The 144,179-nt window shown below is 32.3% G+C and overlaps 1 protein-coding gene across 1 annotated transcript; it reads left to right on the forward strand.

Annotated features, from left to right (window-relative positions):
- The first annotated feature begins 1,586 nt into the window (after positions 1–1,586).
- Positions 1,587–109,188, forward strand: LOC129235205 (QRFP-like peptide receptor). Its single transcript, XM_054868912.1, has 6 exons — positions 1,587–1,956; positions 78,913–79,100; positions 82,563–82,820; positions 83,891–84,001; positions 87,160–87,322; positions 108,974–109,188. The coding sequence occupies exons 1-6, from the start codon at positions 1,587–1,589 to the stop codon at positions 109,186–109,188; spliced, it is 1,305 nt and encodes a 434-aa protein (XP_054724887.1).
- The last annotated feature ends 34,991 nt before the right edge of the window (positions 109,189–144,179 follow it).

Genomic DNA, 144,179 nt, shown 5'->3' on the forward strand with positions numbered 1-144,179 from the left:
TCCTATATCCGAAGTTACTGGGACCAAGGGTAATCCGGAAAATTAAAAATCTATAATCGGGATAACATAGGTGATAAGCAGACCAAATCTTTAAATGAGCAGATTTACCTCAAAGTACGATAATGAAAAAGCATTTTGTGTCACAAATTTACGCAGAGAATCGTTTTCGAGATCCGTTTAAATGACATTTTACATCATTTTTAAGGAATAATTGTTTTTTTGTGTTCAGTTTCAAACATGTGCGGCATTCAAAGGAACCAAGTTTACTTAAGCGCATTATCATTAAGAGATCAGAATAAAAAGCGGATGTTATGCAGAATAAGATTTGGCAAAAACTATCCTTGTGGGTATAAAATTTAAGAAGAACTGGAAATTTGATCCGGATTGTCTACTAATCTGGATCAAGATAGGCCGGATAAACGAGGTTCTTGTGTATAAGTTTTCTTTTGGTAGAAATTTAAGTATTGCTCTTCATTGCACTTATTACATAATTTCTTGCAGGTTTAATTTCGGGAGGAAGCAGAAGCTAGAAGCCCTTCTGACCACGACACATCAAATCAACAGTTTCATAATGATACGAAGGCCAGTGCTTCAAATCGGCTTCACCATGTAATCTTCAGAATGATATAGCAGGAGATAGCATTCTATGTTTGAGTTGCATTGAAGGCGGTCAAAGTGGTGTCAATTGAATAATGTGGAGAGTCAGCTCATCTTGGGGACGCTAGCGACAAGTACCAGGCTGCAATTTTCAACGCAAATCTCCTGATTGGCTGAATGCCAGATGGCACTTGCTTCAGGCTGCTGAGATAGTGGTGAATAATTGATCAATCAGCTGTGCTGTCTCTTCGTGTTTGCTTGAAGTAGTAAGGCAGACGTATACAGATAGACATAGTGCGTATTTTTCAAGACAATACTGATGCGTTTATTATCTGAAGAATAATATTGGATAAAAAGTGTAAAAATTAGAAAGCGTTCAAATTTTATGACATTATTTTGCTAATTAATGCCTCTTCGGAATTTTTCAACACGACAGCAATCCAACTAGCGAATTTATTTTTCTTGGAATATCAATAAGTTTTTGTTGCGGAAGATAGACTGGAAGTGGAAGCCCAATGTTTGGTTAAATAAAAATTAAACATTGGAAGTTTAACGCATGAATATTAAACATAAAAGAGGAAGTCTGGATATTTTTTCCCTATGTAATATTAACGGAATCGGAGAATTCGAGTTAAATAAATATTTATAGTCTACAAAATCACGACGAAATGCAAATAAGAAGTTAACTTTCCTTATTCAAATGCAGTTGAATATTATGTTAGTTATAAAACGTAATATTTATTTCGGAGTTAATAAATGCTCTTTGTGTAGGGAACACTTGCCGATTTTAGTATGCCCACAATAAGCTCAGGAATTAGTTTTCTGAATTTTTAATCCGCGGCCTGAACATAAACTTGAACTTCAAATTTAGACTGAAGCTAATTCATGCGCATAACAAATGTTGTTGACATGTATTTATATACATCAGAACATGTTTATTACCGAAACTAATACTTCTATAATCAGAACAGGATTTTAAAGAGCACAAAATGGCTGACAATAGCTGCGGCGAATATGACAATTCGAATGACACATCAGATGATGACTTTTCTGCGCTACTAAATATAACGTATCCAGGAAATCCAGCTATATTCAAGACATTGGATTTCAGTGACTATATGAAGATATTTGCGTACGTGTTAATTATCATTGGAGGTCTCTTGGGCAACATCAGTGTAATCCTGACTGTAGCACTGAATAGATCAATGAGGACTACCATCAATTTTTATGTTGCTAACCTAGCTGTTGCGGACGCAATGATATGTATATTCTGCATGGGTCCGCATATTCTTAGCACATTGACATATCCTCTTTTCGTGCTCGGAGAATTCATGTGCAAGTTTAACCCGTTCATGCAAAGTAAGTCTTGAACTTTATTCATTACCTTTTAAGTCTATGTTGTTTTGTATCTGGTTAATCAAGGTGCTTTTTAAACTGGTTTTTTAAGTGAATATTTAAGCTACATTTTGGGCTATTTTAGTCTCATAGACGATGTTTTGTTTTGTATTATTAAAAATTTGAAAAATTCTTTATTTTGCAACAGCTTTTGTAGACTATAATCCCATTTTCATGAACATTAGTAGAATTAGCCAGATGGTCAGTGTGAAAAAATGATATAACTTGAAAAATGCTTTGTTTGTTTCATCAATTCAAATTTATTCCTTGAGTATGCAAAAAGTTTTGCAATTTGTAATCATGAAATTATTTTTATTACTATTTCAATACGTTGTAGACTTTTTAAAGAACAGCCTTTCTAATTCACTTTAACATTAAAATGTTAATTTAAGTGTTTTTGCACGTTGTACACTTTCAAATGTCTATCGATTGCATTCGAAAGAAGAACATAAAACTAGACTTTAAAAGTAGTTTTCAAACGTTTCCAAATTATTTTAATTCCCCATATCAGAAGCATGAAAACAAATATCAAAATGTTACTAAGTTAGAGCTTCAAACAGTTTTAAAAAGGAATGAAAAGCATTTTCTTTACATAGAAACTCCTATCTAGGACACATTGTTATTTGTTTTAATTAGAATGATTTTCTTCATACATTTAAATAGTTTTCTACGGAAACCATTTATTTAATTGCTTCCCCATTTATAACATTGTCCAAATATTTCTTTAAAAACGGGATAACATTATTCATTCTGAAATTTCCGTAGCTTTTTTTTCTGTAGATTATATATGACTGTAACTCCGGGAACATTGTTTAAATACCTTTTGCTAGAAAAAAGAAATTTCTCGTTGTTTCCTTAAAGAAATATAAGCAAAGACTCGCTAATTGCATTATTAATTACTGCATGAATCTATTTCCATAAATTAATTTGGCTTTTCTTTGGTTTTCTTTTATACGTAAAATCAAGACTGACTGCTTACAGTGAAAAACTGAAAACATAATGCTGAATGTAAACATAAGTTGCTTGAAAGTAGTTAAAGAGCAATACGTGGCGCAGAAAATAAATATTTTTGTGTGATTTTTAGGACACTGACATTCGAATCCAGTTCATATGATCAGTGATTTCATTATAAATAATATTTTTAGGTTTAGAATATGGAGTTCTATTTGCCGAATGAAAGCCGTTATTTATTTTCCAAACGAAATTTGTGAACTGCGTTTCTTTAATTTTTCCAGAAAGAACAACACATTATCAATTTTAAATTATTTTTTAAATCACAATATTTTGATGTTTAACATTTAATAATAACTATAAGATGTTAAAGAATTTTAAACAGTTACGATGGGTTATGAAAAAAAAGTCTAAAAATAATAGCTTTGAACAAAATGAAAAGACAATTAAAATACAAAAACACTATATTAAGTACTACCACAAAATGAAAAAAAAAAAAAGTTATGTAACACATAATGAAAAGTGATAAAACTGGCTTAGTTTTAAAATAAACAGCTTTACACACAAACTAGATTTAATTGGTTCTAACCGATTACTAATTAAAATGAGCTGAATCTTGAGTTCTGAAACATTTGCTACTTAATAGTGAAAGTATTTAAAATAAATGATGTCTTACAAGAACAAATATTCCATTAGGGAAGTCCACAAATGATGTCACGCTTTGGGGAGGAGGGTGTTCGTGAAGTTCTGACAGTTTGTGACAAGAGAGAGGGAGAGAGTAACAAGAATTGAGATACATCACAGCAATTTAACAGCAATATGATTCAGAAAAACAGCATAACATGTAAAAAAGGAAGGGAAGATGGTGTGCAAAAAAGGGAAGAGACCTATAATTTGTGTAACAAAATGTGACTTGATTTATAAACAAATACTTTTTAAAAAGTTTAATCCAACATAAAACTGCTATGATCTCACGGGAAATTCTTTACTTGCGAGTGTCTGATATTAAAAATTTCATTAAGAGACACTTTTTGGACTCAAATTGCCAAATATTTCATTAATTTTTGTATTTGTTGTATTTTTAATTTTCCATACGTGATTAAATTAAGTAGGGGAAAAGGGGGCACATGAGAACAATTGAGGTAGTGAAAAGCAAAGGGATGTAAGTGGCGAAAATAAAAATTTGGAGATAACCAGTACACAAATGGTACGTGAACCCCTGCTCTATCTTGGGTCAAAATATAGTAATAGTAGCCCTGATGGGTTCCGGTATACAGTATGAATTAGGAAGAATATTCAATGAAAGCCTACCTAGGACGTAATCTTTATACTTGTTTTACTCAAAACTTGAAAATGTCCACTTACATCCCTTTGCTTCTCACTGCCTCAATTCATTTCTTTATATTTCAGAAAATATTATAAATTAATTTCTCAACGCAAAAGGGTCCCCATAGTTGAATAAACTTTTCTTTGTGTCATGGATTTTTTGAACATTTTTTAAAAAATATTTCTTTACTTTATGGTGTTTAAAAAAAAAAAAGTCTGCCGTTGTTCACATGTGCCCTTGGAGGGGGTCAAATGCGAACAGGAATGGGACACATATGAACACGGGTTAAAAATGTAAGAGAAGCGTCACATATTAAAGGAAAATTCTTCAATATGAAAAATATACCTAAACACCAAATACGTTGAAGGTTTTATAGCCTATACTGCGTCAGTTTCAATCGTACAGTAATTGTTCAACTAAGAAAATATTTTTTCTCGAATATCTGCTCATCATCAAATTCTAAGGTCTCGAAGCCTTTTCTGATCACTGAATAGACTAGAAAAAAAGCTTGTATGACTACATAATGCAAATGTTTTTTTTTTATTATTATGTAAGGGTTATTCTATATATATTTTGCTTTTAAGCTTCATACATTGTTTGATAATCTATTTTAAAATGACTTCGAACTTCAGATTTTAATTAAATGAAAATATTTTGAGTCTTTTTATTTCCTGTAAGTATAATATAACACTAAATTATTTATCAACTATTTAGTAACAAAAAAAATAATTAAAAAAAATTAATTTGAATTTTGACATTTTGAATTCAAATTATGCTTCTCGCAATCACGAGTATGTGTATGTAAGCGTGTGTGTAGGCATATGTATTTGTGTCTGTGTGCAGGCATGAATGTGTGGGTAGTTGTGTGTATGTGTGTGTGTATGTGTGGGTGTCTGTATGTATGCGTGTATGTATTTGTATGTGTGTATGTGTGGGTGTCTGTATGTATGCGTGTGTGTATGTATTTGTATGTGTGTATGTGTGGGTGTCTGTATGTATGCGTGTCTGTATGTATTTGTATGTGTGTATGTGTTTGCGTATGTGTGTAGGTGTGTGTAGGTGTATGTGTTTGTGTGTGTGTGTGTGTGTAGTTGTGTATGTATGCGCGTGTGTGTAGGACATGGATGCAACCTGGAGACGGCTTTCGCTAGAGGTGCAGCATCGTGAGGAGCCCGTCGACGGTGATGGTGCGGAGGATGGTGGTGGGAAAAATCAAAGGAACGTCAAAAATAGTCAAGTGAGAACAATAAGCAATCGTGATTGCTCAATAAATAAAAAATAAAAATAATATATGAACATAAATAAAAAAAAATATTTAATAATAGTAATACAAATTAACAATAAACTCGCAAACTGATTATACAAAAATAATTATAACTATTTACACATTTTTTAACAATTACAATATTTACACTAATAATAATATTACGCAGAGCGGCTATGGGAACTGTTCACTTGTGCCGCTAGATGTTGCGTCCACAAGTGTAAATCGTCTACTTTAGAGCTCACTTGCAAAAATTAAGAATTTTCAATTTAATATAAAATTTAAATATTGTTATAAATTTACTTGAATGTTCATACAATGGTTCGTAATACTTAGGTTTAGATTTTCAGTTAGTTTTAAAAGTTTTATCAGGTGATGAAGAGAGTGATATTTTTTTCAATAATAGCTAAAACATAGAAAATGGCACCACAGAAACATAAAATGGCTCATTGCTCTAAATGATTGTCCAAGAGGTACAACTGGTACTGTCCTTATTTTGATAATTTTTCCAGATTTTTTCCTTCAAATGATCTTAGTAAAACACATGTGTCCCGTGCTCACATGTGAGAGAGCCCCCTTTTCCCCTACATTTTAAATAAATTACGTAATAAAAAATTGCCCTTTATTTTGGTGAAACAGATTTTACGTATTACTAAATGCCTTTCCCACACTTAGACATCATTATGTAATTTTTGAGGCGTCGATAGAGAGGTAATGGAAAGATAATTTTTTTACCGACACTTTTTTTTTTTCATTTAACCATGACCACCAATTTTTTTTTTTTTTTTTTTTTTTTTTTTAATGAGACAAGTTTTTTTTTTCTTTTTGCCTTTTATTGTACTCTTATTTTTTTTTTTTTTACAAATAAGGTGACTTTCTCAATTAATTGCATTGTTGGTTGATCTTTCTTTGCGATTTCCTTTTGCAGTCGGTTAGCTAAAAAAGCGGTCATATTCGGAACTGAATACTTATTTAGTGTTACATCTACTGTAAGACGTTCGTCTTATAAAACTTAATAATTGTAATCACGGATTTTTAAAATTTTAAATGGTAACCGCTTAATTATTTTAAAAAAAAAATTAAAAAAAAAAGAAGATGGTAGTTTTCTCTATAGATTGATAAGTTCATTTCGCATATATTTTTTTTTTACTGTCACAACAAACTGTAAAAAAAGCCCCCCTCCTTCCCTCAACAAATAGAAATGTTTTTTTCTTCCTAAGGGGGCTGCGGTAGAGGCACTGCATTTTAAAGACCTGGCGCAGTCCCCCGTCATCGGCATAGCAACCACTCTTTCACGTGGCACCACTTTCGGTGGGATGCCATTGCCACGAGAATGTTGACGTCCAGTTTCCCTACTAGATGGCGGCTCCTGAGCCCTATTTGATGCGAAACAGCACTAGGAATTCAGTTTTGCCAAGAGATATTCCATGCCAAACGAGTACTCGAGGGATCTTTTACATGACGCATAATCATTCGACATGGATGTTGTCGATTTTCAGCATCTAGAAAATCCACCGACTGTAGCCAAGACCAGTCCTGCGCCTTTGAGCGTAAGAGATTAGTGTCTAACCACTACACCACTATATTCGTCAGAAAAAAAATAATAAATAGAAATAATAAGAAATATTAAGAATATAATGAGAATAAACAAAAAGTAAAACAACCGAAACACCAAGAATAAATGTCATGTTTATTTTAATTAACTGCTTGATAAATACATTCGCTTTAATTCCAGTCAGTTTTCGGAAAAAACCTTGATAAAATGATACAAAATCATTGAATACAACTTTCAAATTTAATTTTAGTCTATTAAAGATTTCTTCCATTCTGAAGGTGCCAAGGTTCTCTATTTGTTTTCACCTCTTTTTTAATCTTTAATGTTACTAACTTTATTGCATATGTAAAAAAAAAAACTAAAATTTTACAACCTCTTAGTTTTTTTCGCCTTGTTGTGGAGAACAGAATAATCATGTACTTAAATAAGGGATTGAGAATTGTTTCCAGGAATAAAAATACGAAATATTGAATTTCATTAGTAGTATGGATTATTTAGCTTTTTTTTTAAATAGTATCATGTCTCACTAATACTAATGTAATTAATATTAATGTAATTAATATTAATGTAATATAATATTAATGTAAGCACATTGGAATTTTTAAACAAGTAAGAACATTCGGCTCTAGCACTTTATGCATTGACAAGCATATGTAAAATACTAATTCTGAATACATTTAATTTTTTTCTTATGTGCCAAACACATCGAATAAGTAATCTTAACTCCACTGAAGCTATAAAAAAAGAGCCTGCATTTACGTACTAGTCTACTCTTGGGATGATGCTGAAACGCTCATTTCCGTCCACTGTTTACCAGTTACAAGATAAAGGTCAAGCAGTAATTGACTCATATGTCGATGCTTCATTCGTTCTTTCTGTTACGACTTTTATGACATGAATTAGATTACTACCGTCTTAGTAATTTCTTCTCAAGGTCCAGGGGTCTATTTTCCTGTTTGTTGCTAACGCATTTGATTTACTAAGCATTGTAATCATTATTTTCCTTTTGTTACTTTAATGCGAGAGTTTTCTTAAAAACATTTAAATTGTTCTGATTCAATTTTAAGAGTAATTTAAACATTACATCATTAGAATATTGATTATTATTATGAACTAACACAGTATTTATATTAAAAAAAAGAGCTGTGATATAAATCGCTGTACCCGTGGCTGATTCACGAATACAAATGCGAACTGATTTATACAGGTAGCATTTGTCAAGGGCTTTTTACTAGTTTTTTTTTTAGGACAAAAAACATAATCCAGGTTATGAACTTTAAAAAAAAAAACTATCAATGTTTATTAAAATTATTTTTTATTTGTTTATTTTTAATGTATATATTTATTTATTTATTTTCGTTAGAAATAAATTTTATTTTATTTCATATACTTCTTGTAATCACATATTTATTTTTAAAAAAAGATGATTACATTTACAAGTGTTTCCCTTAAAAGACACGGTTAAACCTAGAAATTTAATAAAAGAAAGAAACCACCAAATTTGTAAAAATAGAAATTATTTAAAACGAAGTGTAATGTTAACTCTAAACATATTTAACTTGTTGCAGGTACGGGACATTTGATTCAATGTCCCAGATTCTTACTTCATTATGTTACTGAATTTAAACTCGAGAGACAACGCTAACCTTCAACAAAACTATTTATTAAAAACAAATTAAAAGCATGGTTAGTTTACACACGCGTGTAGAAAAATGAAAAAAAACAAGTCCTGACTACCACAACACTGGCAGTTTTATACATTAGGCAACACTGTTACCAAACCAAAAGTAAAGGCATTAGAAAAATAGAACAAGATTAATTTGCATAAACATTAAAGAAACAACGTTTGTAATTAAACATGAACTCAAAACATTGAGAATATTCTACAATTCAAATTCTCTATTTTCAGTTCCAACATGTAATTCATATTTATTTTCTTTACTCTACATTTTTCGTCGAATATATCTATATTTATCTTCGATGGCGAAAAAGGCACTAAGATATTTGATTCTTGTTGACTCACTATGTAAAGTACCGATTCAAAGTTAAATCCAAGAGTTTAGCAGTAAAATTTAGGGAGAAGAATGAACAAATAGCTATAAATGGAGGAAATAATCGCAATTTTACGTTAATGTACATTTAAAGCTGCAAATGATAAAAACTTTTTTCCAGCATGGAAGCTTCCATTCGTTATAGTGCAGTTCGGGCTGCAAGGACTCGTTGCGCAAGTAAGGAAAAGTGGTGTTTTATATGTTGAAGAGCATTAGAAACAAACTAGCTTTTAAGCAAAAAGAAAAGTAAAAAAAGAACACTATAAAGACGAAAATATCTTGAAGGAATACTGAGACAAAAAATGTCATATGTCTGCCAAAACGTTTTCAAATGCCTGTAGTAGTTTTTGGATTTACAACTTGAATAAAGCCGTACTTTAAAAGGTTTGTATGAAAATCAAACCAAATGCAAAAAATGTCATAAAACATAATTTATACATATAGATACATTATTTTCAAGCGAAAAAGGAGTATCTTTTTCTTCGTCCGATTTTCTTAAAAAAGATTTGTAAAATTCATTTTGCGTTGTACTCAATTCTGAAGGAAATAAAGTAAGAAAAAAAAAAAAACTTTCGAATTTTCAAAATTAATTTGAATTCTGAAATTTTGAATTCAAGTTATGTTTTTCGCAATAACGAGTTGCGACAGGGCCCTACTCATTGGTTACTACCCCATTCGCTTGTTTCTGGAAACGGTTCCTGTCTCTGCTCTTGGACGGTTACGTGTGCATAGTTGTGTATGTGTAGGCTTGTGTGTGTGCGTAAACCTGTGTGTATGTACGCTGGCGCGTGTGTATGTGCGTAAAGGCGCTTGTGTGTGTATGAGCGTGCGTGTGTGTAGGACATGGACGCCACCGACCAGGAACAGCGGCTATCGAGAGAAGTCGGGCCTGTAGAGGACGGTGCTGTTGAAAAATGTTTTGATGTTGATATATTTTTTTAAATGTTTATTTTTATGTATATTTTTTGAGAATTTTTAATAGTGCATTAATTTACATTAATTTATTACAATATTAATACAGTGGCTCCCAAAAGTGTTCGTACACTTTGAAATTTTTTAGTAAAAGCAAAATAACACGTAACTGAGTTCGAATATGAAGTCCAATATTTTTTACATAATTCCTTTCCTATGTCATTCTAAATAAAACCCAGCAGTTTTTTCAAAATATTGACGGATCTTCTTTTTGGAATGGGTCAAAAAACGAAGAGATATAGAAATAATAGGCCACAAAAGTCATCGTACACTCAAATATTTTCTAATAAATTCATGGTTGATTTATCATATGTCGTTTTTTTATTATTTCTGCATTGTGTTGACCTTAAAAGTCATTTGGCTTCAATTTTTTGTTTATTTCTTCTTTAATATTGTGCTTATTACTTTAAAATGGTTTGTATTCGTAAAAAAAATACACAAACACCATTTGAAATTTGAATTTTTTTCCTCACAGTAGCGGTAAATCGGTTTAAAATGTCTCTAAATTAGTTAATTTATTCTATTCTATAGTAAAGTACTTGATAAAATGCTTTAAAGAAAATAATCGAACTGAAAACAAGGTAAGAAAAGGTCAACCGGCAAAGTTGACAAAGCGTGATCGAGGGTTTACAATTAACAAAATTATGAAAAATACACATTTGAGTGCTATAAAAGTTTCCGCAGAATTAAATGAAAAATTTTAAATTTAATTTTCACCTAAAATTGTCCTCCAAGTTCTCTAATTAGCTGGATTAAATGGGAACTCTTTTCACAGAAATGTTCTTGGCCGTGCGAAAAACAGAAAGCTTAAGCTTTTCGTCACAAAATCAATGATAAATAAGCTCAAAACGTTTTGGAAATACGTCTTACTTACAGATAAAAATAAATTCAACATTTTGGTTAATTGTTATATAACTATAAACAGAAGAAAAAATTAAGAACTTAATCTTAAGAACTCAGACCAGTTAATCAGGACGGTGAAGTCGTTCTTGTGTGAGGGTGATTATCAGCATTAGGACTTGGTAGTTTGGAATTTTTTCATCAAAAAATAAATCATGCTGTTCATTTAAATGTATTAAAAACCAATTTCAAACTCTTAAAAAAAATTTGGTTACAACTTTTTTAACAACATTTTTTTTTAAATCAAGATAACGGTAACAAGTACACGATTTTCAACGTTAGCGTCTCGTGCCTCAAAAATTGTCCTAAAGTTTAGAAAATAACTCTTCAATCTCCAAATTTGAACTTAATATAACATATTTAGAGATATCTGGAGGCTGGATTCCGAAAATTCGACTTTGAAACGAAAATAAAGCAAGAAACAGTAAGACTCGAAGTGTGGTTGAACACTTACTCATAAATTACCAAAAAAAAATGAATAAAGAATAAACTATTTATACGTTTAATAGGTGTTGTTGATACTGCATGATATTCTACTAAAAAATAACTTAATAAAAAGTTAGATTATTCAATAATATATAGACATTTTTTAAAGTGTACGAAGACTTATGTGAGACAAAATTTCCGGCACTTTTTGCTTTTTAATTTTTAGAAAATTAAGTTTTATTTTATTCTTTTTAATGTTCATGTAGCTTTGTTGAAAATTGATCATAGATCTTACAATTAAATACCTATTCCAAAACATTAATTCTAATCAATAGATAGAGTAGTCCTATTTCATTGAAATTCGTAGATGTACGAACACTTTTGGGAACCACTGTATGTGTTAAGTTTTTGTAACTACAGTTACCGTTTCTATTATCAATTTAAAATTTCTTTCACATCTGCGTTTATGTGATTAGAAGCAAGCAATTTACTGCTATTGATGGTTGAAATTCAAAAAAAATAATTTACACAGTTTCGCGTTAATGCAGTGTGTTTCATTTTGCAGCATACGCAAGCTAATAAATTACACTAATTTGATCTGTTTTATATTTGTTCTCTTTTTACTCATGCACCGTTTTCGTATATTGATGTGTAACTATGGTTTAAATAAGAAAATGTCTTTTTTGAATATTTTTAAACATTAAAACCTAAACTTCTTTAGTATTTATAAAAAAAATTTATTATGACATCAAGAAAGTGAATTAATTTCGTAATACCTGTTTTGTGGAATTTTCTTTTTTTTCCCTATCTTTATTCTTTAAATTAAAAGATAGAAAAAAAAGATTCTTCTATCCACATACCTGTTATGAATCTATTTAAGATGTAATTTGTCGCCAAGATTTAAAAAAAACCAAGAGGAAACTAATCTATAATATCAACGGTCTTACCCCAAAACATTAAAAAAAAAAAAAAAAAAAACTCATTATACATTGAAATCAAGCAATTATTATTTAAATTAACTGGTAAATTGAGCCATTCTGGAAAGTAAAAGAAAGAGGATTTCTAATGGACCGCATTTAACATTTTATCGAAATTATCTTTTTTTATCTTAAAAAAGATGATGAACTAGCGATATATGTAAATCAGAAGAAAATAGTTTTTATTTTGTTGACCCTTGGCTATTTCCATGCCAAAGTACACCCAATGATCAAATTTAAGAAAAAACTTATATTTAAAATGTTTTTTCGTTTTTTATAGTAAATAGATTTAATTTCACTATATATGTGCAAAAATTGCTTTTTATGCTTTGCATCTGGCAACAAACTTGCATCAAAAAGACATTTGTAAACACGTGTTGAAAGACACACATGATAAGTTGATGCATATCATATTAGCATTTTTTAAAAGTGCTTTTGCAGTACTTGCAAAATAAAAATGCATACCAATTTTTTTCTAATAATAACTTAAACATAGTCGAATTTTGCATTTTTGAATAATCCTAATGCATGTAGTGTAAGTCACACAAAACATAAAAACTTTATTTTTTATTAAATAGAGCCTATAGTTTCAGCTCTAATATTTTTTACTTTCTTTCTATGACTTAACGTCACTACTTTCTCACAATTCATTTGATATAATTTTGAATACTGTTGGAAACATAAATATAAATGTGTGTGTGTAGTGTGAGTCAAAGTTTTGGTTTTGTTATGAGAGTTTTTACACTTTGATGACATTCGTCTTAAAAATTATAAAATTCTCACAAACGAATAATTTAAATGTATTTGCTATAGATACTATGGCTAAGACTCCATCTCAACGTAAAGCAGAGCAAAGAAAAAGGATTAAGGAATCCGGGAAATATTTAGGTTTGCAAATCTGAGGCAGAACGTCAACGAATAAACTTTATTTGGATACTCTATTAGAAGGAAAGTTTCAATGGCAATTTTCTGCCACTAGCCGTGGAAAGGGTGCAATAGACGGCTTAGGTGGTACGAGAGAGAGAGGCCACCTTATCTAGGAAAATTGACCCTGATTCTGCTAAAGAGTTCACGCAAATGGCTGCAGAGATTTGTCCGAATATTCACTCTATATATGCTCCACAGGAGTTCATAACATCCAAAATGTCTGACTATGATAATCTAAGGGCACCAAATGGGATTGAAATCAAGCCGATTCCTGAAAATGCATTGTTTTGAGAAAGTATCCCGATACAAGCTAAAAATGTCGTTAATAGTAGGGGAGATGAATAAAAATATATTCAATTTCACAAATGGGTGCTTTTAACAATAGAAAACATAGAAAACATACATAAAGAACCTTAAAATTTTAATGTCGGGTACTGGATTTTGTTCCTTTTTCTGGCAAAAGACTAGTAAATTATTTTGTTGGTCAAAAGACTAGTGAAGTATTTTGTTGGTCAAGTTATTGGCAAGCCAAGCTTAGGTGTCGTGACCGCAAAACTTTTAAGGTTGGATAACGGCTCCAAACGTTTCTCTTGACCTAAAGTTGATGACATACCTGACGTAGATATAACTTTTTCTGATAGTGCTACAAAGAAACTTCCAGAGCCGTTTAATACAGCGCATGCATTGCATATTTCAAAATTGTTTCTTTAATAATTATGTCATGGGTTACTTCAAATCTTATAATTCTGCTTTAAACCATGTTCTTTGAGGTTTATGTTGTATAAAATATGACTATTTTGAAAAATAAATGTGTAGGATTTGTTTTGTGTTTCGAAATTGGAAGCTGTAGTGTGAGTTACAATCAATATGCAGTGAGAGTCACGTATGGAAAAGCCCCCTAATATTTTAAAATATATTATATTAATAAATGTTGCATATTTTTCTTAATTTTGAACCTTCTGGATACATAAATAGAACAAGTTTTATTTTTAATTTGTTAAAGAGGAAGATATCCAAAGATATAAACATCACTAAGATATCACTTCCTTTTGCGTGTAGTGTGAGTCACATTTATATTTTAATGCTTCCAACTGTCATGTACAGCTTTTAGTGAATAATAATAGTTTGTTTCAATGCTAATTATTTATGCCGAGAAAAAAAATAGGAGTTAATGCTTCAATAAGTTTGAGATAAAGAGAGATTTGTATCTTAAAATTCTCAATTTGTAGTGTGAGTCACGCATGGAATTAACCCCTTGCGAAGCACGGAAATTCAAGACTTTATGTTTTTAAAGTATTTTTTGTGAAAAAAAAAATCTTTAAAATAATATATTTTTTTTCAGTTAGAGTATGTATTCAGGAAGTTATGGCGTACCCACAAAACACACACTTGATAAATAATACACGATACTGCGTTTTAAGGTATTATTATTTATTTTATTTTTTTACTTTCGATTTAAAGGCAACAATGCGATTGCTGTTTAGAATCCTGCTCCATTAATAAAATAAGGGGGTTTTTTTTCATGGAAACGTGGATCGCAATTCAGATAAGGAAATATTGTTTCAAAAAATACATTCTTTGGTCCATGGAAGAATCGATTCCATGACATTCATGTGATTTGCATAACTACCATACCGATTAAGACTATCTCGGAATGTTATATACTAAAGCAATGCTTAAAAAAACAACGGAAATAGTTAAAATCAAGACCTCTATTTTGGTAATTTAATTTTAAAACGTTGCATTTGGATTTAGTATACTACAATTAATTTCAGATCTTGATTTTAGCAAAAAACAGAACAGTAGCTCAGAATCTACACTGAGTTTCGATTCATGCATATTTGTGTCAGAATTCTGCTAAGAAAATTATCATTAAATTGATACTTTTCTCCCCATGACCTTCTCATTATTAGCACGGCGGTCTACCCAACTAAGCAAATGGGTGTCAATTTTGGGATGCTATGCATTGAGACAATGGGTAATAAAACAAATCATTATTTTTATTTTTTTTCAGCGAAATAAACAAGACGTGAATTGTCTCTTTTCTTTCACTGAAAGTGGGGAAAATTATATTTACAATGATGCCTTACTTTTAAATTTTGATAAAGTATTGAATGAGCTAAGGCGCTCCCACAAAAAATGTTTTTTAGAAATAATATATATTATAGATACGTCAGTAGTTTTTCTGCATGATTTTAAAAAGATTATCTTATCTGCTACATTTGAAAGAACGGTTAGAAGTCATAGGGTCAATATTCAAGGTTTTATACAGTATTTGTTTAGAAATAAAAATCGTCATTTCACTGTTAATTTTCAAACAAATGTGCCTTTTTGTTTTGGATTTTTTTTTTAATAAGCGTGTTTAAATTTTTTATCTTGCTCTTTTCGCTTTTCACTTGGAAGAAACGTTTTAAAAATGTCCGAATTCAAAGTAAGCAAAGATTGTGCAATGTATAGTACACTGGATAATTTAATTATGAAAAGAATTTAGTTCAACATTGATGTGGAAAAGCACCACGTGAGAACGTTGTTAAAAGATAATTAATTTCGGCAAGTAAGAAAAAACAAACTTGTTTTATGTTTTATGTCACAGATTTCCAAAGCAACAAAATTTAAAACCTGTTAATCTGTAACCACGTTAGAAAGGACACAGAACGAAGCAGAAATTGCCTGCCTAGTAGTCAACGAAGAGAGGATTAATACAAATGAATTGTGCAACATTTTTGTCGGTAAAATATTTCATATAAAGTTGCATTTGTGCAGTGCGACATTTATATACGAGATGTAGTTTAATGTTTTCCTTCGTGTCACAATTCTATGTGTAATTTAAACATAACATCTGTAGACAGTGAATAATTTTTAAACTATAGGTTTTATATTGCCATTTAAGAGGTCTCATTATACTACTACACCATGAACTAAAATTAGCTTTAACGTCTGTATAGCTAGAACTTTATTACATTATTAGCTACACTGTAAAAAAAACTGTAAATTTTGAAGAAGTTATCCGTATTTTTTACAGAAAAAAACTGTTCGTAATAAAATACAGGATTTCTTTGTTTTTTTGAATCTGTAACCGGTTATACTTTGTTTTTCTTCGAATCTTCGAAATTTCGCCCGCGTGTTTGGATTTTGGTTATCGTGCTCCAGTTTTTGATCTTATATTTATTTAAAGCGAGTAAGTCTTAAATCGTTTGCAACTTCCATTTCATTGCATCCTAATCAATATTTTATTATTATGTTTTTTTGTCATCTGTTACAGAGGCATATTCGGAAATTTACCTGTGTATACATGTATTTCGTAGTAGTATAGTAAATATTGAAATGGATTTATGAAAGTATAGTTTCATTTTTTAATCTTCATAAAATAATAAATCACCTTGAATAAATAATAAAAATACGAAAGATTTCTGTAAAATAAACGGAAGAAAACTGGCGTCCTGGCTGACAGTTTTTTTCTGTAAATTTTACGGATTTTTTTTACAGTGTAACACTGACCAGACTCGATTCAGCGTAACTCCTCTCAGTGCGGTAAACGAATATAGTCCAACCCCATGAATGTCAGACCTATACGTCATATTATAAGGCCCAAACTGTTTCTGCGTAAACACACTACAGCAGGTAAGAACGGTTTGCTATTATTTAAGCTGAGTCGCGCTGGCTTTGGCAGGAAGCAGGTAACAAAAGGTGCGTCAAAAACTAAACGTTATCGAGTCCTTCCTTGTCAAGTGACCTCGTCGCCTCCAGCCAACCATCTCCGATTTGATAGAAGTTTTATAGAGGTGCAGACTTGCCTTTGAAACTAACCTTGCCTACACGCTGGGTTTGGCAGGAAATAGATTGCAAAGCAGCGTAAAATTACTGCAAAAACTAAACACCATTAATTCATGCCATGTCACATCACCTGGTGGTCCCTATCCCACTATCGATTCGGAGAAAGTTTTAGAGCGGTGCAGATATGCCTTTGAAACTAACCCATTCAATTTTCAACTTCCGAAACACACAATTGTTTTGAATTTTTAATTCCAACATTTTATTGCAGCATTTTGAAGTTGACAACAGTTATTAAAATCGTAATTGACAGTCATTAATTAGCAGTGTAGTTATAAACAGTGATAACTGTTCGTTACATGAACTTTCCGTGTGTTTAGGCAAGTTCTTTGGAAATATAATTATAACGTAATATGAGTAAAAATTATTCTTTAGAAAAGTGTTGATGTTTCAAAAAAATATCTTAATAGTGATAAATGAATACATTGTAATACAAGTCTTCCAAAGAAAGTGTCAATGCTGTTAAAATAAAATTGAACATGGTTTTATACAAAAAATATGAAGTTGAATTCTCTAAAAATCTTCTATGTTTGTCTTTGCGTTACAAAGAATGTCTATACATCAACACTGTCAAACCAGAGAATAAGTTTTTCTAAGATAAACGTATAAACTTCAATAAAATAACCACGCTTCCTAAAAGCAACTTCGTATGATGGAGGGTCTGTGCGAAAATTTTCAGTGCCTTTTTCAGTAAGACGTTCCAGTTGTCAGATTTATTTTAAGGTTTCTGTAAAAAGGAAACATAAATTTGAAAAATAAATTTGTTACGAGCTTATGAATATTTACTTAAAAAAGATGTTATGCAAAGAGGAATTGAATTTAACCGTAGGGTTTATATCACACAGAGACATGCGCTTGTTTGTGAGTATATTGATTCGGTTTCGTGCATTATGCAAGCAATTTTCTTTTGCACTTTATCTACTTCAGTATTGTTTGAAAGAATTGTAAATCTCTATTAATACTTATTTAGCTACCTTTATACGTAGAAGAAACGAGCTGATGAGTGCATCACATGACTTCCATTTACCCCAATTTTAATGTCATTTTCCCATTATTGGCAATTTTAATGTGATTCAATAGTTTACTCTCTAAATATCATCACCAGTGGCCAAATTAAAAACAGATTTAAAAAACGCCAACTTTGTTGTCAACTTGGCGACAAAACTTGGCGACCAAAAGACTGGCTTTATATCGCCAAGTGTCCGCCTGATTATAACACCAGTTAAGTAAACATCGAAATCAACAATGATTTCCCCCCAAAAAATTGCAAAAGACCCCTTTAGAAACACCCGAATGACACCAAAAGGGGAGGTGCACAACTAGATCCCACTAGGAGTCTACGTACCAAATTTCAATTTTCTAGGACATACCGTTCATGAGTTATGCGCCATACATTCGCACCTATGCACATCCGCACATACCCACATCCGCACATACCCACATCCGCACATACCCACATCCGCACATACCCACATCCGCACATACCCACATCCGCACATACCCACATCCGCACATACCCACATCCGCACATACCCACATCCGCACATACCCACATCCGCTCATACCCACATCCGCACGTACGCACATACGCACATACGCACATCCGCACATGCGCACATACGCACATCCGCACATGCGCACATACGCACATCCGCACATGCGCACATACGCACATACATACATACGTACATACGGACGTCACGAGAAAAGTCATTGTAATTAACTCTGGGAATGTCAAAATGAATACTTCGGGTTTTTATACGTTCTTAAGCACTTATCCGCGTGTGGTCGGGTTGAAAAAAAAAAAAAAACTCAACATTAATTCGGGGATGAGCAAAATGGAAATTAAGGCCGAATTTTGAGTGAAAATTTTTTCGCGAATACAATACTTCCTTTTTTGTAAAAGGAAGTAAAAAGAAGTTGACAAGACTAGATAGAAGGCTGAAAAAATAATTAGATTTTCAAACCACAATCTTTTATTATTTTTTAAAAATCTCGTAATCTGTGACACGTGACAAGTCTGAAAAGCAGTGCAGCATCTCCTTTAGACAATAATCTTTAACATGTTCAAATTAAGTTTTACGTTTTTTTTTCCTCCTCGTTAAAATTGTGCGAATTAATTCTCACACAACACCTAATCTTGAAACTCTAATCAATATTGCTTATAACGATTTTTTCCGCCTGCTTGGACTTATGGTTGTCAATTTCCGGGCTTATTCATTTTAGAGAAGAAAAAAAACTGTCATCTGAGAGATTTTTTTCTCTTTTCACCATCGACAGGAAAAGTATTTCGGAAGATGGGTAATTTGACCAGGGAGGAAGAACTGATGATTCTGTTTAACTGACAGTAAGGATAGAAAAAGAACTTTCTTGAAGTGGAAATGATAAATTGAAACGTTGAAATTTGCTGATATTTGACATTTTCCCCTTTAATTGTTTTAAATAGTAGTATGTAGTATGTTGTAACTAAAAATAAAAGGATTGAATTAAATTATAAAGTTCAATCGCCAATCTGGAAGATCATGTTCTTGTTTTTCGATTTGAATAGAGCAACATGAGCTAAAAAAATAATAAATAGTCTTGATACAAAAACTAAAACCCACAGATTGAAATTATTCACACATACATACATTCAAATAATTTCCAGTTCTTTAAAAGCAGACTTGTCGCAAAATGTAGTATTCACAGTTAAATCTTAAAATGACTAGTAAAAAGCAAATTCAATACATAAGATGCAGAACTAGAAAACTTAAACCTGAACGAAATGACTTCGCTCAGAGATTGAAGTAAAATGAAATGTATCAAAGAGCTGAAGTTTTTTCGTTTCTATCCACAAGCTCTATCGCGTATGCATTTTTTTTCTGCTTAGGATGTTACGAAACCAGTCAGTGACAAGGAAATTGAAAAATTTGTCCTTTACTTACAACACATCTATTTACTCAGACATCGGAATTCTGTATACATTTGTGTTATGTCTATTTGCACCAGGAGACAATATGTTTTTCTTTTTCTTTTTTTTTTTTTTTTTTTTTTTTTTTTGTATTCCCCTCTATAATACTGGTTAAAACCCTAAATCTTTTCCTTCTACTCAAAAGCGGAAACAAAATGGTTCCACGGGAAAAAAATACTTCCGAGTTCTTAGAGAAAATTTTCTTCATCAAAACAAAGCTCAAAAATTGTTCTTTATAACTAAACGTACAAACTGTTTTCTCAAAAATAAAATTACCCGAGTTTTCTAATTAGCTACCTACTATACTAAGATTGTATACGTAGAAAGAAAAGTTTTAATTCGTTTTGGTCGTTTAAACTTTTTTTTTTTTGAGCAATCACGATTGCTTATTGTTATCATTTGATGGTTTTGATGTTCCTATGTCTTTATTTCCCACCACCTCCTTCTGCAGCACCACCGTCGGCCGGCCCTCCCGATGCTGCTCCTCTAGCGAGCAAATTCTCCAGGTTGCGTCCATATCCTGCACACACACGCATACGCACACATACATACACCTACACACACATATACACACATACATACACCTACACACATACACACACATACATATACCTACACACATATACACACATACATACACCTACACACACAAACACATACATACGCATACGCATACACAGACACCTACACATACACACATGCCTACACACACATCCCCCCACACACAAACACATATACGCCCAACTACCCACACACTCATGCCTGCACACAGACACAAATACACTTGCCTACACACACACATACACATACCCCCCCACACACACAAACACACTCGTGATTGCGAAAATCATAATTTGAATTCAAAATAAAATTTAATTTTGTTTTTTCAATTTAAAAGATTTTTTTTAACTTTTAACTAAAAACACCACCTCCCTTTGCAGCACCACCGTCGGCCGGCCCTCCCGATGCTGCTCCTCTAGCGAGCAAAGTCTCCAGGTTGCGTCCATATCCTGCACACACACGCATACGCACACATACATACACCTACACACACATATACACACATACATACACCTACACACATATACACACATACATATACCTACACACATATACACACATACATACACCTACACACACAAACACATACATACGCATACGCATGCACAGACACCTACACATACACACATGCCTACACACACATCCCCCCACACCACAAACACATCCCACCCACACAAACACATATACACCCAACTACCCACACACTCATGCCTGCACACAGACACAAATACACTTGCCTACACACACACATACACGTACCCCCTTCCCACACACACAAACACACTCGTGATTGCGAAAATCATAATTTAAATTCAAAATAAAATTCAATTTTGTTTTTTCAATTTAAAAGATTTTTTAACTTTTAACTAAAAATTTTTTTTAGCATTTTTTGACAGTAAAAACTTTTTTGTATCAAATAACATACATCAATTGAATTTGTAAAAGTTCAATAAATTTACATGATGCTTGAATTTTATGAACCTAAACATCAAGCAACTTTAGCGCTTATTTCATCTTTGTGGTTCAATAGCATTAGAAGTCAAACTAAATTTGGTTTTTAAAAGTAAACGAAAAATCATTCACGATTTTTATTTCATTTTTTAATTTTGTTAAAATATGTGTTGACATGTTTAAAATTTTTAAATATTTTCAAATTCTTAACAAAAACTTTAAGAAATATATATGGCTAACTTTTTCATAGTATCTTTAGCTAATAAATGAGTAACCTATTGTGAACAGATAACTTATAATGCCGATATAGTAACACATGTTTTATCAGAAAAGTAGTTAGCAAAGGGCAAAACAAGACCATGTAAAGTTGCCTGCAAATCAGACTAATCATGACTGTTGATATGTATTCATTTTTTATTATTAGCTTCTAGGATAGGAATTTTACTTACAGTTTGAAATTAATATTTGACTACATATATTGTGCTTCATACCTATAATGCAAAGTTCTTTGTGAATGAAAATTAAAATATTTTTACCCGCAAGTTATTAGAAATTCATTCCAGTGGATTAACCCTAAACTCTTGTAGGTAGCGTTCATTGCTGACCATTCTTTCGTTTCTTCATTCCCCTGAAATGACTCAGTCTTACCAGTAAAGCAGTTAAGTTACCAAATCGAGTTCAGCCTTGACACAATGAAGCCTTTCTTTGCATGTTAAACATTACCAAAACATAGTATCAAACTATAATGCCATGGCGTGAGTTTCATTGTTGAAACTCGCGTATTACTCGATCATTGGCTATTGTATATATATAAGGATTATTGAAAACTATTAATTAAAAAAATACAGTTGAATTTTAATTTTCTATTGCGTTTAACAAAAAAAAAAGCATGAAGAAGTAATCATACACCAGACGTTGCTTTGGGTACACCTCCATCATCTTGCAATTAATCTGCGAAGTTTGCACTCATTTGGCACGAAAAAACAGGATAATTGCTTTTTGTACCGATCTGAAGTGATCTATTAAGAAGCGAGCAGCAGAAACAGTTCTTCAGAAATGGGTTACTGATGCAAAGCCTATAACTATGCATTGAGCAAAGAGATATTTCTAGGTTTCTTCTCAAAGCTTAGGAGCACTCCTTGACTATTTTTAGAACAGTAATATTCATATTAGAGAATTAAATATAGGGTGTCCTGAAATAGACTGTCAGTTTTCAGAAATTCATATTAGGAAAACGGTTAATGATAAAAAAAACAAGTTCTTGCAGAAATGTCATATGATGGGCCCTAAATGTTTCGTCTCATGAGTTCCAAATTTTAATTCAAACTATTTTCAACAGATGGAGCTACAAATAGTAGGCCCGTAAATAAAAAAGAAAGACTTGAAATTCAACGAGTTTTTCTCTGATTGCAACATGTGAATGTAGCCGTCAGCCCACATTTTGAAAATATTATTATGTAATTTTGTTTACATTAAAAACATTTTTTTTTTTTTGAAAAAGTATGGCGTAATTTCATATATTTCTTTTATTAAAGGACTTGTTATCTAAAGCGCTATCTATTGGAAAATTTTCGAACTAAAGTTTACATTTCTATGTTGAAAGAACTTACAGCTCACCATATGATTTTTCTGCAGGATTTTTTTTTTTTTTTTTAATCCTTAACCATTTTCCTGTTATCAATTTTTGAAAACCGTCAGTCTATTTTAAGACACCATGTACCATAATAGTTATGTATTCGATTTAATTATTATTTTCTGCCCTTAGAATATTTGACATCCAATTGCATCCTCCCATTTTTTTAAAATTGAAACCGCGAAACTATGACACATATATCAGATTTTCATTGAGTAAAATACTTTTCCAAACCTGCGTCCATATTTCAAGCATAGTTTTGCGCAGAGAGATGGAGGATAAATTGGAAGCGAAAGAACACCATTCCATTTTGTAATAGGTCGGATCAGCGAGGTGGGCTTTTCTCCGCACGCACCCCACCTCTTAGCCGTAGGCCTTAGGTTCCACCGCCCGGGAGGGCTAGCAGTAAAGGTGTTCTCTGTAAGTGTGTCCTTGCTGATTGTACCTGCTATGAAATAAAGTGTTCTGTTTCCACTTCCAGATCATCCGCCCCTTTTCTAACGTTCAGACAATGAAAACGAGTACTGTTTGACCATCGATTAGACGGAAAGGCTAATATCCGATTTATAGACAGAAATAGACGTATCTATTAGTTTATAGGGGTGTTAGTTGGTTTGTTACAGATACGTACTTTTGCCTCTCTTTTATTTAGCCTCAGTTTTGTAAAAATGAAAATTTGCTCACGGCAATATTATTTTAATCTAAAGTACATTCGATCTATATTCTCTATACAAAAATTGATTTATTTATTCACAACATACTTTTGAGCTTACGATTACACTTTTACATTCCCAAACGAAATGAAAACCTTTTATTTTCTTTTTGTTGTTTCCATAGTAACTGTTTTTGTTTCCCCTCATTTTATTTTAGAAAATGCAAAAAATGAATAAGGCACTAGTGACATTATAAAACGCGTGTGTCAATATCCCATCGCTATTTTCCCTTCTCCTCTATCAGATTCATTCAGATGGAATCTTCTTTACTTGGCCGATTGCCAAATTACATACAATACATAATCAAACAGTATTATCCAGCAGTTATCACCCTCTGCACTTCAATGCTACGTACCTTGCTGTCTGTTATAACGAGACGTTACTGGTCATGTCTGGGAAGTTAACTGTGACAAACAGAAACCAGTGCGCTACATGCTGCTGCGAAATATTTGCTTTTGCAACTTTGGGAAACATCCTAAGAACATGCCCAAGGGTTCTTTTTTAATTTAATAATAAGATGTTTTGCAAGTCGTGGAAGCGCACTAATGAAGTCCCCATATTTTTCAGTTCAAAAGTGGTGTGAGTCCAGCCTTAATGTTGTTCTCAAATTATTGCATTTAATATATCTTGATCTTGGAGTTGTATTTAAACGGGTGGAAGTAAATTGTTTTTTGTTTTTTTCAAAGATATTGCTCCTCTATTGTTTGCATGTAATATTTTGAATAGTTTTTTACGTGAGTTTATTTTCAATAGTTGTGGAGATTATTTTTTGGCCAACCGTTGGTAATTATGAGGATGTTGCAATTTACAGTAAAATATATTTTTAAAAAAGACCTAGTTTTCAGCCAAAATAATAATTAAAAAAAACTATGGACAATAAACTCATAAAAAACATAGCATTCAAATAATTTCCAGCTCCATAAAAGTAGACTTGTCACAAAACATAGTATATAGTTAAACTTTAAAAATAGCTACTAAAAAAATTTCAAACATAAAATGCAGAACTAGAAAACTTAACGAAATGACTTTGCTCAGAGATTGAGGCAAAATGAAATGTATCAAAGAGCTGAAGCTTTTTCGTTTGTATCCACAAGCTCTATCACGTATGCATTTTTTCTCCCTAGGATGTAACAAAACCAGTCGGTGACAAGGAAATTGAAAAATTTGTCTTTTATTTACAACACATCTGTTTACTCAGACATCGGAATTCTGTATACATTTGTGTTATGTCTATTTGCACCAGGAGACAATATATTTTTCTTTTTTTTTTCTTTTCTTTTTTTGTATTCCACTCTATAGTACTTGACAAAACCCTAAATCTTTTCCCTGTATTAAAAGGAGGAAACAAAATGGTTCCACGAAAAAAAACAATCCCGAGTTCTTAGAGAAATTTTTATTCGTCAAAACAAAGTACAAAAATTATTCTTTATAACTAAACGTACAAACTGTTTTCTCAAAAATAAAATTGACCGAGTTTTCTAATTAGCTACCTACTATACTAAGATTGTATACGTAGAAAGATAAGTTTTCATTCGTTTTGGTCGTTTAAACTTTTTTTTTTAATTTAAAGAATTTTTAACTAAAAAGAATTTTCTTGGTTTTTTTTCATTCTCAGTATATATTTACAGTTTATCTTTAAAAAATATTTAACCTTAAATTCAGTAAGCTATACCTGTTTTAACCCATTAAGCGCCGCTATATGAACCACATTGAAAATACTTAAGTTTTCATGTGTTTTGATATTCAATACACATGTCTAATCATATGTAGCTGAAATTTTGCAAAAATATTTATTAGGTTAGGAGATATGGTATGGTCCCAAAATGGGAGACTTGGCGTTTAATGGGGACAACATACATATCCCTGCCACTATGTTGGTACTTGAATAATTTCTGGCTAAATCCAATTAGAAAGCCCTAAAATTGTTTTTATGTAATTAATATGGCTAGGTATTGGTACTTTATGTACATATTTAACATAATTAAGTTTTAAAATGTAGAACTTTTAGGTTTTCATGACACCCAAAGCTATACATTTTGAACCCCCTTGCAACAAAAGCTGTGCAGGTCAGCCTCAGAGGCTAGCAGTGTATATTTGCAACATTAATAAGTATTAGTATGCTAGTTATTTTCAATTTCTTGAGCCGTTGGGGCCCTTAAGAACGTCTCCCCCCCCCCTTCCCTCTGCCCGTTCATCACTCCGTGTGTGGTTTTCATTCTTGTTGTATTCCTTCTTCTTATACATTTTCGTACAAAACGGAACTTTTCCCACACATTTTACTAACTTTTAGCAAAAAGTCTTAGGATTTTCATACACAAAAAGAGAAGAGATAGCTTTTTTCTATTAACCATGTAGGGGGATTGAGCAATGGTAAATGACAATGACATGACGCACTAGATAAAATGTATCTTATAAAATATAACTAAGACATTTTTCGGTTCCCTGATGGTGCAATTGTGTTATTATAGGCAAGGGATTTTTTGCAATCAACATTTCGGTTGCTTCACAACATGTTTGATGACATGATTTATTCATCATCATAATGTTTTTAGAGATAAATGTCTAGCATGCTTCGCATTGAGGAATTACCAACGGTCATAGTTTCTCCGATTTCATCCAACAAATTACGATAAATGGTAAAAATATAAAGTGAGACAGTTATCGCCTTATCTGTGATCAAAACGATTTCGATTAAAGTTTTTTTTCTCAACTATCTGAAAAGAATTTGGCGATTCACAAACAAGTGATACTACACTCATCTTCTTGTTTTAAGCTAAAATATATTATTTTAATAGTGTTTGAAGCTCGTAGCAAAGTCAAAAATTCTTACTACATTTTTGATTTAAAAAAAAAGGTGAATAAATTTCTCTATTGAAATTCAACCTCCCTAATTGACGGGGGAGGGCCCACAAGGGGGAGGGGAGCATGGAGCTGACTGAGCTACAAAATATTTTTATGGAGAGGGAAGGAATAGTTTTAAAGGGAATTTGAACTCCTTTTACAGCAATCTCTTTCGTGATCTGTAGAAATTCCGAGAGATGTGTCATCCTCCTTAGGGAGGATTGGCACCCCTGTTTTTTCAGAACTTTCTTCTAAACGAATGGAATGTTACTTGTTTTGATAAAAGCACCTGCTCTTGACCTTGAACAACAAAAGAGTGTTTATAATGAGAAACTACAAAGGGGACTGTGGCTTCAACAGGAAAAAAGGGGAGAGTTCATTCATGCAAAATGGGTGAAGACGATTTCTACTGGACATGACTTGCTCTGCTAATCAGAACACGCCAAGTCTCCCATTTTGGGACTTCAGTAAATAAAGTTCTCTAAAACTACTTTAAATTATTTTTCTTGGCCCCTGTTTGTTGTGATTTGAAAAAAGGTCTATTGAGCTTCTTATTCCATGTTCCTAATTTCCTGCATTTGCATTTATTATTTTTAGGGAATTTTTTCCCGGTGTAATGCAAAAACAAGAAATTTTCGCAAAATTTAAAAATTTTTCAAAACAGAATTTGCACTCCAAAAGTTTTTGAAAAAATTAACAGTAAAGTTTGGTTCTCTATCATTCATTTTTAAAAATTTCAAAATGATATTTTAATTAGTTGATGAAGAAAAAAATCTTGATTGAAGGTTCCCAAAATGGGAGACTTGGCGCTTAATGGGTTAAAAACTCTCGGGTATGACTTTTTTTTTTTTTTTTTTTTTTTTTAAGCAGCTGATGACAGTTAAAACTTTTTTTGTATCAAATAACATACATCAATTGAATTTGGAAAAGTTACCAAACATTTCCCCGTTGTGTTCAATAAATTTAAATAATGCTTGAATATCATGAACCTAAACATCAAGCAACTTTAGCGCTTATTTCATCTTTGTGGTTCAATAATATTAGAAGTCAAAACTAAGTTTGTTTTTAAAAGAAAACGAAAAACCACTCACGATGTTTTTTTTTTTTTTCATTTTTTAATTTTGTTCAAATATGTGTTGACATGTTTACAAATTTTAAATATTTTCAAATTTTTAACAACAACTTTAAAAATTATATGAGGCTAACTTTTTGATAGTATCCTTAGCTTATAAATGAGTAACCGACTGCGAACAGATAACTTATAATGCCGACATAGTAACACATGTTTTTATCAGAACAGTGGCTAGCAAAGGGCAAAACAAGGCCATGTAAAGTTACCTGCAAATCAGACTAAGCATGATTGTTGATAGGTATTCATTTTTTATTATTACCCTCTAGTATAGGAATTTTGCTTAGTTTGAAATTAATATTTTACTACATATATTATGTCTCATACCTATAATGCAAAGTTCTTTGTGAATAAAAATTAAAATATTTTTACCCGCAAGTTATTAATAATTCAATTTCAGATCAGTAGAAAAAGCAACCAAAACACGTCCTTTCCAATCACCTCAAAAATATAATTTCCAACCAATTCAATTGAATAAAAATTTAAATGGATCACGTCGCTGATTATATTTGCATCATGTCAAAACATGTTATCAAAAACTGCAAATAAAATTTTACTTAGTTTTTACATTAAAAAATTAACATACATACTTTAACTAATCTATGTAAGGCGATATATCAGTGTGGTTTCAACACTGACTTATATTTCAATCACATTAGGAGCAAAGTTTACTTAATTACGATCTGTTAATGATGTTGATTAGACAAGTTCAACCATTGAATTTTAAGCAAGATGGATCACAAGAGCTGTTTTGTTCAAACTAGTTCCGATTAAACAAACCAGAAAATGAACAATTGCGTAGATTTATCCGAATTGTAAACTAAATGTAAATGCACATTCTTAAACAAAACTTGTAAAAACTTAAGCAACTCTTATTTGACGATAATACGTTAGAAAATGAAAATAATGATGAAAAATATAATGCTGATGTTTTTGATAAGAATGAGATCAGTAAAATGTTTCTTTGAATTTGGAATTGATGGTCAATACTATCACAACTGTCCAAGTGACGTCAAAAATTTATTTGGTCTCATCAGTATATAAAAATTCATTTTTTAACAATAAATCCATATGATTTCTTGTTTGCGTTTTTGATTAAAACATTTAGTTTGGTTTGTGTACTATTTGCGAATTAATAAATGCAGCAAAACATCAAAAAGTAGAAAGGAAAGCAAATGTGAATGTATGAAAAATAGATATGTAGTTTGAAAAACCAAAATGTGTGTACAAATTTCTCAAATATACCCTTACCGACAAATGCACACAATTTAAGCGAGTAAAACCAACTTGATGCCATAGTAGCTTTTCAGACTTTTAGGCTGCGTAACGGCTATAAAAATGTTAATGTAGCTTTCAAATTATTTTTAACAGAAGAGGAATGTGGGACAAAGTGAAATAGCCAAGATCACTAAGCTTTTTAAAAATGATGAAATTTTATTTTATTTTATTTTATTTATTTATTTTTTGAGAATTATAGTACATAAAGAAAGAACATTGTATTTTACAATAAAACTTGCATTAAAACAGTATTTTTTTAAAATTTTTGGCAGTAAATTTTCGCTTTAAAAAAAGTAGACATGTTTCACTTTTTTTTATTGGACAAAACAAAAAAATAAAATATTTTTGATATGAAATATTTTCTATTCGATTATAAAAAGTATTTTTGATCAAATGAATCAGTAAATAAAAGGTTGAATGAATAAATGAAGCGATACAGAAAGAGTCAAACAAATAATTAAGTAAATTAATTAATTAAAACATCAAGAAATATAAATGAGTAAGTAAAAGAGTGAATGATTAATAAAATAAATGAATGAATAAATAAATAGGTGAATATTAAATAAAGTAATTTATAAATGAATACGTAAGACATTTGATAAATTATCGAGTAATTAAACGAAATTAACTATTTCAATTGCAACATCTCCTTTGCCCTGCCAATGCTTGTCTAATTGCAAAAAATATTCGAAATTCAAATAAGCTAAACATAAACTAAATAAATACAGCATCGAATATTAGAAGGTCTCAATTAATATTCAAAATGTTAATAACACGAACTTTATCATTTTAAGTAACAATAATAGTTTTTGACTTACAAAAAATATTACAATATGAGTATCAAATTTCAAAACCTGCCTTGAATGTCATATGCTTTCACCTTCTGCCGCATTTTTTTTTTCCCTGACTGGAATAGACTACTTGTGTACCTAGTTAAAATACTATTACTAGATTGGTGACGCTAAAATCGGAGTAAATATTTCACCGTTTCACTTTTTCCGATATTCCCCTACTTGCTTCTAGAATGTGATGCTGGTTGCTTTTAAACTTACCGCTTTTTTTTATAACAAAAATAAATAAATTAATAAATAACTGTGATGCGGTGTTACACATTGTTTCTGCGTTGAAGTTAGAATCGTATGTGAAGCAATTATTTCCAATTACTTAAAAAAATTTAAATGTTTATTATGTTTTATATATCTGATTTCGAAGGTTAATAAGCTGACTTAGCGGCAGTTTTGTTTATGTGATGTGTCAAAGCATGGCCCCTCTAGATGGCGCTGACACTTAACGGGCATTGAAAATTTATGACTTTTCTGTGTTAAACCGATGCAACCCGCTCAAGCATTTACCAATGTATGTCAACGTTCCAAAGTTTGTTATTTTTGATTGAACGCCGTCCATTTTGACCGCAAGAGGCGCTGAGTGAAACCCTTGCATCCCCAAACAATGGCAACGTAATGGAAACAGGGGTTCCCTGTAGCACCCCATGCCTTTCAGCGATTGTCACTGCCTATGAAAATTGAGTGGAGCCATGGTCAAAGTTATCTTAGAATTAGTAGAACTTGTTACAACTAATTTATTGCATTTCTACGACAAGGTTACCTCAGCTTTAGATAACAAAAAATGTGTGGATGTTGTTTATATTGATTTTCAAAAAGCTTTTGACAAGGTACCGCATGTTGCTCTTCTCAGCAAGTTAGCTGACATTGGAATAGGAGGAAAAACTTTACTTTGGGTTAGAAATTGGCTTAATGGTAGGAAGCAAAAGAGTAGTTGTGAGAGGAAATCATTCAAATTGGAGTGATGTTTTAAGTGGGGTTCCTCAGGGATCAGTTTTAGGGCCTCTTTTGTTTATTATATTTATGAATGACATCAATGAAAATATTTCTATAAGCATGAATTGTTTTGCTGACGATGTAAAAGTTATGGGGATTGTCGAAAATGAAGAACAAGTAAAACAGCTGCAAGAGGATTTAGATCATATTACTAAGTGGGCAGATAAATGGGGTATGGCAGTTAATGTAGGGAAATGTCAAGTGCTACACTTAGGTCATGGAAATAAGCGTATGAGATATCGTTTACAGGGTTCAGTCATAAATCAGGCAGAAAATGTTATGGATCTGGGTGTCTTTATAAATCAGGACTTCAAGTTTAGTCAACAGTGCAGTATTGCTAGTAACAAAGCCAACAAAATGCTTGGGTTCATCAATAGATCTATTTCAAACAAATCTAAGAAAGTTCTTCTGCCTTTATATAGGAGTTTAGTAAGACCTCATTTGGAGTATGCTGTTCAGTTTTGGTCGCCTTATCTGAAGAAAGATATTTTTGTATTGGAAAGGGTTCAAAGAAGGGTAACTAAATTAGTAAGGGGACTCTCAGATTTAGATTATGATACCAGACTTAATAGGCTTAACATGTATAGCCTGGAGCAAAGGAGAGTCAGAGGGGACATGATTCAGTTATTTAAATTTATCAAAATGAAAGATGTAAATGGATTAAATTTTTGCGGGGAAAGCAGGACAAGGGGTCATTGTTTTAAGCTATTTAAATCTCAGGCTAACTTGGAAATCAGGAAAAACTACTACTTTAGCAGGGTCGTGGGCACTTGGAATAGCTTACCGGAAGAGGCGGTAATGAGCAAGGGAGTGGATAGCTTTAAGAGGGCCATTGATCTTCATTGGGGACTAATTAATTGACTAGGACCAGCCTAGCTGGGCCCTGTGCCTGTTGCTGGTCGTCACATTTGTATTTGTATTTGTATTTGTATTTGTATTTGTGTCGACTGGGTTGCGTGGTGGTAAGGCACTGGCATTCTGCGCCGCGGTGTCGTATCGGGGGATAGCACTAGGTCTGCTTAAGGCTAATAGCTAAACACAACCCAATTAGAAAGATAGGATGGAAAACACTTTGTGACACCAGTTTTTGAAACTGAGGTGTCCAGTCGGTTGATTTTCGAGGTGCAGAAAATCGTCAGAGCCCATGCCGTATGAGTATGCGACATGTAAAACATTCCTTGGGTATTCATTTGGCTTTGAATTCCCTCGGCAAAATTAAATGCCTAGTCAGGTTCGCATCAAAGATAGCCCAGGTGCCTCCGTCTGGTGGAAACTGGGAGTCAAAAATGATTATCCGAGCCATTGACATCCCCGCCTTAATGGTGGCACATGAAAGACTGGATCTCGTATCGGGGGATAGCACTAGGTCTGCTTAAGGCTAATAGCTAAACACAGCCCAATTAGAAAGATAGGATGGAAAACACTTTGTGACACCAGTTTTTGAAACTGAAACTATTATTTTCATAATTTTTGTTGTTTCCCCGAAAGACTTAATCTTACAATTTATAGAACTTTTGTTTTATCCTTTTCAAACATTGGAAGAAAAAATAGGAGGGAGATGAAAAGCAATCCTGTACCGAATGATAATTTTGCTCATTTTCGCTTCTGATTTTAAAAGAATTCGTCAGTGGCTTTGATTGCCACCTGTTTTGATTGAACTCAAAATGTTTGTGTGTGTGTGTGCTTTCCCCCCTTTTTAAGAAGCATTAAAAACGTAAAAAAAAATAAAGAAGCTGTGATAAATAGTTTAAATGAATTAATTGTTCAGAACTTTTTATTTATTCACATTTTTTGTTAAAAGTTTAAGTATATTTTTTAAGTTTTTAATGTTAAATTAATTAAGTTTATTGTTTAAGTTTAAGTGATTGCACGGAGATGGCGCACTAACGCACAACTTTGTGCGCACAAAGAAACTAACGCACAAAGAAAAAATGTCCATCCCTTTCCCAGCGATAAGGATTTGTTTTCAAGCATAGTGTAACATTACCAAAATGTGTTGCTATAAAAAAAAATTCTCATCTCTTTATCTCAAATAATATGGAAGATAGGATATTTAAGAAGCATTAAGAAGAACAAAGTTGGCACACTTGGCGGTAATGTGTTATCACTGAAAATTATGAAAGTTTAGAGCGAAATGCTATCATAATGTTTACTATTTTCTGTGTGAAGTAATGTTTTAATGCATAGAAACTGAAGTGCTGCTGGAGATTCCGTTAAAGTGTTCGAACTTTGAAAATGCTATTTATTTACAATCTTAAGAAAGCGCTGTTCTGTGTTTTATGTGAAAAAACAAGTAAGAAGGAGATCATAACATCTCCGTAACAAAACGGTAAATATGTCCATCATCGTAATATTTGAATTTATTTATTTTTTGATGCTTGTGAAAAAAGCATAAAACTCCATATCTTTCTCCTCAGAAAATTTAGCCATGTTTTCAAGTAATTTGCTGGCTAAGAAATGAAAATACTTTCGGAAATTTTGCATTTATAAAGGAATAAAGTAATGAAAAAATATTTTTTTTGAAATTGAAGTACTTGCTCAAATTATCTTCCCACAGCTGAGCTGCGTTTTTATAAAGGTACAATTAAAAATCATAAAAATAATAAGAGTCAGTTGAAAGAAGGATGGATATTAAACCTTGCACTTGTTATTAATCCTTTCTTTTTTTGGTTTTAAGTTTATTTTTTACTTAAAATCACCACTTTTTAAAATTACCAGTATAATTATTGCAGTTTAATTTTGCTAGATTGAACCACTTTCTTGGTGACATAATGAACTTTATTTTAAGCAGTGCAGCAGGAATAACTCAAATGTTTTTATTATAATTTTTCTTTTTCATTCATAAAGGTTAAAAAATCTGTCAAGCGGAAAAAAAAACACTAAACATGTCACTAAAGGGTTTTTGGCCTATAATTTAAGGCACAACAGCGTCCTTTTCAATTCAACAACACATAGTAAAAGAACGTGATGAACATTTATTAGAGGAACTAAAAATAAACTCCAACATAATTAACTGAAGTTTTAAATTTTTGAATAGACACAATAGGATTCCAAGCGGCCCATACATTACAGGAACAACATCTTAAATTGCTTAGAAAATAGCGACCCGCTTAGGAAAACAAACAAAGGATATGTCAGCGTCTTGAAGAATATTTAAAGCAAATGTGACGAAAGAAGACACCACAGTTGCAAAGAGTTCTGCAATCATTCACACAATCATTTGTTAACAGCAAAGTTAGTCAATCTCTGTTGAGTAATTCTGATGTACCATTTCTTTTTTTAACGTATATCAATCAAAAAAATTCATATTTAAAAAAATAAATGTCATTTTTTCGTCATGTGTTTCTAAAAGCCTTCACCTGCAAGAAGATGTATTTAGCATCATCCCTAGCATCATCAAGAAAGGGTATCAAGGTCTGACGGCAGCGATGAAATCTATTTAGCAGATGACGCGAATGCATAAAGCAAAAGGCGGACACCCTTCCAGATACTCGTTAAGCTATTTTAGTGTAACGTAGTTGCCGGAGAAAGTGTTGAATTGAATGAAGGGCTTGACGGAGCTGGCTGAAATATTATTCCAGCCGTTTCAGATAGTTTGTAAGATGCATCAACCTTAATATGAAAAAATAACATATTTATTGAAATGTGTATACAGTAATCTCTCGGTACATCGCGCCTCGTTAAATCACTCATCCGGATATACCGCGTTTTGCTGTGTCTCCTGAAAAAAATATTTTAATTATTATTTTAATGTTTTTTTTTTTTTTTTTTTTTTTTTTTTTTTTTTTTTTTTTTTTTTTTTTTACATTTGACATCGCATACAAAAAATATTATTGCATCTCTCAGAAAATTTTCCTTTTATTTAATTCATGAACAAAACTGGCATATTTTCCATAAACTAAATTTGTTGCAGTTTCAGTTGTAAATGTTGATCCGTATTCCACCATATAACAATTAAAATATTTGAGATTATTTTTTCATAGAGAAAAATTAGTCGACAAACTGTCTTTAGATATATGGAGAAAATCGTCCTCATATGTTAATAAACTAACAAGTATTAATAAACCACTTTTTATTCCCTTGGTTATATATCGCGGTTTCGGATACAACGCGCTTTTTCGTTGTAACCCGACTAGCTCGATATAATGAGGGGTTACTTTATATACATACTATAAATGGCTGTCTGAAGTTAGGAGAATGCATGTTCCTTATACAAATACACAGGTTAAGTTGGATTTCTGCTGAACTCGGCAGAGAGATCCGTTGATGCTCAGAGTTTTTTTTTTTTCACCCCTATGCAGCGAGGGGGGAGTGGGGTAATTTTCGTCAGAAAATCCATGAAACTGAATGTTTATGCCTATAACAACAATGACTGAATTTTTGGAACCCAAGAAAAAAAGTCTGAATTTAAATTTTGAGTTTGTGCACTAATTTTATTCCTTTAAACCAGATTGTTGAACATGAGCCCTTGACAGAAATTTTGTTTTCTAAGTAGACCATGCTACGCCGGGAAACGCAGCTAGTGTTCTATATAGTTTAGTTAATTTTCTTTTAATGACAAAATTAGCCTTTTTCTGCTAAAAACTTGTTTCGAAACAGTAAACAAAAATACAATAATTCCTGCAAATTCTTTGATTAACTACCTGCTTAGGGCGATTAATTTATAACCCTTTACTTAACAGCAAACATATTTCATCCAAAAGTCGTCAATAATTCATATTGGTTCTGTTACAAACTTCTTCTGAATATTTCTGTTGAGTATTTATTCCAACTTATTTTCATAGATTTTGAGTTATGATTCTTCATTTTTTAACTTTTTAGAAGTAACTAAAAATTTAAAAATATTTATGTATTTAATTTTAACTTAAATATCAGAGAGGAGCTTTAGTTCCAAATATTGCATATATCTTTGAAATTGATATTTTGAGTTTTTGCTCAAATCATCGATCTATTGCACCAAATAGTACCAAACAACCATGACAGCACCAAACCGATTATACTCAAAGGACTTAAGTAACCAGATTATAAATTGATATACAGTCGGATCCCGACTTACGCGAGGGATTCGTTCCAAGATCCCTTGCGTAAGTCGTAATTTCGCATAAAAAGCTGTTTTATTCAACATAAAATACTGCTACGATGCACAAAATCAAAGATCAATGGGAAAGAGAGACAGAAAATAAACCAGTACGTACAGTATGTAATAATAGTAAAATAATGCACTATAGTTGTACAGTACAGTAGATCCAGTAATGATAATTTAAAAATTATGATGCTTTGTGATCAAACCGTTATTCTAATATATTTTTTAATCAGTTGCGTCGCTAGTTTTTTTAATACCGTGTCCATCTATGGCAACTCCCCTCTTCCAGGTTTTTTTAGTTCACAATACAACAGCAGCTTCTATTTTCATAATTTTTGCATTTGACACTACTCGGTGAACTTTACGGATTTCCTTTTCTTGACTTTCAATTGCACGTATGAAAAATGCACTCATACTTAATTGGTGTACTGTGTTCGACACATTTTTTAGTTTTTCAAGCTCATAGCTCTTCTTTAATTGTCGGATACTTTCTCGTTTTCTTTCTATCTTCACAAACTTTAGATGAAACAACGCTCTTAGGTGTTATTATACTTCAGCAAGTTTCGCATTTAGAATTTACAAAAAAATAAGATAATGAGGAGTAGTTATTTGTATGTAAAGCGATGTTCAGACTGTACGATGTGGGAAATTCCGCTCTCAGTGAAGCCAAATGGATGAATGGCCATTCACGAAAAAAAAAAACTTTTAGTAGCCAGTAACAAAGCAGATATTTACACACTGTGATTCTCTTCCGAAAATGTACGTGTTACGAGCGAAAAATTCACTTTAGGTCTTCTTTACAGGTGAAAAAGTCGAATCGCGTTGTAATGGGAGTCGACGGTAGAATAACTATCCAACCCATCTCCGAAAATCCTTTATAAAATGATCCTTTAAGGCAAAAATAGAAAAAAAAAACGAAACATTTAATTTACTTGCGCGCTTTTAGTATATTGCATTATATAAACAGGTGCTTCTATTTAGTCATGAAACTTATATATATATATATATATATATATATATATATATATATATATATATATATATATATATATATATATATATATATATATATATATATATATATATATATATATATATATATATATATATATATATATATATATAAGGGTGGTCCTTATTTTTGAAGTTGCAAATATTTTACGCGAAGCCCCCTCAATTTTTTCCATTGTACAAATAAATGATCCTTGCAAAATTTTAAGTAAATCCATGAATATTAACACGTGCCCCCAGGGCCCCCTTTTTTGAGTTTCGAAGAAAAAATTGCGGATTTTCTCATTTTTATGTAAAAATATTCTAACGTTTTATATTTAAAGCAATTTTGAACCTCAATAGGTGCTGCTACTTCCAGACAGACCATTCTCTCACTTTCATTCTGTAAAATTTAACATGTTACAGAAAATAAAATGTACACCAATGGCCTTGTGTCAAGCGTACCGCTCTTCTGCGCTTGTTCCGCAACCAAGAGGCAGGGGGACGTTTCTTCCAATCAAGATGGACGATTCTATAGGCCATTAACGAACGATCTTTGGCAACAACAAATTGCCTCCACCAGGCTTTGGGGGTGTTGATTTACAAAATTCCCTGTGTATGTAATAGGTGTGTCAAATAGAGTCGCAAGGTTTCAATGCTATAAATATAAGTAATTGCAATTATATTTTAATTCGCTGTTCTTTAGTTACAAGCATACCTAAATGCTTATGCAATTTTTAATTTTTAAAATATAAATTTCGAAAAATTCTCCATTACTCCTAACATAAAAATGTACTGTATTTTCCATAGCTAAAATATAAATTTTAAAAAAAAATCCAGATTGGAACAATGTAGAAATCTATACTTTAAATTAATTTTCTTCTACTTCAGTACATAGTGCTTTATTATTATAAAATTTTTGCGATTCACAAGATTTAGAAACCGAAATAGGTATCTATCCTAACCTGTTGAACTTTTGTTTTCTACAGCTGGTCTACCAAAATGCAAAAAAGCTTGACAAATATTGATATCTGCTCGCCTTTCATCACTGTTAGACAAATGCCATATTAGGGATAAAGATGTTCATTTATTTACATCCTATGCAGATGCAGTAAATTTAAATCCAAATGACCTAATGATCAATCGTACATTCCTTAAGAGAGCAAAAGAAAATCTTCGAGAGGTAAAATTAAATTTCATGAATTTATGTTTAGACTTTGTAGTTATTCACTTGGATACAAAGCTACATCCAGCTGTAACTGGAAAAAAGAACGGCGACAGGATTACCGTAATAGCTTCAGGTCCTAATATTGAACAGCTACTCGGAATTCTTTAGACATTCCTTCAGTTCTATATGATATGTTAGATGATAGCTCTTTATTACTAACTGTTCTACCTGTAGTGTTTGATACAACGACTTGCAATATCAACCGTATAAATTGTGCATGCAATTTTTTAGAGCAAAAACTGAACAGTGATATATTACATTTGGATTGCCATCATCATGCACTTGAAATCGTACTGCAGAGTGTGTCCTTAAAGAAGTTCTTGCCTTTCTTATTCTAGATCAGATATTCAATTATTTAAGCGCTTCAAAATTTTGTAGAAAGATCTCCATCATTCAGAACTTATAACATTTCAATCAAGTACACATACCACTCAAATTCAAAAAGACGAAGTTGATGACAATTGTATTGTTCGTAAAAAGCGGAATTGAGAAAGATTACAGAGAATTCTCATAACTTGTAATAATATTTCCTGGTGAATTTCCGCCTACAGGGATATGTTTTCGGCAACCTGGAGCTTATCACTGAGCCACATGGGTGGAAAAAGGAATTTTTGTTTGAAAATTTTTATGTTTAGAAAACAATTTAAATTGACCTTACATGAAAAGAAAGCCCTTCAATGCTGTTTTACAAAGCTGTTTTACAATTAAATGCTGTATGAAGATATGGTTTTTCGCAGCAACCCAATCGAGGCTCCTTTTAATAAAATAATATGTCTGAAAACTAGCAACATACAAAATGACGACAAACATGCAACAGAAGCAGTACTTGGAAAATTCATAAATCACTTATGGTATTTAGAGGATAAACTAGTAGCTTTGTCCGTATTGGATGGAGGAATTAACGTTGAAGATAGGAAAAGACTAGTCCAAATTATGCTTGTGATAAGGAAGACGTGTCTGATGACTGTTTAACAAATTTCAGATAACAGTAGATGATTTGGAATACTTTCTTAGTAAAGATCTTCCTCTTTATAGAATCAATTACGAATCAATGAAACTGTTTGGATAAGTTACAAATACTAAAAGATTCTTTCCTATTTGATCCTGATTCACGGCAAAATGAAGGAAGCTATTTAAAGGGAAGATATATCCTTAAAATACTGAAAATTGTGAATGATACAACTGAAAGAGGAGCACAATTAATCGAAGAATTTTACAATCAATTAACCAAATATGAGTCACAAAGCAATTTATTTTACAGATCGTCGAAGACTATCGGAAAAAAATACCCACTGTCGAGATACATTGAGAAAAGCGTACGATTAAGGAAAGTTTCTAAAGCATTATTTCATTCTTATTCAAAGTAAAATCTTTTGATGATATACAATAATTAAAAAGATTAATTTTAGTGCTACCTCACTGTAAAAATATTTTTCAAACCTAGGAGAAACGATGCACTGGATCTGAAGTAAAAACTCGAAGATTTGTGGGAAAATTATCAAAAGTTAAAGTTCAACGGCCTAGGGGCACGTGTTATTATTGACCGATTGACTTCATATTTTGCACACGTTACTTTTTATTATAGTGTCACAAAAATAGGGGGCGTCACTTGTTGAATTCCGAAAAAAAAAATTTCCCATATGAATAAGGACCACCCTAATATATATATATATATATATATATATATATATATATATATATATATATATATATATACAAGAAACTTTTATACTATTTTAATTTTCTTACTGCTGCTTAAAGTGACGTTCAATATTTTAATGAATCAAAGAAAAGTAATACATTATTTCTGAAGTTTTAATCATGCGCGCGGATTTTGATGATGACAAAAGTAAATTATCTTGTTTTGCAGTTAAATATTACACAACAAATCATCAGAATTATGCTTTACGCTTAAAATAAAACAAAACATTTTCTTGCAAATCATTATGTGCATGCACTACAAAGTAACTTTCTAAAAACAAAAAGAGATTTCAGGTCAAATGATTTAAAGATACGTAAACCAAAAGCGAAAAGTTATTTAAACAAGCTAACGAAAATTCAATTTCGAACACCAAAGATTCAAAGCAGCCAACTCATTTCAAAAAGGTCCAAAAGAACTTCAAAGGCCCTTGATGGTGAATTTAATTTCCCGCCAACGAAATTTTAATCTGACCCGCCACCTGCTTCGTGGCACCATTTTTCTCTTGACAATTTGATCACCCTGCCGTGAAAGGTTTAAAAGTCGAAAGCGTAACGAGTTCTTCTCTAACTACGAGCTAAAGAAAGATTTAATTACCGAATTTAACTATTTTCTCCCTGATGAATAATTTGATATTCTGAAATGGGAGGAAGCTACTCAAATCTAAACTCTGAGGATATTAAAGTTGTTGAAGCTGAAGCAATATAATGGGCGGATGTTATAATGAATTATTGGGAGATAATAGAGAGTTTAACTTTATAAAGCTAAGTATTATTAAAGCTAAGTATTACTACACATATTATTTGAGTTCAATATTTATTGAATTCGGATAAGAAATATCCTAAAATTACAGAATATTTCTGAAACTATTAAGTAACTGTAATTTATAAATTTTTATAACTTTTTTATATTTGTTGCGGTGAAGAAATCTGCCGTGAGCAGGTAAAGGGCAAAAACTGCAAATGTTTTTTTTTTCTTTTTTTGCATTTTTTCATACATTGTACGTTAGCTTTTGTGTACAAGCTTGCTTATTTGGTTTAAGCTGAAAAAAAGCCCCCCCCCCCACACACAAAAAACGCCTAATTGGAACCTTTCCCTATTGTTAGTATTGACTCCACACACAGTTCTTCAAATATCTTGAAAACTGCTTTCTGCAGATACTGCCGTTTACTTACCCACGGCAGAAATATCCTATAAAAACTTAAAACATGTCTTGTTTCGCTGGACACATAACAAACAATTTGCGCATAAACAAGAATTCAGCACTAGATTACAGATTTTTATAATTGGCGGCATTAAAATCAATTTGAATTTCCTTAAAGATATAAATAATGAAAAAAATGTTTTCTGAATTTTTAAGGGTTTATTTTTCCGTACATTAAAAGCAATAAATACCTTTTTTTATAGGGCCTTTTTAAGTATCATTCTGAAATTTAAGCGGATACTTTCACAAAGCGAAATTTGAAATACAACATTTCAAGAATGTTTCCCCCAACACACCATTTTGAATTTGAGAAAGTAAAACATGAATAAATAAATAAAAAAATAATGAAAGAATAAAATAGCACCGTCTATCAAACAATACAAGGGCAGGCTTTCTGAATTTTTTTTTCATCGGTTTGCAAAAAGACTAATAAAGGAAAGAAAAAAAAGAAAGCAAGAAAGATTGGGAAAAAAAATAAAATGTAAATATCAAAGTAGATATTTTTTTTCGAAAACAATATTGAATGCAGCTATTTAATTTTGTAAAAAATATATAGACGCTCGCATACCATTCCCCTATTTTTTAATCCAAATTTTACCTTTTTTGGTCCGAATACATCACAAAGCAAGTGTATGCAACCTCTCCGCCGACGTTGCAAGAATTTTGATGCTCTATAGCGTTTTCTGATCCCACCGTGTCCCCAGCCATGTTATACTAAGTGCAGACTTGTATTTGGATGTGCATTTTTGCTAAAATGCACCATTTTGAGAATTGTAGATAGATGAGGTTCATTTCCAGAAAGTGCCCTTTTTTTAACGCAATCAAACACATATTTGCATTTGCAATATAAAATTAATATAAAATAATTAATATAAATTTACAAACATAAGAACGGTAACTCCGAGTTTTGTAGCCAGGTGGTGTTTTGTAGCCTTCACTGTTGTAACTGTTATCAATGATTACTATACTTAACCAAAATTTTTACGTTTATAACTCTTGTCCCGTTCTGTTTAGAGTTCAAATGTAGAATATCAGTACAAATTCACACGGACAGAATTCATTTCAGATTTAAATAAGCTCATGAAACGTACTTTTTGCAAGGCGTGATCCAAAATAAATCCTTCTACTTCGAAATTAAAATGATATTTGAGGACTTCAAAGGATCTTGAAAACGATTTTTACCACCTTCATCGGGAACTTTTTTTCTGTTTCACTTCCAGTTAGAGAAGAATTATTTTCTCTTGAACTGTCCAATCCTGACTGGCACAGAAAAGGCTGAAAAATCTTTAACGTAAAACTCAAGAAAGTTTAATTACTAATTTCATCAGATTTCTTTCGGTTCAATAATTTGATCCTGAACTGGGAAGACTTCCTGCGTAGTTTTCTTTTTCTAATTCTAGCTCTCCAATTTTTCTCTTCTAATTTACTAAATCTCTGATCATTAACATTGCTCAATTTTAAGCATTAAATATTTAAACATGATTAGATGACATATTTAAAATTATATTAAACGTGATAGCTATATTTAAACATGATGCATTTTTAAACTTTCGCTTGCACAGTGCAGATAAGTTCATGGAAATAATGAAAATAATTGCTATGTAAAGTTTTAAGTAACCCATTACATATTTATTTAACGTAAAAGGTAAAACATTCGTAAAAGGTATTCATATATGTAACCCCTCGATAACTCGAAGTCTTATAACTGGAATATTTTTTTATTTCGAAGCTTTTATCTGGTCCCAAACTTTGGAGACAGTTGTGGAAACTTCCCATGACTCAAACTACCAACTACTCTAGCGTTTTAGCCTGTGCTTTGGTACTTCGAGTTATTGAGAGTTGACTGTACTTAGAAAATGTTTTTTTAGTATTTACAAGAGGGAATAGGGATGAATTAAGCAGGATTTTTTTATATATAAGTTTCGTGATGTGCTATTGAAGTGTCATGTAACCCAAGTAAACGTGAGTAAAAACATTAGGTAGCTGGTGGTTGTTGGAAAATTGTAAAATCAAAGCAGAACTAGCACCAGATTTAGAGATTTTTTTTTTTTTTGTATTGTTAAAGATTTACTGTAAACAGCTTTTTCTCTAAAATTTTAACTCAGTATATGGCTTGAAAGCAGGATAACATTTAATAAACAGCTCATTTTTCAGAGCAAACATTTCCAAAGACTTATAAACCTCAGTGAACTTCTGAAAATAGTTTTACGTTACTTAAACCCTCGTAAAAATCCCGTATACAAAACAAAACAGCATTCATCGGATAAACACACATTTTTTTATTAAGGGTGAAGTTCACAACTAAGAATTAACAAATTGTATATAACTGACTCTATTTTTTTTTCAGCTGAGAGTACATAACTAATGCTTTGAAAAAGCCCTAAACAGTGTCAAAATATTCAAAATAGCGTAATCAAGTTGTATTTAAACAAAATGTAAAGTTGATTTAGATCCTTAACAGTTTGTATCAAATGTTTGTCTTTAAACTGTCCAGTAGAATGTGGATTGTTTACACAGTTATCAGGAGACAATTGCACGCATAAGGGTGCTCGAGGACAGTTATTAACTGCAGCTACTAAAACTGGACCAGATAGAACATAATCAGGTGCAAATTCGGTGTCGGGGCCGTTTTTGTTGTAACAGTTTAAGCCCTGGAACCATCCTGCTCAATTCATTTCCTGTATAGGTATCCCTAATACAGAATTCTGAACAGAAATCATGCGATTGAGTAATAATGAAAAAATCTAAATACACAGCAATAAGATGCGTTTGTATAGAGACCTGGGCGACCGCGGTTAACTGATGACTAACCAGAAGCGTTCTATTAGAGCTAGCGGTAAATTGGTTGTTGCCAAAATTGTTATAACAGCTTAACCTGTTTTGTCAACCGGTCGACCACAATTTAAGCAGGTTGATAGAACGACGTGATATTTCTGACCAATTAAAGCAAATTATTTTCTCAAGTAACCGCGTATTAACCAAAAACGTTCGATGGAGCATCGGTTGGTAAACAATCGGTTAATAACTATTGAGAGCATTAGCTGTCATGTGATCAACCAACCGCGTCCGACCGGCCGCTCTATAATAAGAATGCAAGCATAGAAAGAGTAGAATACAACACGTTGCCTGACATGTGGGTGAATTTATTTTATACGTCCAAACACGTCGGTACACTATTCACTATTACTACACTACACTATTCTTACACTATTTATGTGGTTCGGGCGCAATTTATCACTTAGCGTCTGGTTTTTTAGATATGAGATTTCAACTCGATGACAAGTATTTTTTAATTTTAAATTTTGGGATAGCATTACTGACACAAGGTATGGTACGACTTGACCACAAAGAGATGGTGGGTGAATTGAAGCGGAAACATTTGTATCTTTGTAATAGGTGAAACAACCAGAAATCACCGAATAGAGAGACGCACGATCCCTCTCATTCTTTCTACTACAAATGATACAAATGATGTTTCCTCTTCAAGGACATCCGTCATCTCTCCGTGGTCAAGCTTCAGGAGAAAGGCATTCATCATACATCAGTCTCCTTTTCTTCGGCTAAGATGCCAACAGTTGCGTTACCTTCTATACCACTGGCGCTGTCAAAAAAAAAAAAAAAAAAACGATTTAGTCCTGTTATTATAGCTATTTATATTAAACAGGCGCTTAGAAATTTGAACTTTCACTCAAGATTTTGAAATTTTGAGTCAAATCTTTATATTCAACTGCTCTGATTTAGTTTTGCTCATTAATGCTCTCTGAAGTTAAACCCTCCATTCATTGAATTTAAAATCAACTAAAGTAATATAGACCACTTTTGAAATAAAGTTATTTCCTTCTTAAAGTTAATCACAGAAACGTTTACTTTCCACTCTAATCGATTTGCATCTTATAGAGTTTTTTTTAAGATAGAGAATGGCAGAAATATTCAGCAGACTTTGTAACTTTTCAATTAGAAACAATAAACTAAAAAAAAAAAAAAGAAAAGAAAAACATTTACCGCAAAGGAATACAGAGTTTAATTTGAATTTACAATCTTGGGTAACGTTTTTTCGCATGAGGTACTGCATCATATAAAAGTTTCTGCAGTATTTTGTGGTTTCAGAGAATGCTTACTATTTACAGTGTAATTACCATCGATTTTAAAGATTCAGCTTTTAAAGGAAATAAATATTTGCTCGACTTGGCGGGACACGGTGGTGCCCCCAGATTTGTTTCTTTCTGAAAAGGCATTAAGACGGTTTATTTTTCTAGTTTAAAAATGCGTCAATTTACGAGGTAATTTTAGACATTATGTTACTGAAATTCATTTTATTTTTCTATTTATTTATTTATTTATTGAAATCGTTTTACCATCTAATATTATGCGCACTGTAGGCCCCAGACACTGTAATATGTAACCGCTCGTGTACAATGAAACCTGTGTCATTTGCGCACTTGCGCTGCTGTACTTTAGTGGGCAACTTATAGAGGGAGATGAAAAATAAATGTTTTTTTTTTCTGTACCTGATAAAAGCGATCAACTTAGGTCGTTAACTTACAAGGGTGATCGACTTGATAATTTTTACTGTAATATTAAAAACATGAAAGAAGTTTCTACGAAATTTTTCATGACAGAGAATAGTAAAAACCATTTGCACTTCTTTAGTCATTGTATTTCTATGAAAAGAAAACTACACTTCCGCAAACTGATAATGTAGAAAAAATTCAAAAAACTGACAAATGAAGGAATGTACAACTGAATTCTTTTGAAGATAAACGTGAGTAGGCAATTATTTTCTCTCTCTGTCAGAAGGAAAAAGTTTCCAGCTTCTCTTATTTCTTTATTGTTTAGATTTCAACCTTTCCTTTTAGCGTTTCTTTAGTAAGATCTTTCTTGTTTCCTTCTGTTGCTGAAAAACTGTCTTTTCCCATCATCTTTTGTTATACTTAGTCAGCTTTTGGTATTGTGATACGTTAAACAACTGTCTTAGATATCTTGTAATAGCACCATATTCGGCTTTTTTCGTTCACCATTTAGTACTTATTGGTCAGAAACATTTTTTTAATGCTCATTAGTGTCATATTGAAGAGTACTTACCCGTGGAGTTGCTCTGTATATCAAATCGGAACTTAATCTTTACATATCAAGCCACTCACCAAGCAAGATCATTTACAGATTTTCAAATATCACGTTATATTGAAATATTCAATATTTCAATATAACGTGATGTAAATTGCATAGGTACAAGCTTAAAATATACAATTAAAATGCCTTTTAAAAACAAAATCAAAGTTTAAGCTTAAACTTTAAGTATTTTAAAATTTTCAAAAGCTTTTTTCCATGTGCTATGAGCAAATCGAAACAAGAACATGTGATCAAGGCATGAGTTCTCTGTGTGTTCAATATAAAAAAACAAAAATCACTTATCTGTTGCAGTAAGAAATAATGCAAGTTACAAAGAGTATATCTTCATGTATTTGTAGGTTTTTGCATATTTCTTACTAATTTGCATTTCACATTAAATTACATAATGCTAAATGGTAATTACAGCTGATTTTTTTAAATCTGACTACAAATTAGGCTTTAAAATATGCTTTAAATGTAGCTTTTGCCATCATTTGAGCATTTCATATTACCGTTTGTATTTCTCTAATACTATTTAGAAAATTTACTTAAAAATTTCTACTACAGCAGGTAAGAACGGTTTGCTATTATTTAAGCTGAGTCGCGCTGGCTTTGGCAGGAAGCAGGTAACAAAAGGTGCGTCAAAAACTAAACGTTATCGAGTCCTTCCTTGTCAAGTGACCTCGTCGCCTCCAGCCAACCATCTCCGATTTGATAGAAGTTTTATAGAGGTGCAGACTTGCCTTTGAAACTAACCTTGCCTACACGCTGGGTTTGGCAGGAAATAGATTGCAAAGCAGCGTAAAATTACTGCAAAAACTAAACACCATTAATTCATGCCATGTCACATCACCTGGTGGTCCCTATCCCACTATCGATTCGGAGAAAGTTTTAGAGCGGTGCAGATATGCCTTTGAAACTAACCCATTCAATTTTCAACTTCCGAAACACACAATTGTTTTGAATTTTTAATTCCAACATTTTATTGCAGCATTTTGAAGTTGACAACAGTTATTAAAATCGTAATTGACAGTCATTAATTAGCAGTGTAGTTATAAACAGTGATAACTGTTCGTTACATGAACTTTCCGTGTGTTTAGGCAAGTTCTTTGGAAATATAATTATAACGTAATATGAGTAAAAATTATTCTTTAGAAAAGTGTTGATGTTTCAAAAAAATATCTTAATAGTGATAAATGAATACATTGTAATACAAGTCTTCCAAAGAAAGTGTCAATGCTGTTAAAATAAAATTGAACATGGTTTTATACAAAAAATATGAAGTTGAATTCTCTAAAAATCTTCTATGTTTGTCTTTGCGTTACAAAGAATGTCTATACATCAACACTGTCAAACCAGAGAATAAGTTTTTCTAAGATAAACGTATAAACTTCAATAAAATAACCACGCTTCCTAAAAGCAACTTCGTATGATGGAGGGTCTGTGCGAAAATTTTCAGTGCCTTTTTCAGTAAGACGTTCCAGTTGTCAGATTTATTTTAAGGTTTCTGTAAAAAGGAAACATAAATTTGAAAAATAAATTTGTTACGAGCTTATGAATATTTACTTAAAAAAGATGTTATGCAAAGAGGAATTGAATTTAACCGTAGGGTTTATATCACACAGAGACATGCGCTTGTTTGTGAGTATATTGATTCGGTTTCGTGCATTATGCAAGCAATTTTCTTTTGCACTTTATCTACTTCAGTATTGTTTGAAAGAATTGTAAATCTCTATTAATACTTATTTAGCTACCTTTATACGTAGAAGAAACGAGCTGATGAGTGCATCACATGACTTCCATTTACCCCAATTTTAATGTCATTTTCCCATTATTGGCAATTTTAATGTGATTCAATAGTTTACTCTCTAAATATCATCACCAGTGGCCAAATTGAAAACAGATTTAAAAAACGCCAACTTTGTTGTCAACTTGGCGACAAAACTTGGCGACCAAAAGACTGGCTTTATATCGCCAAGTGTCCGCCTGATTATAACACCAGTTAAGTAAACATCGAAATCAACAATGATTTCCCCCCAAAAAATTGCAAAAGACCCCTTTAGAAACACCCGAATGACACCAAAAGGGGAGGTGCACAACTAGATCCCACTAGGAGTCTACGTACCAAATTTCAACTTTCTAGGACATACCGTTCTTGAGTTCTGCAACATACATACGCACATACGCACATCCACACATATGTACATACAGATGTCAAGAGAAAACTCGTTGTAATGGATATTTCGCGTGTCTATACGTTCTCAGGCACTAATCCACGTGTGGTAGAGTCGAAAAAAAAAAAATTCAGCATTCTTTCGGGCGTGAATAAAATGGAAATTAAGGTCGATTTTTCAGTGAAATTTTTTTTTCGCGAATACAATACTTCCTTTTTTTGTAAAAGGAAGTAAAAAAGGAAACCTAAATTTTCGTTTCAGTGTGCCCCACGCATGGAGTACAGTGACACAGCTTACGAGGCATAAAGAGTCAGACTGTATGGTTGACTGACACATATGTTAAACGCTTAAAAACAAAATTAAATCATAAAGAAGAAAAAATTCAAATTTCATCGTACATCCAAACGAAAATTTTATTTTCAAGAAACAAAAAATATTGATTTTGCTTAGTATAATTTCTTTTCTTAGGAGCTGTTATCAACAATTTAATAGTTTTATTCGGAACGAATGCAACATCTGGTACAGACGATCAAATAAAAATAATTAAAATGTCTTAATTTTTGCGTAAAAAACAAATGCACAAGAAATTTCTAATTTTATTAAGGTTGTTAGCAGCTACCATTAGAACATTTCCAACATAAAAGTATTTCTGCTTGATGGCAAATTGTATCCATAACGAAGTCTCCTTTAAGTTTCTGACTATCCAACTCTTCAAACCCAGTAGATAGATTTTAACATAGTCTGAAAAAAGTCAGATCCCCCTTTTAATTTTTTCTACCTCCTCAGTTGTGTCAAATAAGTACATTTTTTCTGTGTTTTTGACATTTTTTTCATTTCTATAGTTTTTGTGTTTTCTTCTTCTAAAATTTGTTTTCCAGGAGTATCACTTGATACTTATACCCTTTTTATTCTTTTTTTCAATTTCCAACCTTTTATCTCTTCGGTTTTTGGATATCCTCTGAAACTCAAAAAACCTAAAAAAACATTCACTGCTACACTAGAGCAAGAGGGCTCTGCTTTTAACAGTTTTATCTACAATTTACAGATTATTATGATCTAAGGTAAATAAATACCTTTGTGCTGAGCAGTAAAGTAAGACAAAACAACGTTAGAAGAAGCACAAATTTGCAAATTACAGCAGACACGTGTTTCGGCGTTAGAGGGAACGCCTTTTTCAATGCAAAAAAATAATGAGCTTATGGATGAAAAGACATCCGACAAAAGCCAAGAGCAAATAAGCATGCAGCTTAAAAGATAAAAACAGCGGATTAGCCAAACACCAATGACAAAGTTATAAACCGATCAGGAACCAATAGGAATTCAAGCAAAGGCCAAGAGCTTTCTCTTAGGTACGAAACCCGGAAAGAAAGAATTCAATTGGACGAAGATTAAGCCGAAGTTTAAACAAAAAGGAAAGAAATTGTCAGTAACCGTGAAACCGCGAGAAAGTAAAAGCTGAATGGAAAACCATGAAATAAAATAAACAGAAACCAAAAAATATTCGAAAAAAGGAAAAATAAAGATAAATAGAAGAAAATTGGGGGGGGGGGGTCAATCAAGACAAAAAGGTAAAAATAAACAAAGTAAGATAGATAAAAATGAATGGGAAAAAAAAGGGGGGGATGGGCTAAGGACAGTATTAAAGATATGGGAGCCAAATGTTGGAAAAATATGGAACTGCACTAAGATCGTTAACCAAGTTAGAACTGTTCCTCAAAATATGAAAGGATTCCCAAAAGTCAAGATCTGATGAATTGGGGCATTTTTGGATAATCTGATAAAAGTTAAAATCAAAAGAGTGATTCGAATCCCAACAATGTTGAGTTATTTGTTACTAGTGGTATCCGTATGGCTTTGCCCGTAATAGGAAATTTAAATGTCTTTTGGTTCGCCTGTATATTTACAAATAATGTATGGTGAATTTTCTAGACCAATTGGCTTGTGCCAAAGTTACGGTTCCACGTTATGATAATTTCGTAATTTACTCGTCCATCTTATGATAATTTTGTTCTTAAAATTGGAATAAAAAAAAGAACCACATTGAATTTTCGAAAACCCTCATGCTACAAACTAACTTTGTGCCAAATTTCATGAAAATCAGCCGAATGGTCTAGGCGCTATGCGCGTCACAGAGATCCTGATAGGTAGATATCCGGACAGAGAGAGATCCTGACAGACAGAGAGAGCTCCGGACAGTGAGACTTTCAGCTTTATTATTAGTAAAGAAGATACTCCATTGCTTTGTAAACAGCTAAGCTGTCACCGCTTTTACTGAGTAAGGTTACACATTTTTATGGAATCTGTTAACAGACAAGAATTACTGGATGCAAGGTAACTATGGGAGCATTCTAGAGAAATTCCTGCACCAGACTTCACCGGGAGTGGTTAGAAGAGCGTATACTCCGAGGGTCACTAGCCGAAATGACTAAACTAAATGTGAACTGTAAATAATTGTAGTATAACTGCATGAATTCAATCTGGAGTTATGTAAATAAACAGTAAAAATGCGATAAAGTTGCGACATCATTGTCTCATACACGTAGCAAGGTGAAGAAAATTGATAGAAAAGAATGCACATGATGCTACAATGATAGGAAAAGAAGGGACGAAAGTTTTACAAAATTGAATAAAGAAATCATTAGAAAAGGCAAAGCTATATATTGATGTTTAAGGGGGGTTTAATACCCTCTATACCATCAATGTTAATTGGCCCAAGTTCATGTACCTTTTTCTGAAAATCTTTCAAATATATGAAATTTTTTATGAAACTTACCTTAAGTAGACGCTTTTATCTACACAAGTAAAATTTTACAGAAAGAAAGCTTAGGGTTTTTTTTTTTTTATTGTGATATGTGAGTCGTATTTTTTTTTCTAAAAATGCCATTTTGCAACACAAAATCAGCTCATTAAAAAAATGTTCTGAATATGAGATAAATTTTACTTCGACATATGCAATTTGATGTATGGAATTGGTGGTAAAAATTTCAAAGCCAAAAACCATTCAGTTTCTGAAAAAAAGGGACATTTTTTTTCAAAACTACGATTTAAAGATATTGCAACTTAAAGGAAAAATCATACCTCATCAAAATATTTTTAAATTTTTTTAAAGCTTATTTTAACTTACTGCTAATATGAGCAAGATCAAAAAGTCTGTATCATTAAAAAGGTATTGAAATGGGGTTTCAAAATATATCGCAATCAAAAAATTGAATTTTTGAAAGTTCTTAGGGTAGTGACACCATTTAAAAAGCGATGTTATTTCTAGTTCTTCGTGTAAAGTTTCAATGAGTATTGCATTTTTCGAAATTTAAATGACTGAGAAAAATATTGCTTAAAAATTGCGTCAAAAAAATTCGTCCCGGAAATACTGAAATATGAAAGTTAGAAAACGGACATTAAGATTCAAAAGAACTGAAAAATTACGGGTAATCTCGATTTGAAACTTGCAAGCAAGAGTAGCGAAAATGAATTCTGAACTGCATTCAACCGAACGTGACTGGAAATTGAAATTTAAAATCAACGCAAGAAAATGAAAGAATTGATTTGAAAAAAAAAACAAATATGTATAAAAATATATGCTAAGGTGCGGTAAAACAGGCAGAGAAAGTGCTCTTTTCCATTCAGCACACTTTCCTTTTAAAAAAGCTAAGAAACTCCAGCTATATATGAAAAAGGCACATAATCATTTCCACTATATTATTTTATCTCCATTTTTTCCTACATTTAAATGTTCTAAATTGTTGTCTTCTTTTATATCAATTTTACTTCGATGTAGATAAAATAGGAAACGGTTAAAACTAAGTAGAATTTTGAAGTCTTCAAAATTTTAATACCATGCAAAAGTGGGGTTGTCATCGATGTAATATTTAATATGTATTCATTACTATTCTTTAGTTTGCTTTGTAATGAAATCTTCGTTTGCTGTTTCAGTAGCGTGCTGAGTCAGTATTGTGTTTCTTTTGACTTCGACTGTCTAGACTTGGTCAACTGCTTGGCAGACAATCAACAGGAGCCAAATATAACTCCTCCCGCTTTGCTTGAACCTAGTTATAAAAAGTTTCCTATAAGCTTGGAAATAATGTTCGTAAACGGATTTTCACTACTAATAATTTGGTTCTATTGTCCTTCTTTGCTTCTGTTAGTCTTTAGTTAGTAAAATTCTTCTAGTCTAATTCCAAACAATGTTATCTCATTCGTTTGGATATCTTCAACAATCTATTCATACCTAAAATTGCTTTTGATTTCATAACATTTGCTGTCGTTGTTTCTTTTCTTATACCGGGAAAACTAAATGTGATTTGTCATTTCACTTTCTAGTCAAATGCAAAGGATCTGAAAGATTGGTTAAAAATTGACCCTCTCTTGGTTAGAGGGTCTACGGCCCTACTGCCAACCCAGACATGATATTTTGCTTACACTAAAAGACAGTTTTATCACCCCAATTCCCAAAGAGGTAAATTCTGGTAAGCATTGAAATACACTGGTGAAATTAGAATTACTCTTTGAGTTTAACCATTATAAAGCTTATGGGGGAAAAAGCCAAAATTTATGGCAATCTTGACTAAATCCAAAAACCTTGACTAAATCTCCAATCTTGACTTAAAGTTCTAAAGGAACCATTTAAACTTACATTTTTTCCATAAAACACTTTCCTTTTAACAATTAATTAAGCTCTAATTTTCGGAATTTAGCCTTTGGCACCGAGTTTATTCCTACGTTTTTGAGTATGTTACACATTTCGTTTTCAATATGTTCTTTTGTGCACCACATACTTTTTCTTTGTCTATAATATGTTTCAATTCGATTTTGAATCTTTTTTACGGCATTTGTTGACATCAATTTTCTTCCTATTTTTCGTCATTCTTTCTTTTTTTTTTTGTCTGCCTGTACCTGTTTATTTCTTGAATGTTTTTGATTATGTTTTGCTCGTTTTCAAGGGTTTTTCCGCAGTAAACTTCATATTGATTTATTTTTTCTTTTTCATCAAATTGGAAAATCTCTAGCTTTACATCTGTTTTGCTTCGTACCTGTTCTTATTATGATTTTTATTCCCACTGTTTTTTTTTTCCTATACAAGCTCTTGATTTTCTTAGTTTTTCTTTGTTAATCCTTTGTTTTGCTTATTTAACTTAATTATTGTTCCTCCTCGGAGTTTTTTTTTTCTTTTAATTTTCCTTTTTTATTCATCAGCCCTTTTTTCGGACTCAAAAAGAAATTTCTCGTAATTCTGCAACACTTATCTGCTATTATACTTACTATTTATGAAATTTTAACGATTTTTTCTTTATTCCTTCATTTATTTACTTACTTTGGGGCAAAAGTAAACATCTGTGTAGAAACTGGAGCTGGTCACTGAATTTTAAACGTCTTAGGAATAAATACATTTTAATGCGTGCACAATAATGGAATAGCTGTCCTAAAATCATCTTCAGCATATAAAGGTATACCTCTTTGCATGTGGGTTTTTTTTAGCCAAAAATGAAGATAAACAGTCTCACAAGACGAACAAAATTATGATTTAAAAAAGCTGTGCCATGATCCAGTAATAAAACTTATTAACTTTTACTTTGTTACACTGTAAAAAAACCCGTAAACTTTGCTGAAAAATAATGAACTACTGGAAAATAACTAGGATACCTAATTTTAACTAGTAACATATATAGAAGAAATCAGGGCAGTTTCCCGCTAACAGTCGGTAACTTTCCAAAAAGTAATCGGTAATATTTCTGAAGAATTCAGAAACCTTCCCAATGAAAGTTAGTCATGTTTCTAGAATAAATCTGAAACCTTAAGAGCAAACCCGATACGTTTATAATAGTAGCTTGGTACCTTCTGTTGTTTTTTTACAGCAGTGAGAAGTCTGCATTCATTAAACTTGTATCACTTTAAGAACCTTTTCCAAAAGATACTTGTTTTTTCCCAGGACACTTGCGAAACTCCAAAAATCCCAGGACATTACTCAGAAATAATCTGTAACGTTTTGGCTTACAGTGTACAATAAATGTAAACACAACGTAGCACATAAAAATCTACATGACTGGAACTTAAAAATTTAAAAATGTTTGTATGCACATATTTTGTGGGTCCAAAAAACTGCTTCTTCAATGCAGAAAATGTTCTGATCTGACTTTCATACCGGCAAAAACTGTTTTTTTTTTTTTGTTTTTTTTTTTGCTTTAACCTATAGTTTGGTATATACCTCGAATTAAATAGGAAGACAACCTCAAATTAAATAAGAAACTGCTGATTTTTCGCGCAACCCCTCTTTATCTCATCCTGGCCATAAATTAAAAACTCTTTTTAGCCTACTTTCCCTGTAAAAATCAGAGAAAGAAGAAAAAAGCATGAGAGAAGGCTTAATGCATCTTAAAAATATCGAGAAAAACAAAACAAAAAAAAAAGATCAAAAATGAATAACATTATTAAATAAATATTGAAAAATTAAAAATTGGAAAGCATGGTATTGAGATGAGGAAAAATGTCTGTCAGTCTGTCTGTCTTCCCCCCCTTCCCCAATAACCTTTGAGTGAATAGTCCGAATAGAACTTTTTTTTTTTTTTGTTCAAAACATCTTGGTGAGGACACCTCATTCCTAAATTTCCCTTTTTGATTTGAACAATTTTCGTCCAATTTTTAACAGTTCAAAAAACTTAATATTAGTGCCTACCGGGCAATTCAAGGCTATCCCGAACTTATTGGCAAATTTGCTTCAAAACACATGGTAAGAAAAAGCTTATGATGAAGAAACCATGCATAGAAAATATCTTTTTGATTTGAACAACTTTCTGTTCAATTTTGAGCAATTCAAATCCCTTAACAATAGCATCTACGGAAAATTGGAAGTCAATATAGATTCCGAGGCAGATTTTATTCAAGTTACTTTTGTTGGAAATAGCTCTTGACGAACAACTCTCGACTTCAACTCCGAGAGCTTTGTGGCACATGACTACGACTCCAAATCCTGTACCCGAAAATTAGTTGGACTCCGACTCCCTGACTCTCCTCTGACTTCGTAGCTTTGCCAAACATTTATGCACGGAGGGAAAATGACTGACTCCGACTCTTGGAAATTTGACTCCGATTCCCCAAACATTGGCAGAGTTGCAGACTTTAAGGGAAAATGACCGATTCTAACTCGGAGTCTTTGAATTAAAAACCTTCGGCTCCCGAATCTGACTCTTTTGTCCAGAAATGAGATTGACTCCGACTCCAATACCGCACAACCGTTTTTTTACTGGAAAACAAATATTCCTAATATTGCTGGGCCGAAACCCTACAGTGGAGTTAAGTACAAAGCGTTGTGTTTGATTTGGTGGACTTTTGAACTGTAGAATATAGGAGAAATAATAGTTGGATTCATTATATCACATTGAATATTTATTAAATAAAATAGTACATATACAATTCTAAACTAAGCTTAGATATTTAGTCAGGAGTTAAATATTTATATTCAAAACATTAAAGATTTCAATAATTAAGTACATCATGATTCTGCTCTCCAAAGGAATTAAACTTTAATCTACTGGTTTAAATTAAGTAGTGGGAAGTGGGAGCTAGTATAGTAGGTACCAAGATTTCGGTCCTTTCTCCGCGTTTCTATCATGACTCCGGACAAAACGTCTCGGAGAAAACCAGAGCTCTCGAAAGCTGTTCTGCCCTCAAAACTCTATCTTCTCTTTCTTTTTCTCAAAACTATCCCTTCTCCTTTCGAAAAATCTTAACTCCCCGTTTTATACCGGGGATGCTGTTCCCTGACCGGGACACATTCTCTGAGGATCATAGTTCAACATCTGGAGAGCCAGCTTCCAGGAAAACCCTATGCTTTATGGGATACGGAGTGTCACAAAGTGTCAGAATGGAATTTTGTTATTAGCAAGTCTTCTATTTTATGGTCTCAGAAATGTCTGAACTTCAGAAGTTATATCCTGTAGCTGTGACTTGGTGACGGGGAGGTGTTTGAAATCTCCAAAAGATGCTAACCCCTTTTGACCCAAAGCGGGAGTCATAGAAAATTCCAAGTGTCGCTTACTCAAATACAAGCGGTGGGAAAACTTTCCCGCCAAAATGTGTTTACTCCTAACTCTCTATTTTATGAGATACAACTGTTAGCAGAATGGGGGAGGATGTCCCTTTCCAGGCATGTGGGGCAGAAGGTCAAAATCGGGCCCCACAATATGGTTTGTTTTCATTTTAAATCTAAAGTTTTACTTTATGTAGCCAGTTTTTGGCGGATAGATTCAGAGTTCTTTTATGTTTCTACATAAAGATATGCGCAGACGATTTTTTTTTTTTTTTTGACAGTGAAAAGTATTTTTTAAGTTGACATTTTATTCATTTCATTTCTTTTGGAAAATGCATTAATTCTTTGAAAAAAATATTTTACAAAGAATAACATAAACATTTTTTTTTTTGTTGTTTAATGATGTACTTATTTTAATGAATTTTTTATTTTTATTTTATTTTATTTTTTTTTTTTGAAAGCTGTTAAAGATTTTTTTAATGAAAAAAGTATATTAGCTGCTTTTTTCAAAGGTGCTGCAATTTTATTTGTTCGTTTATTTATTTATTTATTTATTATTTCTTTTTTCCTTTTGTTACGCATTTAATTATTTAGATGAGTGAGACATATTTCATTGCTAGAAATCAGCTTCAAATATTAAAAAAATATGTTTGAAACAATTTGCGATTTTACCTTTTTTCGAGAATACTGATCAGATACTAGAAAGTAGATATTAGTTTACAGGAAAGTAAGCTCGTTTAGTTCTGGACGGAACTTCTTGTTAGAATTATTATCGTGAATAATCTAATGGAAAATTTCAGAGAAATCGTTTGACGGAATGTGATAAACAAACTTTCTGTAATATTTGTTTTAAATAGAAAGTTTCTATTTTTATATATTCGTAATAAATATTTATATGCTTTGAAAACATAGACTTATTCATAAAATATATTTTTCAAGTTTGATAATATATTCTCTTTTTTTTTCCAAACAAAGTTAAACCATCAAAATTACAAATGTTTCCAAACTACACTATTCATTTAAAATTCATCATTCATTTTAAAATATACCAAAAATCCCATTAAGCTTAAGTCATTTATAAACTTCAAAGTTGGATCATTACATAGCACGACTCACCGTTATGCAAAGTCATTTACTTAAGTCTTAAATATTTAATAAACATGTTTCCAACGTCGCTATGGGATTCTGATACATTTAGAACAGTTATTGAATAATTGTAAATACCAGGCATGAAGTTCACCCTTCAGCTACAAAGGCAGAATATTTACTTTCTCAAGTAATCTTATTTGCTCAGTACAGCAGGGTGTTTGGTTAAAATGTGTGCGGTATATAGTATTTATGTTAAATACATTTCAAAATAATTATCCATACATAGAGTTATTATGAAGCAGTTATTACGTGCATTAAATAGGCTTTTTTTTTTTTATCAATTTTGTTTTTATATTTGCACGCATTTTTAAAACTATTTTAAGAGAATCGAATTAAAATTCCTAGTATGTTTCATTGTTTTGAAAGGGAACGGTCTTGGTAATTATTAACCGTAACATTGGATATCATTTAAAAGATAATCTAGATAAAACTTTTGAACATGAGCTGGAGTTATTATGAAGAGTTAATGCGTGTATTAAAAAGGCTTTTTTCTATCAATTTTGTTTTGATGTTTGCACGCGTTTTGAAAAATATTTTATAGAGAATCGAATTAAAATTGTTAGTATGTTTCACTGTCTTAAAAGGGAACGGTCGTGATAATTATTTACCTTAACATTGGATATAATAATAATCAGCTAGGGAAAACTTTTGAACATGAGCTGGATTATCTGAAAAGTTCAATTCTGCACCTCAAAGCCAGACTGGCATAAGTTCAAAAATGGCGATTTTCAAGTTGTTACTGCTTCATGTGCAGAATTTTATTCCGCATCGAGTCATCACAACGTTATTTTATATAAAAAAAACCTTCATAATTATTTACCAGCACACTGTAAAAAAAAAAAAAAAAATGTGTTAACTTCATCCGTTAATACGGTACTAGCATTCTGCACTTAGTGTAATTTTATTCCGGCAGCTAGCTTCCTCCATTGCAATAGTTGTAGAAAACAACGCATAGATGGCGCTAATTCTACTCCTTCTTTGTTTAATTACTCCCATTGAGGGAAAGATAAGGGGTTTTGTTTATGTTTTTTTTTTTTTATAGGAAGTTCCTGAGCAACAAGCCCGGATTTTGTAATATGTTTTGATGTTTATCCACCTAATAATAGGATGATTATACATAGTGTTACAAATCCTGTAAATAGTAATTATTGTAGTAACGTAACCTGTAAATAGTTTCCCGTAATGAATATACAACCCCTTTTTCATATGGCTAAAATATACGACCCCTATTCCCTTTCTGTTCATTGATAAAATTTGATAACGGTCAACGCATTTCGAGAAGCGTGTGGAATATTTGAGAAAATTCTTTTCGGTGTATTTAAGCCGTTAGCGATGGATAAACAGGAGAGTTTCGATTCAGATTTCGAACCGAGTGTGTGTATTAGCTCTGTTTATAGCGAGGCATTTCGCTGTGTTGTTTTCGTATTTGGAAGTAAATACGTGTGTAAACGTTGAGTTTACGGTGTTGCGTGATAATTGCTTAATTGCTGATGAATAATTTTGCAGCTGTTGACGATCTTTCCTGTACATAGTGTAAATAAATTTCCTGTGCTTTTATCAAGAACTGTGTCTTCATTTCAAGAAAGTGGAAGTCGCACCGAATCCGTTACAATTTGGCGCCCAACGTGGGGCTTCTTCTGGACTTTCTTGGAGTAAGTCTGACTTTGGACATTTTTTTCATAAAGACTTTTTGAATTTGGACTTTATTTTATGGTGATTACTCGCGCAATGGATGAACAATTAAAACAACTTCTTGATGCAATCAACTCTGTTAAAAATGAATTAGCGGCTAATCAAGACCAATTAAAAAGTGATTTGACTGCAAGTTTTACTGCAAATCAAGAACAATTAAAAAATGATATGGCGACTAATCAAGAACAATAAAAAATGATATGGCGGCTAATCAAGAACAATTAAAAAATGATATGGCAGCTAATCAAGAACAATTAAAAAATGATATGGCGGGTAATCAAAACCAATTGAAAAGTGATTTAACGGTGCTGAAAAATGACCTAGTTTCTAACCAAGAGGAAATTAAAAACGATCTTACTTCGGTAAAGACTGTGATGGAAAATAAATTTAATGAGATAGAGCATCGAGTTGATGCTATTGAAGGAAAGTTTGAGGCAGTTGAAGGCCGATTCATCGCAGTAGAAAATAAAATCGAAGAGAAATTTGAAGAAAAATTAAGTTCCGTTGAAGGCCGATGCAATGCTGTAGAAAATAAACTGGAAGAAGAAGATAGAAAATTTCATCAACTTAAAGAAGACATCTTTAAAGACCTGGAAAGGAGATTGGCGACCGCGGAAAGCAGCTCTGTACAGTTTGGCGCTCCCACATCGGTTGCTCGACCGTCCATTAAACTTGCCACATTTGATGCGAAAACTTCGTGGCAGGTTTACAAAACTCAGTTCATGATAGTGGCGGAAGCGAACGGATGGGACTCTGCTACCAAGGCCGTCATCTTGCAGCATCCCTGAGAGGTGACGCAGCGGACATTCTCCAGACCCTTCCGGACAGCCAGCGCCTGGATTTCGCTGCCCTCACATCTGCGTTGGAGCTTCGCTTCGGTGAGAAGTGCCAGAAAGATTTCAGCCGACTCCAGTTGAAGTCCCGTTTCCAGAAAACTGGGGAAACCCTGCAAGAGCTTGCGGCGGACATCGAGAGACTGTCTCATCTTGCTTTTTGCGACTGTCCTGCGGATGTTCGAGACAACCTGGCACTCAACTATTACATCGACGGGGTTCGAGATCCGGAAATCCAGAAAGCTCTACGGATGGCGGATGTCAAAGACCTGAATTCTGCTGTTGTGTATGCGATGAGATACGAGGCCGCCCAGCAAGCAACCCGTGTGAATCGCCATCCCATCCGAACTCTGGAAGCTGATGAGTCTGATTCCAGGTCGTCCCACCTCGCTGAACTTGAGAGACAACTCGGTGACTTGACAAGACAGTTGAGCAGCATAACAGCCCAAAAGAAACAAGAGCAGAAGTGCTGGAAATGCGGTAGTGAAGGACACCTGCGAAGGAGTTGTCCGGCTCGCCAAGCTACGCGAGGGAAGGAAATCACCACCACCAGAGCTCTGCAGATTTCCTCTTCTAGTAGTGGCAGTGATGGACTTTTCATTTACGCCCATGTAAATGGAAACCCCTGCAGACTGATTGTCGACACTGGAGCCAATGTGACAATCATTAGAACAGATGTGGCTCGTGAATTTGGATTGAAACTGCTGTGGACATCGCCACGCGTAAGTCTCCAGACTGTGACAGGTGACAAAATCGAGATTGACGGTAAAGTGGACTTGGAAATAGTGTTCGGGAATGCCACCTACCATCATACGGCATTCGTCGCTAATATCACGGACCCCTTCATTCTCGGATTGGACTTTTTAAAGAAATATGACTTCACTCTCGACTTCAAGACTAATGAGCTGCACTCGATGAGGGAAGACATAGCCGTTTTCCCCACAGAAAGTGATGTAAAATCCGCTCATCAAATAATAGCCCAAACAGATTTATCGATTCCCTCAAGGTCAGAATCATTAATACCTGGCTCCCTTGAAGAAAGCAATAGTTTTCGATTTGGACTCATTGAATACCCTAACCTAAGCAATAGCCTAAAAGGAGTGCTGGTAGCATCTACGCTTGTGGACCTTTCCAAGGATGTAATTCCTGTGAGAGTCGCCAACGTGAGTGAAAGGCCAAGGAATATCCGAAAAGGTGAAGTGTTGGCAACTTGTACTCCAGTAAACTGCATCATTAGAAGAATCAATTCCCCCGAGACTGTGTCTTCTGAGTCCTTGACATCGAAGTTAATTGGGAGTGCACCCTTATCGAAGGATCAAAGAACTGCTGCGGAACAATTGGTGGACGACTTCAAGCATCTGTTTTCATCTACATCGGAGGATGTGGGTCGGACGAATTTGACGCAGCATAGGATCTATACTGGAGAACACCCCCCTATTAAACAGCATTCAAGACGACTACCGTTCGCCAAGAAGGAAGAGGTTGAGACCCTCCTGAAAGAGATGAAGGAGAATGATGTAATCGAACCCTCATCCAGTCCTTGGGCCTCTCCCATCGTCTTGGTCCGAAAGAAAGATGGCTCCACCAGATTTTGTGTCGATTACCGACGACTGAATGAAATCACCAAGAAAGACAGTTACCCTCTTCCACGGATAGACGATACCTTGGACACTCTTTCCGGACACAAGTGGTTTTCGACCCTGGACTTGAAGAGCGGCTACTGGCAGGTTGAGATACACCCAGATGACCGAGAGAAGACAGCGTTTACAACTGGACAAGGCTTATGGCAGTTTAAAGTGATGCCCTTCGGCCTCTGCAATGCACCAGCTACGTTCGAGCGTCTTATGGAGACAGTGTTAAGAGGACTTTCCTACGAATCCTGTCTGGTCTACTTAGACGATATCATCATCGTGGGACGCAGTTTCGAAGAACATCTGGCAAATCTTAGGAAGGTGCTGCAAAAGCTTAAGGAAGCCAATTTGAAGTTAAGCCCGTCCAAATGTAATTTGTTCCGCCGGGAAGTGAACTACCTTGGTCACATCATCTCTTCTGAAGGTGTACAAACCGATCCAGAAAAGGTATCTGCGGTCAGGAGTTGGAGTCGTCCCGAAAACATCCATCAGCTGCGAAGTTTCCTGGGGCTCTGCACGTACTACAGGAAGTTTGTAAAGGGTTTTTCCAACATTGCACGACCTTTGCATAAGCTGACGGAGAGCCAGCAAAAGTTTGAATGGTCCAAGGAATGCGAAGATGCATTTCTACGACTGAAGGAGGCTTTAACATCAACGCCTATCCTCGCCTATCCTCAGCCTGAAAAATCCTTCATCCTAGACACTGATGCGAGCAACGAGGGCATCGGAGCTGTTTTATCCCAAGAAATTGACGGAAATGAACATGTCATCGCTTACTGGAGCAAATGCTTATCAAAGTCGGAGCGAAATTACTGCGTCACCAGAAAGGAGTTACTGGCCATAGTGAAAGCTGTAGAACACTTCCATCATTATCTCTACGGCCGAAAATTTCTGCTTCGGACAGATCATGCCTCATTAACTTGGCTTTTGAACTTCAAAAATCCGGAAGGCCAGATAGCCAGATGGATACAGCGGCTCCAGGAATATGACATGGAGATCAAGCATCGAAAAGGGTTATCTCACGGTAATGCTGACGCTTTATCAAGGAGACCCTGTCCTGAGAACTGCCACTATTGTTCCCGAATCGAGAAACAGTATGGAACGACTAGCCCTACCGTCTATCAGGTGACAGTGACTCCAACATCATCAGAACCTGATCCATGGAGTGATGACCAAGTTCGAAAAGATCAACTTGAAGACCCCGACATAAAACCAATTTTGGAGTTCATGGAAAGTGACAGTCGACGCCCTAGCTGGCAGGACGTTTCCATCTTCAGTCCAGCAACAAAAAGATACTGGGCTTTATGGAACTCACTCCATTTACGGAACGGCGTACTGTACCGGAAATGGGAATCTGACGACGGCAAAACATCTAGGTGGCAGTTACTACTTCCCCGATCAAGGATTTCAGATGTTCTGAAAGAAATACATAGTAGTGCGACTGGAGGACATTTTGGTGTCTTGAAAACTCTCAATAAAGTTCGGGAGCGCTTCTTCTGGAGCAAGGCGAAGGATGACGTGGAGAAGTGGTGCCATTCTTGTGACGCCTGTGCTGCTCGTAAAGGACCGAAGAAGAGAAGCAGAGGGAAGCTACATCTGTACAACGTTGGAGCTCCTTTCGAACGAATTGGGATCGACATCCTGGGTCCTCTACCAAGAACTGCTGATGGGAACAAATACATTCTTGTTTCCATCGACTACTTCACCAAATGGCCGGAAGCATATCCCATTCCAGATCAAGAGGCTACCACCGTAGCAGAGACTCTAGTCCAACACTGGATCTCGAGATATGGAACACCTTTGCAGATTCATTCCGATCAAGGGAGGAATTTCATCTCTGCTGTGTTTAAGGGCCTATGTCAAATTCTCGGAATTGAGAAAACTAGGACAACACCACTACACCCACAATCAGACGGCATGGTGGAGAGATTTAACCGCACAATCCTGAATAATCTCTCACTTATGGTATCCAGAAATCAACAGGATTGGGACAAGAAGCTACCTTTGTTCCTGCTGGCCTACCGCAGTGCTGTCCACGAGACTACCGGATATGCCCCATCTCAGATGCTCTTTGGACGAGAGCTTCGGCTACCTTGTGATCTCGTCTTCGGTCGTCCTCCGGATGCGCCTTCATCGCCTGAGGAGTACATCCAGGATCTCCAGGCCCGGTTGGAAGACGTTCATAACTTCGCACGGGAGCGAATCAACATCGCGGCAGAGAAGATGAAGACCCGATACGACACAAGGTCTACTGGACATGAATTCAACGAAGGCGACAAGGTTTGGTTATGGAATCCCATCCGACGGAAAGGTCTGTCACCCAAATTGCAGTCGCATTGGGATGGACCCTACAAAGTCCTTAACCGACTAAATGACGTCGTAGTGAGGATCCAAAAATCACCTAATGCAAAACCTAGGGTTGTACATTATGATCGGTTAGCCCCATACTATGGCCATAGTTCATGAGTATTACGTAAACAACCATGGTTGATAACATAAAAGTGTAGATAATTTTTCCTTTTAATGTTTAGTAATATTTCTTGTTATTATTGTGTTTCCTATGTATCTGTTAGTTATTAATTAATGTGAATATTTGTAAACTTGTGATAGAAGTTCGACACCCTTTCTGGGGATTGTACTGCCCGGGACGTGCAGTCCTTGGGAAGGGAGCAATGTTACAAATCCTGTAAATAGTAATTATTGTAGTAACGTAACCTGTAAATAGTTTCCCGTAATGAATATACAACCCCTTTTTCATATGGCTAAAATATGCGACCCCTATTCCCTTTCTGTTCATTGATAAAATTTGATAACGGTCAACGCATTTCGAGAAGCGTGTGGAATATTTGAGAAAATTCTTTTCGGTGTATTTAAGCCGTTAGCGATGGATAAACAGGAGAGTTTCGATTCAGATTTCGAACCGAGTGTGTGTATTAGCTCTGTTTATAGCGAGGCATTTCGCTGTGTTGTTTTCGTATTTGGAAGTAAATACGTGTGTAAACGTTGAGTTTACGGTGTTGCGTGATAATTGCTTAATTGCTGATGAATAATTTTGCAGCTGTTGACGATCTTTCCTGTACATAGTGTAAATAAATTTCCTGTGCTTTTATCAAGAACTGTGTCTTCATTTCAAGAAAGTGGAAGTCGCACCGAATCCGTTACAATAGTGTATTATAGCGAAGTTTAAAAGCATAATTAAAAGTTTAGAAGTGTGCTCATTGATGATATGCCGCCCAATGGTAAAATTAACAATGGAGTATTATAACTGATAAAACTCGAGTAACGTATGAGCGTTACCCCAGTTTTATCAGTTAAGTTACTCCATTGCTACGGAGGCAGCTAAGCTGCCACGTTACAGATTTTTTTCACAGTGCATAAAAAATATGATCTTCATCCTTTGTGCGCACAAGCCGTCAGGTTTTTCGCTCTTCTGCAAAGTAGAAATAATGTGATTTACGTTAGACTGGCTTTGAAGCACAGAATTTACTGAAAGGCTGTCCATAAGCGACGTTTTTGAATTTCTGACCCTCTCTCCCTCTTCAACCTACCACACTATATTACTTTGCACATATAATTCAAAATAGTTATAAAGGGGGAAAAATTCTTATTTTTAAAGTTAAATTTTTGGTTAATGGAAACCTTAAAATGCACTGATGTTTTCCGATTGGATATAAAATCAATGAGATACACATTTATCCCTTAATGGAGAGAAAATTCAGTTGTTTAAGAGTTATTTTTATTAAGCAATCCCGATTGATTATTGTTTTGTCTTGACCGTATATATTTGCTGCCTTATCATTTTCATCCTGATTGATTATTGGTTTGTCTTACCATATTTGCTGCGTTATCATTTTCATCCCGATTGATTATTGTTTTGTCTTGACTGTATTTGCTGCCTTATCACTTTCATCCCGACTGATTATTGTTTTGTTTTGACCGTATTTGCTGCCTTATCATTTTTGAGGTCCACCAGCCTCCGTGCTCGCCCTTCTCCAGCACGACTTTATTTATACCCGACTCTCTCCACTTTACTAGGGACACAGTGTGTTTTGAAAAACAGACAAAAGACAAATTAATAAAAGCAGTGGAGGACCAACCTTTTTCTTTCCGAGAGCCGCACCGCATATTAAAATATTTGTTGCGAGCAAGAACACATGTTAAAATTTCAAAATATTTCAGTTTTTCTAAATTAAGTGGGAAAGTATTTAAAAGGAGAGAAAATTACAAACCAAGAATTGGTTGTTATCAGTTACTTTATGTTAATTTTATCAAATGCATGTTTTTCCAAAACTAATTTCTGAACGATTAGCTCCAAGTTTGTGACAATGCCACTAATCGTACCTATCAACTTGTAACATTGAAAAAAAGACTGATCAAACGGATCAGCCTAGCGAGCCAGATGTGACCCGCTGACCGTGATTTTGCACCAATGAATTAAGGTATTGGTCATAGACTCTTGGGCATATGTTTCCCAGAGCAAAAGTTAAGCCTTACTCTTTAGGTATTAAAAAAAAATTATACTAATCGAAAAACTTGTCAAAGGTTAAACGCGTAACGTAGAATTAAATCATTTATGACATCAGCTTCTTTTCTATTCGAACTTTTAAAGTATTTCCATTTTTTCCGCTTCATATCTTTGAATGTTTTAGCCGTTGGTTGTGGGTTATGTTAGATATTTCTTCTGTGTTGTTTCTCCTCCTTCCGAATCTACGAGTAGTTGCCAGAACTCGGTTGGAGCTAATGGTGCATCCCTCATATCATAGAAGCGTCTTCAAAGTCCTAAATAACGAGCCAATCTGGCTTCGAGAAAAGGTGCCGTTTGACGAGCTTGCCAGCGAGCAAGAAGGGATGATTAAAGATTACGCTCTTTATACCTACGTAAAAGCAATATAAAAAGAAACCAAGTTTCATCTTTGCCCTTAAGAAAAATATTTTAATAAAACTGAAGAAACTACAAGATATACTGAGAATACAGAATAGATGAAAGATAAGTATAGCAGTTAACATTTTTTCATATTTTTATTGTTGACTAAAAAATCTCTAAGCATTTTTCTATGTCTCTGTCCGTTTTAGAATATGTAGCATTTATATTCAACTAGCTGCGTCGTCTGGCTTTGCATGGTCTACCTCGAAAATGAAAGTTATATCAAACGATGCATGTTCAACAATCATGCTTAAATTAGAGAAAAAAATACGGTTAAATTTCCCGTGAAAATAATCATTCTTAAAGGAAAAAAAACAGCAAATAAAAGTCAGGAAAAAATTAAACGCAACCTTCCTAATTATCTTCTTCTGGTAGTACAAAAAAGAAGAAAGAATATAAATCGCCATATAATAATCAAAAGGGGATATTTTTACCTCAAAACAAAAATAAAATTTTATTTAGTCAGTCGGAAAAAAAAAGTGGCAATCTTCTGAATGGTTTTTACGCTAATTTAGAATAAGATCGCGCAAACGATAATTTTGACATGAAATTCTGCTTCATTGGGCTTAAAAATGCTTTAAAACTTTTTCTCAGTGATTTTACAACCTTTTTTTTTCAAATTCGAAGGAAAAAATCAATTTCAGGAGTTTTTTGCGGGCTTTCGAATGGCGCTAAATTTGAACTGATTGGATAATTATTTCGGATAGAACGAGCAATTTAATGCCATTTTCGGGACTTAAAATTCAAATTATTCGGTACTTTTTTGCCCCCCCCCCCCCCCCGCACGTTCCTTCTCGGGTGCCCAAGTACCTCCCCGCCAAATTTAGTCAAGATTCGACGTAAACTGTGGACTTGCATAGGGAACATACACACACACACACACACACACATATATATATATATATATATATATATATATATATATATATATATATATATATATATTTTGCTTTATTTATATAGATTAGATTTTTGCTCATTTTAAAAGTAATGATTCTCTCTACTGTTACCAGATGAAACTACACTTCAAAACTTGAAATGCATGCTTTTTTTTTTTTTTCTTTTTGAAAAACAACAAAAAACTGAAAGAAGGTAGAAACATAATGCCTTACCAGAAGAAAACCATTCTAAATCATATTACTGGGACTTTCAGTACGCAATGAAATAACATAGGTTAATCGTTAAAAAAATCTCAGATAATGTTTTTTTTTTTAATCTGGAAGATAAAACAAGCAAACCTTCAAGTTCTTAATTAATAATTATACTTTGAAATGGTTATTAAAACCCATTTAAATAGCATTAAACTCCGAATATGATCTTCACACTTGTGTTAAAATCAGATTGCGTTTAATAATAACTAGCTGCGTTGCCCGGCTTTGTCCGGTCCACCTTGAAAATAAAAATTGTGTGAAGTGACGTGTATTTAACAATCAGGCTTAAATAAAAAAAATAAAAAATAAACACCATGCAAAATTCTTCTCCCAAACAATGACGACAAATATTAAAATACTTTTAAGAAATTAAATCGATAAAGATGGATTTAAAAAGCGTAACCATGGAAACACAAAATAAAATAAGTTTAAGGGATAAAAAATGCGAAAGAAAATGGTTAACAATTTGAATGCAAATGAGATTTTTTGAACTTGATTTAAAAAGGATTGTAACTTTTTTCCCTTTCGAGATAGAAACAACCATAGGTCGAGATAGATCTTAAGTAAAAAATATCGCTTGTTCCACTGGTGTAGTGCAGAGTTTCCCAAACTGCCAGGGGGTCCGCGGTGCTATCCAGCTAGAACGTTAAATATAATTGAGATTGAAGGACGAGTAACCATATTTTAATTAAAAAAAGCTTATTTATGATGAATAAAAAAAACTTCTTGCTTATTTTCATGCAGGACGCAACCCCTCTTTCCCCTCTTGAAACTCTCAGAAATAAACACATTACACATTAATTAATTTTGTGCACATGATGAAGTTCATTTTGTTACAAAACTATGTTAAGTAAAATGCAAACATTGAGGGACATTTTTACAGCTGGAATATTATACTTCTACTTGGTAATAATATTTTTATTCCTAATTAAATTTCAAATAGAATTTTATTTCCATAACTGAAAATAATAATGTAAGAAATAAAACCAGACAAGAGCTCAGAACAATGAGTTCATCAATTTAAGGAAAAAAAGCGTGAATATAAAAGAAAAGAAAACAGATTTCCCTTTTTTTTGCGTGATGAAGGGGGGGGGGAGGGAGTGGAGGGATTCCGCGAAGTTCGTAATTTTTCCGGAGAGGTCCGCGGAGGTCTGAAGTTCGGGAACCTCTGGTGGAATGCCTAAATTTCAGCTAAGTATAAAAAAATTCGAGCTAAATACGCTTTTAACTCCCGCCGTGATAAAGTTAGAGCATTGGAACAAATTGCGTAGAACGCGGGAAATTTTACCCATTCCAACGATATGTAGTATTAATTTAGGCAAGTAATTTTTCACCCCCATATTCGAGAATTTATGTGAAAAGTGGGCCTAAATTGAAATAAAAAACTAAACTATTGGAACTACTCGTTGATTTTTTCTTCGAACTGATCAGCAAACCTTTCCGGAGCTAAAATAAAGATACTTTGAAAATTTCAGCGAAATCGGTCGGTTAGTTCTCGAGTTTAGCTCGTTCAAACAAACAGACGCTTTTTGGAGACTTCATTTTATACTATGAAGATATGTGTGTACGTTTTCTTTTTAAGGAATCTGTAAATAATACGTATTATGCATTGAATGTTTAATCATCACACCAAATTTTAACTGGATTACTTATTATTAATCTAGCACTTAAATCAGCATAATTGGGTTTGAGGCAATATCCGGAATAAATACTTTCATTTAACGTGAAAGCTGCCAAATCCTAAAATAGATGTTAAAATGCTCCAGGATATGGCAGTAATTATAACAGTAAACGGAAGTAACTCACCTAAAGTGTTTCCCAGGATAGAGTGCGTATTACCTTTAAGGTCACTTGGTGACTTAAAAGCTTAAGAATATAATCTAACGGCATGATGTTTATACAAACACTCTAATATGCTTTTAAAAAATTTATGGCGTCAGTTACGTATATTATAAACGCTTGTTGAGTGGATTTATTTTTCTATATGATGCTGTTATGCAAAATGTGTTACTTCATTGCGCAAGTTTGCAGCAGGTAAGAAACAAAAAAGCTAGTCCGTAACTAAACGACTAACAAATACAATGTTAATTATCTTCTCTCAAATAGTTAACTTTATATCTTAGAATATTTCATCTTTTAACGGCTTTATATCTTAGAATATTTCAGCTTTTAACGTGTTTTTGAAACTAAAGTTTTGCATTTTGTCTTAATACATACAATCGCAGAAAAAGTGAGTTGCATCAAAAAAAAAAAAAAAAAAAAAAACCTCCAACATAAGACGCTCAATTTTGCTACATGGGGAAAAAAAGGAACAATTATTTAAGTGACTTCAAAATAACTAAATAATTTATTTTTTCTTCAGAAGGGTGTAAGAATAAAAAACGAAAGAAAAATACTTTTCTTTTTACATTTAAAATTTTATTACTGTGAATATATTTTAGTATGTTATAAAGAGATACAGATAGATATAGATAAAGATAAATAGATATAACTAAATAGAGATAGAGAGAGAGAGATGAATAAAAATGGATAGATACATCTATAGAAATATATATAGTACATCGAGCTATCACGCAGCACCAGGTAAAACGCCTCCGAAACTATTTCACGATTTAAGCAATAGATTACTTGTGTGTCGGCTTTTTCCAAAGCATTTATGCATAACGAAGTTTTACACATACTCTAAAACCATTTTCAGCGAGCCCTAAGTTACCACCTCTAAGCCAGAGCTAAGGCAGAACAACATGCAATACACCAGACAGCCCAGTTATCAAATTCTCAGCCCTGACTTTCGGGCGATAACTCACTGCTAAATTCCAAAGCTTTGCATTTAATTCACCTGTCAAACCGCCCCATGCTACGAGCACACGCAGGTGAAATAAATTTATTTCACCAACTAATATCTACCAGTTTGTTGGCCCTTTCAGCTTCAATAAGATGACATTTGCGTCCAGCTGTATTATTCACTAATCCAGACTGATGAGTTCGAATAAGAACGAAACTGCAGTCTCTGGATGTGGTAACCGAAATGAGTTGTCTGATATTGCATTGTCAGGGAATTTTTAGAGGTAATTACAGCTTTATAGCGAAGTCAAAAGGTAAGAGTGACATTTTTTTAACGGAGTTTAAAACCTTTTACATTTTTATTTTTCTAAAATGAAATAAATTTTGGTTCTTTATTTCGTTGATCACATAAGGATTTGAATTAATTTTGTTGATTTTAAATAATGTTTGCTCATCATAAAAAGTTTGGTGATGTTATCTCAAGTGGTGCATTTAACCTGAGGGAATGAAGTGAACTGCCTGACTGTCAAGGCGACCTGTATTATGCCCCAAAGCTGCTTTTTTTTTTTTTGCAATAAAAAACAAATTTATTATTTTGTTTAATTATAGATTTTACACATCTTCTGGACATATGTACATTAAAAAACAGGCAGGAAGCTTTTCATTTTCCATTTACCCAAACATTTTTAAAAAGAGTTCTTGATCAGGTGGGGCGTGATACTCCGAATTACACTAGATATAACTATAGACAAATACAGGGTGTGTCAGTACAGCGTTTACAGACTTTCAGGGCAGATAGAATACACCTAGACGATGGGGAAGCACATAGCAATGCATGGTCGTAAACGATTTCCTGGCGCGGTAGTGACGACACAAATCACCAAAAAGGCAAGACATGAATAAGAGAAAAAACATGTTTATTATCCTTAATACGGTAAAAGACTAAGAAAAATGAACATTAAGAAGTTAACGATCGTCATCAGAGTAGGTGTTCGAAATTACGGCCCCGGATCGTGCATGATGCATGCCTCACATCTCCGGCACATTAAAGATCGAAAGCTAGCAAAAATACCGAGGCTCTGTCCTGCACTTCCCGGTGCGCATGCAACGTCATCAACAAAAACAACGTTTGTGCATGCACCGTCATCTGATGCTTCGGTTTACGTAGCAACATCTATCGTGTGCACCAGACAAAAACTTACCAGTATTTTTGCTGTAGTAAAAATAATAAACATGTTTTCAACTCTTATTCGTGTATAGTCTTTCTTGTGCTTTGTGTCGAGACTTTTCCGACCATGCATTGCTGTGTGATTTCCCATCGTCTATATGTACTCTATATGCCCTGAAAGTCTGTAAACGCTGTACTGATACACCCTGTATATCGAAATACATGACATACATTAAATGTTTTTTTTTTATTTTTTTTAATACGCATTCGTTAAAAGTCCTAAATTCCAGCATTGCAATGCCCCCATCACTAATCTCTGTAATTTACCTTCTTTCTTCGTATTGCCATCTTTGTTAAAGTTTACATTAGTTTTCCTATTTACTTGATTATTCACTACTAATTTCAGCTGGACGAAAACAGTATCTAATCGTGCAGGTTAATGGCAATGTCGCTATATACACAGATCCTAATTTCCTACATCCACTAATTTCCTTCTTGTCAGCAAAAGTGCTTGAAAGTTTTCTAATTAAAGACTTTCTGCAAGGCGCTCTCACTTTTAGAATAACAACTAGTATTAGTAGTTGTAACTTCATAATGAGTTTTGCTGGTAAAAAAGGAACAGTCAACTTTTGCAAGTTTAAGAATGTGTGGAAGATATGCAGTCTCTTAATCTCCTATGCAACCGCCAGTAAAATTGGATATCTCCCTTTCTCCTTTTTTTGGCATTTTTGAATAAATACAATCAGTTAATTTGCAGACGTTATCTTTGCTTTTCCGTTAGTCTGGTATTGACCCGGCAGTTTAAAGACATTCTTGAAATATCTTGCTTCTTTTTCCCTCGAAGATACTGAACCAATGAATCAACTCCTTACTGCCGGGAAATGCGGTGTCGTCGGATTAACGTACTTATACTGCTGTCAATATTTTTTTGTTTTTGTTTTTCTGAAATTGAAAATGAAAAACATGCCATGAGTTTCTGTAACTTTTATGATTTTATCGGTGCTACTTAGGGGAATTGTGATTTTAGAGTGACAGAATTTGAAATTTCTTGTAGCGGTGGGCAAAAACTAAAATAATAAGTATCCTAAAATTACACGCATCTTATGCGTCAAGAAGTTTTGAAAGAAACGCGTCTCTGTTAAAGTTAATTAACTTAATTTCTCTTTTAAAACTAAGAAAATGTTAAAATCAAGATAAGGTGTAAACCGAAACGGCCAAGCATTTTCGGCCAAAAAAAAAAAAAAAATTAAGAAAAAAACTGCATTTTTAAAGCAAAAAAAAGAAAAAAAATAGTTCATTTGACTTTGATCTTTGGTCTCCAATGATAAATAGGAATGTTTTTTACCAAAGACTTAGATTTGATGGGTAAAATGTGAATGGGAAAAAAAGCTAGCATAATTGCTTTGTGTTTATATCTAAAATAAAAGTGTTTTCAATAACTCTAATAAATCTCCTTCTTAGTTCTTTTGGTTTGCCAGTTTTATGGCGAACTAAAAGAATATCAGTTCAGATTTAGATTCGATTTGATTTTGTATTACGAAAGGAGCCGTTGGCCCTTATAACCAGGAAGAACCATATTTATGGTTAGAATTATATTCGTTTTATGCTTTAATAAATGTTCGTTACAAACTTGATAGCTGCCATTTTTTGCGATTTGAGGCTACAAATTTGATTTAAGAAGACTTTGAAACCTGAAATATTGGAGCATTAGATTGCTTCAAGCTCTTCAATGCTGTTTAGCTTTACTGCATCTGTTTATCAAACTTGAGGCTTTGTTTTTTCTGAAGAAAACTGTAGTTCAAATTACAATATAAGGTTTTCAGTTTCGTGAAGTATAAAATAAGAGAACTAAAATTATTGCTATACTGTCGGTCTCAATGTTGCGTGAAATTTTACTTTTTAGCTAAATGCTTAAATGTATAAAAAATAATTTAACAAAATGAAATCTTTTCGTATACATGTTTTGCATCAAATGCTCGAACCGATCTTAGAAATAAATTCACATGATAGACCAGGATTTAAAACTTTTAGAAGAGATTTTTGTTGAAATGGCGCTCAAACTGGCAAACATAACCGGAATATAATTCTTCAATAACAAAATGGGGTGACTTGCCTAGGATATTTTCAAAAAATATAATTGTCTACATTTTACTCGAATTATTTAAGTCTTTAAAATTATTTAATTATTATTAATACCCTTTTTTAAATGACTGTGTTCTTAATGAGTTATAAAGATTTTTATTTCTGCGGTTAGTTTTATTCTAACTACTGCATTTGTTAAATGGTTGTTGTTTTTTTAAAGTAGTCACTAGTTTATGAAATATATTTGTTACTTCTTCTTAACTAAAGGCAGAAAATAGTACTGTTTTCTCAATAGCGTACACAATCATTTAATTTTCTGACCAGTCAATGCAATACAAGATTGATATTTTACGGCACTGTTTTTTGCAATCATTAGACAGATCATTAGATAGAACAATGGAAAGGTGTTCTCTCTGTCACTGCACTAATATCTTCTATCTCCTGTTCTAGTCTAGACCTTATGTTGCTTTGTCCCAAAGCAATTTGTCAATAGTCTGCCTTAGATATTTCTCTTTTTCTGCATTACCCTATACAAATAAAAAAGTAATCAATAGTGAAAAAATATATTTTTTTCAGATAGGGCTTTGATAAAATAACTATGAGCATACTGATAATATTGATAATTAAATGTGAGTACAGATGGTTTTAGATGTTGGCGCAGTGAAGAGCTTTAATGTTGAAATTGTGTATAAAATAAGTTCATGTATTACGTATAAAAGTATATAAGTTAATGGTATGTATGAACGTCAAGTTGATGGTACTATGTATGAAAGTATAAGTTGAGGGTATTTTTCAAAATTGGATGATACCCAATTAAATCAAAATACTAACTTTCCATTTTAAAATAGCACGTACTTATACATAAAATTGTTTCACTTAAAACGGTAACGAAAGTTGCGCTCAGTCTTTTTCTTTCACTAACTGTTAACAATTAATTTTCAGTTAATTTGCGTTTAATATCAATGTGTAAATAGAAGAAAAATGAGGCATACTTTTTATCATCATTGCTTAAATATGTTTTAATAAATGAGCCAACTATTTAAAAAAATTCAGCTGATGATTTGTTAAATTTACTTCACATGGAATTAAACACGAATCTAGGGGGGTAGAACGGGAATGTGAGGCAATGTGAGAAGGCGAAATAGTTACTCCGTTTTCAGTGAAACTTACTACCAAACGGCACGACCTTGAGGGTCACAGATCTGGATGAAATTCTAGATATAGGTCAGTTTGCACTAGATATGAACCCAGGTAAAGCTGTTTGACTGCATAGGAACTAGTTCGGCTGTAACGGGGTTTAAAATTGCTATTTGAGTCCAGAAATGTAATGGTTTTTTCTTTGAAATTACATTTTTTTTTACCCTTTTCTTTCATTTGCATTGCCGTGCGTGCCAATTTGAATTCACAACATGGAACAACCCCTCCCCCTTCCCTCGTTGTACTGAAAAGAGACGCCGAATGTCTTAGAAGGATAGATATTGGTTTCGAATTCCAATAAAGACGCCATTGCAATTCTGGAGTCCTGCAAATGAAGGGCAAAATCTTAAGGGTCACAATTTTGGATAAAATTCTGGTATTTGGTCAATTCGTACTAGATATAAGGCCAGGTAAAATAGTTTGAGTACATACGCTTTAGTTCGGATGCAAGGAGGATCTAAATATGCTTGTTGGGCTTCAGATCTTCAATAGCGTTGTCTTTGGAATTTGATATTTCGGCACAATATTTGCTTTCTTAACATTTGTCTCGTCTCTTGTTAGAATAACGTAGGGTCGGTGGAATTTATTCTACACCGTGAATGCATACAGTTGGGTGATACTGCGATGTTAAATCAAGAAAAAGAGTTGAAAAAGGTTAATTTCAAAGGAAAAACCATTGCTTTTCAGGAGCTTAGCTAGAAACTTTGGACCCCCATTACGGCCTATGCGGTCAAGCCGCATTACCCGGGCTCATATCTAGTGGGAATTGATCTAAATAAAGAATTTCATCCAGATCCGCGATCCTCAAGTTCGTGCCTTTTGGTAGTTAGCTGGTAATATTTTAACTATGAAGTAACATATAATTATGTTGGCTATTCCAATCAAGTAAAAAATACCTCTGAAAATTAAAACATATGATAATACAAGCAATTTTCAAAAATTGATGCTTAAATTGCAATATTTTGTTGTGAGTCAAAAATTTTTTTGTTATTATCAAATGATACACTTCTTGTTATTAACATTTCAAATATTATTTGGGACTGTCTAATAGTCGGTACTAAGCATATTTGTATTTTAATATTTTTCACAATTAGTCAAGTGCATGTGGAGCAAAGTGGATTGGGCAAAGTAAAAAAATTCATTTCGTTTACTCATTCAATCATTTACTACGTCGCTTACGTATTCATTTGTAAACTAATTTATTTACATTCCTTCACTTAATAATTCACTTATAAAAGGGGTTCGGGACACTAAAATCGTCAAATCTTGCATTTTTTTTAATCATAAAAAAATCCGCTTTTTTTCTACTTAAAAGGACGTTTGAATCTGGCTTCTATATTAATTATAACGAAAGATATAGTTCTTAATGGTGCATGCATTAAACTAACATTATATTTAGCTTTTAAAGCTTTAAACGCGTTTTTCTCCATGATGCAGTTTTTTCCAATTTTTTGCATTCAAACTCTTATAAGTCAAGAACTGATAAAGATAAAACAATGAAATTTGGAGCCTATCTTTTTCAAACAGTGTACTTTAATTTCTATTCCACGAATTTGAGGGGAAAAAAACGTTTACTGCAAAAATATAATTAAAAAAAGTATTTTTGAATTTTTCGAAATTTTTCCGCAATTATTTTTTATTTTTTATTGAATCAATATTTTTAAAATCGCCGAATAAGAATTAAAGCTTAGATATTTGTGCATAATTGTTTGAAAAAAATTGAAAATTGACCAAGAATATTTTGAGTTATAACGATTTAAAACAACCCCTTAAAAAAATTAAGTTTAACTAAATTTTTTAAAATATATTTATATTATGATATTGCTTATTAAATAGATGGTGAATCGGTGTAAAAAAAATTCAAAACTCTAAACTATTAAACATTTTTTTTTTTTTTTTGAAAATGTGTCCCGTTTTTTTTAATTTTTCTTTCGCTTATTTTCTTATTCATTTTTTATATTATTCATTTTAACAGCATTTATTTTTCCTTATGTATTAATTAATGAAATATTTAATTATCTAGTTTATTGTTTCATTATGATTTCATTTATTGATTTTCCATTTGTTTACTAATTATTTTCTTCAAAAATGCTTTTCCAATCGAATATAAAATATTTTATTCGAAAAATATTTCATTTTTCACTTTGCTTCATGAAAAAAAGAAGTAACAATTTTAAACTTTTTTTTGAAGGCAAAATTTTACGACCAAAAAATAATAATAATGTTTCAATGCAATTTTTTTGCACAATCGTTTCTCTTTGTGTACTGTAATTTTCAAAACAAAATTCCAATTTGTTCATTTTGAAAAAGCTCAGTCATCTTAACTGTCCAACTTTGCCTCACACTCCCCTTCTATTCCTCCTAGAGAAACACGAGTAGCCCTAATCTGCGTTTTCTTGACCGAATGATTGATAAATCCTCCCCAGATTTCCTCTTTTGTTCTAATATTACCCACTCGGATAAAAAAAAAACCTTCTTAAACAAAGGCGTAATCTTCCAGTGCGTGTTATATGAATATCAAAAAAGAAATTAAAGTTCAAATTAAACAACTAAGATTTTTCTCAATTTGTGAATTTTTTGATTTAGTGCACATCTACAGTTAACAGTTGAAACTTATTTTTACTCAGTTACATTAAAAAGCGACCACATATGAGTACATGTTACTATGTCTTGGCGAATCTTTTTAATTTCCTGTACAATCAGGTTTCTAATTAGTCACGTTCTTTAAAAATTAAAAAAAAAAAAAAACAGGCATTTTGTTTAGAACAAATACGAGTGTCATATGAGTTCTTAAAATGATTTTAGTGGACAGTTTGATCGAAAAAGACTTGAAAAAAAAAAAAAAACTCTTCTAAAAATAGGAATTTTTTTATTTACCATATTTTTAAAATTTAGTTTGTTTTTTTTCAATTGAAGCTAAGGATGTTTCAACTAATTGTCTTTGTTTAAACATTTTTTTTTCTCAGAACAAAGGAACAAAGAACAAAAAAAAAAAAAAAAACACGCTATTTTCCTCATGTAAACAAGTTTTTGTTCGAATAAAGATATTTTGAGCGCGTAGCTAATTTTAAAGGTATTTTCTAAACCTTTTTTTTTTTTCATTACGTAAGGAGAAAGGCAATTACTTCTAGACTTTAATGGAAAGTATGTTTGAAATTTTTGAGGAATAAGATTCTAAAAGGAAACTAAATAAACAAAAAATTCGAAAACAACGTTTTAATAAACAAAGGAAACAGGAAACACGTCAAGACATACCAAACAAAAGCAATACTTTCTTTTAAAAAATATTCTGTTCAGGTTATAATAACTAGAGTTAGCAGTACCGATTTAATACCTGAAAACAAAAGTTGCTTTAAACATCTTTGACCTACATATTATTCGCCTACCATATTACATTTTTCTTTTCTTTTTTCGGTAGTGTTATGTTAATAAAAAACAATCAAGCAAAACGTTTTCTCAGACATTATAAATCGAACAATATTTTTCCTTTTTTGGTATTTTTATGAGCCTTAAGCTTTAGAAGTCACTGTTTCATGTTTACGTAATGTTAGTGATGCCCAAAACCATTTTTCGACAATTTTGTTCATTTGATGTAACTTTATTATAAAATTGGAATCTGTAAAGATATCTGCTTGTACTCAATTCAGCAGTATGAGCATGCTAAAAATCATGTAGATTAATTTATAAATATTTACATGCTGTATTTTTTTTTTTTTTTTCATTTTAGTGACTTGTTTGACGAATAGTGTTTTGACACTTTCTGCAATTTCATGTGACCGCTTCATGGCAATTATGTTTCCCTTACACGTGCGAATTACAAAGCAGCGAACATCAGTTGTGATGAAAGTGATTTGGGTTATTTCAATCATAGTTTCCATTCCATTCCTCATCGTCAAAAAGCATCTCACAATTCAGGTAAAATTATTTTCCTCTTCTTATTCTTATGAGTATTGGCATCCATAACTTAAGGTTAACCTTCTTTTTTTTGTATTTTAAAAGAAATAACTGTTGCGGTAAGAAATTTAAAGAAGTTCGTACTGAATTATATTTTATGAAACATTATATCAAAAACTAGTTAAGCTTCCTTCAAACGAGTTTTGCTACTGTAAAAACTTTCAAAAATGATGGACATTCGTAAAAAAAAAGAAAAAAAAACTGAATAACTGTTTATTTGAAAAACAGGCCTTGCAGATTGTATAAAAATAAGATGTAACAAAAATATACAACACGTAAGTAGTTGAAATGCATTGTATGTGTCAATTATCATTCATCAGAGTTCATTGCATTTTTACGAAATAAAATAAGTAGAACCAGACATGGAGTAACTGGTATTTTAGCTCACGTAACGACCTTAAATAAGGGAAAATAGCAAAATATTTCGAAAGTATTTAGAAATATTCTCTAATGAATTTTTGCCTAGATATAGAGTTGGCAATCCATTTGTTATAAACTGTCACGTTTAATAGAAGAATTCCGACTAGGTCTTTTGTTATATTTCATTTGAATGAATTCGTTACTATTAGCTACGACATATGGGGTTCTATGATTTTTTACTTCCAAATCCATTCCCATCCATCGAATTCCTGCCTGATTACAAAATCAAATAAGCGATTTGATCTTCAATACTCTCTCGGATATTATACACGACATTGCCAGTAGAATTGAAAATGAGCAATCACAAGAACAAATCTTTTTGATGCAAAGTACCAAAATTTCTTTTGTGGAACCTTTCTTTTCAATCCGTATCTTTAAAAAAAAATGAAATTGCTTTTTTGCTAAGTTTCCTTAGCGTCTGCTACTTTCCTGTACAAAAACATTGAATTTGACTCATAATACCAGTTTTTGAATGATGTCATTCTAAAAAAAAGTGTTTACAGTCTTTGGTGAATAGTGCATATTTTAGTACATGAGTGCAAGAGTTAAAAGAGTAATAATGCTACGGCACAATTGATTCCACAATTCCAGCTTTGCTCAAAGAATGATTTTTTCACACATCTTTATAAATTTTACAGTAAATAAGAGATTTAGGATTGTTAACTTTTGTTTCTTCTATTAATATTACATATTTTTCTGTAGTGTGCAGCAATAAAGGGTAGGTGGGATTGGTGGGGTTAAAATAAATAAATAAATCCAGAAAGTGTTTTTTTTCTTCTGTTAATGTTTTTGTTACTTATTTCATTCGGCAGATCAAAGCCATTTTCGCTTAGTGAATCCAAATTAAGACAGAAGGGAGTACCTACTTTTTGTTAAAGTAAGTCCTCCTATAGGGAGGGGAATGCAATTTTGGCCTCCACAGATTGAAGACAACATCATCTATAACCACCTCTGCAACGATGATGTAGTTCTGAAGGAGTAAACAAGTCTCCATGAACCTAGTTTTCATAGTAACTGCTAGCATCAAGTCTGTTAGCGATATCATCACAGAATCTTTGGACTATCGTGTTTAACCAGCAGGTAATCCCCATGTATTTGGTGGGTATTCAGTGACGTCGAGCTCCAAATCTGTTATCATCTGAGTAATTCTGAGACCATTATACTAGGCTACCCTCGGCCTATTTAAACGTTTAGAATTACTTTAACGCAGCGAAATGAGTAAGTAAAAAATTTCAAAGTTGAATTTAATAAATTTTTTTACCCGACTGCTCGTGCGCGACTTAAGGAGGGTAGTGTGTTTATGAGTCTATATATGTATGGTTGTTCCTATGCGGCGTTGTAGAGGCTAAATGCCTTGGCCGATTTTGCTAATTATTACATCAATCAATTTGTCTTAATCTTGGGAATTTCACTGAAAACATGGCAGTAATCAAAATTCACCATATCAACAACCAGTGGTCATATTGTCAGTTCGGGATCGTGTCGGACGCTACCTGCATGCCACACAGCGTGCGACAAATGCAGGTAGCGTTTTCGCTGCCTGATTTTTTTTTTTTTTTTTTTTGTTTACCAAGTCTACTTTTTATTTGATTTTATCTCTAACATGTTGCATTTTTGTTTTTGTCGTGATTCAGAGGACTGAGTTTCGCGACATGTACTTTTTTGACGGGTTTTTTTAGTTTTGCGAGAAAGATTTGACTGATGACTTTTCTGCGCTTTTAATACAGCTGTGGTTGACTTAAGTTCGCACATTTTTGCTAAAGGTCAAGCATATGTAGCTGTTAGCGGAGTAAGGTCCCTAGAGGAATTAATAATAAGTAGTTTTTAGACCACCTCAAGATACTTTTTATCCTCACGATATAAACTTTCTTAATAAAATGACAAGAAAGCGAAATTTTGACGAATCAAGGAACCCGTAAAAGTTGAATGGGCCCCGACTGTTGATTCTTCTACTCTGCTTTTGAATTTGTGACTTGTCTTATGTGTGTATCGATTATAAAACTATTTCAATATAGTAGTTATTCAGTAATACTAAATAAAATTCCAAACTACTGGGCTTATTTTTTTCTTTTAGTTTTTCTTTTTTTTTTGGGGGGGGGGGGGGTTACGCAGTCGGTTTTTTTTTATTTGATAATTATTTTTTATTTTACGCTTTTTTGTTAATTCTTATTGACTTAGTTATTATGATCATAAGACGGCAAATAAAATCTTTCTCGCAAAACTAAAAAAGCCCGTCAAGAAAGTACACGTCGTGAAGTTCAGTCTCCTGAATCATGACAAAAACAAATGCAACATGTTAGAGATGAAAATCGAAATAGTAGATTTAGTGAAGAAAAAATTCAGGCAGTGAAAACGCTACATGCATTTCTCGCACGCTGTGCGGCACGCAGTTAGCGTCCGACACGATTCGAACTGACAACATGGCGACTGATTGTTGATATGGTGAATTTTGATTACTGTCATGTGTTTAGTGTTAAAGTTTAGTGTAAGTCCCAAGGCTAAGACAAATTGGTTGACGTAAGAGTTATCAAAATCGGCCAAGGCATTTAGCCTCTACAACGCCACATAGGAACAAACATACCTACATAGACTCATAAACACATTACCCTCCTTTGCGTCGCGCACGCGCAGTCGGGCACAAAAAAAACTGTTAATTAAGTTTTATAGATTTAACTTAAGTTTTAGAGATTTGTTCAACGACGCGCATAGAACTCATGTACTGAACCGTTTTCCAAGAGTCTACTTGACTTTATAATACTTTACAGAAAAAACTATTAAAAATTTGTGGGTTTAGTTCAGTTCAACGCGCTTGTCCTAATTTGCACTTGATCCCAGCAGACGTTAGTGTTTGTACTTGAGTCCGAGCACATAAATGCAAGTTAAAATACATTCCTTCTGAATCAATATGTCCTTCCTTTTAGCGCTATATTCATTTGATAGTTAAATCATTAAGTATTTTGCAGTAAAGTTGTAAAACATTTTCTATTTTTGACTTTTTTCCAGTGGAAAGATTTCTTGGAACCCCAATGCAGTGAAATGTGGAGCCTACAGTATTATTATGATGACGAAACTGAGCAGTGCATCAAATATGAGCCCCTTCGTACAATATACTACGTGGTTGTGAGTGTGACTCTCTTTTTCCTCCCGGTGGCAATTATGATCACTGCTTATTCCCTCATCCTCTGGAAATTATGGATTTCGGAGGTTCCAGGGGAACGACACATACAGAATATTAATGTGCAATACAGGGCGAGGAAGAAGGTAGGTAGATAAACAAAACTAATTGAAGTTATGTGTTTTGTTTTTATCAATACCTACTTTTTTGTTAAATTATTTCCGATATACCTTTAAAGATTATTCATGGTAGCAAAATTTCTAATCGAATAGCTTATACTTTTTATTTTGAAATAGGATATACAGTTGGCTCTCTGTTTAACGACTTTCAAGGGACCACAAAAAATCGTCCTTAAGTCGAAAGCGTCCTTAAATAGAATGCTTTTAAAACTATAGTGGACCATCTGGGACCGTGAAAAGCCGTCGTTAAATAGAGAAAGTCGTTAAATAGAGCGCCGTTAAACAGAGAGTCAACTGCATATGTCTTTTAAAAGCTCGAGTTTGTGACATGTGTTTGTAAAATTGGTCAATTAGGGTTTTTTAAAAAGAAAATTAGTTTAAACCAGGGGTATACAACGTCATGCATTTTCGGGCAACCTTTGGACTAACCCTTCCCTTGAGGAAAACTCTTTGCCAAACAGCAGAAAAGAAGAATATTAAAGCTCAATTCTACTTACATTTAGGAAGTTTGCATCCACATTTTATCAGAAAAAAATCCTTAAAATTATGATAAATAACAATGTTATCTGATGAGGCTTCATGATGTCTTTCTGAAATTTCTTTTAAGAAAAATAAACAGAACTAGCAAATAAAACCTTTATTTACGTTGTTTCCTATCAAACCGCTGATAAGAGTTCAATTTGTTACCAAAAAAAAAAAACCCCTAAAATTGTGGCGCTTTGATTAACCAAATAGCTTGCAGAAACCATGTCAAAATTCCAGGAAACCCTAGGTTTCCGAGAAAACCAGGCTGAAGACTCTTGGTGTAAGCGAATGTCATTTAGAGAATATGAATAATGCGTTTTTAAAGCTGAATATCAATCAGAGAAACATTTTAATTATGTGAAGAATTACATACTGGTTAAAGCTTTTGAGAAAATTTGCACAAAACTTTATTTATTTCCGTGTTGTTTAACACCATATAATAAAATAAAATAAAAATACGTTTCATTTTGTATAGTTAAGAAAGAAGCCTACATTTATTTATTTTTTGTTAGGTTATAAAGATGGTCTTTGTTGTACTAGTAGCTTTCATTTGCTGTTGGATGCCATTGCAAGTTATGGTTCTGTATTCCATATATGGTCATAATCCAAATGAATATGGTCAAGTAAGTTCAAAAAGTTATTTTTATGTATTTCTTGTTTTATTGTTTGTTTTAAGTGAAAAAGCGATATGAAATGTAAATTTTAGTCTGCTTTTAAGGAGTACATTTCAAGCATTGTCTTTTTAAACTTAAATTAGGATTGAAGTGTCGAGATTCGATTGCATTCTCCTCGCTGTGTAATAAACTCGACTTTTACGAAGGTTTTTTATGTTTCAGTACGTTTACGAACACGTAGTTTATTTATAACCAATCAATAGTCAACTAGGATCAATTAAACTTAATTACTTTTCTGCCAGCAGTTTACACCTATATTGATTCTTGACGCTCACTTTTATGAGCTGTTAGGTACCACAAAAAGTGCTCACAAAATCAAGAGTTCGTAAAATATCATAACAATTTCAATCAAATAGTAATTGTTGTTTCAATAAAATGAATTTTGGAATTGGTAATCTGTTTATATATTCAAGAGTTTTTGTAATTTTAATGTTCATACAAAATTGATCGTCAACTGCAAATTTCTTTAGTTTTTCACGGTTTTGTTTTAGAATAATACATGCATTGTCAAAAATTATTCTCCCCTCTTTTACTTATTTGCTTTTTTTTTAGGTTTCAGAGACAAAAGAATGAATATTACTGTTATTTTTTTCTTGCGATGAATGATTTTGGAGAAAAAAAATCGCATTTGTGGCGCAGTTTGGCACAAAAATCGCGAATTTGACCGTTTTGTATCAAGTTGTATCACAAATTGGAAATTGACGCAACTTGGTATAATTGGCGCAGGTTTTCCATCTCAGAGTATTAAAAAAATAAATGAATAACCAACGATAAATCACAAGTATTTTGTTTACTTATAACTTTTAACTATTCCCATTGTCTTGTTACACCCTCAAGAATCGTATAAGACACGTTTGACACAAGAATCGATCTTTCTCTGCGAATATCTTGTTTCCCGATGCATATTAAGACAAACTCTGATCTATGTTGAATTATCTTGGGACTGAAGTGTTGCCTCTTCATAACCATCTTCAAGAATCTTTCCGATATAATGAAGGCTTAGTCCTCATTAATTCTGACATTCAAAGTAACTTGTTTTGTGACGCAGCAGAAATATCACTTCAATGACACTTCAAATGTTCTTCAATGGCCCAAAAGTTTCAATTTACTGTTAAAACTGAATATTTAACCAAATCTTTGAAATTTATTCCGCTCACGTTTTCCTAACTTTTAACAGTAATTATTAAATATTTAAGAAACATCTTTTAGCTTCTAGTGTTGACTTTTAACTCGAAAATGTCTCAGAAGATATTTATTGCACTCTTAATAGATACTCTCATCAAATGTTTGGAATTTGTGCGTTTAATATTGAATGAAATGTAGACTATAAGTGGATTGCTTCCCTAATCACTTACATGTTTGCAATAAACGAGCTCGACCAGAAAGGTTTTGCCTTAATATATAAGGTTCATACAAATGAAACCAGGTCAGTGCGTCTAACTTCACATTAGACGTTAGATGATGCCACGTAATTGCATGTATCGATACACCATCTATTGATAGAGAGACTGATGCGTGCGCAACGTTTCATGTTGCACATTTACAGTGTGGTTGAACGCCTAAAAGAAGGTGGTCACACAATTTATCGTCCTCTACGAAACATGCCCTTTTTTGCCCACAAGGGCTCGCTCAGGGAGAGGGGGCCCACTCCCTGGGCCCACTGCTTGTCAAGTTCCCGAAACGGAGAACCATCATCAATGCCCAGCGTTATCAAGTCATTTTATAGAGCCTTAGACGAGTCAATAAGTCGAAACGGCCAGGCATGTTGTCCAACGGCTTCCACATACGGCCAATACTGTGAAGACGACATTGCAGTAGTTTCGGTGAGAAACGTTGGAGCTGGAACATCTACCGTGCACCCTTTCACCGTGCAGACCTTTCACTCTGTGAGTTTCATGTTTATGGACCTCTAAAACACGCCTTTCGCAGACGACACACCGGATATCGCGGATATCATAATTGACGACGAAGTGACTGGGTTCACACACACACACATTCCTGGATCCGATAGCAGCCTACTAGCTTCTTCAAAGATGGAATTGACCGCCTAGTGTCGCAATGGGATAAATGTGCCAACAGTTTTGGCGACTATTTTTGAGTTCATAAAATCGTACCCGTTACTTCAGGCTAGTGACCAGGTTTCATTTGAATGCCCCTTATACATCAATGTTAATTTCAATATTGTTTAAAAAATAATTTAACTAGTGTTTTATGTAAGTTTAAAACAGTATAGTTTTTGAAAGTACATGATTGGTTTTGAAAATTTAATTTTCAGTTCATTCAAATTAGTTTTTGCGCATAAATAAAATCAATGTGGATTACGCTTTAAACTGACGACTTGACTTGATTAAAGAAACCTACAATATTTGAAAAGTTTGAATCCAAAAATAAATGCCTGCTTAACTTCACCCGTGAAATTAATTTGATAAGTTTATTAGCAAAACTAACTCTATTAATAATAATATTTTTCATTGTTTTAAGCAGCACCTAAAAAGCGGAACTATTTAAACTATTAAATAATTATTATGTTTCAATGTTTTTTGGCAAAAATAAAAACAGCTACGTCACTTCTCGCACGAAAAAGTTTGCTGAATAGAATTTCAAAGCCGTAGCATAAGAAGTTTAAATTCAAAAACTTAGATCAAAGATTATGTAGTCACGCACTTCTTTTCTTCGAAATTACGCCATATACAATAATGTATATCATAGCTTAAGGGGATGTTACAGCTACGCTGAAGATATGAATCACGTAGAATAATTAGGTCGAATGAAGAAAAAACAGGACGCACTCATTGTACTAAGAACTAGGGAATCATTTCTTGTGTTAATTACTAAATGTCTGCAAATACTCCACTTACCACTTTCATGCAATTCAATAAAGTTTCTTAAACCTGTCAACAAATAAATATTTTTTGATATATATATATATATATATATATATATATATATATATATATATATATATATATATATATATATATATATATATATATATATGTGTGTGTGTGTGTGTGTGTGTGTGTGTGTGTGTGTGTGTGTGTGTGTGTGTCTAGCTTCATATGAGTTTTTGACAAAGTTCAAACTTCTGCAAATTCCTTTTTTTTCAGCTTCCAGCTTGGTTTCCAGATTTTAAGTGGTTCTCGTATTACATTGCTTACGCTAACAGTTTTATGAACCCAATCATCTATGGCGGCTTTAACAAGACGTTTCGAGAAGGATTTTGCATAGTTCTGAGATGTGGTTTTCAAAGAGACCGGTTCATCAGGCCCCGTAAGTATTCGTTGTATATAAGGGGGTTAGTCGTATAAGCGTACTATTAATGAATTTCCTCTCTATGTTTTTCTTTTTTCCAGCGAAAATAAAGTAGTATCAGACTTTAAATGTTTAGTTACTTTGAAAGTAAGCTGTTGATAAACGTCTGTCCGTAATTCCATAACAACGTTGAGTTCTCCACTAAATCTTAACTTTTTTTTTTTTTTTAATTCACCTTGAGTTGAAAAAAAGTCTCATCTTCCAAAGATTATTGATTCTGATTTCATACACATACGTTATAATCACAAGACAGCAATATAATACGGTTTATTTGATCATGAATGTGTTAAATGAACCAAGATATGCAAACTAAAACTAAACGCTTTTTAGAGCAACCTCCTCAATGTTTTACCATTTTGTACTTAATATTTAGAAGTATGCATTAAATGTACACTTTACATAAGTAGATTTATTTTTCTTAACCAGAAACTCCTTTGACCAGTATATTAATTACATCTATACACGACACACTCGAAATACCCTCAGGAACATTGAAAATGACCGTTTACCCTACAGTATTGGTGCAGTCGGGGAAAAGGTGCTATATAAACCAGTGCATAATTTAAGATTTATAAATGTTACGATTGTATCCAGACTGTTGGAGAGCCTTAATGTGCGAAGGATGCCAGGTAGATGAGTTAGAAAACATTTCTTACAGTTAAGTGAGTTTGAAAGAGGTTTCATCATCGGCAAGAAAATTGCAGGCTGGTCGACGATCCGTGTTGCTGCCCAGGTGAATCGTTCGGAGTGTTCTGTGAGAAACTGTTGTAGGCAGTAGACACGACATAGTACCCACGTGCAAAAAACCGGGTCTGGAGTGACCAGACAGATGACAAGAAGATTTGAGCGGCAAGCGCTCGTAGGATCCCACAGTGGCTCGCTCCGTCATACAAGTAGGCGTAGGGGTAGCAGTTGTTCCCCGAACAATTTCCAGACGTCTTGCGGCAGTGAATCTGCAGTCCAATTGCTCTTTTCGGGTACTCTCTTTAACGCCAAAACATAGGCGACTCCGTCTACAATGGTGCGAAGCCAGAGCAATGTGGGATGTCGCTGACTGGCAAAAAATTATTTCAGTGATGAATCCCGGTTCGTTTTGGGGTCAGATGATAACCACGCACGGGTATAGAGGCGCCCTGGAGAAAGATACCATTCAAACCATTCGATCGCACGACACACTGCCCGAACAGCGAGCATTATGGTATGGGGGGTCTATTGCTCATGATAACCGGTCTACTCTAGCTGTGGTACGTGGGACCTTAAAGGGCCAACGATATGTTAATGGCATTCTGCAAACCACATGTAGGACCACTCCTAAATAGTCTCCCAGGGGCCATTTTGCAGCAAGATAATGCTCGCCCGCATACAGCTAGAGTTGCTCAAAATTTCTTACGTCATTTTGAGACTCTATCATGGCCAGCTGCTCCCCTGACTTGTCTCGTATAGAGCATGTATGGTTATCAGCTGAAACGCCAGTGCCGCCGTGCTTCTCTTTGCAAGATTTGGAAGTGGCTGTTCAAATTTTTCGGGTTCATCTGCCTCAGGATAACATCAGACGTTTAATTAGCTGAATGCCGGTTTGTGTTGTGGCATGTATTGCAGCAAAAGGAGGTCCAGCACGCTACTGAAGTAGTACTGTATTTTTATCATTTCTTAGCCTGTATTTGTTTAATTGCCTGGATTTTCGGATCAAGTGCATCTCTCGCCTGTATTATTCTGTATAGTAAATTTCACTTTAATCCAATGCTTCCTTCTTGGGACCTTATTTTCAATGTTCTTGAGTGTGTAACGCACCAGAAAACCATAGAAACTAACACCAAAAACAATCTAAAAACATTTGTTTAGAAGTAATCAAAACCAATGCTCAAAGTTAGTTTTTACATCAAATACATTTACACCAAAGTATGAGTTTCACAAAAAAAAAAAAAAAAATCCGGCGAAAAATATTCAGCTTATTTCTTAGTAGAAGATAAATAGCCTTTTTTATTTTTAACGTTTTTGGAAAATGTATAGTGAAGTTCTGGAATAAAACACACAGTTCAAAGAAGAATGGTAATTGCCTGATGTTTGCTTCATCAAGTTCTTCCGTAAGTTTTACCAGCTCCAAAGCTTAAACAAAACTACGTAGTTGTCTAGCAAAATTACGAACGTTAAAAAAGTTCACAAGTTTCTTTCCAGGTTTTCTCTTGTATTTTATTTTTATTAGGCCAGTGTAGCAGTGATATAATGGCTCAAAAATTACTAATTACACAGAATTTATTTCGTAGGTAAAAAATACTGAGGATCTATTTCAATAAAATGATATTTTTGTACAAGTGGATATGTTTTAAACTGTTTCTTTTTTTTTAAATTTCGATATTCTTTTTAAAAAAAAATCTATTTTCGGTGGTGCGACACGATCGGCCAAAGTAAAATAAAACGAATTGTAATGGATTGGTGACATTTAAACAAGACTCTTTAAAATTTAAAATTTGTCATTAATTTTTGTTCTACCTTTTTTTTAAATGTAGAGAAAAACGTTTTTATATAACGAAGAATATCAAGGAGAAAATTTGAGAAATAAAACATTGCACGTCTTTAGATTCAATGATTAGTTAATAATATGTTGCATCTCCTAAGATATTAAATACTCAAGTTTTAACGGAAGGAAACCTTTAGTGGTTCCATTCACAAGAATTTAATTTTGCGCTTTTTGAGGTAAAGAAATTTCCGAAACTATTTTGCTAACGTAGGTAAAAATATTGCCAGTCGGTTTTACAGGAAAATTTAGGTCTAATATCAGTGCCATATTCATGTTAAAGAAAGGATACTATGAGAAATTTCTTAAAAACGATCATTTACTCCAATAACAGCTTTTTCGCCGATATTTGTCTCTTATGTTAAATTAGAGTTGTTTTCACGATGAAGAACGCAAAACCCTTATCGTTACGAATCCAGATGTTTAAAACTTGCAGCCTTGGCATTAACTATAAAACATGACTAAACAAAGATATTTTTTTCTTTATTAATATTTCACCATTTGTATGAAACGTACAATTTTTTTACTCCAAAGATACGTTGGATTATTTTATATTATTCTATGGATATACGGTCATTGCTATAACTAGGCAGTTAAAATTTATCAAGGTCCTTATCTGGGCGTTATTGTATCATAACCAAACTTGGACATGAAAGCCTAAAAAATACACTGACAGCCTTGTTGGCCAAATGATTCAAGTCTCCGTCAAACACTCGCATTAATGATTGAAGCTTTGGTCAACCAAAATGAAGTCGTTCCGCTTAGCTGGTGGTAAATATGTCAGTTAGTTAAAGATGGCTACGAACAACAGTTGGTATGTCTGGTGGAGACTAGAATAGACTGATAAATGTGACATTTATGTGTTCTTTTTTTTTCATATTGTTTTGGTGCTTTACGAAATCACAGGACTACTATACTCCACTGCCAGCTTACTTGACAATGGTAAAATAAGCTGAGGCTAAACGAAGGAAATAGTTCCTAACCCTTTGTCCGATATTCAGGCAAAATTACGCTCTTCACTTTAGAAATTGGATTAGTTAACCCACGCATACGTAAACTTTTTTTTTCTTTCACAATTTCTCTTAACGGTTAAACATTTTCAATTTCACCACTGAAGCAGCGTGAAGCATTTTTATTCATTTGAATCAAACGCGCCAGCGAATAGCAGCTCATAGACAGGTGGTGATCTCCTCTCATTCGCGAAGTATAAAGGGTAGGTTTGGGGTTTTATCTTTCAGCTCGGTTTTTCTTCCGCGCTTTGTGGCGTCATTTTCAACTTAAGTTGCAAGCAAGTATAAGATAATTATAATATTGAAACATTTCGAAAATAATATTTTTTCCATAGCTATAAACTGTATTGTCAAGAAGCATTTATAAACACACTTCTTTCAGATCAACTGCAGTCATTCAGGGTATGTTTGAGCCAGTCTGGATAACTTCCTTTTTCTTCTAAGAAGAATCCACTGAAAAATATGAAGTGGCGGAAAGTAATTCGGACTAACTAAAATATACTTTGAATGACTGTATTATTTTTTAAAAAAATTAATCAGCTATAAGTGTTTAATATTGAGCTTATAGTTTTGCTGTTTTTTTATTTATGTACATACTAAATTAGATAGTTAAATTAAGTAAGGTTTCCGATTCAAAAAACAGTTAATTGTTTCTGTTTGGATAACACTATTTTTCACAAATCAGCGTCGCACAAATGCAATAACTGAAAGAAACAAAAGAAAATTCGTTGCAGAAAGATTCGGACTTTACATGCATTACTTAATACCGCTATTACTTTAGACTACGACTCACTAAATGGTCTATAACATTTTTTATTGAATCCCTAAAAAAATTCGAGTCTTCACTCTTATATTATGAAAAATATTGCAATCTAAGAATATATTTTAGACTTCAATTTGATGACCTTTATTTTTTTAACTTTTTGTTTTTACATAAGACAAAAGTAATTTACACTTTTATGCAAATATTAACTCTTCTATAAGTAGCGCTTTTAAGCATTAAATGTCTATCTACAAAGAACATGATCAGCCAAAAAGGAGATTTTCGTATTTGTGCACTTTTATACGGTTTGTTATTATATCAATTTGCAATTTTTATACGCATCGAGGTGCTGTAAAAGCGCAATACCAACCTGTTTGTTACTAGTTTTGAATTTTATTCGTCCAGGTGTAGACGTTTTTAACGCTATAAGTTCAGCTGAAACTTGAAAATAATAACAAATAATCAATTAATATATATAGTTTAGTTATTTTTTCTTAAAACTTTGTAAAAGTTTAAAAATACCAAGTATAAGAAATCTTTTACGACGCTTTTTATACTTTTTTAAAAATATATTCATAAAATATTTCATTTAGGCTTTTAAATATGCACTTTCCACCATCCATATCATGATATGGCATAAAAAGTGTCACGATCGAAATTTTAGAAACACTTTCCATTAAAATTTATATTATGTTGTTTTAAAAATGTATATTAATCCCAAAAACATCAGTTTGGAATAAATTTATAAAATCGATGCCCAAATGGTTATTTAAAGACGTCCTTTTTCTGCAAGTACGTATTAAATATCACTTACGTATTTTTTGACGTTCTTCGATGTTTCTAAACTCTAAATTGTATTTTGGATTCTTTCAGAAAATTTAAATTATTCAATATATACCTGCACCTTATATTATTAGATTAATTATGCATAAAGATGAGTTGATGAGCAGCAAGAAATTGTTATTGACATGAAATTTTGCTCTGAAATATCTTCAACATATCAATATTAATTTTTAAATATTGATATGCTGAATTTAGGATAGACATTTTGAACAACATGCCTATCCTAATCATTTTCAATAAACAACAAAATTAATTTGACGCTGCCTCCGCAAGATATATGCAGTGCAAAAACTTTAAATAATAATGTCATTAATCTGTTTTGTTGGCAATAATTAAAAATATAATAACGAACGTCGCTGGAAGAACAATAGCAGAAAAAAAGCTTTTTTCCCCCGACAAGAATTGCCAGGAATGATTTCAAATAGCGTTCACTTAATAAAAGAGACTCAATTAATGAAGAAATACCTAACTAAAAATCAGCTATAGTTCTGAATAATTTTAAATGAAATGTTTTCAATTGAGTTTGGCAATTTAGTTTGACTGTCTTTTAGGCAACAGACAATCAAGGAATTTACATAACAGAATTAAATTTTAATTATATTAATTACAATCAACAAATATTTCAACGTAAACGAACTGTACATGTGTTGTTAATTCTAGCATTGCTTCTTCTGGTTTGCGTGATTGAAGATATTCACCGAACTTGTCAGAGTGTTGTATCCTAGTTTTATTCTATCTCTTAGAGAGGGGATGTTTCTTAATGACATAAAAATTTAAGCGTTACAAATGTAAAATATTTCAGCACATTTCATTCTTATTCATATATATTTTGTATTCATGTGCATATTTTAAATTTCATGTGTGTTAAACTTTCAAAAATAATGTCTCATTGATTTCGTTGATAGAACTCAAGACTTCTTAGAATATTTTTGGAAGGAGTTTTGTCATTTGTTTCAAGACTGACTTTAAAAAAATCGGAAAAAATAAAGCATGGCAGAAAAAAAAAATCATTATTATTTTTCAATTATGATTTTTAAAAAATACGAACACTTAGGAACACTGTTTTTCCACATGGCACCGTTTGGCACTGCTTCCTTAATTTAAGTTTCACACTTTTTTTGATTATTTCTGAGAAACATTTCGAGACGGTGTTGTGGATTTTAAAAAGTAAAATAATATGTTAATTTTCTCTTTTTTAGTTTTTCTTGGAATATTTTCTGGTAGTGTGTATATTGTAGATGCATTTTCTCTAGAAAATATTTTTAAAAAAAGAAAAAGAAAAAAAAGAGATGACTGAGTTTTCTCTTAAGCATTAAAAAAGTTTTTGTTATGACAATTAATGCTGAAATCGACCAAATTTTGCGAAGCTGTAAGACCGGTAAAATATACTTCACAAAACATAGCTGCATTTTAAAATTTATAAAAAAAATATATGTACGATACTAAAAAAAAATATTATAAAATATAATTTAAATATATATATATATATATATATATATAGTAAAGTGTGTAGTTTCACATACACGGGTAGCACAGAAAAAAGTGTATGTAACAAAAAGATAAACAAAAATAACAACAACAAAAATGAACATGGAACGTTAAAAAAATAAACTAGGAACATTGAAAACAAGAATTGATGAAATCATGGGTATTAAACTGCTGCTACGTTTACGAAGAGCTGGAGCAGCTGGCATATTAAATATTCTGCAAGGTTTCTGTGCGGGTCAGTATCATACATGCAGCAAAATTGATTAGAAGTAAAAGTATATGTATTTGAATTAACGAACTAATATGTGTAGCTACTTATAAGGCTTATAGGCCAGTGGTTGGGGAGTGAAAAAAGGTCGAATACGGAAGTAATTGGTGGAAAGCTGGAAATTGTTTTAATTTATGCCGTATGGGTCTGTAATGACCATACTAAGTTTTCCCCCTTCTACTAAGTGAGCTTTCGCCACAGCGTCCAAATTAGTGCCAAAAAACACCTGTTTTTTCATTAGTGTTAAAATATCTCAAAAATGGCTCTTAAAACGACCAAAAATACATGCAGGTTTCTTGTAGAGCACAAAATACTGAACAAAATGAGTACCTACAACCTGCATTTTTGTTAAATATTAAGCTCACAACTCTATTTCAAAAATTGGCTTAAATTACTAATTAAGCGCTTAAAGCCAGAACGCACCTCGTTCCTACGCTCCCTAACGTAAAAAAATGGCAGGAAAACTTTATTATGTTCATTATTGTAATAGAAATATATCGTAGGTGGAATAAAGGTACGAATGAGAAGGAAGGAAGTTGAAAGTAAGGAGGGAGGGGGGGGGGGGAAACGCGTATCCAGGTTAATTATGCTAACCCCTTCCCACTCCCACCGGCTCTCCCTCCCTTCGTTCCCTCCCTTCCGTCCACTCACCCCTTTCTTAGAGGCCGAATAAACCTTTTTATGCTGATATTTCTCCCATTTGCTAAAAATTCCGGAGGGTGGTTTCTTAAAATCGAAGTTTTAATGCATTTACAATGGGAAACTATTATACAATATATTTAAAAAAACAGCTTTTATGGCTAAGAAGTTGTTTAATTATATCACCCTCTCAATAATTAACGATTCGTTTTGACACAATAACCATTTAAAAAAAACTAAAAAAGCGGGGGACGACATATTTACCGTTAAGTTTGTTATAATCTTTTATAAATTCTTCGTGGATTTTCCTCGAAATCATTTAAAACCTATCATTCAGATACAGTAATGTTCTTTTTTTTTTTTTAATGTACATAATAGCCAGAATATTTAACTGTTCTTGCGAAATAATTTAGCAAGAAGGAATTCAAAATTCTTAATATTGAAAATGAAAGTTCATTGTTGCCTGCTTACATGCTATATCATTTTGAAAAATCCCCATAAGTTTGCTGTGTGATACAATAACTGAAATAAATTTAATCAAATTTCATGCATCTGAAATCAAAAACTGAAGATACGATCTAGTTTATTCTTAAAACGATGTTTGCAATGTGCAATTATGAAATAAAACTCTAGTAAACTTTCCAGCTGCAATATGCAATCGAAAATCTTATCCTGAATAATTGGTAACAGATCCTAAATTATCGACGAACTTGACTGCAAGCGTCGAGATAACAGAAAATTTGGTGTGCCAGGCTTGTAGAGTGAATTAAGATTTTTTCTTAGAAATGGTAACATTGAGGGGAATTAGCGACTTCCGGTTATACATTTATTTTTTAGCTTGAGGCAAGGACGAAACATCTCATATAGAACACAGGCTTATACACAGGTAGGAATTGCTTTTTAATAACTCATAGAGTGTTCATCTGCAGTTCATCAAGAATCACAAAACAGTAACACCTGGTTTCCCTAAAAATGATTTTTGCAGCGTTGGAAGTGCTTAGTGATCATAATGTCCTTTGCGTTTTGTACAGACCATTCTTGCTCTCTTATGGCAGTAATGGTGTGTGTCAGAAGCTGTTCTGTTGAAATCTATCCCATTCGAACAAAATTAAATACCGTTACTTAAAATTTATTTTAAAAAAATGAATGTGTCGAAGTTCTGGGGAGGAATTTAACCCATCATTTGCAAAATAATGAAAGTGGCAATGACCAAACTGACATTTGCAACACACTTTCAGCGTCAAGAAAAAAAATTAAGTTCATTTAACTGTTTATTTTATGTGTAACAAAATTGTTTATGTTAAATTTCATTAAGCTAGAAAATTATTGTAGTTTTTATCACAATTCCACACAATGTGAAACTTTCACATGTTGTCAAATGTTTTAGCGATGCTCAACGTATCATTTTAGGTGACCCATATGTATATATTGCATTTTACTTTTAACATCTAATGTCTTTCTTTATTTAACATAAGAAAATAAGAGCTGTTTTGAAATCTGGAATGTTGCCCTTTGTACCTCACGTTTTCGTAATTAAATGTATTTTCTACAATTACGTGTCTAGTACCTTTTTAATTACTCTTATCTGTGTGTTAATTTGATCAATATTTCATTTTGCACTACTAGAATGCAAAAATTGAGTGTTCATTGAAATAAGTCTGACTGTTTATTTATCGTCAATAGTTAGATAAAAAGAAGATTACTTTTTATGAGTGATATATGAATACTGTTTCGAGTATAATTTCATCATACATACTCTGAGAAGCGAATTTTGCATTTCTGAACTTATTTTCTTTTATACTATTTTTAATTTCTTAGAAGAATTACTTTTAAGAATTACTTAGATATAAAAGCTGTGTTGTTAAATATATTGTATAATAGTTTCCCATTGGAAATGCATTAAAATTTCGATTGTAAGAAACCACCCTCCGGAATTTTTAGCGAATGGGAGAAATTTCAGCATAAAAAGGTTTATTCGGCCTCTAAGAAAGGGGTGAGTGGACGGAAGGGAGGGAACGAAGGTATTTCAGTGGAGAAAGGGAGAGCCGGTGGGAGTGGGAAGGGGTTAGCATAATTAACCTGGATATGCGTTTCCCCCCCTCCCTCCTTACTTTCAACTTCCTTCCTTCTCATTCACACTTTTATTCCACCTACGATATATTTCTATTACAATAATGAACATAATAAAGTTTTCCTGCCATTTTTTTACGTTAGGGAGCGTAGGAACGAGGTGCGTTCTGGCTTTAAGCGCTTAATTAGTAATTTAAGCCAATTTTTGAAATAGAGTTGTGAGCTTAATATTTAACAAAAATGCAGGTTGTAGGTACTCATTTTGTTCAGTATTTTGTGCTCTACAAGAAACCTGCATGTATTTTTGGTCGTTTTTAGAGCCATTTTTGAGATATTGTAACACTAATGAAAAAACAGGTGTTTTTTGGCACTAATTTGGACGCTGTGGCGAAAGCTCACTTAGTAGAAGGGGGAAAACTTAGTATGGTCATTACAGACCCATACGGCATAAATTAAAACAATTTCCAGCTTTCCACCAATTACTTCCGTATTCAACTACCCAACCACTGGGCTATTAATATAGAAGGCAGGAAAATTATCAAACGTTATATATGTTTATTTTTTGGATTTATATATGTAAATAGTATGCTTATTAGTAATATGCTGTCATGTATTACCAACCCCCCCAGCTCTGACCTGCAAAATAAAAAGAAAAAATTACATACCACATGATTTCAAACATTTCGTCGACAACAATGTCTATGTCTAGGTATCCATTTGCCAGAGACGAAAATCCGATGCCACGCCAATCGAACAGGTCGCTGGGGCAGGGCATCCAAAAAGCACCTTCCTGTCGAAAGGATTTCAGCACTCTATATCATCAAAGTTACCCAGTTACACTGTTGCCAAATCGCAGTTGTTTGGGTGGAAACTAAATCTGTCCTTGTTGAAGAAAAGATTTCTTGAACAAATTAAGATAATAAAATGTGAAATTGGCGGGATAAAAATTGTAATAGTAGAGATTTGCAGCAAATTTGAAGATTTGTTTATTAAATTGAGAATTGTTGCTACAAATTTTAAAGAATCTAGCTGTCCAAGGCTAAAGCCAATGACAACTTTCTGTCTGCCGATTTTCTGGACATTTCTTTCAAAATTGTTGATTCTAACCTTATTACAGATATCTATGATAAAAAAGATAACTTCAATTTTTACACAAAAAGTATGCCACATTGGTACAGTAATTTACATAAAAAGATCTTCATTAATATTATAATTGGACAGCTAAGCAGATTCTTTAAAATTTGTAGCAACAATTCTCAATTTAATAAACAAATCTTCAAATTTGCTGCAAATCTCTACTATTACAATTTTTATCCCGCCAATTTCACATTTTATTATCTTAATTTGTTCAAGAAATCTTTTCTTCAACAAGGACAGATTTAGTTTCCACCCAAACAACTGCGATTTGGCAACAGTGTAACTGGGTAACTTTGATGATAAAGAGTGCTGAAATCCTTTCGACAGGAAGGTGCTTTTTGGATGCCCTGCCCCAGCGACCTGTTCGATTGGCGTGGCATCGGATTTTCGTCTCTGGCAAATGGATACCTAGACATAGACATTGTTGTCGACGAAATGTTTGAAATCATGTGGTATGTAATTTTTTCTTTTTATTTTGCAGGTCAGAGCTGGGGGGTTGGTAATACATGACAGCATATTACTAATAAGCATACTATTTACATATATAAATCCAAAAAATAAACATATATAACGTTTGATAATTTTCCTGCCTTCTATATTAAGCCTTATAAGTAGCTACACATATTAGTTCGTTAATTCAAATACATATACTTTTACTTCTAATCAATTTTGCTGCATGTATGATACTGACCCGCACAGAAACCTTGCAGAATATTTAATATGCCAGCTGCTCCAGCTCTTCGTAAACGTAGCAGCAGTTTAATACCCATGATTTCATCAATTCTTGTTTTCAATGTTCCTAGTTTATTTTTTTTTAACGTTCCATGTTCATTTTTGTTGTTGTTATTTTTGTTTATCTTTTTGTTACATACACTTTTTTCTGTGCTACCCGTGTATGTGAAACTACACACTTTACTATATTTTCAATACATTTAACTACTTTAGCTGCAACATTGCGCTGTTTAAATGTAGAATATTTTATATCAATTTTGATCATTATATATATATATATATATATATATATATATATATATATATATATATATATATATATATATATATATATATATATATATATATATATATATATATATATATATATATATATATATATATATATATATATATATATATATATATATATATATATATATATATATATATATTGCATGCATTCCTGAAGACGGTTCTAAGCTCTAATGAGTTTTTCAAACAAAAAACAGAAGGATATTGTTTTTGCAAAATATACTTTTAATAACTTTCATCTCATAGAGAACCATAAAAAATAAAATTATTTCTACATGCTAAAACGATAAGCAGCAAATTTTATCAGAAACAATAAACTCTGTTTGCAATGAGTTATCCGACAATTCCCATAATTTGTTTTTCAAAAACATTTGATAAAGTAAACATTTTTCCGTTCTATTCCTTATTTTTCTATTAGAAAACACTAAATGTCTCTCTATAGTTATAGAAAATCGATAAAGAAAATTTTATGATACATTTTATTAGTACTTTATTTCTACGGAAAGATTGTTAGCGGCAATAATCTGGATTTATTCCTCCTTTAGAACTGATGGAATTGCGGGGTTTTCTGGAAACGTGTTAAACGGGATTATCTATGTCGGCAGGTGAAGGCCCCATATAAAATCCCACTTCGTTAAGAGAGACAAAGAAAAAAAACGGAATAGTTTGTTGTATTACCAACGAAACAACTAATTTGAGAATTATAAAGATGTGTACTTCGAAAAGAAATGATAAAATCATGTTAACCCTTCCAAAACTTCTTAACACCGTCCTAAAAATACAGCATCAACTTTTATGTATTAAAAAAATAAGAAATTGCTATCAAATTTATAAACTTACTTTACTGGTTTCATATTATAAGGACTATAAAATAAGGATAATATAAACTATTAAAATATATCTTGAAGTCTTTGAATGAAAAATAATTAAAACCTTTGGGAAATTTAACATGTTTAAAACATTTCTACAGTTTATACTAGTATCATTGTACAAGTTACATATACCAATAAAAACTTGCTATAGTAATGTTTAATAATAAAAAAAATATTGGTGGAATACTGAAATACAAAAAAAATAATATATTTATTCCAATTATACTTTTGTACATATTTTATCCATTTATTCTTTCCTTAATGAAAATATTTTATTGTTTTAGTCATCCGCTGCAATTATAAATCAGTTCAAAGCTGTAATATACTACCTCTGTTTAGAAACAATTTTTCCGGTGTCAGTCCTTTTAAATTGAACCCTCCATGTATTTACTTTTTTCTCAAGGGACACACTGTTTTAGGAGCAGTTACAGTTAAAAATTACAACCAAATTAACTTATAAATGCATTGGAAGTATTTTATTTATAGGAGTTTAAGGTTCACTTTCTGTCCAAAAATTAAGTGGCAAAAGTTTGTATCGCCATTAACATACAGAGAAACAAATATCAATTGAAAAATTCTTGCTGAGGCCTACATTCATGCTTTTGCCACTCATCAATTAATTCATATGGGCTCCGTTCCGACGAATAGTACGCGGCTGATGACAAACTTTGTATAGAAAATTTGAAATGTGATTACTTTTTTTCATTCTGTTCCAATGTAAATACCCTGCCTCAATTAGATCCATGAAACGAATTCAAAATATTTAATTAAAATCAATTACAAAACTCTGAGGGTATGTATAAAGTTTTTGATTAAAATTAATATGTGAAATACATTTTTTAAATTGAATAATTCTGAAAATTATTTCGTAAACATGAAATATTTTCAATACTCAATATTAAGCGCTAATAGTTTACTTTTAATCTGAAATTATACTAAGTTAAGTACAACGCATGCCTCAATTCATATACCTCGAAAAGAGGGACACCTCAATTTCAACAACAAAACATCTAGTCCTCTTAAGATCCCATACTAAAAGGTTCTACTTTACGAATGACAAGAAAAATCTATTGTTTCTCATATTCATTGTTCCGTATCTTTATTACTTTTTATACGTTTCTACGTATTTCCTCACTTTGCAATGTATTTCTTATACATTTTTATGAAGCGAATAGATACGCGTCAGCAAATGATAACTTAAAAAACCATAATTATACTGTTAGAAATGCTATTCAGCTTTGCAAGCGTACTACATAGCTGAAAAAAGGCGTAAAAATAACATTTTTAGGTAACTTTAGTTCTAATTATACAAGGAACACTTTAATACTTTAAGCTTTAATTAAATGAAGTCACTTCAGTATGAAACTGTTCAGGTGTTTGATTAACATGTGTACGCAACGTTTTGTTTTGTTAATTAAGTGCGTTTACCTTTACATTAAGGAAAAAAAGGAAAAGCTTCAATGTTTTTCTCTGACTGTCCCCGAAGAATAATGAAATTTCAGACTAAAGCGCAAGGTTTTCTTTAGCGTGTAAAAAAAAGGGTATGTTAATGAGTGCTGAAGTATTGTTTTAACAAGCACCATTCTCCATATAACCAAATAAATAAATGTTTAATGCTAAGATAGAAGGTTATAGCATATGAATTTGTTAATATGATAATAAGTGAGAGTTGTGCTCTGATAACTGTTGTTATTCATTCAGAAAACCTACATCGTATAAGTGTCACATTTGAAATGCATAATACTACTGGGTTAGTAAGAATGTTAACTGCATATTCGCATTTTTATTTTCCCCACACTTTTAGAAATACTAATCCTTAGTTTGTAATTTACATGACCTGAAATATATTTTTAAATACAGTAAGAGGATCCTTATCAGTGTTTGAGCTATGCCGCAATAGATCACCAACATATTACCACTGGTTCCTAAAGGGTGTATAAATTGACAATATTTTGTTTTAAAAATGGTAAACATTAGCGCCTCAGTCATTGTTTAACAAATTCTCTAGTACTTAAGAATGTTCTCATTATGAAACAGCGCAATATAATTGTTTAATTATTCAAAGGTTATTGGTTGATTAGAATCACATAAAAAAAAACTCTTGGGGGAATCCACACCTCTAGTTGTTTAGAGATGGCGTTGAAAACAGTCATATCTAATGAAACCTCGAAAAGAACCAGTGCTGTCTTTGTTTGGATAACTGGAAATAACTCAGCTTTCCCCAGTGCCCTCCATCTTCTGCTTAGAGCACGTTGCATCATATCTTCTTTGAGAGTCTTCTTAAGGGTCAGGTTGACAAACAATCTTATCGTATGAATGGAAAGCGGACGATTCTATAAAAACCCGTTTTTTAGGCTATATTAGCTTCTTCATTGCTCCAAATTCTGCAGCAGGCAGGAATCCATCAGAAGAAAATTTTGGGTTAAAATTGCCCAAATTCTATAACTATTTGGGTACAATTTTGATTATTCAACTAGACAAATGTTATATTGCTATAGTTAAAGCTTCAACTTACCATCAAATGCAATAGTAAGAGGTCCTATTGGTAGGTAAATACTAAAGATTAAACTATGAGTTCCTGCGTTAATTGAAAATATCAGCAAGACATTTTCAGATGGCTTAAACTGCTACAAGTACTTTGAAAGTGTCTTCCAACTAACGGTTCAAAATTTATTGCACTATTTTTGTTTTCGATAAGCAATATAGAACTGCACATTTTACTATTGATAACAATACAGGGTGCCGAAATGTCCTTGAGAAATGTTAAAAATTAACAAAGAAGCAAAACATTGTTATGGTATGAATTAGCGATTTGCGTCATAGTACTTCCCAGGTTCAAGAATTTTTCTTGACATCGTAAAAAAGGGGGAAAATGAAAATGAAAAAAGTAATTATGCATAATCGCTTTATCGTCACAGTGAGAAAAATAAACGTCATGTGCTTTCTTTAATCATATTGATAAAAAGTAGTCGCTGAATTGACCAGTAAGAAAATGCACTTAATAATAGGTAAATAATCATTTTATTAGACAGAAAACAATATTGTTCATGACCAGAGTTCAATGTGTGCCCGAATGTTGCTCGGACTGAGCCCGAATGGTGCTCAAGTTCATCCAATGTCCACAAACAGTACACCACTTTGAACTCTGGTAATAATAGGTTCCGCTTTATGTTTAATTAAATGATTAGACATCTTCATATGACGTTTGTTTTTAGTTACTGTGACGATACAGTGATTTCGTTTAATTTTTTTTTCTCTTTTTTTTACCTTTTCTTTTTTCCTTTTTTTTTCACAATGTCATAAAAAATTCTTGAACAGTTAATTACGGTGCAAACCTGATATTCTCACGAGCTTGTATATGAATTTCTTTAATGTGTAAGGACTTTTAAGACATCGTGTATAATTTTGATATTAAAATTGACATAATTCACTCTGTAAAGTTATTAAATTGTCTTTACACTTCAAAATATGAATGATGTGGATGTCAATAGAAAGTGTTATCCATTGTGAAATCAAAGTGCGGTTCCAGCAATGCACCACAGTTTAGTATGTTGAAAAAGAAATTTCACTTAATCTGTTATTGTCTTCTTCCAGGTACAGCAAATCATTCTGGAACTACAAATAACTCCAAAAAGACAAATGTCATTCTTTCTTCCGTTCAAAGTTTCAGTACACGGCTGTCCTCTCTGCAAAGTCGTACTCATATTTTTCTTTTTAAGCCGAAAGCAGATGTGCCGATGTATCAAGCAAAATTAGTAAAAGTATCCAAAGTTTAGGAACAAGAATTTCTTCTGGTTAATATACATGATGGATATTTTTAATGCAAAATGCTTGAGCTATATTTCCAACTGCTTCTAGCAAATAACGCTTCTGACAGCCAACATATACTTACAAATACTTGTTCTATCCTAACTGTAACTGCAACTTAATAAGCTTACTTTGCACTAAGCGCATGGCTAAATGCTTCAGTCTATCGTCTAGCGAATATAGGTGTCTGGTGATTGTAATTTGTTTGCTTTAATTAACGCTTTTTTGCTTTGTATAAATTACACAATGTACAACTGGCAGTATGTAAAATATTTGAGTTTGAATTTTGATGCGTTAAGGGAGACCAGATCTAGTATCTACTTGATGCCCTGCTAACACGTTGAGTTCTTATAAAAATCTTTTCCAATATACATGATGGACAAATTTAAAGTGATGTATTTCAAATTATAAAAGAAATCACTAAATCAGCATAAACCCACCTGGGTTAAGGTGGTTCGGGTGATTTAATACGTAACATGAAGGACATTTTTATCTATAAAACATTCGAAACGAATGCTCTTACATACTCCAGATTCGTCTCACAAGTAGAACGTTTCTCATTCAACACTTGACAAAGCAGATTGAAGCTAATATAGTTTAAAGATTCATCTCCTGTGGGAACTTAATTCTCAAATGCCATAATAAAGTTGAATCTAAAAGTTGGTAAAGTTAGTGGTGATAAAGTAGAATCTTAGAGCGGATATCCGTTTTTAAGCAATCTAATTATTTTAAATACATATCACTAACTCAAAAGAGTCATTAATCCCTATAGAACGACTGTACACAACTGACGGAACGCGGTCCAAGTCTGGACCGCTTGAGATCAAAAATGTAACCGTCATGAAGGTTTTGAAGATATGCATTCCGCTAAAAATTACTTAAACTAATTTTTATATAGGCAACAATGTCTAATGCCACTTTTGTCATTTTTGTGTCTCGGCAGCTTTTGCGTGACCGGTGTAATCTTAATGGTTAAAGTATTCGGGCTCCACTTAAATTTACTTGTCGACCCCTGCTAGAGAAATGTCTTTACAGATTCTGTCATTTTCACTAGACAATCTTTACTATTTTATTAGTTACTTCCTACAAGTTAGGTATGTTTTTGTTCTTTTCGAGAAGACAAAGAAACATACGTATTAAAACAATAATAGGATAAAATGATGTACGGTTGCAAATTAAACTATTATAAGTCTATTCATACATCCCTTTTGCTGTTTAAATAATATCAAAATTATAACGAAATGTCAGTCATTTATATATTTTGAACAGAAAATATATGGAATTAAATGACAATAGGAAGGGAACAGTATGGATCTGAATTGGCCTTCCAAACTACAAAAAAAATGTAAATATTTTTTCTCCATATAATTACGAAACAGTTACTTGACAGTTAACTTTTGTGATTTTTAAAAATAATATATTGAGTTACTACAAGAGGCCTCCACACTTTCCTGACTGGTGGCACCCTTTGAAAAATTATAATTTTCTAACAGCACCTTAGTCTATCCTTATTATATATATATATATATATATATATATATATATATATATATATATATATATATATATATATATATATATATATATATATATATATATATATATATATATATATATATATATATATATATATATATATATATATATATATATATATATATATACAGAAGGTGGTTATTAATAAATGCACTTAAAATATTCGGGCAGAAATGCTTGATAGATTACTAGAACAGTTATAAGGCAACAAAATTTTGTTATTTGGCAAAAGAAAACCCTAGTTTCAAAATGCACACTTTCTATTTTGGAATTTTATAATAGCTAAGACATGACATGCAAACTGTAGACATTATTGTGATACCTTCTAAACTTCAAATGTCATTTGAAAAAGAAATATAACAGAGCTATTGTTACAGTCAGTGATGTAGTTTGGGGGGAGGAACGTAAGGAGACGCTGTCTTCCGAAATATGTGTTTATTTATTTCAAAAATAAGGCAAACGTATTGGAATGTGTTTTTAAACAACCTTTTCTTTCGACGAATCTTCTGAAACCTCCAAGTTAGATCCAACAGATATGTGTTCTCCTACTATAGTACTAGCTACAGCTTTTCCGAGTACATTAAACCTATAGCGCTTTTTGGAAGTATGTTTCTTTCACCAGACGATATTTAATTGCTTCACGATTATTCTGGTAAAATATGAAGTCATTTTGACCGTTGTTTTTAAAAGTTAGTGCTCTGAAATCCTTGACTTTAATGATAGTCACCCTGTGAGTATACTGCTACCAATATCATTTCGCGGCCCCTATTGCCTCCTCATTTGGCACCCAAGGTGACGCGAAACCCAGTTTGGGAACCCCTGAGTAACTCAAATTCTTGTTTTTTTTTCCTGAATTTAGTAATGTTTCAAGATTCATTTCCATGAAAGAAAAAAAAAAGATTTTCAACACCTTATTCTAAAAAAATAATAAGAAGAAATTTAATTAACTTAAAAGGAATGATCCATAAAAATAAACAGAAGTATCCATAAAAATTAACAATCTTTTAAAAAATATATCCCTATAGCTTTTAAAATGCTAACGATGTAATTGTGTACTTAGTTTTGTCATTGTTATTAGAAAATCAATTCTGCATTTTAATACATAGAAATTATTAATTTGTGGATGTTCCACAAATTAACAATTTCTATGTATGTATGTTCCTATATATAAAATTAAAGATGTCTTTAAAGCGCTGAAAATCTTGCTCTATTTTTGGTTCTTTTTTTCTGCTTATTTACTGTTTCTAGTATTTCCCTACTACCTTGTAAAAATCTGTACTATATCTACTCTTGCTGCTTGTTTTTTGCATGGAAACAAATCACTTTTCTATGTTTCTAAAACTAATCCGCTACAGAGAAATCACAGAGAAAAATACAAATTTCAATTACATCTAGAATATTAAGATCGGGAAGCGTTTAAAATTTATTGAAAAGTAAGTTTACAAGTTCAAAAAATCACAAATGCAAAGACAAAACTAAAGAAAAGTAATGGAAAGTACGTGTTGCTTTGAAAATAATAAACACACAGAAGACAGACACAAAAAATCCGTGTTCAAAATGAGGTTGAAGAAGGAACAACTCAAATGAAAAATGATAAATAAAAAAGTAAAAATGGATCTTAGAATCAAAAACAAGGTTTTTGGCATTGTTCAAAACTCAAAGAAGTAAACAATTTTGGCTAAAAAAAGGATACATATTTTTTTAGCTGTCTTGTTTCAAATGAGCTTTCTGCAGAAATTCAAAGAAGTTTTAAAAAAACCACATTGCATATTTTTATAATTTCGGATACTTGGTTTAATGTAATAGTGCTTCTTTTTATCAGCGCATGGCTCCTTCTGAGTTCTTTAGAAACAGTGAATAATGCTCTCATTAGTGGTTTAATTCTTTTGAGATTTGTATATTTTATTGAGATTTAATTACCTTTTCGTAAACATTTGCGGGAAGAATATGAAGTCATACATTTAAGGTTTAGTATAATAGTTGTTTAAAAAGTTTTTTTTTTTTTTTGAAAATAAAAGAAGAGCCCAAAATGTTAGCCCAAAATTGTTTCTTCTTTTCGCTAGTCCATTTTGTGGAAAATCAATTGAAAACATTCGTGAAATAATAAATCCTGAGAAAGATTAAAACTAAAGATATTCTGGAAATTATTAGCAAAGTGTCATTTGCATTTGCAGATAGTTGAAGGTGCATGAAAAGTATGGCAATAAAGAAACCAAACTTGTTTTTAAAACGGGCTGCAAAATTTCCGACTATTCTTTTTTTTCTACTTTAGAAAGATTCAAGTCAGAGGAAGAAGAACATGTCATTCAAAGCATCGGTGAATGAAATGGTATGAAATTACTAAAATAGGTTATTAAAGTGCAAAAGTTTCGTTTTTGCGGATTTATAAAAGATGTGGTTAATATACATATACTGTGTCTAATCATAAGACGCACAAATCAGAAAGATGCTGCTGGCAAAACATTCGTCTTCTAGAAATCTGCTTCTGACAAAATAACTTAGTGTTATCAGCAAACACCACAGACGTGAATAAAGATAATAAATTGATGCGTACCCATAACAATAGCTATAGCTTCAAAAAGGGTTTTTTTTATAGCAGCACCACTCTGCCATTACTTCGAGTGCCTATTTAGACGTCTGAAGCTTTTAAGTAGAAACATACCTAGATCTTGTAGGTAACAGCAATATCTTTAAGGTGCCAACATGTTGTTAACATGGACATTAAAAGTCACCGTCCCATAAAATGCAAATATGGCCTCACTGAGCACTAGATCAGAGTAGTCTAATTGTTTACTCTTACAGATATTGTTTTCAATGCATACTTGATTTCAACATCGAAACCTTAACAATTAGCATTGTAAAATATCTTTAACTATACCGGAAAATGTCAAATCGTGAATAAGCTTAACATGAGAAATACATTAAGTAGTTATTTTCGAAAATGAAGAGTTTGGCGTTGGAGTTTCATTTCAGAATTATACTTAAGATTTTAAACCGAGGTACGTTTTTAAAAATCATACAACCTCTATTTCTTGTTGTTTCCATTATTATTGTATGCTATACATGAGCTTGGGGATTTCGTTCGCTGCCATGTTTCTTTCGTTTTACTCTTTGTGCAGTTCTATCTACTTGCTTTTGCGTCGTAAGTTGTAGAATTGTTTTAAAAGTATATGTCCATGTAATTAATATATTAATTAAAAACAACCAGCTATTTTAATGATATCAAAATACAAAACGTGAAGATTTTTCACATGAACAAATAATTATCCTAAATAGCTCCATAGCTGACACCTCTGAAGTTATTTTTTTTCCATTTGATATTATTTTTCTTCATAAATGTATATTTACTCGTAAATGAATCGATATTTACTCTTATAAGGAATTCGTAGTGGCTTAGGGGTGGTGTTTTAGCAAACATTCAGAACAGACTGAATCAGAACAGAATGATATTGCATATTTCTTTAGTATCAAGATTTAGGCTCAAGCATTACTCTCATTTAAAACAGTCCAAAAATTTTTCCTTAAACAGAAGCTTATTATTAATAATAGCTGGTTATTAATATCAAATATCAAGTTTTTAAATTAATACTACCATGTACAGATATTCAAGCGGTTTTAACTTTTTTTTCTTTCAGTGAGAACAAGGCTTACATTCACATCAGGAGTCAATTCCACACCAACACGGATCACTTCAAAGACACTCAACGGGCCTGACAAAGTATCATTCCACAGATCATCCACAACCGAGATGAGAGCTTTTAATCAACCAGGCTTCAAGGATCATTTTCCGGACACCAAAGAATCATTTGTTATCATAAAAGACACAAAAAATTCTCCTCCACTGACATAAACATTCCTTCAACGTGTTTTTAATTGTTTTACAAACTTCTAGTCAGGAGGTTTAAATATGGTGTACATATTTGTGATGAAGCATATTGTGTCATGGAGAGAGAATGATTTTAAAAGGCAAGTAAGAATCAACAGATTGCACTCATATTTTAATGAAAATACGTTTTTTTTTTTTTAATTCTTATTTAGTTGAAGAAAATACTTCTTATCCGACTTTGCGCGTAAGATGGCGAACTCGGTATGGTAGTACGAAATACTCAAACAATCTTTTGATTTATCCTTTAGGGCGAAATAGGTGTATAAATATATATATATATATATATATATATATATATATATATATATATATATATATATATATATATATATATATATATATATATATATAATTATATATATAATTATATATATATATATATATATATATATATATCCTGTTTTGGCAAAAATTCGTTTCTGAAAAAGCAACTTTTATCTTTGGATTTTAAAGTAAAATAAAAGTAAATCTTTTAATAGACGGACAAAACATCATCACTTGCCAACAACAAACCCTAAGTTACACTGGAATCCTTACAAATTCTTTTTCCTTGAACTACATATTACATCAATGACGCGGGTTTGAATATTTTTAAATGTTAGAGCTTTTCAGTAGATTTTACAAAAAATTCCGGAGCTGCCATCTGTTGTAATTTTTATAAAATATCCAATTTGTGTTCTTCAACACATCTGCTATTTCACACATCGTTCCCCATCTAATTCAATAATATTGAATTTTTAAAGATACTGTTGAAAAACATGCTCTTTTTTCTTTATTTGCTTTGAATATTCTGATGATGCGTCCTATGGATGATATCTGTAGATCTTCTTACAAAGCAATTTTTCTTTTCAATTAGTTGAAACTTTTTAAGAAACTATAATTTTTTCCAGATTTGCGTTTTTTTCTTCAATTTTTCAATTAAAAATAATTTTTCATTCTTTTTATCCTTAATTGGCATTTAATAAGTGCTTCAGAAGTAAAGTAGCTTGAGTTCCAACAAGCATCGTCGTTTAAAAGGCTTCAAGTTTAGCACCAAAAAACTTAACATTTTATCGTTTTTCCTTCTTAAACGTATATAAAGATAACCTTTAAGAATCCATATGGTATACATTGAAATATTTATGAAAAACATAAAAATATTTCATTCTCTAGACAAGTTTAAATTTATTAATTTGTTTTATTTATTTATTTATTTATTTTTGTTATTGTATTAAGATGCTGATAAAAAATTCTGCATGAAATATTCATTCAACCATATAAGATTCAAAGCAGTTTGCACTTTATTTGCTTTAACTTAATTTAAAAACTTAATTTCCTTTTTCATTGAATAGTACAAAAAAAGCATATTTTATTTAGCATTACTGGAAATATAAACAGTCTCCTTTCTTGGTAATCCCATCAGGCTTATACGTTCCATCATAATAGTTAAGCTTACCTTGTTTTAGTTTATATATTTGAAAAAAATGAAAGCTTGCAACCTTTCTTATGCATAAGGAAAATTATTTTACACGTTTCAAAGAGCGAAAAATCTGATGCCACTCAGAAAAAACCTTATCTTACGCTTTTCCATCAAAAAATATATTTACGCCATCGTTGTAAACTAGAAGTACTTTTTGAATTATTGAAGAGAGAAGGATTTGCATTGAAATACCGAATTATATGTATCTCTTTAAAATGTATGAAGACATATTGCTGTATATATGCAATGTATTGCGCATTTTCTTGCAAAAAGGATTCTATGTGCTGTTTATTTATTTTTTTTGGTATTTTACCACTAATAAAAATACAATGTCCTAAAGTAGACAACTCTGAAAAAATATTAACACAATAACATATTAGCTTTTAGTCCTGTTTCTGGTAAATATTTGACTTCTACAAGAAATTATGTTCAAACATTCCCTCGAGTTTGAAAACAAATGATATTTTAAGCAAAAAAAATCTTTGATATTTGTTGATTCAAGCAGAAAATTTGAAGAAGCATGATTGTTTGTACAAACATTATAAAAATAAAATTTTATATTTTATTCCCGTGTATATTTTGAATTGGATAAAAAGTTTTTAATTTAAACTTTAAACAAGTTCTATAATTCAAGTTACAATAAATACCCTTAACTGTACCATTTTCATTTTCTTGAATTCTGTATTTGTTTTAACTAATTCAATATAGTTTTTTAATTCTAAAATTAAATAACATGCATACGCTCAAAGAAAATTTATCAGTATGTTATGTTCATACCAAGTTAATTGAATATAAAACAATTTCTATAACACATTTAAATTTCCAAACACATTGTTAGCATCCAAGAATCAGTGTAAATATAAACATCAAGAATCTAATTTTTGACACAAGTTAATTTAATTACAAATAACAAATACATTTCTAAAGTTATAACAAAAAAGCTAAAGTTTTTTTTCCTCCTATATCGGTAATTTCATTACAAGGGAAAACAGAAGAAAATTGAAAAGTTTTATATTTTTTTCTGTTATGGAGCATTAAGCAGGGATTTAGTTCATTCATAAAAAATTACCTTTATCGGATTTACAAATGTAAACAAGCTCAAAAACTTCTTTAAATGCTTACATTACGGTCACATGCAATGTAATTAAAAAATGTGTAACTATTTTGTTTAACACTAGAACGACTGACATTTTCTGTATACCTAGAAAGACTGAAGGGGCCAGTGTGGCCCCTACCCATTTTTGGGGTGAATTAATTTAAAAATTCTTCCCCAGTGTGTCCACATGCGCAATACACCTTCTTTCATGACTAAATAAAAACTTAGTATGCAATTATTTGTAGTGTTTCTTTCTATACTGTCCAAAAGCTTGGATCAGTTTTTCTTTTCAAGAGAAATGGCAACCATTAGGCTGGTAAGCAGTCGGTACTGTTTATAGCATTTGGATATCCAACTGGCTGTATAAAGCGGAAGTTACAGGTTAAACTAGAGAGAATGGCCTTTTTTTTATGCTAGGACAATTAGGAGAAAGGAAAAAAAAAATTTTTTTAATTGTAAAAAAGCTTAGGGGCCACTGTGGCCCCTCCCGTCTTTCTAGGTATAAGGATCAATATTTCCAGTACTATGAGGCGTATGATAAAATGATTAAAAAAGCATTCAAATAGTGTCATATAATGAAAAGTCAGGAAGTTACATTACGTTCCGTTAGACATTATCCGAGTTATTAAACAACAAACCATGCGAGGGGCCACACAGGCCCCGTCTTTCTAGTGTTAACCTTTTGTACATCAAATTCGAATTAATTTATCACAGACAAAAAACAGAGTTAAAAAATAAAACCTATTTGCCCATTATCTATTTCCTCTGCAAATGTGTAGTTTGGTGTTAAGAGTAAAGTAGCTTTTATACATGAGTTGTGTTTTGTTATATAAAGTTTTCTTACTATCCGTGTTTGTCGTAAATATGTTTTTTTTTCTTTTGAATAATTTAATAAACTGGTATTTAGAAAATGTTGTACGTCAATTTCCGGTATTTAAGTCTTATGTGTAGATCATGTGTGTGATGTAATTTTTAAATAAAGAATCCTTTAATCCAATTGTATGTCTGTTTCTTCAGTTTTAAGTTTCTATTGTAAAGCACCCTTTGAGCACTTTTTACGACAGAATTTTTATTTTACCGTTACCAGTAAACTCATTAAAATTCATAATTTTGTAATCTAAAAGAATTAATAACATAATTCACTGGTCGTTCTAATGTGTGTTAAAGAATTCAATGATAGACGTAGGTAAAATCATGATATTTAAACAAATGCCACTACCGCTACTGTCGCGCTACAACCGCATGTTACGGAATTCACAGTACTATATTGTTACAAATTCTGTAAATAGTAATTATTGTAGTAACGTAACCTGTAAATAGTTTCCCGTAATGAATTTACAGCCCCTACACATTCGGCTGAAGTATACAGGCCCCTATTTTTTTCATTGATAAAATTTATGAATGAGAGGAATAAGAAAGTGTAGAACGGTGTAGCATTTTCTGGAATATTTGAGAGCTCTTTTTTCGGTGTGTATAAAAGCCGTTATGCATGATAAAAAGTTTAGTTTCGATTGAGAATTTGTACTGAGAGTGTATTAGCTCTGTTTATTGCGAGGCATTTTGCTGTGTTGTTTTTCGTATTTGGAAGTAAATACGTGTGTAACCGTTGAGTTTACGGTGTTGTGTGATATTTGCTTAATTGCTGATGATTAATTTAGCAGTTGTTGACGATCTTTCCTGTACATAGTGTAAATAAATTTCCTGTGTGTTTAATCAAGAACTGTGTCGTCCTTTCAAGAAAGTTGGAAGTCGCACCGAATCCGTTACAATATTTTGCCCTACATTTTGTTTAAAAAAAACTGATGAGCATTCGCCTTATCGTAGGGTCTTCTTGTTTGAGAATAATCAGCAGCAAACGAAGCAATTGGTACGTTCGCTCTTATATAAGTGTCAAATGTTAGGCACAGTTTTATGTTTCCTGTGTCAGGTTTAAACCTGTTCGTCTTAAAATAAGAAATAAGAAATAAGTAAGTACATTTGTGCAGAGAAGTAAATGAAATAATTAACTTTCTGCTGCACAATATTAAACATTACTGCAGACACGTGTTTCGGGGTTTCAAGGAAACCCTTTGTCAATGCGAAGATTTTGGGTGCAAAGACTTTTTTATGTGCTTGTACAAGATTGGACTAAGCTTTTACCGGATGTCTTTACATTCAAAAACTAATTATTTTGTACTCCAAAGAGTTTCCTTGAAACCCCGAAACAGGTGTCTGCAGTAATCTGTAATTCCATGCTTCAAAACATTGGTTATTTCACTTTCCTTAATGACGCCTCAGAATTTATTCAAGTTCATTTTCGTGTTTTTTATTTTAAAAAATTCTAGAAAATGAAAAAAAAAATCGTGGGGGAGGGGAATTACAAAATGTCAAACATTTCAAAGTTATAAAAATAAAATTAAATTAAAAAAAAAAACACATAGCAAAAAAAAGCGCATTTTAAGCAGTAAATTACTGTCCATTAGACATCTGCCTGCAGCTCGGTTATTCTCTATTCCAGCCTGATGAGTCCAACAAGAACGAAACCTTCTTATATATATATATATATATATATATATATATATATATATATATATATATATATATATATATATATATATATGAATGAGGTTTTTAGTCCTTTAAAACCCCTAGCTATACCGCAATATGAAGTCGTATAACTTTGAAAAGTTATACGACTTCTTCATCGATTTAAATGTCTATATCTCCCAACCCTACAAAGAAAAAACGTGATTAGGCTTGATGGGTGATCCTTTATAAAGACAGTTAAAACCGAAATGTGAGAGCAGACTCTATGCGAGTTGAGTTTTTGGTATCATCAGAATAGCTTTCAAGTTAGTTATCTAAAGCTCTATAAAATTTTCAGCGTTGAACCGATCTTTTTGTTAACAATATGCAGCAACATAAAACGCATAAATTCAGTAAATAAACAATTTATCTTGTTTCAGGGAAGTTTCGGCATTTTTTAAAACAATTTTTAAGAATCTAGTATATTTTGTACCCTTAATTTAAGAGGCAGGGACTGGTTCTTATGATTTTCTGAAATAAAAGTTAAAAATATTTATAATATTATGAAATTATAATATTATAAATGGACATCTTCCTGAAAATATCTGTCTCTTTTTAACCTACTTTCAAAGTAAAAGTCAGAGAAAGAAGAAAAAAAGCATGAAAGAAGGCTTAATGCATCTTAGAAATATCCCGAAAAACAAAAAAGGTCAAAAATAAAAAAAATAGATAAATATTGAAAAATTAAAAATTGGAAAGAAGGGTATGAAGATGGGGGAAAATATCTGTCAGTCTGTCGGTCTGTCTGTCCCCCCCCCCCCCTAATAATTTTTGAAGGAATAGTCCGATTCGAACAATTTTTTTTTTTTGTTAAAAAGATCTCGGCGAAACATCTCATTCCCACAATTCATTTTTTGATTTGAACAATTTTTCGTTTAATTCTGAATAGTTCAAAAAAACTTAACATTAGCGCCTAAGGGGAAATTCAAAGCAAAAATAAATCTTGAATTTAGAGACGAAGTGGCTCCAAACAAACTTTGTAGGGATAATCTTTTGATGAAAAACGTGTGTTGAAAATACCTTTTTGATTTGAACAAGTTTTCGTTCAATTTTGAACAGTTCAAATCTCTTAACATTAGCACCTACGAGGAAACTGAAAGTCAATATAGATTCCGAACTTAAAGGCGGATTTACTTCAAACAAACTTTGTTGGAAATATCTCTTAACGACCTACTCCGGACTCCAACTCTCATAATCTTGGGGCTTCTGACTCCGACTCCGATTCCTGTGCCCGAAAATTACTCGAACTCCGACTCCCCGACTTTGAATCTGACTTCGTAGCTTTGGCAAAAACTTATGCACGGAGGAAAAATGACTGACTACGACTCTTGGAAATTCGACTCTGACTGCGACTCTTGTATCAAATAATTAGTCCGACTCCGACTCTGCAAATATTGTTAGACTTGGAAACTTTTTGGGGACATGACCGATTTCAACTCCCGAGTCTGAATTTAAAACTTTCGGCTCTCGAATCTAACTCTTTTGTCCCAAAATTAGATGGACTCTGACTCTGACTTTTTTGCCATGGTTTTGTGTGGCATTACTGTGAAATAATTGATTTTAATATGTTTTGATTTTATTTTCAAGCTAAAGTTTTACTTTATGTATTCAGTTTTTCGCGGAGAAATTCGGAGTCCTTTATGTTTCTACATAACTATATGCGCAGACGATTTTTTTTCTGACAGTGAAAATTATTTCTTGATGACATTTTATTGTTTTTATTTATTTTTGAAAGTACATTAATTCATTCTTTAAAAAAAAAATTTGCCAACAGGGGAAAAACAAATGATTTTTTTTTTTGTTGATATGATGTATTTATTTTAATGAACTTTTAATTTCAATTCTTTTTTTTTCCTTTTTGAAAGCTGTTGAAAGCGGAAAAAATGTATTTAGCTGCTTTGTTTAAAAGGTCCTAATATTGTATTTGTTCTTTTATTTATTTTATACTTATCTAATTCTTTAGATGAGCGAGGCATACTTTATTTCTCGAAATCAGCTTAAAATATTAAAAAAATATGTTTGAAATAATTTACGATTTTAGCTAATTTTGAGAATACTGATCAGATACTAGAAAGTCGATATTGGTATATGGGAAAGTAGGCTCATTTAGTTCTAGACAGAACTTTTTCTTATTAAAAAAATTTTGAGCATGATTATTGTTAGGAATTGAGGTAAGAGAGGTTTCAAAATTTCATAATGGTCTTCCTTTACACTAAATGTGGAAAAAGAAAAGAAAAAAAAACATCCAAGCAACAAAAATAGAAATTTAAATATTGCAACAATGTTTTTTTTTTTCTTTTTCTTTTTTTTTTTTTTTTTTTTAATTTTAACTCACAATTAACAGTCGTTCTCAAATTTTCACTAAACATTCTTCAATAACAATAATTTATCTAGGCCCTTACTAGCAACGAAAAAATAGTATTTATGAAATGGATACATACTTTTAGCACTCTCTGACTAACATTCCACAAACTGACCCTTTTTAAAAAGCTTGAATAACTACTTAACTTCAAAACTAAAGCTTGGCATGCCTTTGATTTATTTACCGATAGTAATTCATCTTAGAAATAGAAGTTAAGAAGCAGCGTTAAAAATATTCCTTTCTTCTGCACAATAAACTGTAATGAATTACCAACGAGGGGATATGCTTGACACCAAACGAGATAACTTTTCACTCCTAAAGTTTGAATCTTCTTCATTTTAATGACTTTTGGAGAAAGAAAAGCAGTTGAATTTCTTTTGCTCGTTTGCAGCGAAGAATTTTAAAAGTTTCTGGTGGTTAGCTTTCAATAATAATAAGTAATGTATGATAATAACTATTGTAATTACTGTGCTGGCGAAATTATTCGACTAAAGAGTTTTTTTTTTGTTTTTTTGTTTCTTGTACACTATTTGCAATAAAATACTATTTATTTCACTGTTAACGTACAGTACATACTGTACACTGGCTATTACGATACTTTAGCATAATTTAATGTTTGCAGGTGGCAGCACTGTCTGCTTTGTTTATGTTCTTTGTTTATCTACCTACCAGGAACATAACCTCAGTCAGCTTAAACAGTTCACTAGTTCTTTTTATTAGTGTGTTCTGTTACATTTAAAGTAAGTTTTAGGTAATTAGTGAGTATGTGTATGTGAGTATATATATAATAGTGAGTATAAACAATTTCTTACCTCCTTTTTTAAAAAGTTAAGAAATGGTGTAAACCTTGTGAAAAGTATTCCAAAAAGACTTAAAATGCTCATCAAGACCAAGGGAATGCATACTAAATATTAGATAAATATTTCACTGTTCGTTAATGTGTCTATAGTAATGTAATCAATAAAGAATTTGTTTTTAAAACAGTCTTAGTCTAATAATTTGGCCAGTACTGTATAACATATGATAGTATTTAGTTTTTTTGACTTGAAGGAAGTTCTTCAGTCTTAAAAGAGTCAAAATAATGTTTATTATTCAGTAGGTATTTTATCCTTCAGTAAGTAATTTCCGTAATTTAGAATTGTTCTAGATTTGTCACTAACCGTTGATTACTTGAAGTAAAATTTAATAATATTATATCTGAGTCGTAAAACGTCCACGATTGAATATTTATTAACCTGATGAAATTGTCTTTTGATGCAGTATATTTGCCTTCTATGTTAAGTTTTTCTTAAAATATTTGTCTTCTAAAAACTTGATATAGTTTGAAACTGTAGAAATTGAAGTTCCTAGATAACTGCCAAATGATAAACGTATCAATGTTTAAACGGGATTTTTTCCCTGCCCCCTCAACCTCCAGACTCAAATGGTAAAACTTTTAAATTTGAATTTGAACTTTTAAACTTGTACAAAAATGTTTCTTTGCACCATAATTATGACGTATCTTTCCTTGAGGACATTTTACCGATTATCACTTTGAAATAAAGTCAACGATACTCAATAGATTTTTCATATCATTGTTTAGAATGAGGTTCTTTCAAAGTTTTCAAGATTGATTAATTCTATAGATACGGCAGCTGATTAGAAATACAAGGGACAGCTGAGAAAGAGGCAAAATAAATGCTTCCATTGTCTGAGTCTCTAGAAAAAGAGATTTTTGTCCAAAAACCTTTCCGATGTAAATGAAAGATGCATGAGAAAGTATAAGGAAATAATAAGGTGGCATTTGCATAAAAAAAAGCATTAAGCATTAAGTATCAATATTATGTACAAGACCAAAATTAAAATAAGAAAACCCCGGAAGCACTGATTATCATGTTATCGGAAGAGAACAGAGAATTCTTGTCGCATGCGTTGATTAATTGAAATAGTATATTTACTTTTTGTATCAAAAAAAAAAAAAAAAAAGAAAAATAAAATAAAAGAGGACGATTTTTCTTGTAGAAGTTTGAGTAAACTGAATTAGAAACCTCGATTGAAACTCGCGTAAAAGTAACTTCTCTCAGTTTTAGATAGATATTCACCAATTTATCTAAATCACCAGCAGATTTTAGTACCTGCTTTGCCTCAAATCACTGTACCAATCATACCTTGAGAAGTGACGCGCTATCGCCTTGATGACTGCCACCATTGTGGAAGAACACAGGTTCGAACATGTCACGTACTTGTTTCCTCAGATTAATTCGAATTCTTGGCAGGAGAAATGTCATCAAGAATTTACAAAGGAGTTAGAAATTGTCTGAAAATTTCTTACCAAGCCACCGCAGATTCACTTCAATGTTTTGCTGTGGGGCCTAAACATGCAAGTTATACACTTGTGAGGGGTATATTAACATGTCCACATGTAGTTAAAGATGTGAATGTGAACGATGGCGGTCCATTGAGCTTTTAAAACTCCTGATGAAGAATTTCGGTGTAATATAGTGAACAGAGGTACGTATATAAAGGGTGTCCCAAAATTAATGCAAGATTTGAATTTGCCGCCATTTTTTCAATAAACGATTGGCAACCCTGAAAAAAGAGCAATTTGACAGCTGAGAGTTTAGGGTAATCAAAAATGGAGCGTTATACGATACAATAACGCGCTTTCATTATTGAACAATTGTTTCAAAAATAATGAAAGTTGAGGCTGGTCAAGCAGTTACTGTTATTTGCGCTCGGTATCGCAACACGGTAATGCACGGGTGGTTGTGACCTTGTTGACATAGACCTTTGAATTCAAATAACCCCATAAGAGGAAATTTAATAATGTTAAATCACACGATCTAGAGTGTCAATTCTGATCACCGAAATGAGAGAGTACGCGACTAGGAAATGCCTTATGCAGTAATTGAAATGTTTCACTCTCTCCAGCTGTATGGTACAATACCTCATTTTTACTAACCCTAAACTCTCAACTGTCAAATTGTTCTTTTTTCATGGCTGCCAACAATTTATGGAAAAAATGGTGGCAATTTCAAATCTTGCGTTAATTTTGGGACACCCTTTATTTCAGAAGTTACGTAAAGAGTTTTGGCTTTACGGTATTTGAAAGCAATCCACAATAGTAGCCGGATGTCTCTTTCTGATAGATGTTATTAATGAATTTCGTTAGTCTTTCTGGTTGATAAGCTGATATGATCCTCAACAATAAATATCATAATTTGCCATAATGAAGACCATACATATTCCTGTATTTACTTACTTATGGCAACAATGAGGTCTATTTTAAACTTAGATTTGTTTTCCTCACATCCCATGGATACCCCTTTCGCACTTAAAGACAACAGAGTGGACAACTACTTGAATCTGCTGTCCTTTTGTCATTATAAAATATGGCTAAATAACTGCAGTTATATAGTTAAGCAGTTTCTGACCATGTTTTCTAAGTGATTTTAAATAATTAAAACGTGCTAACGTAGCTTACAAAACCATTGTTATATGTTTACAGATATGTTTCTTAGATCTTTTCTATGCACATGTTGGCCGGAATAGGCCTGAAAAGGCTTTCTTTTACTATTCCATAAATTTATTCAAAACGGTTTTTTTAGAGGAAGTACTTGGAAAAAAGTTAATGCAAGACTATCCGAAAGATATTTTTAGATAAAAATTCTGTCAAAAGATACATGATTAAAAAAGCTGACTGGTTTTGAAGTTAGCTTTAATTTTACTTCGAAATTTTTCTTTCGATGAGAGGAATCCAATGTGGAATAAGTGCTTTTGGAGTGGAATAGTACTTCTTGAGATAAATGTGTAAGTGTTTAATCTGATTGCACTAACATGATAAACTAATTCTTCGAATTTTTCAGACTACTAGTAAAACCCCGGCTATGCACCAACACAGAAAAATATTTTATATTGCTGTACTAATTTTTGAAATTTTTGTGAAAGTGTCTTACCACTGTAGCTTCTAAACTATTTTTTAAAACAGTTTTTTGAATAATGCGTGAATAAAAGTTGTGGTCATTCTTTGTGTTTTTTCCGATTGTTTCCAGCTGTCAAAATTACAGTGGTTTTTGGTTCGACACAATCTAAAAGAAATTTAACATCGTTAAGATTTTTGACACCTTTTTATGACTAATAATAACAATGCTCTAAAGAATCTTTCAACGAAGTAAAAGTATCCTTGTACCTTCCCCTACCTACCCCTTGCCTACCCCTTGATCCGCCCTTATCGTTTCACATGCTGTGTGCAACAAAGTCTAGGTTAACGTACAGAGAGAAATTCTTCTTATCAATCACTTTTTATTTACAAATTTATTTATTTCTAATATTTTTATTGTACGAGAATTTAAACACAATTTTTAGTTTGTTTCAATTTAATATGTTAGGCGTACTCAATTTAAGCACCTTTAATCCTGAAAGTATCCTTATACGAGAAAAAAACCATGAATGAGAAATGCATATTTGCAAATTAATTTAACAGTACAGTTTTATGTGAGTTATGCAGTTGTAGATGAAGCTGATCTTGTTAACGTAATCGTGACTCACTTGTTAAGCAGATTTGACGTATCATTTTTATGACGGAACGGTGGTCAGCAATGGAAAAATATATTTCTCGATACGTGTTTTGCGTAAAAATGGAAAAATGTGAAATAGTTTACGGAAAAGTTCAAGATTTTATTTATTTATTTATTTATTTATTTATTTATTTTTTTTTGTAGATGCTTCTAAAAGTCGCTTTCTTGATATATACGAATACAGCTGTAATCGAAATCTGAAGAAATTAAGTTTTTTTTTTGAAGTTTTGACAACAAGGAGCTCGCTCAAAGAGGATTGCACTCATTTTACTTTGAAATACAACTCAGTCTTAAAATCAAAAGCAAATCTTCTAAATGAAAAATAATGTATTCTGGTGAATCATTTTAGGTATGAAAACTATTTAGATGTTTTACGGTTTGCACAACCCCCTCTTCACAGCACATTTCGCAATTACTTTTCTAATGGTTTCTGCAATTTATGAGAATATGTATATCAATAATTTTTATGGTTGTTTTTGAAACTTTGTGAGTGAAACAAATTTAAATTTTACTCTGATATTAAGTTTTTTGACAAGTGAAAATTTAAAACGCCAACAAAAGTTGGGAAAATAGCAAAAGTAGTTAATTTTATGCACCGAACGAAATTGAAAGTAATAAATATATTCTTCTGCCCTATAACGAAACATATTTTTTCGCATTTTTCTCGCTTTTTGAACAACGGAAATCCTAAAAGCTTTACGACTTCCAAAATATTTAAAATCAATTTTCATGTCTTCTCTTACATACCTTGCTAATGCTTTTACCCTGTCTCCGAAAAAGTTTCTGATGCTGACTCTAAATGCTATTTCATTTGAAACTTTATTTCTCATATTTCTACTTTTAACGATCTCAAAATATAAAAATATTAATTCAGATGCTGTTTGTCGAAGGAATGCTAAATTAATATCAGAATTTTAAATTATATAACGATGGAAGGTTTTTTTTTTTTTTTTTTTTCTATTCGTTAACTGTAAAATGTAGTTTATTTTTAAGATCCTTTTCGTTATAAGATTTTTTTTTTTCAAAAACAGTTCATTACGATATGTAATGTTTATATTTTTACTTGCCATTTAAGTTTTATGAATTTAAAATTCAACCTTTTGAAAAATTAATATTAAAACGGTAAGAGGGGTTTTTTTTTTTTTTTTTTTGAAAAATTGACGTTTACGTTTAGAAATGATCAAACATTATTGTGAAACTTTGCATTAAGCATTTATAGAAAAATAGCTATGTTTTTAGCTTCTTAAATGTTTATCTAATTATTTTCCTTATTATTTTCACCTTTAATTTGTGCTAAGCTTTTCAAATTAATAATCAACTAAACAGTGATGTAATATCCATAAAATAGCAAAATATGAGTGATATTAAAGACACATTCACACACTGTATATATTGATGTCAACTTTAAATCCTCCTACTTTTTTATTTATTATTTTTACTGATAAATTGCTATATTGCAAATGCAAAAGCACTTTTTGAACCCGAGCACTCAGTTTTCAAAACTTATCAGAGCAATTATTTGGTTCAGTAGACTTATGATTTTTGGGAATGCATTTGAGAACATTTCATGAACACTGACACACAATATTTCTTTTAGAATACTTTATATCAGACTTTTTGGGTCATTTTTCGCAGCACTTATAGAGCACTCATCTTCATATGCAATTAGTTCTTGCTGCTAAATTTACAGGAATCTTTAGTGATAGCTTCCAATAGCAGCTAGAGGTAGAGGGAAGTAGACGGTGTTCGACCAAGGAAGACCATCCTTTTTGATGGCATTCGCGACAGCGGTCAACAGATATTAATTATCAGCAAAATTTCTGGTAGTATCTTATTGAAAGAATCCATTGACTGGTAGTTGAGTAAAGGCGTTTAAAATATAGTTGTACGAAAGAAAGCGATAATATTACAAGTGGTCTCAAATGGAGTCCCAATCCATTCTTGAGGATGGATAGGTCTCAGTCTGTTCTCAAATGTAGAGCCGATGAATCATGTGCGGGACACATTCTAAACAAGTTCCTTTTTTTTTATTGAGCACGTTGAGAACCAGTTTTAGTATACATTCAGGCAACTGAAACATTTTTTTCTGAATTAAAGTGTTCCAAACGTGCCTCCAATGTGTGCTGAGAATTGCAAGAGTACAGGATGCAATACAGCAAAAAAAAAGTGTTTAGTTTATGAAATACATAAATAAGACATTTTTTAAATTCGCTTACCCGGTTTTTCAACTTATCTTCCGTCGTAAATATTAAGTCTTGACAATATTTTACATTGAATGTTTCACTTTAAAAATAATTAAAAATGATTCCTCTCTGTGAATACAAGAATTTGGACACATGTTACTAGTGGTAATATGTGTTTGCAATTCATCATTTTTTTCAACATTCGAGAAAATGTTAACTTATTTGTATTAATCTAGTTTCCTGTGTATAGTTTTGGTTTAGTTTGAAAATTTAGTTTTGAAACCATCGACTATAGTTTTGAGAATAAAAAGGAAAGGGCATGACTTCTTCAATAATTATTGATTATGTGATGAACAACTTAAGATATTATGTATTTTCTGTTCCTGACTAAATAGGAGTGTACTGAAATTTGAATCTTATCTTACTCTACTAAAAATCAAACTTTGCGTAAATCTTTTACATTGAAAAAACTCCACAAACTTTGTGACACTTGAATTGTCGAAACCTTAAGCCAGTTGCTGAATTTTAACTGCAAAGATATTTTTTAACATTCTTCAAGCCGATCATTAACCATCCGTATGTGGGACAGTAATGAGAATTACGGTTCTAAAATACCAAAATACAAATCGTATTTTTTTTCTTACTCAGTGGTATACAATAATTAAATATGGACGGTTGCCAAAGATATATAACCTCCTTCTACAAAATATGCAGCTCTTTCACAGCATTTGCCGAATCATATTCCCCTGAAATAAGTGAGTAAACCTGTATATAAATACATTGGGTACATTTTCAATTTATTTGAAAAACCTGAGAGACCAAAAGACCAGTAGATATTAAAACAATGTTAATTATTATAATGAAGAGTTGATTTAATTTCACAGAAAGTAGAAAACATAGTGATTAAACAGAACGTAGGTAATTCTGAAGTTAAGTACAAGGGAATTCTGGCATGTTGAGAGGTTTCAAAGCAGTTATAGTTACAAAAATGACATTTTAATTACATAGATTTTTCCACGCATTATCCAAATGCTATATCGGGCGCCATATTTCTTTCCCTTTACGAGACTGTTTAGGATGGAGCTTAAGAAAGCTGTCATTTATTCACTCCTATAATAATCATTACACACTTAACCAATGGTTTCCAATATGTGGGCCACGTCTTCTTGGACATGCGTAGAAATATTTAACGTGAGGCTATAGTGGTGAGAAACACATCTGCTACAAAACGTTTCGAAAACAAATGTTGAAAAGGAATCATTCCAATTTAGGTCAACATTTTTTTTTTCGTTTCTGTTTATTGAAATGTTACAATTAATATATATATATATATATATATATATATATATATATATATATATATATATATATATATATATATATATATATATATATATATATATATATATATGACAGAATCACAAAATTAAGTGGCTACATAGTGCTAATAGTTGATAAAAATCTTATATAACGGGAAGTGTTTTCTCCCATTCCCATATAAAACTAAATTTTATTAATTAAATTTAAATAAAGAATAATTGTTCGAAAAAAAAAAGAAAATTAACATCAAGTGGGGCGTCCACAACGACTTTTTTGAAAATGTATTTGAACTTGTGTGGATGAATAAAACATATTTTATTTACGAGTGAAAGTTTGAACAAAATATTACAATATACACTTTGAGAGTGTGAACTAATAGTAGGAATTGAATAATAAAAAATCTAAGTCGGGGTAAAAAAACGAATCAGCAAAATATCATCGCTATGGTCTTTGGGTTTCTAAGCGAGCCCTAGGATAGCACTAGTTTGAGAAAAAGGGATGCCCAAACACAATCCTACAAATTACATTGATCTTTTATAAATATTTCAGAAGTTTTTTATTTTTAACATCGATTTTTCTGTAATTATAAATGTTTTGCTAAATGTTACGAAGCTATCATTGCTCATATTTTAGTATTACACATAATACTAACTAATATCTTTTGACCCGTAAAAACGTCATCATATAAATTACGGGTTTTTAAATAATGTTTTTGTTTTCCGTTTTGGTTTTTAAATCGTCAAATAAACTATAACACTAGGATATCATTCATGAAGAGAGATTATATTAAAAAACTAAAGGGGAGGAAATAATAGTTTTTGTGTTAAGAGGAGGGTATACATAGGTAAAGTATGACTGCCCCCCCCCCCGAAGAGTTGAGCCTCTACCCCGCCTTGTTTTATAATTGTTCATTTTCGTGAAAGGGCCAGAAGGAAAGGACAATTGAAGATCGGAATTTGAAAGTGCGCTATTGGTTCTAGAGCTGAATACCCGAACTTTGAATTTAAGAAATTAGCCAAAGAGGTAAAACATTTTAATTTTATGCGGCCATGGCAGATGTCTCATTGGACAGACCGCATCCTTCGTACAAGGGTGGGTCTTGGTTTTACTTCTTTCAGCAGTCATTGGTTAGGGGACAACAACGCCTCATGTAATTAATTTCAATTGCAAATTACCGAGAGCTAGGTTGCCATAAAGGCTGCAAAGCTTGTCATTTGTACTTTCTCGCCAACTCAATGCAGTTATTGCTGCAATTAAAATACTTCAGTTTTAAATAATCTTATAAAAAATATATACTAAAGTACATTTTTTTCATATCGCCAAAATGTTGCTGAACTCGAGAATATGGCACGCGTTCTCCTCCTTCTTCTCTACCTATTTTAAAGAATGGACTCATTTTGTTAAACTATTCACGAGAGTCATTTGTTCGTTGTCGGACTACATAAATGGTCTGGAAGCCGCTGGTACTAGATCGTTATTAAAAATGCACTGGAAAATCGCCCTTCAAGGTATGGCGGGTGAAAAACGGCTTCTACATTTGAACGAAGTCATTTCCCGTTCGGTGATATTTTGATGGTTGAAATTGTAACCCTAACTCCAGTGGATTAACCCTAAACTTCAATAGGTAGCTTTCATTGTTGACCATTTTTTTCGTTTCTTCATTCCCCTGCAATGACACAGTCTTACCAGTAAAACATTTAAGTTGCCGGATCGAGTTTAGCCTTGTCACAATAAAGCCTTTCCCTGCATGTTAAACATTACAAAACATATTATCAAATTATCATGCCGTGGCGCGAGATTCATTGTTGAAACTCGCGGGTTACTAAATCATCGGCTAGTATCTATATGAGGATGGTTTTGGGGTCAAAAAAACGAATTTAAGGGTAAGATATATTTAAAAAAAATCATGTTTTTATGTCGCAAGTAGCACACATAGGTTCATTAAAGTTTCTAAATGGGTGTACACTCAGGGTAGACCAAAATGTTCACGAAACGTTTATTAGTTAAATGTGCTAATTGCTATTAGGATATTACGAGAGTTGCAGCTTGAAAAGTGACAACTGTTTTCTTACATCTAATACAAAAGGGATCTATGCCACCAAGTCTTACATTCCTTCAATAGAATCATCAACTTTGTCGGAACCTGTTCCTAACGATGTAAAAGTCGTGGGGCACCTGTATCTGGCACAACGAAACATACACTGTTTTGATGATACTTTAAATGGAACGGTTTACTAGGATATCTCGAAAAACAATTCTGAAGCGAATGACACGACATATTTTCTTTCCTCATAGGAATCAAGTTAAAATCACCAACAACCAAGACAGGCCCTTATTACTTGATAGCTTATGTTAAAATCTTACTTGTTTTTTGGGAAAAAAATAATAATTTTATAAGAGGTATTGAAGGAATGTATACGCTCGCTTTAAAGTTGTCATATATTGACAAATTTTAAGAGGAAGTAATTTTAAACAAATATGTGCATTAAGGTTTTTTTTTTCAGAGCTCAGTCCCATTCTCTGTTACGCTCACCAACTCTCGAATATTGCCTCGCAAACTGATTTCGTTCGCAAAGAGTTCGCCTGTTAGGACAAATTACATTTTAAAAATGTGCGCTATGATTAGAGAGCACGAAACTAAAAACATTATCCCGCTTCTAAAAAGAAACAATATAATTCGACACACTCGTTATGCCTAGAAAAATATGTAAAAGTCTCTCCCCGATCGAAGAAACATGATTTGATTTTAATAGTAAAATTAAATATATATATATATATATATATATATATATAATATATATATATATATATAATATATATATATATATATATATATATATATATATATATGTATATATATATATATATATATATATATATATATATATAGAGAGAGAGAGAGAGAGAGAGAGGAGAGAGAGAGAGGAAGGATGCCGCCAATGAACGGGTTCCATGACTGGACTTTGAAAATATTTTCCCCACCAGAGCTTTCACAGGCACGAAATCAGTGTTAATGTCTTCTTTTGTCTCAAAACAGTCCAATGAAGAATCATCAACTAGCTCGAATCAATGCATTATATTGTTAAACGTCTAAATAAGATTTATACTGTTCACTTACTAATTATTCACATTTACCTTTTGTTTTAACATGCCTTGAATATTACTGAACAACTAAACGGAAACATTGACTTGAAAAAGTACATTTTAAAATACAATTCCCCCTATTTAAAGTTTCATCATGAATCGTCACAGCAGAGATAATTATAACCATTCAAAAATGATGCATTTGCTATCATTGATCCACTAGGTGTTTCTATTAATGAACCAGCTAACAAAGTGGTTTATTCATGAAATCATACAAATATTATTAAAGTTTCAGCTCAATTATCTTTAATAATTGATTAATCTTTTTAAATAAGTATGATAATGAGGAAAAATATTTTAAAAACAAGTTTTGGAAACTCCACTCAGTTATCATATTTTCAACGTAAAAGTAGTCGATTCAGTATTCGTTAAAATAAATTTTAATGTTGTTTCAAGTACGTTTGTTATTCGAGAAAAATACCAAAATAAGTTAAATAAAGCCAGTGGATAACTGTGGGCATGCAACGTGCTATAGCAAAATCCTTGTTGTTGAGTACAATCTTTGTGGATTATTATTATTATTATTATTATTATTATTTTAATTTGAACTTGGATGAAACAGGACTCACATTTTTTTAAAAGAACCATGAAAATTTAGCTAAGAAGAGTAAATCACATGTTAGAAAATAGCAAGTGGTGAGCGAGGTGTGGTGAAAAACAGCCGCGTTAGGTGAATTTTGAGGGATTTTATGTTTCTCCTGCGATAAAAAAAATATAAATTATTTTTTGAATAAATTATTATTACTTGTAGTGTTTGTTTATCTCCCTTAATAACTATTTAAATTATACAGTTTGATTTTCTTATTTGAGAATGTAGTCCATCGATGGAAACTCAATGGTCCATCCATATCAACTGTTTCACATGAATGGACCACATTCTGAAATATTTATTTTTAGTTTTTATTCTTTATTGAACACAGTTAACATAAAAGCGAATATTTTTATTAAAGGAGAAATATATACTGAGTTATTATTCCTATAGTTAAAAAAAAATTTTAGTCTGAACTACTTCCTAAAAAACGTCAGAAGTGTTATGTGGTTCATTTACGGCAACCTTCCTGCTATGGTGGTGCTTGTACCGTACATTAGAAGAAGGTTGAGGAAAACTTATAGTTATATATGAAGTCTTCCACTTCTACTGAATTGATTGGTTCATAAAATGCAATAATAAAATATATATGATTTGATTTCCTTTTGCTGTAATTATAGATTGATTGATTTTCAAAGAATTACTACATGTACAAAAATAACACACGAAGCATAAATTACAGACAAATATTTAATTTGAATATAAACTTATAATACAGTATAATTAGTTATGATGATATATTATATATTTAGATCGTATAGTGGTAGTACACAAAATTTGCTAGCCGCACGAAAATATAATTTATCGAAAACAGTTGAAATGTATCAAAAATCTGATTTATAACATTCTTATCATTTATCTTTCATTTGTCAAGAATCAATATAAATAAAGATATAACTTTAAATATATGCAGTTATAAGGTACCTCATGATTATAATTCAAATTACTCACGTTAAATGATGAGCGGGCCCGCTATTACACTGGTGAACATTTGCAAGAATTACTTTTCTATTGTAGAGGTTGTCTTATTTGTTGGAGTCCATGTGATTCGCTGATTCGGAATTTTAACACAGTTCATTGTGCTTCTTGTTGGTAGTCGTCATTGATTGTACACTGGATAGATCTTATAATGGTGTGGAATATATCTCTTCAGGGCTTATCTTGTCGGTAATCTTCATTGATTTCTTCATATATCACTTCTCATAATGGACTGGACGATAATTTTCTTTTATTCTTCTAACATAATTAAATTCTTAATGTATTAAATAGATTGAAAATAAGACGATCACAGGACAGGAAACATCGAAAACTATACTAGACTACATATAATATGTAATATATATGGCATGACTGCATTATCTTCCTTTTATACCCGGGAGTGGACAGCAAGTCCAGCCCCTGGTCGTTAACGCCTCAACACTCTTGTTTAACGAACGGAACTTTTTCAAAAACTGCAGAGATCGTTGGGGGTTTACCTATATAACCTTCCTTTTTAGGCAAACCCCGCTCATGCCGCTACACAAGGGCAAACATAGCATCGCAGTCATAAAGTACATTCCCGACGTGTTCCCTCTCAATTCAAACGTGCTGGAGATTAGTACGCGTCAAGAAAGAGTTCCAGATCTCCTTGGTTCTATTTCCCTTAAACATCTGCCATCCATGATAAAAATCAAAGCCAAAGTTAAAATTGGGCTAAATTATATATTTTGTACGCAAAGGGAAATGGTGTAATTTCCTCCGGTGGCGGCGCATATTTCTAACGGCAGATTCAGCAGGGATGCTCTCTGAGTGTAATGGGTGTAATCATGCGCGGGCACTGAACCTAGTTGGCGCGGGAGAAAGAAGAGTGAAAAACTATTGTATTTTACTGTGCATATGCAAATTTATATATTTATACTTTTCCTGTGGCAACGCCTCTGGGATTGCAGTTTTATACTGCGGTCTCTGGGACGAGCGCCAGAAACAGTAAGACTGCGGCGGCATGATGTACAAAATATAATGGTTCTTCAATAAAGCCAAGCAAAACTACAATTGTGTCAGCCTCAGCTATTTCTCAAAAATAAGTTTTACAGTCCATTACCAGCGATCAACATATGGTCCAGCAGCCGGACAATAAAATGGCTAAAACATATAATAAAGCTGAGTTGAACCGATTAAGGGGACGCGTAAAAGCAAAGCTCACGATTATAACTAAATTTGATGAGAAAGATAAAGAATTGTGCGAGAAGACTAAAGTTGAATGCGAAAGTAAATTACGTGATATCTCGGAATTAAAACAAGAATTGAAAAGGCTCTTCGAGTTATACGGTGAGTTAAAGTTGGATGAAAAAGAAGAATTCGAGTGTGATGAAGTCTTCATGGAATTGGACTCTATCTGCGACACTCTGGAGGTAAACATTAAATATTTCCTTACTGGGTTTACTGATAAAATGGATAAGTCTAAAACTGAAGACTTTAGCGCTAACAATTTATTAAAGTTTGATTTGGCTGCCAAATTGCCTACTATCCCGTTACCTAAATTTAGCGGTAGAATTGAAGAATTTGCTAACTTTAAGGGTCAGTTTCAATCCATGATTTCTGCTAATGAAAACATTTCAGAAACTCAAAAATTATTCTATTTAAAAGCTGCCTTACAAGGTGAAGCAAAAATGTTAGAAACTAGTGAGGACACGTTTAAATCCTTGTTTAGTGCATTAGAGGCTAGGTACGAAAATAAACGTACAATAGTGGATCTCCATATTCAGGAAATATTAGGATTAGAAAAAATAAATTTCGAAAATTCAAAATTATTGAGAAATTTATCTGATAAAGTTAAAAAGAATTTAAGAGGCTTAAAAGCGCTTAATTTAGAATGTAATGATCTTTCAAATGCGATAATAACGAACATTGTTCTTCAAAAGCTAGACAAAGATTCTAGAAAGGCATACGAATTATCTGTAGCTACTAAAGAAATTCCGTCATTACATGAATTATTACAATTTATAGATAACAGATCTAATGTGCTTGATCAATTAAATACGAGTATTTCTAACAAAAATGTAAAAGGGTTTCAAAATCCTATGTCAAAACCCAGAAATTTATTTATTAATGCCGATAAGAACATTAAACTTTGCTTTATGTGTAATGAACAACATTCTTTATTTAAGTGTAACCAATTCAACAATTTAAATATTTCTCAGCGCTTAGAATTTGTAAAGAATCACAAATTGTGTAGAAATTGCTTAAGGCAACACAAGTCTGAGTGTCGTTCAACATTCAAACGCTCGGTATGCTTTAAAAGGCATAATACATTGCTACATTATGAAAAAGACAAAAATGACAGTAATTCAGTACCTTCAAATGTAAATGTTAACAATTCGTTTTCCGCGATAAAAGAATTTTCGTACAAACAAGAAGCGTCACTCGTCAGTGTGCTTCAAGGTCAGAAACATGAAAATAGTGGGGTAAATCAGAATGTTTCTATTAAAGAGTTGTATAGCGAGGAATATTTCAGTAAAACGGCTAAACGCGATGATCCTGGTAGAGATATAGTAAAACTTCCAATAGAGGAAAAGAGTAGGTCATTAAGCAATTTGAAAAGCTCCAGAGATGTCGCAGAGAGATATTCGCCATTTCTTGCCACTCGTACTCGAGGGACTTTGATAGATGAAGGACATCAAGATTTTCCCGATGCATGTGAAGTTGCACGCGGGGACGTTTGTGTCAATGACGTTCTGTCAGGTTCGGAAATTTTGGATCAGGCAAAGTTCCAACAGTCTGATCTCATTCAAGTTTTGCATAAAGAAGAAATGGAACTCAATAAATCGATGTCTAACCATCCCGACTTACTACACACAAACTGTGAACATTCGTTTACGCCTCAAGAAATGACTGGAAAGACATTGGAAATGTTGCGTTCAAGTTCGGATTATTTTACATTTAAGGTGACTGTGAATCTCAAGGAAAATTACACGAAAGGTGAAGTTCCTTTTACGATTTCTAGAATTTTAGAACCCCAGGGTCCAATACAACCATTCATTTCGAAGGATAAAATGTTCCATCAGAGACTTTGGGTGTTGTTACTCAACTGGTCGGATCCTTATCCCCCTAAGGAGTGGTGGAGTTTTTTGAAACAACTTCCAGTTATAAATCAAGTGCAAATTCCCAGGTACAGTTTTCTTCCTAAAGCAATTACTATTCAGCTACATGGATTTGCTGATGCTTCAAAACAAGCTTTTGGGGCAGTTATCTACTTGAAATCGACAGATGCGTTTGGATACATAAAAACGAGTCTCTTGTGTAGTAAATCAAAGGTATCTCCTCTAAAAACCTTAACAATACCTCGTTTGGAGTTGTCATCAGCTCTGCTTTTAGCGCGACTTACATCCAAGATTATACCCATATTGCAGTTGCCAATAGATAATATTTATTTGTATAGTGACTCGACCATTGTTCTTGCCTGGATTAAAACCCCAGCGGAGAAGTTAAAGCCGTTCGTTTCCAATAGAGTGAAGGTAATTCAAACGATGAATCAAAATTACCAGTGGCGACATACCTCTTCTAAAGATAATATAGCGGATATTATCTCTCGTGGACAAGATGCAGATGTTCTCTTGACAAATAAACAGTGGTGGGAAGGACCAGAAATTTTAAAACAACCTCAATCACATGGACATTCATTTGAACTAAACGATCTTAATCAAGTTTTATATTACAGTGAAGTGAAGGATACTCATGAGACTGTCTTAACTGCTACAGAAAATGATTTGTTGGTAAATTTCCTGAATTTGAGTAATAACTATCAAGAATTAATTAATGTATTTAGTTATATTCTTAGGTTCATTTACAACTGCCAGAATAAAGTAAGGAAGATTGGACCTCTAACAGCTGATGAGGTCACTGCCAGTGAGTTAAAACTTTCATCGTTTGTTCAACAGGAAGGTCTTAGTGATGACTTTCAGCAGCTAAGTTCGGAAAAACCAGTAAAATTGTCAAGTAAATTAAAATTTTTGTTACCTTTTTTCGATAAAAATTCAAATGTCATAAGAGTCGGAGGTCGTTTATCAAATTCTCAATTACCCTTTGATGCAAAGCATCCAATAGCATTGCCTAAAAATCATAAGTTATCAAAACTCATTTTATTAGATTTACATCTAAAAAATTGCCATCTTGGTGCGCAAGCACTATTGCATGCATCTAGATTAAAATTTTGGATAATTCATGGAAGAGATCTCGCCCGGAAAATTGTACATGAGTGTGTGATTTGTTCAAAATACAAACCACGATTTTTAGAACAGAAAATGGGAGACCTTCCACCTGAACGCTGCCAACAAACATTTCCCTTTTTGAATACTGGCACTGACTTCGCAGGTCCATTTTATATTAAAAATAAAAATCAACGTAAAGGAGCATTACAAAAAATCTTTATTGCAATATTTGTATGTTTATCAACCCGTGCTGTTCATTTTGATATTGTGTCGGATTTGACGTCTGATTCATTTATTGCATCATTGAAAAGGTGGTATATCCCGTCGTGGAAAATGTGCTGTTTTTATTCAGTGATAACGCAAAAACATATATCGGTGCTCACAAAGAGCTCGACCGCTTGCATAAGTTAGTGAGTCAACCAGATGAGATTTTATCAAAATTTCTTTCTATTGAAAGAATAAAATGGAGGTTTATCCCACCCAAATCTCCTCATTTTGGAGGCATTTGGGAAAGTGGTGTCAAATCATTTAAATTTCATTTAAAACGCGCAATGGGCAAATTGATATTTACTTACGAAGAATTTTTAACAATCTCAAATCAAATCGAAGGGATTTTAAATTCGAGGCCTTTAATGCCACTTCCGAGTGATGCAGAAGAAATAGAGGTTTTGACTCCGGCACATTTTTTAATTGGCAGAACAATGTTCACAGTGGTAGAGCCAGAGTTGTTAGATTTGTCTGATAACAAATTAAAACGATGGCAGCAAACAACAAAAATAATTCAGCAAGTATGGAAAAATTGGTCGAGAGACTATTTATGCCATTTACAACAAAGGTCAAAATGGTGTTTTTTGAAGGAAAACATTGCCATTGGGGCAGTGGTTTTGATAAAAGAAGATAATATGCCTGTAAATTCGTGGAGCTTAGGACGTGTAATAAAGGTTTTCGAAGGCCGGGATAAATGCATTCGAGTCTGTTTGGTAAAGACTGAGGGTGGTACATTCAGACGTCCCATAACTAAGTTAGCAATTTTACCTGTTCCAGTGTAAAGTGGATGATTTTAATTAACTATATCTATTTTAATGTTTACATGTTTTAATTGTAAGTGAGTTTTATATCTGTTCAATTTACTTCTGTGCATTTTATGATATTTTACTGATAATTTTATTGATTAATATTTTTGAAATCTATCAATTTCAACGCCGGGAGTATGTATTTTACTGTGCATATGCAAATTTATATATTTATACTTTTCCTGTGGCAACGCCTCTGGGATTGCAGTTTTATACTGCGGTCTCTGGGACGAGCGCCAGAAACAGTAAGACTGCGGCGGCATGATGTACAAAATATAATGGTTCTTCAATAAAGCCAAGCAAAACTACAATTGTGTCAGCCTCAGCTATTTCTCAAAAATAAGTTTTACAGTCCACTACCAGCGATCAACAACTATCTTCTTCGAAGGGGCAAGCGTTGTATGAAAACTTGAAAAAATAGATTCGGGTATGGCAGGAATATACGGATTTCAAAAGTGTGGCAGTGTGATTCCTATCGCACTGTCACATTTCCCCTATTTGATTTTTTGAATTCCACACCTCCAGAGTTTGAGGCATTCTTTTAAAACTAATTTCCAAACTGTAACCACTGAAGGAGCTTCTGGACAGAGCAAAACCGAAGTTCGTAACGCTTGAAAAGTGGTTTTGAAACTCATGGTCTTCAAGTGCGTCTAGTAACACTCAGTTTGGTCTTCCATTTTTAATGTTTAATAACACTATTATCTCCTGATTTTAATTAGCTGTGAAAGATGAAAAAACTTCATCTTACGCTAACAAAAAGCTCTTTCGAATGATATAAAATACTACTGGGGGAAATGGAAAAGGGAATTTTTCCGCTTTACTAATAAACACTTAATGTTAAATTTTAAATCAAAAGTGTTTTAAAAAAACACTAATTCTTTATTTTTAAAGCGCTCCTAAGTGCACATTTTTTTTGGGTCTGAACTTCATCTCTACCGAATTCCAAGGCTGTAAGTGCTATGGAGTACTATAGACATCACAAAACAAGATAAACATTGACTACATACAATCATTTCCTTCTATAAACACAAACTTTATGCATGCAGTTCTCGTACACGTAGTTGTTTGTGTGAGAGATAGTATAGCAGACAAGTATAAATAAAATTTTAGCTATTATTTTCCTTGGAACTGTAGAACTAGACTATGGACGTAATCTTTAATGCTCGTAAAAACTACCTAGCAGAAAATAAGAGCATACGCAGCCCATTAAAATCGCTTTTGGTAGAAACTCTATTTCGCTTTTATGATGTATAAAAGTGATTTTTGTAGGATACAATTGAAATAAACTTTTATATATCTCTCTGCACTTATGGTACAATGGCGACGTCGGTTTTATGGCAAACGATGCTAAGAAATTTATGGTCAACTCAATGTTAACACTTCTAGAAATGTTCTGATACCTTTATTAAATGTTTTTAAATTCTCCAGTAAAAAGGTATATTTGTTATAACTATTAAAAAATGACTGATAACCACACTAAAATTACACGTAAGACTGTATCTCTTACATTATTAGTGAGAAAGTAAAAAGATGACTTTAGAATAGAAATAGTAAAATATAAAAGCTCTGGAAAGCAATAGGATATTATTAGGGAAAAAATATAGGGAGAAAAACTATGCAGTGATCAAATTCTGAAAAAACGCAAATGATAGAATAAGTCAAAAAATAAAAAAAAATAAAGAAAGAATGAATAAATTGAAAATAAACTCCAAGAGAAGAAAGTTCAAATATTGAGCAACTAAAAATGAAAATAAAAATAAATGAAAAAAAAGTGTTTTCAAACTTAAATATAATTTTTTGTTATAGAGCAATAAAATCGTAGCTAATAGAAGTTAAACTCAGAAAGTAAAAAATAAATAAAATAAAATAAAACAAGCACTAGTTTACCACATTGCCAAATTAAAGCTTTATTTCTACGGTGAATTATTAAAACTCAAAATTAAAGATAGAAATATGAAACAGATGAATCAGAAGAAATCCCTTTTCAAGCAAAAGGACATAAGCTGTTGGATGAAAACATATCTAAAAATAACTTTTGTCTGACATCTGTTTATACCGCAGACATTTTACATTTGTTGTTAACTTATGCACTTACTAGAAATATAGCAGATAAGCTCTCCGAAATAGGAATGTAATTAGTGAATAATATTTTGAAACAGAGAAGACGTTTTTGGAATTACGTCCAAAAATTTGAGGGAATTGGCCTTTCAGGAGGCTGGGAAAAATATTATGTCCCACAGATTTAATTAATACAAAAAGTCTGTTAGTGCAATATTCTCTGGTAGTTAAAAATTTAAGCTGCTGGTTTCAGTAATAAAATGGTCAATAAGTTCTTTGACTTTTTAGAGAGCAAGTACAAATTTGCGTCGAACAAAAAATTTCAAAATGGATTCACCAAAACTCCCAACAGTTCAAAAGAGATTGAAAAGATATTATAGCTAAGAACGGTGTTGCGCAGGTTGCGAAAATATCAAGCGGTGAACGAAGTGTGATGACAACAGCTGTGCTGTTATAAATATATATATATATATATATATATATATATATATATATATATATATATATATATATATATATATATATATATATATATATATATATATATATATATATATTTATATATATATATATATATATATATATATATATATATATATATATATATATATATATATATATATATATATATCTTGTCCGAAATAAAACATTTTAGAAAATAAATATCTTCTTCTGAATCTTATTGTTATTTGTAGTGTTTCATGATCACCCGTTATAAATATTTGTAAGTTACGTATTGATTTTTTAATTTGAGAATGTGGTCCATCGATGAAAACTCGATAGTCCATCCAAAGCAACCGGTTTCCATGAATGGACCACATGCTAAAATATTTACTTTTAAATTTTATTCTTTACTGTGTATACTTATCATGAAAGTGATTATTATTATCAAAAGAGAAATATACTGATAAATTGTTCCTACAATTAAGGTGAAATTGAGTTGAATGTCCTTTCTAAGACAAGCTGATGTGTTCCAGATGTGCTGATGTGTGTGCATCACATGACTTCCTTTTACTCTAATTTAATGCAATTTCCCCATTATTGGCAATTTTATTGTGACTCAATAGTTTACTCTTTAAATATCTCCAACAGTGGCCAAATTGAAACAGATTTTAAAAAAATTAATTATTTTAAAAAATCGCCAAATGTGTCACCAAGTTGGTGACAAAAAGACTGGCGATATATCGCCAAGTGGCGAAATTATAACATCACTTGAGTTTACATCGAAATTAACAATGATTTCCCCCCCAAAAATGAGCAAAAGACCCCTTTAGAAACACCCGAACGCAACTAAAAGGGGAGGTGCACAACTGGACCCCACTAGGAGTCTACCTACCACATTTCAACTTTCTAGGACTTACCGTTCTTGAGTTATGCGACATTCATACGCACATGATTTTGGACGCAGATGAATTTCGGTATTAAACTGGTTAAGCAACTACCAATTTCAATACGATCAAGAATTTGTGGTACCGTCAAATTTAAAGAAAGCGGTTCAAGACTTGGTGCCATCCAACAAAACTGAGCTTATTGCCACTTTGAAGAGTGTATGGAAACAGTGTCAGAGAAACGATTAATGAAAACAAGTGGTAGAATCCGTGTGTGAAAGGATTAAAGCATTGAATCCAGCAAATATGACGCATTTTAGTATTGATATTGATTCTTTTGAAAGTGTTTTCCCCCCTTTAATTTTAATACTCTAACTTTTTGACTCAATGTAAATTTTCATCATTGAAACGTTTTGGAGTATTCTGTCTAAGATTATTTTTAATTGAGTAAATTCGAAATGAAGTGCGAACTTTAAGGCCTAGGAAAGGAGGCACGTTCATTTAAATACCTAATTTGCACTTATATTTGGTTAGATTAATCTTTTTCCAAAAAGTGAGTAGTATTCTATTTTTTTGAATTTGGGTCGTAGATTACATTTGCCACCATATGCTTTTTTTGATCTAGGATTATTTAAAAGAACTTCTTTAATAAAACATAACATAAATTTGGTCCCAAAAAATGAAAAAAAATATCCGAAACATAACACATGCACTTAAAATATTTTTTAGCTTTGTTAATACTTGAGTAGAGCAAATACATAAAAAAGAACGTATAGAATGGCAAGATTACATAAACAAAAAAATTCAAATAATTATATCATACCCAATTGATTTTAAAAGCGTCTTATTAGATTTAAAGCATAAAATCTTACTACAAAAATAATCGAAAATTCAAACAATATTTTATGTTACACACAAAATCAATTAAACACACATAATATTGTTACTCAACAATATGCCAGTTTGTGAGATAAAATCGGTATGCTAGAGTTATCAGTATTAAAACGAAGTGAACATAAATGATAAACTATATCTTTAACTATCTAGTGATCCATATTTAAACACGAAATACCTCCGTTAAATTTTCCAATTCTTAGCACTATTGCAGAGGCTTCACGAACTTACTAATGCTATGCCTATCACAAAAAAAAAGAAAAGAATTCTAAAAACATAAGAAATGTATTGCATTCAACATAAAAATGAAAATGTACAGATGAGTACATAAATAATGCATAATTATCTGCACTATCTGAATAAAAAAGTAATCAAATGGTTTAATATGAAAAAAAAAAACAATATTTTAGAATTTTATAAGTGAGAAATAAAATTCAGGGATCAGAGTTCATTTTATGCAAAATGTAAAAAATATCCAAAATGTAGAAATTCTTTAAATATTTCTTTCATCGAAAAATTACAATTTGCAAGAAGAACGAATCGTAAATAGCTTGATAAAGAACATAACCTATAATCTAAAATAAATTTTAACCTATCATATTTATGGATTTCTTGACTAAATTACTGTAAGATAAGCAGGAAATAACTTCATTTTATATCTTAAAGTTTAACGTAAAAAAATGCAAAAATCACTTACCTGTTTTTATGTTGGAATAAAGTAATTTTATCATTATGGATTATTAAAATATTTCAACATGTGTTTTTCCATTTTTTTTCTTTACAATAGTACTGTTTTACTGAAAAAACATTATATTTGGTAAATAACTTACCTATAAAAATGAGTTCTACATTCGGGAAAAGAACTCAATTGTAAATTAGTAATACACGAACAAGTTAAATTGTCAAAATTTCTACCGTTCCCAGGCTTAGATATATTTTTTGTCCATTTTAACAGTCATGGTACAATGATTCCGAGAAATCATTCGTCCTACATACTGCCAGAACTTCAAATATTTTGAGGAATCCAGTTACTTGTAATGATGAAAAACTTTAGGAAATAGATTGAACCATTTGTACTACACACTAATTGCATCAAAAAGCGTTTTGTGCTCAAAATGCAGGAAAAATAAAATCTGTCAACCAGTAACGCGAGAATTTTATTTATCCTGTGTTTTAATGGCAATTTAATAAGTCTAAGGTACAAACTAAGACCATTTGCGCAGTCATAAAGGTGCCTTGATAAGAAAAAATACTTAACAATATAAGAAAATGACAGGGTATTTTCTCTTTACTCCAAATCTTATTATTTTACATATTTTTCGAAGAACAATTTATTTGAAATTTTTCAAACGTATTTTATAGAGATGTTTAGTCTGATAAAATGCTTTTTTACAATTTTCTTAATCTTATACAAGTATTTGTAACTATTATTATTTTTTTTTATTATTCTTATAATTATCATTTAATAAATCTATTCTTATAACGTTATTATTTTTATTCTAAACTTTCATTTCATTTTTTTTTTATTATGATCATTACTATTATTATTGATCTTTGACTCCTTCTAGATAATCGTCTGAAAGTGAAAATCTAGTTTTTTCCATCTCAATAAGCGAAAGTCCCGGATGCAATAACTACAACCAATTGATTTCAATTACTTTTAATTGATGTTTTTTCCTGGTCTTCAACAAGTAAAACAGCCTTTCTGTCAAAACTTCTTCATTACTGAGTACCAGAACCCATAAAAATTGGAGAATTAATCAGAGAATGTTTTACTGTTAAGGTACATCCTAGAAAAACAAGAAAAATAATGTGACGGATGTTTTTCTGACAATGCCAGAGGCGTACGTAATTATTGATATTTAGTGACTTCCCTGCTGCGATCGTGGCAGTCTGCTTTTTGTTCGAAATTGTAAATTATCTTCTTTGTAGGTTTCATGAGGTATTAATCGATTTATACGTGTCATCATCCAATAAGTTAACATAAAATGCCTGAATTTTTTATTACCTGGAACTGAAGTGTATGAAATGAAGTGCAAGATTTTGAATTGTTATAAGTCTAAACAGAGCAAATGTAAGCAAATGGCACACCTAATGTTGTTATTTATAATTTAAATAAAATAAGTTTTACTAACAACAAAGTAAAAACCTAAGCATACATGCAAAATGACAAAGCGTAAAACTTATGAATTTTACCTATTGTAATCTAATGTTTTCGTAAATTGAGAAAAAAACTTTTGAAAAGGAAATTGAAATAGAAAGAGTGATGGATAACTTATTTTTTTTAAAGAACAAATCCTTGAGATAAAATGAGATGCCGTTTGAGTAAAAAGGCAAACGTCAGAAATATTTGCACACAGGCGTATAAAGAAATTTGCAACAATACTGGTTTTAAACAAATCAGTTGAAATGAGCAAAAATGGAAAATTATAAACTTTGAAGTGAATACTTTATATTTAGAAGAAATATAAAGTAAGTCGGGGTATCAGACCTGCCTAATAAGCCGTTCCGGTAACTGTAAATCACGATTTCATAGAGTGCGCCCGTGTTGAAATTTTTAAGAGTATTGTGTAAAAAGAGGTTTTATACATACAGTACAACCATTTTTAAGGATTTTTTAGAGGCAATTACAGCGTTATAGCAAAGTGTAAGATCATACTAACCCTTTTTAACGCTTGATCTAAGTTTGTACTTTTAAGAACTTTTGTTAAAGTAACTAGCGTTCCAATATTCTGTGTAATTATCTGTTTACATTGCTTGCAGTCGACCAATGAGTAACCAGTTGCTAACCGCAGCATTCTATTATCAACCGGTTACCGCACCGGTTACCATCCTAAGCTGTTGATTGGTTGAGGGAGCACGTGATTATTAGCTGTCACGTGATCAACTAACTGGTCGCTACCGGTCGTGCTCGTCGAACGTAAGCATTATAAAAGAGCATCACAAAGAAGGTTCTTACCGTTGATTGGAGCAAAATTGGATTCATGTTTCAACAAGAGGTGGTGGGGCGATTAACCTTGACAAAAAGGTTATATGCCCCACCTTATTACAGATTATTTACCCCACTGATAACTCGATAGGGTAATGTGCCCCACATTGAATATTATTTACTTGTGTTGCTATAAATCTGAGGATTAACTTTGTTTATTTTCTTTTGCCAGAAAACTATAAGAACGCATTCGTGTCTGCATTAGGAAGTTTTTATATTTAAATGTACAAAAAAAAAAAATGAAAACGTTTAGTCACAACATTGTATTCCACATTGTGTTCAAACACTTAATGAATAAAATGTAAAAGACTTCAGTTATCCCTTTTTTAAAGTAAATACTTTAAATACTACTTCTTTTCATTGTTGATAAAATTAAGTTGTTACGTTTTTGCTCGATCAACTAACTTATTTCTGGCCGATTTAATGCTTTTTATTGACACGCAAGCGATTTCGGAAAATTTTCGCACCTAAAACCGTCGGATGGTTTAAGGGGGAGGGGGGATCTTCTTCATCATGAGCTTCCCTCCTAAAATTGTGGTCTGCATCCGCCCCTGCTCCCAAGTGCGATAGCGAAGCCTTTCCCATTGAGGCTCAACATTATTCTTACTTTTTAGATGTATAAAACAGTAATGACTCAAAGTTACGGTATAGACGGGACCGAGAAAGCAGCGTGTGATTTGAATTTACGCTAGTCAGAGACAGTATTTTCAATTCATTTATCATCGTTATACTTATAATGAACAAATGTTAATAACGTAAAATTAATAATATGCGAGTGAAGTTAATATTTGACATTATAGCCTTAGCTAGTCTATTAATTTAATCAGTTATTTCATTATGTCTTTAAACAAATCTACTGACTTTAAATTGGATAAGTATAACTTTTTATACATTTTTTTTATGGTAACATGTAGGTAGTCAACTAATGTAATCAATTATAACTTCATATTTAATTGGCAAATGTACTAAATCACAATAAGTTAAGCTTACCTGCTTTGGCCCCCTCCTTGTAGGGCTCAGCGGGTTTTTCAAGTGTTTGTGATGTTTGATAATAAATAAATATTGGGTTTGAAGTAATACAAAAATCACTTTTTATTTTGAAGTTCAAAAACCCTGCTATTAAATAAAACCGAAATTGCTGGGATAAAAATCTAAAAACTAAAATTTTCGAGCATTGTTTGAAAATCTACCCGCTTTGGGCCGCCCTTCCCTATATGCATTTTTTGAAAAGTAAATTAAAATTTTGTCTACGGGATATTTTGCTTTTTATCACTTGTTGAATAGTTCCACTTTATTTTTTAAACATGTACTATTGCTTATACTACAGAAATACTATGGCTTTCAATTCAAAAGAGAGGGGTCTTTCAGAATTTAGTTCAAGCACGCAAATCCTTATACCAAAATACAAAAATATTAGTTGATACGGAGGATGTTGAAAATAACCGGTGATATAGACAAAGCTGTGGTCTATCCCCAGGTCCATTTTTTGGGGGGGTTTAAAAATTGAATTAATTTGAATAAAACAGCAGAAAAGCAATTTTAGTACTGCTGCTTCCCATAACCGTGAAAAGACTCTGAAAAAACAAACTTTGCTTCAATTTTTGTGGTTTTAAAACGAAAAAAAAAATTATAAATTTTGTAATTGGTGTCCTTCATTTGTACCCACCGTTCCAAAAAGGGTTAAAGAAGCCTGAGTCAAACCAGGAAAAATGTCAGACATAGTCATCCTAGCTTTTCAGTTCATTTTTTATCATCATTTTTTTCTTTTTTGAACTTAATTTTTTTAACTTAAAAAAATGTTAACCTGTAGCGCTTGCTTTAAAATCGAGGCAATTTTTATCTCGAATAATTTCAAGCGTAATGCAGCAGAAGATGAAAAAATGAAACGCAAAGACTCCATAAATAAGTGACACCACAAATGATGGAGCTTTTTTTTTCCTTGGTGCTCTTAGGCATAATATGTCCCTATTTATTATAATCTCACGCAGTGAAACGAAAGAAACCATCAGTGCTCATAAATTACCTCCTGCTTATGTTCCTGTAGAACTTTCCTGAAATGATTAAAAAAAGGAACCAGATTTCATATTAAATCAATACTTATGCTAGTAGAACATCTCATAGGATTTCGAGCTTGCCTCTTTTTTCGAGAATAA

The sequence above is a fragment of the Uloborus diversus genome, chromosome 2 (genome assembly GCF_026930045.1).
Source record: "Uloborus diversus isolate 005 chromosome 2, Udiv.v.3.1, whole genome shotgun sequence".
Taxonomy (NCBI): Eukaryota; Metazoa; Arthropoda; class Arachnida; order Araneae; family Uloboridae; genus Uloborus; species Uloborus diversus.

Coding starts and splice junctions, on each gene's coding strand:
- LOC129235205 (XM_054868912.1), top strand. CDS start 1,587: ATGGCTGACAATAGCTGCGGCGAATATGACAATTCGAATGACACATCA. Junction 79,101..82,562: donor AAAAGCATCTCACAATTCAG/GTAAAATTATTT, acceptor ACTTTTTTCCAG/TGGAAAGATTTCTTGGAACC. Junction 84,002..87,159: donor ATCCAAATGAATATGGTCAA/GTAAGTTCAAAA, acceptor CTTTTTTTTCAG/CTTCCAGCTTGGTTTCCAGA.